Below are 118,877 nucleotides of genomic sequence, written 5' to 3'. Positions count from 1 at the left end.
AGAGGTATGCGTGTGTGTGTTTGTGTGTGTGTTAGAAACTTGAAGCCATAGGACTCAGCCTTGTGTCTCAACTCTGTTGCCATTTTCTCTGTAACCTGGTGAAGCTCTCTAGGACACAGCATTTCTATCATGTAAAGTGAAGACAAATAACATAGTTCACATGACAGAGGAGTAAATGAAAATATTTTTTGAAGGTGAACCTGAAGGTTTTAGATTATATTCCCTTGATAGTAAAAACAAAACAAGCCAGGCATTTTAGCCCACTTGGTCTTTTCAGTCCTCTTTATCCCACCTTGAACTCCACTTCCCCTCTCCCAATTTATTCTACGTTTCAGCAGGGTGACAACCCATACAGACAGGACTTGTATGGGAAATATTTTGACAAGGGTAGGAAAGAAGCCTTTGGCAAATTTATTTCATCTCTCTGAAAGGATATGTTCATTTGAATAGACAGTGTCAGTGTTGATAGGAGGGATGATAGCAGACGAGAAACAAAATGCAATTTCTGGAAAGTCTGGATGTTTTCAGCAATATTTCAGGACTTGAGCCCTGAAGGTCAAGACTTTAGACTTGTGCCTCTGTATTAACATCTCTGACTAGCATTGCATGCTGTTAATGTCCCCCAGTTCCTTGTGACTTCAGTTCTCAAACTGATGTCTCAGATTGGTCAGGAGCCCATGGAAGCTGGAGTGACTGGGAGTGGAGAGCAAAAGTGAGACCAGATAAGCCATACGCTTTGGGTGCCGTGGTGAGGATTCTGACTCTTCCTCTGAATTAAGTGGCAGCCTTTGAAGGTTTTAGGCAGAGGAGTGATGTGATCTGATTGTATTTTACCAAGGGTCACTTTGGTTATTGTGTAGAGAATGATGGACTCAAACAGTGAGACCAGCCAGGAGGCTGTTGGGTCATCCATGGAGGAGAGGCAGTTGATGCGACCTGCACCAGGGACAGAAATAAGAAAAGTGGTTGAGTTCTGAATAACAATGTGAACAGAGCTGATAGATTGGGATGTGAGTTGTGAGAGAAGAGTCCAGGAGAACTCCAAGATTTTTTTTATTAAAGTATAGTTGATTTACAATATTGTGTTAGTTTCGGGAGTACAGCAAAATTATTCAATTATGTGTGTGTATACATATATATTGGGCTTCCCAAGTGATGCTAGTGGTAAAGAATCTGCCTGCCAATGCAGGAGATGGAAGAGACATGGGTTTAATCCCTGCGTCAAGAAGATCCCCTGGAAGATGGCATGGCAACCCATCCCAGTATTCTTGTCTGGAGAATCCCATGGACAGAGGAGCCTGGAGGGCAACAGTCCACGGGGTTGCAAACAACTGGACATGACTGAGCGACTGAGCACACACAGTAATTAGAGATGTTGAGCATCTTTTCATGTGGCTAGCCATCTGGATGTCTTCTTTGGAGAAATGTCCATTTAGGTCTTCTACCCATTTTTTGATTGGGTTGTTTGGGTTTTTTGTTTTTGGGTTGTATGAGCTATTTGTATACTTTGGAAATTAAACACTTGTCAGTCGCATCATTTGCAACTGTTTTCCCATTCCATGGGTTGTCTTTTTGTTTTGCTTACGGTTTCCTTTGCTGTGCAGAAGCTTACATGTTTTATTAGGTCCTATTTATTTTTGCTTTTATTTCTTTTGCCTTGGGAGACTGACCTAAAAAAACATCTCTATGATTTATGTCAGAGAATGTTTTGCCTATGTTCTCTTTTAGGAAGTTTATGGTGTCATGTCTTTCATTTAAGTCTTTAAAACATTCTGAGTTTATTTTTGCATGTGGTATAAGGGAGTCCTGACTTCATTGATTTTATATTTATGGTTGTCCAGCTTTTCCAACACCATTTACCAAAGAGACTTATCTCCATTGTATATTCCTTCCTCCTTTGTCAAAGATTAATTGATTGTAGGTGTGTGGGTTTATTTCTGGGTTTTCTATTCTGTTCCATTGATCCATGTTTCTGTTTTTCTGTTAATACCATGCTGTTTTGATTGCTGTAACTTTGTAATATTGTCTGAAGTCTGAGAGGGTTATGTCTCTAGCTTGTCCTTTTTCCTTAGGATTGCTTTGGCAATTCTAGGTCTTTTGTAAATTTCAGGTAAATTTTAGGATTATTTGTTCTAGTTCTTTTAAAAATGTCCTGGGTAATCTGATAGGGATCACATTAAATATGTAGATTGGTTTGGGTAGTATGGACATTTTAACAGTATTAGTTCTTCTAATCCAGGAACATGGGGTATCTTTCCATTTCTTTGAATTATCTTCAATTTGCTTTGTCAATGTTTTATAGTTCTCAGCATGTTTTATACTTTTCACCTCCTTAGATGTATCCTTAAGTATTTTTTATACAGTTATAAAAGGAATTTTATACAATGTAAAAACTTTCCCTTTCTGGTATTTCATTGTTAGTGTCAAGAAATTACAACAGATTTCCATAAGTTAATCTTATATCCTGCTACTTTTCTGAGTTAATTTATCAGTTCTAGTGGTTTCTTTGTGGTCTTTAGGTGGCTTAGTCAGTAAAGAGTCTGCCTGAACTGCGGGAGATTTGGGCTCAATCCCTGGGTCAGGAAGATCCCCTGGAAAAGGAAATGGCAACTCACTCCAGGATTCTTGCCTGGAGAATTACATAGACAGAGGAGCTTGGTGGGCTACAGTCTCCATGGGGTCACAGAGAGTCAGACATGACTGACCGATTAGCACACACATATATAATATCATGTCGTCTGCATATAATAACAATTTTACCTCTTCCCTTTGAATTTGGATCACTTTTATTTCTTTTGCTTGTCTGCTTGCTGTGATGACAACTTCCAATACTATGTTGAGTGGAAGTAGTAAGATTAGACAACTTTGTATTTTTCCATATTTTGGTGGGAAGCCTTTCAGCTTTTCAGATTTATGTTGGTTGTGGGTTTGTCATAAGTAGTTTTATTATGCTGAGATGTATTCCCTCTATGCTCACTTTGCTGAGAGTTTTTATCATGAATGAATGCTGAATTTATTATATGCTTTTTCTACATCTGATGAGGTGATCATGTGGTTTTTATCTTTTCTTTTGTTGATGTAGTATATCACATTGACTGATTTGTGTATGTTGGACCATCATTGTTATGGTGGAATGAATCCAACTTGATCATCGTGTATGATCCTTTTCATGTGTTGTTGCATTTTGTTTGCTGATATTTTGTTGAGAATTTTTGCATTTATATTTTTCAAAGATATTGGCCTGTAATTTTCTTTTTTGGTAGTGTCTTTGTTTGGTTTTGGTATCAGGGTGATAGTGGTTTCATAAAATGACTTTGGGAGTGTTCCCTCCTCTTCAGTCTTTTGGAGTTTGAGAAGGATCTGTGTAAGTTCTTTATAGCGTTATTAGAATAACGCTATACATGGTCCTGTGAAGCCATACATGGTCCTGAACTTTTGTTTGCAGGGAGTTTTTTCTTTTTTAATTACAGATTCTGTTTCACATCTACTGGTCAGTCTCTTCAGATCATCTATGTCTTCTTTGGTGGGCTGTATGTTTCTAGAAACCTGTCTCATTCATCTAGATTGTCCAGTCTATTGGCTTATGATTATTTAGAGTATTCTGTTATGTTTTTTTGTATCTCTGCAGTCTCTGTTGTTATTTCTCCTCTTTTATCTGTTATTTTGTTTATTTGGGTCCCCTCTCTTTTCTTCTTGGTGAGCCTAGCCAGAAGTTTGTTGATTTTGTTTATATTTTCAAATGCACAGTTCTTGGTTTTATTGATTTTCTTCTATTATCTTTAAATATCTATTTTGTTTATTTTCTCTCTGATCTTTATTAGTCCTTCCTTCTGCTGACTTTGAGTTGTGTTTGTTCTTCTTTTTCTCTTTACCACTCTTTTATGTGGTACCGTAGTTGTTTACTTGATGTTTTTCTTGTTTTCTAAGAAGGGCCTGTATCACTATGAACTTCCCTCTTAGGACTGCTTTTGTTGCATCCCATAGACTTTATATGGTTGTGTTTTCATTGTCATTTGTCTCAAGTTATTTTTTAATTTCCTCTTTGATTTCGTCATTGATCCATTGGTTTTTAATAGCATGTTGTTTAGTCTCCATGTAATCATTTTTTTCTCATTTTTCTTTTTGAGGTTAATTACTAGTTTCATGCCATTGTATATGTTTAGGCTTGTTTTATGTTCTTGTATGTCATTTATCCTAGAGAATGTTTCATGTGTGCTAGAAAAATGTGTATTCTGTTTTTTTGTGGGGAGGGAGGGATGTGATTCCTAAAGGTAATAATTAAATCAAACTGTTCTATTGTGTTGTTTAGGGTGTCTGTTTCCTTATTGATTTTCTGTCTGGAAGAACTGTCCATTGATGTCAGTTGGGTGTTACTGTCTTCTATTATTATTGTATTTTCATCGAGTTCTCCTTTTATGTTTGTTAGTATTTGTCTTATGTTTTTAAGTCCTCCTATATTGGGTGCGTATATTTATTTTTTTATTGAAGTGTAGTCTATTTACAGTATTGTATTAGTTTCTAGCATACAGCAAAGTGGTTCTGTTATATATATATATATATAATATATTTCATTTTCTTTTCCATTGTAGTTTATTACAAGACAGTGAGTATAATTCCCTGTGGTATTCAGTAGGACCTTTTTTAAAAATCCGTTTTATGTAGAGTAGTTGGTATCTGCTAATCCCAAACTCCTGATCTGTCTCTCCTGCTTTTCCCCTCTGGCAACTGTAAGTTTCTTTTCTATGTCTGTGAGTCTGTTTCTGTTTTGTAAATAAGTTCATTTGTATCATTTATATTGGGTGTATATTTGTTAATGAGTATAATATCCTCTTTTTATGTTGATCTTTTTGTCACTGTATAGTGTCCTTTTTTATCTTTATGGCCTTAGTTTTAAAAGTCTATCTTGTCTGATATGAGTTTTGCTACCCCTACTTTTTTATCATTTCCATTTGCATAAAATATATTTTTCCATTCCCTCACCTTCAGTCTATGTGTGTCCTTCACCCTAAAGTGACTTTCCTGTAGGCTGCATATTGTATGTTCTTATTTTACTATACAGTTTCCACTCTATGTATTTGATCAGACAGAGCATTTGAGCCATTGATATTTAAAGCAATTATTGATAGGTATGTTTTTATTGCCACTTTAAACCTTGTTTTCCAGTTGATTTTGTGTTTCTTCTTTGTTCCCTACTTTTTTCTTCTGTGGTTTGGTGGTTTCCTTTTGTATTGTTTGAGTTCTCTTCCAAGGCGTTTTTTTCTGAGCAACTGAAAGAATGTGAGCTGTTGAGATATGGATGCCTGTGAGCTGAGCAGGTGTTGGTGGATGGGCAACTCTGGGCATGTTAACCCTGAGATGCCCTTCAGGCTGAAGAGCAAGCAGGTGGTTGGAACTGTGAGGCAGGAGTTGCAGAGAGAGCTCCAGGCTGGAGAACTTGAGTGAGTCTTCAGCATCCGGACTGAAGACTGGGCAGGAAAGGCATGGCCTCATGTCACCTGGCACTGCCTGGCAGTGTGGGTCACGGGCTCCAGAGCACGTCTTCAGCCACCCAAGGGAAGCTGTTACAATGACCACAGCCCCAGAATGTCCAAGTATGCACATGTGAACCCAGAGTGACCGTGGCCAACAGCAGCCAGCTCACACTGACAGTTACACAGTCATAGGCCTCGGGGCACAGAGGCGGAAACACCTTTCCCTGTGAAGTCACATATTCACACAGCATAAATCAGGACATGTTGCAAGAACACACTTCAGTTGATTCTGTGGACAGAACAGTGGAAATGAAATCTACCAATGTTTCATTTACATGTAGAATATGAGAGGCTTATTTATAAACCTACTACATCCTCAAGATCCAGGAAAAACTATCCTGATTCAAGAAATTGTAATCACTGTGCAAAGAATTACCTCAGCAATTACTTGGGACTTATGACTAAATATAATGTTTCAAATGTTACATGCTAAACTGACTATTTTGGGGGGGCTCCAAAAGCACTGCAGATGGTGATTGCACCTATGAAATTAAAAGATGTTTACTCCTTGGAAGGAAAGTTATGACCAACCTAGACAGCATATTACAAAGCAGAGACATTACTTTGTCAGCAAAGATCTGTCTAGTCAAGGCTATGGTTTTTCCAGTAGTCATGTGTGGATGTGAGAGTTGGACTATATAAAGAGAGCTGAGCACAGAAGAATTGATGTTTTTGAACTGCAGTGTTGGAGAAGACTCTTGAGAGTCCCTTGGACAGCAAGGAGATCCAACCAGTCCATCCTAAAGGAGATCAGCCCTGGGTGTTCATTGGAAGGCCTGATGTTGAAACTGAAGCTCCAACACTTTAGCCACCTGATGTGAAGAGCTGACTCATTTGAAAAGACCCTGATGCTGGGAAATATTGAGGGCAGGAGAGGAAGGGGATGACAGAGGATGAGATGGTTTGATGGCATCACTGACTCAATGGACTCAATGGACATGAGTTTGGGTAAACTCTTGGAGTTGGTGATGGACAGGGAGGCCTGGAGTGCTGCGGTTCATGGGGTCACAAAGAGACATGACTGAGCAACTGAACTGAACTGAAACTGAAGAATTAACCTCTGAAGGAAGGAGCCTAAAGACACCCACAACAGCAATTATAGAGAAATGATCATCAAATTAGTCTAAACCACAAATTTCCTCAGGTCTCTCCAATCTAGCAATATATGTATCTATATTTGCTATTTAAAAGGTGTGAATATACATTAGGCAGGATTTTTTAATAACAGGTTAAAGAAAAGCCAGATGAATGTTCTATCTAAGCTAAAGAGAAGTTCAGATCGTCCAAACAAAAAGGTCCAATAGAATGAGGTTAGATGTGTGAAGACCAGCAAATATTTAGGGGTCCACTGTGCATGGGAAGATGTAGCAACTTTTGAAACTTTACTTCTACTTGAAATTGGTGCTGGCAAGCTCAACCTCCATGAGTTAAGCATTAAAGCTACACATGCTTACATTGTTTAAGGACAACTCACAATGAAACAAAGCCAATTTTATTTTTAATTTTATTTTATCGTGGTTAAGCACATTTAACATAAAATCAGATCATGAGCTCCTTAATGCAAAATTCAGTCTTAAATTGAAGAAAGTAGGGAAAACCACTAAGTCATTCAGGTTTGACCTAAATCAAATCCCTTATGATTATATGGTGGAGGTGATGAATAGATTCAAAGGATTAGATCTGGTAGACAGAGTGCCTAAGAACTATGGATGGAAGTTCACAGCATTGTACAGAAGGCAGCAACCAAAACCATCCCAAAGAAAAAGAAATGGAAGAAGGCAAACGGCTGGCTGGCTGAGCAGGCATTACAAATAGCTGAGAAAAGAAGAGAAGCAAAAAAGGCAAGGAAGAAAGGGGAAAATATACCCAACTGAACACAGAATTCCAGTGAATAGCAAGGAGAGATAAAAAGGCCTTCTTAAATGAACAATGCAAAGAAATAGAGGAAAACAATAGAATGGGAAAGACTAGAAATCTCCAAGAAAATTGGAAATATCAAGGGAACATTTCATACATGGATGGGCGCAATAAAGAACAGAAACGGTAAGGACCTAACAGAAGCAGAACAGATGAATAAGTGGCAAGAATACACAGATGAACTGTACAAAAAAAGGTCTTAATGACTTGGATAAGAATGATAGTGTGGTCACTCACCTAGAGCCAGACATCCTGGAATGTGAAGTCAAGTGGGCCTTAGGAAGTGTTGCTACGACAAAGATAGTGTAGGTGTTGGAATTCCAGCTGAGCTTATTTTAAATCATAAAATTCAATGCTGTTAAAGAGCTGCACTCAATATGCCAGCATATTTGGAATACTCAGCAGTGGTCACAGGACTGAAAAAGGTCAGCTTTCATTCCAATCCTGAAGAAGGGCAGTGCCAAAGAATGTTCAAACTACCATACAGTTGCACTCATTTCACATGCTAGCAAGGTTATGCTCAAAATCCTTCAAGCTAGACTTCAGCAGTACATGAACTGAGAATTTCTAGATATACAAGCTGGGTTTAGAAAAGGCAGTGGAACCAGAGATAAAATTGCCAACATTCATTGGATCATAGAGAAAGCAAAGGAGTTCCAGAAAAACATCTACTTCTGCTTCATTGACTACGTTAAAGCCTTTGACTATGTGGATCACAAGAAACTGTGGAAAATTCTTAAAGAGATGGGAATACCAGACTACCTTACCTGCTTCTTGAGAAACCTTTGTGCAGGTCAAGAATCAACAGTTAGAGGGTGGGGAGGGAGGTGCGAGGGGGGTTCACGATGGCTGGGACACATGTACACCTATGGCCGATTCATGTTAATGTATGGTTAAAACCATCAATATTGTAAAGTAATTATCTTCCAATTAAAATGAATTAATTAATGTTTTTAAAAAGAAGCAACAGTTAGAACTGTACATGGAATAACTGACTGGCTCAAAGTTGGGAAAAGAGTATGACAAAATTGTATAATGTCATCGTGCTTATTTAACTTTTATGCAGAATATATCATGTGAAATGCCAGCACCCCAGCTTGTAATTCATCCAGCAATGAATCACAAGCTGGAATCAAGATTGCCAGGAGAAATATCAGCAACCTTAGATATGCAGAAGATACCACTCTAATGGCAGAAAGTGAAGTGGAAATAAAGAACTTCTTGATGAAGGTCAAATAGGAGAGTGCAAAAGCTGGCTTGAAACTCAACATTAAAAAAGCTAAAATATGGCATCTGGTCTCATCACTTCATGGCAAATAGAAGAGGGAAAAGTGAAAGCAGTGGCAGATTTTATTTTCTTGGGCTCCAAAATCACTTCAGATAGTGACTGCAGCCAAGAATTTAAAAGACGCTTGCTCCTTAGAAGGAAAACTAGGACAAACCTAGACAGAGTATTAAAAAGCAGAGATATCACTTTGCCGACAGAGGTCCATCTAGACAAAGCTATGGTTTTTTCAGTAGTCATGTACAGATATGAGGGTTGGATCATAAAGAAGGCTGAGCACTGAAAACTTGATGCTTTCAAATTGTGATTCTGGATAAGACTCTTTAGAGTCCCTTGGACAGCGGTCAAACCAGTCAATCGTAAAGGAAATCAACCCTAAATATTCACTGGAAGGACTGATGCTGAAGCTGAAGCACCAAAACTTTGGCCACTTTGTGTGAAGAGGCGACTTGCTGGAAAAGACCCTGATACTTGAAAAGATTGAAGGCAAGAGGAGAAGGGGGCAGCAGAGGACGAAGTCGTTAGGTAGCATCACCAATTCAATAGACATGAATTAAGTAAACTCTGGGAGACAGTGGAGGACAGAGGAGCCTGGCTTACTACAGCCCATGGGGTCACAAAGAATTGTGCACTACTTAGTGTCTGAACAATAACAGCAATGCCCTCCTAACAGAATTTTAAGTGGATTGTTGTTGACTGTAGGTCCAGTGCTATTCACAGATCTCAAGAGCTTGTTCATCTTGCTTAACTCATACTTTATGCCCATTTATTAGTAACTCTTGTTTGCCCCTCCTCCTGGTCACTGGCAACTACATTTCATTCTTTGATTGATTTTAGATAATCAACTATAAGAATCAAATTCTTATAAGTAGAATTATGCAGTTTTTGTCTTTCTGTTACTGATCTAGTTCATTTAGCATAGTTCCCTCAAGTTTCATTTGTATTGTAACATATTGCAAAATTTCATTCATTTTTTAAGATTGAGTCGATCTTTCATTGTATATTTATATACCACATTTTCTTTATTCATTCATCTGCTGCTGGACATTTAAGTTATTTCCACATCTTGGTTATTGTTGCAATGAACATGGGAATCTAATACCTTCTTGAGCTCCTGAATTCAACTCTTTTGGATAAATATTCAGAAGTGAATTTGCTGGATGATATGGCAGTTCTATTTTAATGTTTCAAGGCTCCTCCATCCTGTTTTCCATAGCAGCTACAGCATTTTCCATTCCAACCAAGAGTATGCTAGAGTTCCAATATCTCCACATCCTCTCCTCTCATCATCTTTTGGTTTGTATATTAGTTTCATAATAACCATAGTGACAGATATGAGGGGATATAGTGTTGTGGTTTTGATTTGCATTTCTCTGATGATTAGAGACTCTGAGCATTTTTTTTCATACTCATTGGCCATTTGTATGACTTTTTTGTGAAAAATACCTATTTAAGTCCTTAGCCCATTTTTTGAGTTATTAGGCTTTTTGACATTGAGTTGTAGGAGTTCCTTATATATTTTGGAGATTAACCCCTTATCAGATATGTGGTTTGCAAATATTTTCTCCCATTTCATAGCTTACCTTTTCACTCTGTTGATTGTTTCTTTTCTGTGCAGGAGCTTTTTAGTTTGATATAATCCCACTTGTTTATTTTTGGTTTTGTTGCCTCTTCTTTTGCTGTCATCCATGAAATCATTGCCAAGACAAATATCATAAAGCTTTTCCCCTGTGTTTTCTTCTAGGAGTTTTACTGTTTCAGGTATTATGTATAAGATATTTTGAGTTCATTTTTGTTGTAAGGTATAAGATAAATGTTCAGTTTCATTCTTTTTTATGTGGCTATCCAGTTTTACTAACATCATTTGTTGAGGAATGCATATTGTATATTCTTAGCACTCTTGTCAAAGATCAGTTAACCATACATGCATAGGTTTATTTCTCGGTTCACTGTTCTGTTCCATTGGTCTATATGTCTGTCTTTATTCCAGTACTGTATTGTTTGAAGAACTTCATAATATATTTAAGTCAGGATGTCTGTTCTTCTTTCTTGGGACTGATTTGACTATTTGCAATCTTTTGTGCTTCCATGTGAGTTGCAGGGTTGGTTTTTCTTTTTTATTTCTGTAAAATAAAATGCCTAATAAATTTTCATATAATTTTCATTGAATCTCTATATCTGTATATCACTTTGGGTAGGATAGTACAATAATATTAAATAGTCTAACCTCAGATATGCAGATGACACCACCCTTATGGTAGAAAGTGAAGAACTAAAGAGCCTCTTGATGAAAGTGAAAGAGGAGAGTGAAAAAGCTGGCTTAAAGCTCACATTCAGAAAACTAAGATCATGGCATCCAGTCCCATCACTTCATGGCAAATAAATGGGGAAACAGTGCAAACAGTGGCTGACTTTATTTTTCTGGGCTCCAAAATCACTGCAGATGGTGATTGCAGCCATGAAATTAAAAGACACTTACTCCTTGGAAGGAAAGTTATGACCAACCTAGACAGCATATTACAAAGCAGAGACATTACTTTACCAACACAGGTCCGTCTACTCAAGGCTATGGTTTTTCCACTGGTCATGTATGGATGTGAGAGTTGGACTATAAAGAAAGCTCAGCACAGAAGAATTGATGCTTTTGAACTGTGGTGTTGGAGAAGACTCTTGAGAGTCCCTTGGACTGCAAGGAGATCCAACCAGTTCATCCTAGGGGAGATCAGTCCTGGGTGTTCATTGGAAGGACTGATGTTGAAGCTGAAACTCCAATACTTTGGCCACCTGATGTGAAGAGCTGACTCATTTGAAAAGACCCTGATGCTGGGAAAGATTGAAGGCAGGAGGAAAAGGGGATGACAGAGGATGAGATGGTTGGATGGCATCACCGACTCGATTGACATGGGTTTGGGTGGACTCTGGGAGTTGGTGATGGACAGGGAGGCCTGGCATGCTGTGGTTCATGGGGTCGCAAAGAGTCGACATGACTGACGACTGAACTGAACTGAACTGAATCCCTGAACACAGGATGTCTTTCCATCTGTGTCTTCTTTTATTTCTCTCTTCAATGTTTTTTTAAATTTATGTTTATTTATTTGGCTGCATCGGGTCTTAGTTGTGGCATCTTTCCTTGCATCATTCAGGATCTTTCGTTGCAGCATCCAGACTGTAGTTGTGACAGGGGGGCTCTGGAGTGTTTGAGCTAAGTAGTTGCCAGACTCAGTCTTAATTGCCACTCAATGTATGGGATCTTAGGTCCCTGACCAGAGATCAAACCCACACGCCCTACATTGCAAGATGGATTCTTAACCACCAGACCACCTGGGAAATCCCTGTTTCTGTCTTTAGTGTTTTGGTTTTCAGTAGACAAGTCTTTCACCACTTTAGTTAAGTTTATTCCTGAATAAGTATTTTTTTCTTTTTTGGTGCTACCATAATAGGGATTGTCTTCCTAACTTCCTTTTTCAGAAAGTCTTTGTAAATATGTACAAACACAGCTGATTTTTGTACATTGACATCATATCCTGCAGTTTTATCAAATTCATTTGTTACTTCTAACAGTATTTTTATGGAATATTAAAACTTTTCTGTATATAAGATCATGTTCAGTTGCAAACAGGGATAGTTTCACTTCTTTCCCAATTTAAATGTCTTTTTTCTCCCCTAATTGCTTTGGTTGATATTTCCATTACTGTATTGAATAGAAGTAGTGAGAGTGGGCATCCTTGTCTTGTTCCTGATCTTAGAGAAAAAACTTTAAATCTTTTGCCATTGAATATGATGTTGGCTGTGGGATTTTCATATATGGCCTTCATTTTGTTCAATTACTTTCCTTTTATTCCTAGTCTGTTGAGTTTTTTAACCATGAATAGGGTGTTGAATTTTGTCAAACACTTTTCCTGCATCTAATGAGATTATGTGATTTAAAAAAAAATTTTTAATTGAAGGATAATTGCTTTACAGAATTTTGTGGTTTTCTGTCATATATCAACAAGAATCAGCCTTAGGTACACCCATGTCCCCTCCCTCCCAGAACTCCCCCTCATCTCCCTCCCCACCCCATCCTTCAACCTGTCACAGAGCCTCTGTCTGAGTTCCGTGAATCACACAACAAATTCCCATTGGCTATCTGTTTTATAAATGGCAGTGTAATCTCTATGTTACTCTCTCCATACCTCTCCCCCTCTCCCTCCTCTCCTCCCACCTTGTCCATGGGTCTGTTCTCTATGTCTATTTCTCCATTGCTGCCTTAAAAATAAATTCATCAGTGCCATCTCTTCAGATTGCATATATATGTGTCATTATATGATATTTATATTTCTCTTTCTTACTTACTCCACTTTGTATAATGTGCTATAGTTTCATCCACCTCATTAGAACAGAATCAAATGCACTCCTCTTTATGGCTGAGTAGTGTTCCATTGTATATATGTGCCACAGCTGCTGCTGCTGCTTTTTTTTTTTTAATTGTTGGCAGGGAGGAGTGATTTTTTATCTATTTTTTTTCATTTATTTTTATTAGTTGGAGGCTAATTACATTACAACATTGTGGTGGTTTTTGCCATACATTGACATGAATCAGCCATGGATTTACATGTGTTCCCCATCCTGATCCCCCCTCCCCCCTCCCTCCCCATCCCATCCCTCTGGGTCTTCCCAGTGCACCAGCCCTGAGCATTGTCTCATGCTTCCAACATGGGCTGGCAGTCTGTTTCACACTTGATAGTATACTTGTTTCAACACTATTCTCTCAGAACATCCCACCCTCGCCTTCTCCCACAGAGTCTAAAAGTCTGTTCTATATATCTGTGTCTCTTTTTCTGTCCTGCATATAGAGTTATCGTTACCATCTTTTTAAATTCCACATATATGTGTTAGTATACTGTATTGGTCTTTATCTTTCTGGCTTACTTCACTCTGTATAATGGGCTCCAGTTTCATCCATCTCATTAGAACTAATTCGAATGTATTCTTTTTAATGGCTGAGTGATATTCCATTGTGTATATGTACCACAGCTCTCTTATCCATTCATCTGTTGATGGGCATCTAGGTTGCTTCCATGTCCTGGCTATTATAAACAGTGCTGCGATGAACATTGGGTACATGTGTCTCTTTCAATTCTGGTTTCCTCAGTGTGTATGCCCCGAAGTGGTATTGCTGGGTCATATGGCAGTTCTATTTCCAGTTTTTTAAGGAATCTCCACACTGTTCTCCATAGTCGCTGTGCTAGTTTGCATTCCCACCAACAGTGTAAGAGGGTTCCCTTTTCTCTACACCCTCTCCAGCATTTATTGCTTGTAGACTTTCAGATAGCAGTCATTCTGACTGGCATGTAGTGGTACCCCATTTTGGTTTTGATTTGCATTTCTCTAATAATGAGTGATGCTGAGCATCTTTTCATGTGTTTGTTAGCCATCTGTATGTCTTCTTTGGAGAAATGTCTGTTTAGTTCTTTGGCCTATTTTTTGATTGGGTCATTTATTTTTCTGGAATTGAGCTGCAGGAGTTGCTTGTTTATTTTTGAGATTAATCCTTTGTCTGTTTCTTCATTTGCTATTATTTTCTCCCAATCTGAGGGCTGTCTTTTCACCGTGCCTATAGTTTCCTTGTTGTGCAAAAGCTTTTAAGTTTCATTAGGTCCCATTTGTTTATTTTTGCTTTTATTTCCAATAATTTGAGTGGTGGGTCATAGAGGATCCTACTGTGATTTATGTCAGAGAGTGTTTTTCCTATGTTCTCCTCTAGGAATTTTATAGTTTCTGGTCTTTACATTTAGATCTTTAATCCATTTTGAGTTTATTTTTGTGCATGGTGTTAGAAAGTGTTCTAGTTTCATTCTTTCACAAGTGGTTGACCAGTTTTCCCTCACCACTTGTTAAAGAGGTTGTCTTTTATCCATTGTATATTCTTGCCTCCTTTGTCAAAGATAAGATGTCCACAGGTACATGGATGTATCTCTGGGCTTCTATTTTGTTCCATTGATCTATATTTCTGTCTTTGTACCAGTACCATACTCTCTTGATGACTGTGGTTTTGTAGTATAGCCTGAAGTCAGGCAGGTTGATTTCTCCAGTTCCATTCTTCTTTCTCAAGATTGCTTTGGCTATTTGAGGTTTTTTGTATTTCACATACAAATTGTGAAATTATTTGTTCTAGTTCTGTGAAAAATACTGATGGTAGCTTGATAGGGATTGCATTGAATCTATAGATTGCTTTGGGTAACATACTCATTTTCACAATATTATTCTGAATCCATGAACACGGTATATTTCTCCATCTATTTGTGTCCTCTTTGATTTCTTTCATCAGTGTTTTATAGTTTTCTATATATAGGTCTTTTGTTTCTTTAGGTAGATTTACTCCTAAGTATTTTATTCTTTTTGTTGCAGCGTACCACAGCTTCTTTATCCATTCATCTGTCGATGGACATCTAGGTTGCTTCCATGTTCCAGCTACTGTAAATACTGCTGCAGTGAACATTGGGGTGCACGTGTCTTTTTAAGTTTTTATTTCCTCAGGGTGTATGCCTAGGAGTGGGAGTGCTGGGTCATATGGTGGTTTTATTCCCAGCTTTTTAAGGAGTCTCCATACCATCTTCCATAGTGGCTGTATCAGTTTACATTCCCACCAGCAGTGTAAGAGCATTCCCCTTTCTCCCCACCCTCTCCAGAATTTATTGTTTGTAGACTTTTTGATGATGGCCATTCTGACTGGTGTGATGTGGTATCTCACTGTACTTTTGTTTTACATTTCTCTAATAATGAGTGATGTTGAGCATCTTTTCATGTGCTTATTAGCCATCTGTATGTCTTCTTTGGAGAAATGTCTCTTCAGGTCCCTTTCCCACTTTTTGATTGGGTTGTTTGCTTTTCTAGTAGAATTGTATAAGCTGCTTGTATATTTTGGAAGTTAATTATTTATCAGTTGTTTTCCTTGCTATTGTTTTCTCCCATTCTGAGGGTTGTCTTTTCACCTTGTTTGTAATGCTGTGCAAAAAGCTTTTAAGTTTAATTAGATCCCAATTGTTTATTTTTGTTTTTATTTCCATTACTCTGGGAGCTGGGTCATAGAAGATCTTGCTTTGATTTAGGTCATCAAATTGATTTAGGTTCTGCCTATGTTCTCGTCTAAGAGTTTAATAGTTTCTGGTCTTACATTTAGGTCTTTAATCCGTTTTTACTTTATCTGTGTGTATGGCATTAGGTAGTGATCTAATTTCATTCCTTTGCACATAACTGTCCAATTTTCCAAGCACCACTTACTGAAGAGGCGATCTTTGCCCCATTGTATATTCTTGCCTCCTTTGTTAAAAATAAGTTACTCATAGGTAGTATGGGTTTATCTCTGGGTTCTCTGTCTTGTTCCATTGATCTATATTTCTGTTTTTGTGCCAGTACCATACTATCTTGATGACTGTAGCTTTGTAGTATAGTCTGAAGTCGGGAAGCTTGATTCCTCCAGCTCCATTCTTTCTCAAGACTGCTTTGGCTATTTGGGATCTTTTGTGTTTCCATATGAATTGTGAAATTTTTTGTTCTAGTTCTGTGAAAAAATCCATTGGTAATTTGATAGGGATCACATTGAATCTGTAGATTGCATTTGGTAGTATAGTTATTTTCACAATATTGAGTCTTCCTACCCAGGAACATGGAATATCTCTCCATCTGTTTATGTCATTTTTTATTTCTTTCATCAGTGTCTTATAGTTTTCTGTATGCAGATCTTTTGTTTCCTTAGGTAGGTCTATTCCTAGGTATTTAATTCTTTTTGTTGTAATGGTGAATGATATTGATTCCTTAATTTCTCTTTCTGGTTTTTCATTGTTAGTGTGTAGGAGTGCAAGTGATATCTGTATTGACCTTGTATCCCACAACTTTGCTGAATTCACTGATTAGCTCTAGTAATTTTCTGATAGTTTCTTTGGGGTTTTCTATGTATAGTATCATGCCATCTGCAAACAGTGAGAGTTGCACTTCTTTTTTTCTGATCTGGATTCATTTTCTTTCTTTTTTTTCTCCAGTTGCCATAGCTAGGACTTCCAAAACTGTGTTGAATAATAGTGGTGAGAGTGGACACCCTTGTCTTGTTCCTGATCTTAGAGGGAAAGCTTAGTTTTACACCATTGAGAATAATGTTTGCTGTGGGCTTTTCATATATGGTCTTTACTATGTTGAGGTAGGTTCCTTCTATGCCCTTTTTTTTCTTTTTTTTTTCCTTTTTTTTTTCTTTCTTTTGTTTTTAAGTTTTATATATTTATTTAACTTTACAATATTGTATTGGTTTTGCCATACATTGACTTGAATCTGCTATGGGTGTACATATGATCCCCATCCTGAACCCCCCCTCCCACTTCCCTCCCCATCCCATCCCTCTGGGTCATCCCAGTGCACCAGCCCCGAGCACCCTGTATCATGCATCAAACCTGAACTGGCGATTCGTTTCACATATGATAATTTACATGTTTCAATACCATTCTCCCATATCATCCCACCCTCGCCCTCTCCCACAGAGTCCAAAAGACTGTTCTATACATCTGTGTCTCTTTTGCTGTCTCACATACAGGGTTATCATTACCATCTTTCTAAATTCCATATATATGTATTACTATCTTATATTGGTGTTTTTCTTTCTGGCTTACTTCACTCTGTATAATAGCCTCCAGTTTTATCCACCTCAGAACTGATTCAAATGTATTCTTTTTAATGACTGAGTAATATTCCATTGTGTATATGTACCACAGCTTTCTTATCCGTTCATCTGCTAATGAACATCTAGGTTGCTTCCATGTCCTGACTATTATAAACAGTGCTGTAATGAACATTGGGTTTCATGTGTCTCTTTCATTCTGGTTTTCTCAGTGTGTATGCCCAGAAGTGGGATTGCTGGGTCATATTATGCCCATTTTTTGAAGTGTTTTTACCATAAATGGAAGCTGGATTTTGTCAAAGGCTTTTTATGCATCTATTGAGATGATCATATGGTTTTTATCTTTCAATTTGTTGATATATTGTATCACATTGATTAATTTGCATATATTGAATTCTTGCAACCTTGGAATAAACCTGACTTGATCATGGTGCATGAACTTTTTAGTGTGTTGTTGGGTCCTGTTTGCTAGAATTTTGTTGAGGATTTTTGCATCTATATTCATCAGTGATATGGCCTTGTAATTTTCTTTTTTGTGTATTGTCTTTTCCTGGTTTTGGAATCGGGGTGAATGTGGCCTCATAGAATGAGTTTGGAAGTGTTCCTTCCTCTGCAATTTTTTGGAAGAGTTTCAGAAAAATAAGCCTTAGCTCTTCTCTACATGTCTGTTAGAATTCCCCTGTGAAGCCATCTGGCCCTGGGCTTTTATTTTTTGGAAGAGTTTTGATCACTGTTTCAATTGCAGTGTTTGTAATTGGGTTGTTCATAATTTCTGTTTCTTCCTGGTTCAGTCTTGGGAGGCTGATCTTTTCTAAGTATCTGTCCATTTCCTCTAGGTTGTCTGTTTTATCAGCATATAGTTGCTCATAATATTCTCTTATGCTCCTTTGTATTTCAGTGTTGTCTGTTCTAACCTCTCCTTTTTCATATCTAATTTGGTTGATTTTGAATTTTCTCCCTTTTTTTCTTGATGAGTCTGGCTAGTGGTTTGTCAATTTTCTTTATCTTCTCAAAGAACCAGCTTTTAGTTTTATTAATCTTTGCTATTGTTTCCTTCATTTCTTTTTCATTTGTTTCTGCTCTGATTTTTATGATCTTCTCCTGACTTTGGGGATTTTTTGTTCTTTTTCCAGCTGCTTTAGATGTAGAGTCAGGTTGTCTCTTTGATGCTTTTCTTACTCCTTGAGGTGTGATTATATCCTCAAGATACAAGATAAACCTCCCTCTTAGAACTGCTTTTGCTGGGTCCCATAGGTTTTGTGTCCTCATGTTTTCGTTGTCATTTGTTTCTAGGAATCTTTTGATTTCTTTTCTTATTTCTCCAGTAACCTCTTTGTTATTTAGTAATGTATTGTTTAATCTCAAAGTTTGTGGTTTTTGCAATTATTTTCCTGTAGTTGATATCTAGTCTCATAGCGTTGTGGTCAGAGAAGATACTTGATACAATTTCAATTTTCTTAAATTTACCGAGGCTTGATTTGTGGCCCAAGATGTGGTCTATCCTGGAGAATGTTCCATGTGTACTTGAGAAGAACATGTATTCTTCTGCATTTGGATGGAAAGTTCTAAAGTTATCAATTAGGTCCATTTGGTCTAAAGTTTCATTTAAGGTTTGTGTTTCCTTATTGATTCTCTGTTTTGATAATCTAGCCATTTTTGAAAGTGGGGTGTTAAAGTCCTCTACTATTGTGTTGCTGTTGATTTCTCTTCTTATGCCTGTTAGTGTTTGCCTTATATACTTAGGTGCATACACATATATATTTATACACATATATATACACATATATATTTAGGTGCATAAATGGCTGCATACACATTTACAATTGTTATGTCTTCTTCTTGGATTGCTTCCTTGATCATTATGTAATACCCTTCTTTGTCTCTTATGATATTTTTATTTTAAAGTCTATTTTATCTGAAATAAGGACTGTTACTCCAGCTTTCTTTTGGTTTCCATTCTCATAGAAAATCTTTTTCCATGCTTTTACTTTTAGTCTTTATGTGCTTCTAGGTCTGAAGTGGGTCTCCTGTAAGCAGCATATGTATGGGTCTTGTTTTTGTATCTATTCAGTCAGTCTGTATCTTTTGGTTGGTGCATTTAATCCATTTACATTTAAGGTAATTATTGATACATATGTTCCTATTGGCATTTTCTTGATTGTTTTAAGTTTGTTTTTGTAAGTCTTTCCTCTGTCTTGTATTTACTGGCTATGTAAGTCTCTGTAGTATCTTTTGCAAGGTTGGTTTGGTGGTGCTGAATTCTCTTAACTTCTGCTTGTCTGTAAAGCTTTTGATTTTTCCATCAATTCTGAATGAGATCTTTGCCAGGTACAGTAATCATGGTTGCAGGTTTTTCTCTTTCAGTACTTTAAATATATCCTGCCATTCCCTACTGGCCTGCAGAATTTCTGCTGAAAGATCCGTTATTAATCGTCTCATGCATCCAACCTGGACTGGCAATCTGTTTCACACTTGATAATATACATGTTTCGATGCTGGATGGGGAGGGAGGTGGGAGAGGGGTTCAGGATGGGGAACACATGTAAATCCATGGCTGATTCATGTCAATGTATGACAAAAACCACTACAATATTGTAAAGTAATTAGCCTCCAACTAAAAATAAATGGAAAAAAAAATAAAAATAGGTGAAAATCCTTTTACTTGAAAAACATTTTCATTAAAAGAAAAAGAATCTTCATTAATTGTATGGATTTTCCCTTGTATGTTACTTGTTACTTTTCCCTTGCTGCTTTTAATATTCTTTCTTTGTGCTTAATCTCTGTTAGCTTGATTAATATGTGTCTCTGTGTGTTTCTCCTTGTGTTTAACCTGTAAGGGACTCTCTGTGCTTCTTGGACTTAATTGACTGTTTCCTTTCCCATGTTGGGGAAGTTTTCAACTATAATTTCTTCAAAATTTTTCTCAATGCTTTTCTTTTCTTTCTTCTTCCTCTGGGACTCCTATAACTCGAATGTTGGTGCATTTAATATTGTCCCAAAGGTCTCTGAGGCTTTCCTCAATTCTTTTCATTCCTTTCCCTTTATTTTGCTCTTCAGCAGTTATTGCCACCATTTTATAAATGGAAACCCACTCCAGTATCCTTTCCTGGAAAATCTCATGGACGAGAGGAGCCTGGTGGGCTGCAGTCCATGGGGTCACAAAGAGTCGGGCACAACTGAGCGACTAACACTTATTTACTTACTTATCCTCCAGCTCACTTATCCATTCCTCTGCCTCAGTTATTCTCCTTTTGGTTCCTTCTAGAGTATTTTTAATTTCAATAATTGTGTTATTCATCTCTGTTTGCTTATTCTTTATTTCTTCTATGTCCTTGGTGATTGTATTAACTATGTTAAATGCTTCTTGCATTTTCTCCATTCTATTTTTAAGTCTTCAGAGCATCTTTACTATCATTATCCTGAATTCTCTTTCAGGGAGATTACTTATTTCTTCTTCGTTTATTTGGTCTTGTGAGTTTCTACCTTGCTCTTTTTTTTTTTTTTTTACCTTGCTCTTTCATTTGTGCTGTATTTCTCTGTTTTTTCATCTTTTTTTTTTTTTTTTTTTTTCTAGCTTGCTCCACTTGAGGTCTCCTTTTCCCAAGCTTTAGGGTTATATTACTTCTTTTCGATTTTTGCCCTTGGAGCGAAATTTTTGTTGGTGGTTTGTGTTGATTTCTTGTTGGGGGTGTTCTAGTGGGAGGCGATCAAGTAGGTAATTACAGAAATACTGGGACATATACACACATACACTTCCACACATACAGTTATAACCAAAGTGTTCTAAAGAAAAGAGTACAAAAGATTGACTTGGTGAGCAAGGGAAACCAGTGGTGATATAAACCAGTTGAAAGCAGAGTTAGCTAATGCTCAGTCTGGAAATCTGAGCTTGAGCAGGGGACCAACTGGAGAATATAGGATGGGAAGTGAAGTGAAAGTCGCTCACTCATGTCTGACTCTTTGCAACCCTATGGGCTACACAGTCTATGGAATTCTCCAGGCCAGAATACTGGAGTGGGTAGCCTTTCCTTTCTTCAGGGGATCTCCCCAACCCAGGGATTGAACCCAGGCCTCCTGCATTGTAGGTGGATTCTTTACCAGCTAGCATAGAGAGCTCAGCAATTTAATTTACTTGGTGAAAGAAGAAAGAGTGAAGGAAAAAGGGAAAATTAAAAAGAGAGAGAGAAAATGAAGAGGAGAAGGGAGGGAAGAGAGAAAAGGAAGGGGTGGAGAAGAGTTTTTAAAATTTTTTTAAAGAGAGAGAAAAGTAGAAATAGAAAAGCAAAGATGAATAGATGTATGTGGAAAAGATTTGTATATAGTCAGGAATAGCTATGGCCAGTAAAAACCAGTAGGAAAAGTAGTTGAACATATCAAAAACAAAATTAAAAAAACTCATCAAGAAAAAAGAAAAAAAATAAGAAAGAGAGGGAAAAAAAAGAAAAAAACTTAAAATGAATTTTTTTCCTTCTTTTTTTTTTTTGGACAAGAAACACAAAGAGGAAAATTCCACAGCAGCACAAAAGGCTAATAAGGAAGTGGAAATATGTAAGGGGAATGAACTGTGTGATTTATAAGAAAAAAAAAATCTTAAAATGAATTTTTTTTTTTAACAAGAAAAACTCCACAGCACCATTAAAGGCTGCTGTGAAGGTGGAGATATGTTGGGGGAATAAACAGTGTGATTTATAAGAGAAAGAAAAAAGAAAAAAATTTTTTTAAGTTTCTCAAGAAAAAAAGAAAAGTTTCTCAAGGTCGTGGTTCTTGGTTGTGGAGTTTGGCCCTGTGGATGGGGTTGGGTTAGTGTCCTGGTTCTGGTTGATGGAGCTAGACCTCCTCTCCCTGAAGGGCAGTGCAGTATCCAGTAGTAGGTTTTGGAGTATCTATGGGTTCAGTATGCCTTTGGGCAGTCATTTTAGCTTTTGCAGTGTTCAGTTCAGTTCAGTTCAGTTCAGTCGCTCAGTCGTGTCCAACTCTTTGCGACCCCATGAATCGCAGCACGCCAGGCCTCCCTGTCCATCACCAACTCCCGGAGTTTACTCAAACTCATGTCCATCGAGTCAGTGATGCTGCTGCTGCTGCTGCTAAGTCACGTCAGTCATGTCCAACTCTGTGTGACCCCATAGACGGTAGCCCAACAGGCTCTCGTCCGTGGGATTTTCCAGGCAAGAATACTGGAGTGGGCCCCCACTTCCTTCTCCAGTGCATGAAAGTGAAAAGTAAAAGTGAAGTCGCTCAGTCGTGTGTCGGTGATGCTAGGCGCGTCTATTTCCGCAGCTGCTTCAAAGTTGCCCTCTCAGCATAAATGCAGTGTCGCCAGCCTCCTACTTGTCCCTGGGATCATTGCTGGTGTTTTTGTTCCCCTGTCCTGCCCTGCACTGCTGGCTGAAACTTGCTAGGTAGGTGCTTGTGTGGATCCTTTTGCATTGCAGCAACTTGTGTGGGCTTCCCTCAGCCCCCTAAGCTCACCCTCTGTGTTGCGGGGCTTGTGTGCACTTGACTCAGTTCCTGAGGTCCACCCTCTGTGTTGCAGCCTTGTGAGCACTTGTCTCGGCTTCCGGGGCACACATTCTGCGCCACCGGGCTTTTGTGCACTTGTTTCAGCTCTCCGAGCTGGCCCCTGTGTCACGGGTCTAGTGTGGAATTGTTTCGGCTCCCCGTGCCTACCCTCTGCCTCATGGGTTTTATGTGCACTTGTTTTGTCTCACCTGCACTCTGTCGCGGGGGTTATTTGATCTTTCAGCTGTCCCAGGAAGGTTGTGTGTGCTACCCAAGTTTGTATGCCTCTCCTCTATCTGCACCCCAGTCCCTCCCTTTGTGACAGCTGTTTGCCCTGTCACACTCGGCTACCTGGGCCTGCCCTCTGTGCTGCAAGGGTTGTGTGCACTGGTTGGGTTTGTCTGCTGCGTCACACTCAGCTAGGTTTATATGCCGCGCCACCTGGAGGCTTGGGGTCTTCTCTGTCGCTTGGAGGTTGCTTTGTAGAAGTTGTTCCATATCTTGATGAGTTTTTCATGTATTTAGGGGGAGGCTGGCGATCTCCCCATCGTAACTCCTCTGCCATCTTCTTCCATCTCCTGTGATCCTGTGATTTTTTATCCTTTATTATGCTAATGTGTTTTCACATTAATTGATTATCATATGTTGAATCATCTTTGCATCCCAGGGAAAAATCCTACTTGGTCATGGTGTTGTTATTGTTCAGTTGCCAAGATGTTTCTAGCTCTTTGCAACCCCACGGACTGCAGCATGCCAGGTTTCCCTAACCCTCGCCATCTCCTGGAGTTTGCCCAAGTTCATGTCCATTGAATTGGTGATGCCATGCAACCATCTCATCCTCTATACCCTCTTCTCCTTCTGCCCTCAGTCTTCTCCATCACCAGGGTCCTTTCCAATGAGTCAGAGGTTTGCATGAGGTAGCCAAAGTATTAGAGCTTCAGCTTCAACATCAGTCCTTCCAATGAATATTCAAGGTTGAGTTCCTTTAGAATTGACTGGTTTGATCTACTTGCTGGCCAAGGGACTCTGTAGAGTCTTCTCCAGCACCACAGATCAACAGCATCAATTCTTCAATGCTCCGCCTTCCTTATGGTCTGGCTCTCACATCCATACATGACTACTGGAAAGACCATAACCTTGACTATATGGACCTTTGTTGACAAACTGATGTCTCTGCCTTTTAATACACTGCCTAGGTTTGTCACAGCTTTCCTGCCAAGAAGCAATTATCTTCTAATTTCATGGCTGCAATCACCATCCACAATGATTTTAGAGCCCAAGAAGAGGAAATCTGTCACTGCTTCCACCTTTTCCCCTTCTATTTCCTATGAAGTGATGGGACCACAAGTTGGCTTTTTCACTCTCTTCTTTCACCCTCATCAAGAGGCTCTTCAGTTCCCCTTCTCTTTCTGTCTTTAAAGTGGTATCATCTGAATATCTGAGGTTGTTGATATTTCTCCTGACCATCTTAACTCCAGCTTGTAAACCATCCACCCTGGAATTTCACTTGATGTCCAAATTAAATAAACAAGGTGACAAAAACAGCCTTGTCATACTCCTTTCTCAAATTTGAACCAGCCAGTTGTTCCATATCAGATTCTAACAGTTGTTTCTTGACCTGAGAAACCAGGTTTCTCAGGAGACAGGTAAGATGGTCTGATATTCCCATCTCTTTAAGAGTCTTCCACAGTTTGTTATGATCCATGATTCTTTCAATGTGTTGTATTGTGTTGAGGATTTTTGCATTGATATTCATCAGGGATATTGGTCTGTAGTTTTCTTGTCAGAAAAATATGTCTTTGTCTGGTTTTGGAATCAGGGTAGCTGTGGCCAGTGAGTTTGGAAGTGTTCTTTCTTCCATTTGGGGGATATTTTGAGAAGGGTTGGTATCAGTTCTTTTGGGGGCAAAGGCAGCTTTTAAATACATAAGATTGTGCTATTACATTTAGCTTTAGCAGTTTACATGCTAAAAGGAAATTGTATCATTTTTTAGAAAGCTTTTAAAAGTTTGATTTGTTTAAAATAACTGCTCAGAATGACCCCACAGGAGTCTGAACTAGACCTGCCTGCTAGTGTTGGAGGGTCTCTTGTGGAGGTGTGGGTTGGCTGTGGCTTGGACAGGGACAGGGACAAAGGCAGCAGCAATCCTGGAAGGTGCCCCTTGGAGGTCACTGTTAACCCTACCACAAAGCCCAGCGCTAGGCACCTCAGACCAAACAACAGGGGAGGGAGTGCAACCCCACCCCTCAGAGGATAATTGAGTTAAAATTTTACTGAGCACAGCCCTGCCCACAGAAAAACAAAGCAAGACCCAGTTTTTCCCACTGCCAGTCCCTCCCATCAGGAAGCTTACACAAGCCTCTTAGCCTCATCCATCAGAGAGCAGACAGAAGAAACAAGAAAAACCACAGTCCCACAGCAACTAGAATGATAACTGTCTCACAGAAAGTTAATCAGAATGAAAAAGCAGAAGGTTATGTCCCAGATGAAGGGACAGGATAAAACCCCAGAGAAACAATTAAATGAAGTGGAGACAGACAACTTTCCAGAAAAATAATTCGAAATAATGATAGTGAAGATGATCCAAGATCTCAGAAAAACAATGGAGAAGACACAAAAATGTTTACCAAAGACCTAGAAGAACTAAAGAACAAATAAACAGAGATGAATAACACAATAGAAGGAATCAGTAGCAGAATAACTGAGGTAGAAGAATGGATAAGTGACTTGGAAGACAGAATGGTGAAAATCACTGCCACAAAACAGAATATAGAAAAAAGAATGAAACAAAAATGAAGACAGCCTAAGAGACCTCTGGGACAACTTTAAATGCACTAATATTTGCTTTACCGGGGCCCTAGAAGGAGAAGAGAGAGAGAAAGGACCCAGAAAAAGATTTGACGAAATAATTGAAAACTTTCCTAACATGGAAAAAGAAATAGTCAACTAAGTCAACCAAGAAGCACAGAGTGTCCCAGGCAAGAAAAACCCAAGGAGGAATACAACTGAGACACATAGTAATCAAAATGACAAAAATTAAAGGCAAAGATAAAATACTAAAAGCAACAAGGGGAAAATGACAACATACAAGGGAACTCCCATAAGGTTATCAGCTGATTCTTTGAGAAACTACAAACCAGAAGGAATGGCATGATATATTTAAAGTGATGAAAGGGAAGAACCTACAACCAAAAATACTTTATCCAACAAGACTCTGTTTAAGATTTGATGGAGAAATCAAAAGCTTTCCCAGACAAGCAAAAGTTAAGAGAATTCAGCACCACCAAACCAGCTTTACAACAAATGCTAAAGAAACTTCTCTAGGCAGGAAAACATAAGAGAAGGAAAAGACCTACACAAAATAAACCCCAAACAATCAACAAAATGGTAATAGGATCATACATATGGATAATTACCTTAAATGTAAATAGATTAAATGCACCAACCAAAAGACATAGATTGGCTGGTTGATGAAAACATGTGCATGTATGCACTTTGACGTACCACATCACTCTACTGAACCCCCAAAATTGTATTTTATATTGTTAAGTTAATCATGTTTCCATTATGACTTGCAGTTGTAATTATCTTTTATTTTTTGTCTGGCTGTTGATTGTAAAAACTGATAAACATCTCTTACTATTTGATTATGTAACTTTTATTCTCTTAATACCATTGTATCATGATTGATCGATGGAAAAATAATAGTATTCTTTATCACTAAAATTACCATTCATAGAAAAAACTGTAATCATTTTCCAAAATCCGGATGCATACCAGAATTATCTTGGAATTTTCTGAAAAATCAAATGCCCAGGTATTGCTTTTTTAATCTCTGAATCTCCAGATGTGTTTCTAGTGAGCAGCCATTTTTAAAAACAACCGGACTATATGATGATCTTTTACTTTTATCCAGTTTATTTCATGTTTTCTATTTCATGTTCTCCCATTTCATTTAGTCTGTGTTTTCCAGTACTTCCATCTCTTCTTTTTGTTGCTGTTCTTTCTCAAGCCTTTATCAAGTATAGTAGAAGAGCTTTTGTATACATTTTATATGCATATAAATAGTATGTAGAATATATGTATTTCAGAAAATGTATGAATTCTTGTCTATCTAAAAAATTTGTGACATTTTAATTCCACTTATTTGAATTAATATGAATAGAATGCTAGATTTCTAATTTATACCCTCTCAAATGTTTGGTATAGATCCATGTATTTTGGCATCTAATATTACTACTAAAAGTCTAGAAAGCTTATCATCTTAGTGATTTGTTTTTAAAAATAAATTTTAGGCTTTAAACTTCTAATCCAATTCTGCAAATATAAAGAGATACTGTTGTAAAAAATATAGGAAATTAACATGTGATACAGTATTATTAACTACAGATTTTGTTCAAATTTCACAAAATTTCATGCTAGTGCCCATTATTTGTTTTCACACCTTATTCAATATTCCACATTGTATTTAGTTGCATTGAGCTGCATGCAACAGATTCTGGTAAATTCTGTTTTCATTTTTATTCTGTTACAAGTATTTTCTAATTTTCCTTGTCATTGCTTCTTAGAGACACTCATCATTTAAAAGTCGACATTTAATTTCCAAATACCTGGGTAATTTTAAGTATCTCTGATATTAATTTCTTATTTTGATATCAATTTCTCACTTAAATGCTTTCTTCTCTGCAATCACCCTTTGTGTCTTTTCAGTTTTCTAACTTAGCCAAAGATCTCTCTTGGTAAATGTCACATTGCACTTGAAAATATGTGGGTTATTTTCAAATATCTTTTGATACTGATGTCTAACATAATTCCACAATGATCAGAGAACAGACTCTGTATGACTTCTGTACCTTTAGACCATGAAATTTTTGCACCTTGTTTTATGTCCCTGTCCAGTGTCTCCTAGTTTATAGTCTGTGGAACTTGAATAGAATTTATATCCTACTGTTGTGTGAAAATTGTAATTTTGTTGAATTGGTTCATAGTGCTTGTCAGGTCTACTATATCCTTCTACTTTCCTATATATTCATTTTATTAATTTTTGAGAACTTGATACTGAAACTCCAACTAAAAATCTTAATTTATGTGCTTAAAAAATAATTGTAAGATATTGTGGAAGTACATGTAACTTTGTTCTGTATTTTTCAAGTCTCCTGTAAATGTGTTATCATACTTTAGTAATTTAAAAATTAAAAAAGAAAGAGGAAAAAATAAGAAAAAAAAAAAGAATCCACCTGCTGATGCAGGGGACATGGGTTTGATCCCTGGTCTGGGACGATTTCACATGCTGTGGGGCACGTAAGCCCATGTGCCATGACTAAGCCGACATGCCCTGGAGCTGGTGCTCTGCAACGGGAAAAGCCACCACAGTGAGAAGCCTGCGGACCGCGACTAGAGAGCAGCCCCACTTGCTGCAGCTAGAGGAAGCCTACGCACAGCGGCCAAGACCCAGTGCAGCTAAAGAGAGAGACAGGGAGGGAGGAAGAGAGAAAGAAAGAAACTGCAGAGCCTGAAAGGCAAATGTGTTTTAAACATGGGCAGAAGACCTGAATAGACATTTTTTCCTAAACATACAGATGGCCAACAGGCACATGGAAGAATGCTCAATGTCATTAATCATCAGAGAAATGCCAATCAAAACCACAATGAGGTATCACCTCCTACCTGTCAGAATGGCTATCATGAAAAAGACCACAGACAACAAATGTTGGTGAGAATGTGGAAAAAGAACCCTCTTATACTCTTGGTGGAATGCAAATTGGTGTAGCCACTGTGGAAAGCATTATGGAGGTTCCTCAAAAAACTAAAATTAGATTTACCATATGATCAATTCCACTGCTAGGTGGAATATCTGAAGAAAATGAAAACACTAATTCAAAAAGATACATGCACTTCAATGTTCATAGCAGCATTATTTGTAATAGGCAAGATGTAGAAGCAACCTAAGTGTCCATGAATAGATAAAGAAGATGTGGTGTATATATATATATGTGTGTGTGTATAGTGTGTGTGTGTGTGTGTGTGTGTGTGTGTATATATATATATGAAATATTACTCATAAAAAAGAATGCTAGAATGCCATTTGCAGTAAGATAGATAGACCTGGTAGGTATTATGCTTAGCGAAATAAAGTCAAAGACAAAACTATATGTTACCACTTGTATGTGGAATCTAAAAAATAAAACAAACAAATGAGCATAATAAAATAGAAGCAGACAGATATAGAGAACAAACTAGTGGTTACCAGGGTGAGAGAGGAAGGGGAGGCAAGATAGGGGCAGAGACTTACAAGGTACAAACTACTATGTATAAAATAAATAAGCTGCAGGGATATATTGTACAGCACAAGGAATATAGCCAATATTTTATAATAACTTTAAATGGAGTATAATCTGTAAAATTTTGAATCTGCATATGATATACCTGAAACTAAATTAATATTATAAATCAACAATATCCCACTTATAAAATGTACTGGCACATTTGAAAAAAAATAACTGCCCAGCTAAATCTACCATGAACAATCATGATGTTTAATTTTTTGCACTGAAAATTATTATTAGAGTAATGCATGATATGATTTTATTGCATAGCAGAATATTAAACTGAAAATGAAATTTTTCATTAAAGTATTATGTGACATAATTTCATTATATTATAGAGTATTATGTTGATTTACCAAAATTTGTAATTTGCCTTCTTTGGATTTGTATTCCAAAAGTCTGTGATCTAAAATATTATATTGTGGGCTCATTATGTTAAATTAAAAACAATCAAAGTCATTACCTAAATTTTCCACTTCACATTTGTTGACCATAAAATAGCATGTATCAAAAATCATGTTTCACTTACAGCTAAAGCATGACATGACACATTTTAAATGTAATTGCTTTTTGAAGTAATTGTAACCAAACAGCATCTTTTATACATGAAGACCTGTAATTGACTGATTTCCCTGGAACTTAATTCTTTGAATAATAGGGAATCGGGGCAGCAAACAGCCACACGTAGCAGGGTGGTAGGCCACAGGGAGGCAAGAGGCTATGTGCTCATGGAAGCCAGAAGCTCAGAGGCCCTGGAGAAGTGCAGGCAAGAGTGTGGACATTTGGGCAGATTTTAATCCTGCTTCTGCTGCTGACTGCCTGTGAGACCTTAGCAAGTGTCTTAACCTCTGTGAGCCTCAAGAATGATCTGTGTAACATGTCTAATAATACCTGTTTCACAGGTAGACTTGAATCTGATAGGTTAGTAGGCAATACATTATAAATTCTCAGTAAAAGTTATTTTACTCTCACCTGTAGAGAACAGGGAGGCTGGGGAGGACAAAAGACGGTCACAGTCTTTCCTGTGAGAAAACCCTGAGAAATGAGCCTTGACATGCAGAAAGGGTTCAGATTTGATGCCATAGATATTGGAAAGTTTTCTTTGCTGAATGAAAAAGTACTTAGCAACTTAAAAAAGCAGACTTTGTGAAACCTAAATCCAAAATCTTGAGTTAAGGGGATTTCTGAATATGATATGGGATCCTGGAACAGAAAGTGTATTAAGGGGAAAACTGAGGAAAGTATGAAGTGAAGTGAAAGGTGCTTGGTCATGTCCAACTCTGCAACCCTATGGACTACACAGTCCGTGGAATTCTCCAGGCCAGAATACTGGAGTTGGTAGCTGTTTCCTTCTCCAGGGGATCTTCCCAACCCAGGGACTGAACCCAGGTCTCCCACATTGCAGGCAGATTCTTTACCAGCTGAGCCACAAGGGAAGCCCAAGAATGTTGGAGTGGGTAGCTTATCCCTTCTCCAGCAGATCTTCCCAACCCAGGAATTGAACCGGGGTCTCCTGCATTGCAGGCGGATTCTTTACCAGCTGAGCTATCAGGGAAGCCCTGAGGAAATTATAGACTTTAGTTAATAATGTATCAATGTTGGTCCATTAATTATTAGTAATGTACCCTATCCATTAAGATCTTAATGAGAGAAACTGGGTGTGAGTTATACAGGAACTCTTTGTACTGTCTGCCTAACTGTTCTGTAAATCTCAGACTGTTCTAAAAAGTAAAGCATATGGACTTCCCTGGCAGTCCAGTGGTTAAGACTCCATGCTTCCACTGCAGGCAAAACAGGTTGGATCTCTAGCTGGGGAACTAAGATCCTGCATGCAACATGGCCAAAAAAAATTTTAAGTATATTAAATATAAAAAGTAAAGTCTATCAAAAAAAATAATTTTTTTTTCTTTCGTTTAACATGAAACCTGGGCCAGATAGAGTGGAAGGCAGACAACAGCACGGGCAGAGGCAGCAGAGCAGACAAGGGCACGTGGGGAGAGACCAGTCTCATGCAGAGGACAGACTGGCGTGGGGGGCTGCAGCATCCACTCCCTCTCTCTTCTGGGTCGGACTGGGCTCTCAGTACATATGGAAAGTGGCTCTGCGTCTGGTCCCAGCTGAGAGGCAGTGCTAGGCAGCAGGGAGGTTAGGAATGAGTGAATGGACAAATCCCCGTCTGCTTGCTCCCTAAGCAGCAAACACAGACCTTTCCACCCTTGTCTGAATTGCCATCTGCAGGAACCCTGCATATAGGAGAATCCTTCATATAGGATTTAAATAGACTCAATCTGGTGAAAACAGCCCAGAGATCTGGGTGATGTGGGGAAAGGAACTTTACCTCCCTGGGCCCCAGCTTCCTCACCTACAGAACTGGGTGCATAGTGTAACCTTCTTTGTTCGTGTCACTGGGATGTGGTGAGAAGCCCAAGACGCTGAAGTATAAGTGTTTACTCTTGTTGCTCAGCATGGGACTGCCTAGAGCAACACTGCTTTCACCAACCATCCTCCTGTTGCTGTCCCTTCCTTTCCCTGTTCCTGGAATCCTGGAACTCTTCCATGTCCTTGAACAACCCCCGACTTTCTTCTCGGGCCTGAGGTTGTCCCCGTCACCTAGAGCAGTCTTCACACTTCCCCAGTCCCTCACACCCCCAGGTCACCCCCAACATAGGGTGGCCAGGACCTCCCACACTTGGGCAGAGGCTCCTGAGCTTGCTGCTTCATCACTTCTTCACTCTTTCTGCCCTGTTTCTGCTGGACTCTGACCTCCAGGAGAGCAGGGTGTGTGTCTGTCTTCTTCACACGAAGTCCTCAGAACCCCTTGTGTGTCTGGAGACACAAACATCATTGGCACTGAACACTTTTCAGTGAATTCAGAAACAAGCAAAGGCAAAGATGTGGTAAGTGGAAGCCCCTAACCAGTGGGTTCGGGGGAACCATGAAGGCTGCCAACACCCCCAACATTCTGGCATTCCTGTTTCTACTCTAAGAGTGTGTGCCAGGCCCTTTAGGGTTTCCTAAAGAGGCCTTGCAGCCACCCCAAAGACTGTCTGCCCTGACTCTGCTGGAGCAGAATTTCCTGAGAATTAGTAAATCACTTTATTAAGAACTATCTGAGAACAGTGGGTCTCAGGCTTTGAGTCTGCACCAGTTGAGCCCATAGGGGCCCGATCCAAACTTTCTGGGGAGGGGCAAGAAAATGTATCTCTGACAAGTCCCCAGTGGATGCTGATGGCCTGGGACCCACTTTGAGAACTACTCTTTTCTAGGGCAGTACACAGTAGACTTCCCTCTTTGGAAGAGCCACAGCTGTTCCTTGTAGGTGGAGACAGAGGATTGTTTGGATGCTGCAGTCTATGGGGTCACAAAGAGTTGGACACAACTGGGCAACTGCACACACACACTCACACCAGGGTTCTTAGCTGTGGTGCTGTCTAAATGTTCTAAAGTATTAGGATCCCAGAATGGATCAGATAGCTGGCTTGTCTTCCTACATAAAAATTAAAAATCCAAAATCAAGACTGATTTTGTCTTGACCATGCCATGGTCAACTTATGTTTTGCCCATTAATTTGTTCACCTGAAGATGCTTGCAGAGAACAGGACCACACCTTTTAATGGCTTCGTGCACATTCACTGCACATGAATCTCTCATGAAGCCTTGCATGTAAAAAGGAGTTTGAATGCATCTCAGAGGACAGAGGACTGTCTGTGTCCCCTGGCTGCTTGCAGACCAGTCAGGGCCTGGGTGTCCTGACTGCCGTCCTGGGTTGGTCCTCCCTCTGCCGCCTCCTCTCATACTCCTGTGAACCTCCTCCTACTTACTTCCTTCACACAAACACCCACTTTGCTCCAGACCCTGTCCTGAAAGCTGGACATTAGATGATGATAAAAACATGGGGAGACTCAGGTTGAAACTGCTTTCTTTTTCTCTCAGGCTGCAAACTTGCTAAATAAGCAATCATTTTGTGAGCTGCTGAGGCTCCAGCTAGGACTGGCTAAGAAAGAGCTAAGAAAAGTAGTAACTCTTACAAGGACTCTGTTCTCTTCCCTCAAAGGGATGATTGATTTTTAAATTCTCCTAGAAGAAGGTGTGACAGTGAGAGAAACAAACTTTGTATCTTTTAAGATGTATACTATAGTATTTACAGATTAAATTATATGGTGTCTAGGATTTTTAAATAATGCAGCACTGAGAGAAATCAAAGATCTATGTATGGAGAGAGAGTCCACAGATTGGAGGATTCAGGAGAGTAAAGTGAAAATGAAACTGTTAGTCGCTCAGTTGTGTCCCCATGGACTGTATAGCCAACCCAGTGCCTCTGACCATAGAACTCTCCAGGCAAAAATACTAGAGTGGAGTAAGTCAGAAAGATAAAGAACATTACAGTATACTAACACATATATACGGAATTTAGATAGATGGTGGCGATAACCCTATATGCAAAACAGAAAAAGAGACACAGAAATACAGAACAGACTTTTGAACTCTGGGGGAGAACGTGAGGGTGGGATGTTTTGAAAGAACAGCATGTATATTATCTATGGTGAAACGGACCACCAGCCCAGGTGGGATACATGAGTCAGGTGCTCGGGCCTGGTGCACTGGGAGGACCCTGAGGAGTCGGGTGGGGAGGGAGGTGGGAGGGGGGATCGGGATGGGGAATACATGTAACTATATGGCTGATTCATGTCAATGTATGACAAAACCCACTGAAATGTTGTAAAGTGATTGGCCTCCAACTAATAAAATAATATTAAAAAAAAAAAAAAAAAAAATACTAGAGTGGGCAGCCGTTCCCTTCTCCAGGAGATCCTCCTGACCATTCATCTCCAAACTGATACATGGGTTTGATAACTATTTCTATCAAAATCCCAACAAGATTTTTTTATAAATATAGACAAGATTATTCTAATATTTATACAGAAAGGCAAAGGAAGAGAAATAGCTAAAATAGTTCTAAAAAGAGGAATAAAGTAAGAGGAACCACTCTACAAGATTTCAAGAATTATTATACACACAACTACAGAAAACAAGACTGTGTGATATTGGAGACCAAACAAGTAAATTAATGGATCAGAATAGGGAATCCAGAAATAGTGCCAAACAAGAATAACCAACCAATTCTTAAAACAGCTTTATTGAGATATAAGACATATACCATACAACTCACCCTTGTAAAGTATAAAATTCAGTGGTTTTTTGCTGTTATTAATTTTTTAAATTGTGATACATATATATTTTTAAATTTACCATTTAATATGTGACATTATTTTCACAATGTGTGCAACCATGATCACTATATATTGCAAAATTTTTCATCACTCCAGATAGACACTCTGTAACCGAAAGCAACTGTAAGCAACTCCCTGTTTCTGTCTACCTTTGGCCCCTGGTAACCACTAACCTATTTTCTGTGGCTAAGAATTTGCCTATTCCAGGTACCTTATATAAATGGGATCATATACGTGTCTTTTTGTATCTGGCTTATTTCACTTAACAGAGTACTTTCCAGGTTCATCCATGTTGTAGTATTATCAGAACATCCTTCCTTTTTATGGCTGAATAATATTTCATTACATGTAAATACCACATTTTGTTTACCCATTTATTTGTTGATGGACATTTGGGTTATTTCCACCTTTTGACTATTGTGAATAATGCTGTCATCAACATTGGTATTTTAGAATCTGAGTCCCTGATTTTCATTCTTTTGGGTACATACCTAGAGGTAGGATTGATAGATCATATGGTAATTCTATGTTTTGCTTTTTCGAGGACCTGCTGAACTCATTTCTACAGCAGCTGCCCTGTATCTTTTTTGAGGAAATGTCTACCCAAGATATTTGCCCATTTTTCCAAGATCAGACAAGATCAGACACATTCAGGGTGGTATGGCCGTTTTTAATGCCCGCTTTAAAATCAGTTTGTTGTTGTTTCTGTTGTGGTTCTTTGATTGTAGGAATTCTTCTAGGTATTTCTGGATATTGTTCCCTTATCAGATGGATGATTTACAAATATTTTCTCCCATTCGATAGGCTGCCTTTTCACTTTCTTAAAAGTATCCTATATTGTACAGAACTTCAAATTCTTGACATTGTCCAGTTTCTCTATTTTTTGTTGTTGTTCCCTGTGCTTTTGGTGTCATCTACAAGAAATAATTTCCACATCCAGTGTCATAAAACCTTTCCTCTGTTTTCTTCAGAGTCTTACAGTTTTAGTTCTTATGTTTAGGTCTTTGACCCATTTTGAGTTAATATTTGTATATGGTGTTAGATAAAGACCTAACTTCATTAATTTGCATGTGTGTATTCAGTTTCCCAAAACAATTTATTGAAAAGACTGTCATTTTCCTCACTGACTTATCTTGGCACCTTTGTCAAAAATCAATTGACCATTTAGGTGATGGTTTATTTCTGAGGTCTCTATTCTAGTCTGTTAGACCAATAGAATATATGTCTGTCCTTATGCCAGTACCACACTGTTTGATTACTGTGTCTTTGTAGTAAGTTTTGAAATCAAGTATTGGGAGCCCTCCAGCTTAATTTTTTCAAGATATTTTTGGTTAGTCAGGGTCCCTTGAGATTCCACATGAATTTTGGAATGAGTTTTTCTACTTCTGTAAAACTGCCATTAGGATTTTATAGAGATTGCATTGAATCTGTAGATTGCTTTGAATAGTACTGTTATCTTAACAATATTAAATCTCTTAATCCATAAATATGGAATGTCTTTCCATTTATTTAGATTTTCTTTTCACGGTTTTCAGCAATGTTACACCTTTCATTGTACAAATCCTTTACCTTCTTTTACCTAATACTTATTCCTAAGTATTTTATTATTTTCAATGCTACTATAGTGAAATTTGAAATTTTTTTTCTTTTCAAATTGTTCACTGCAAGAATATAAAAATAAAACTGATTTTTGTGTGTTGATTTATATCCTGCAACTTTGTTGAATTTATTTATTAGCTTTAAAATCTGTTGTGGATCTTTAGAGTTTTCTATATTTAAGATTGTATCATCTATGAACATAAATAATTTTACTTTGTTGTTTCCAATTTGGATGATTTTTATTTTTTTTTTTCTTGCCTAGCTGGGCACAACTTGCAACACTGTGTTGAATGTAAGCTGTGAAAGCAGGCAACCTTGTCTAGTTCCTGGTCTTAGGGAAGAGCTTTCAGTTTCTCACTGTTAAGCATGATGTTAGCTATGGATTTTTCACATATGGCCTTTATCATGTTGGAGACATTCCCTTCCCATCCTGTTTTGAATAGGATCATGAAATAGTGTTGAACTATGTCAGTGCTCTCTCATCAACTGAGATGACCATGTGGGTTTTTTTTTCCCTTCATTCTATTACTGTCTTATATTACATTGAATTATTTTAATATGTTAAACCATTCTTGAATTTCCAGAAATAAATCCGAATTGGTTAAGATATGTAATTCTTTTAATATATAATCCTTTTTCAGAAGAGTTTGAGAAAGATTAATACTAATTGTTGTTTAAATGTTTGGTAGAATTCACTAGTGAAACTGTCAAATCTTGAGTTTTTCTCTGTTGGGAAGTTTGTGATTCAATTTCCCTGCTTATTATAGGTCTATTCAGATTTTCTATTTCTTCTTGAGTCAATTTTAATAATGTGTTTTTCTAAGAATTTACTCATATAACCAGTTTATCTAATTTTTTGGCTGATAGTATTATCTTATAATTCTTTTAATTTTTTAAAAATTGATAGTAAAATCCCCACTTGGCTAACAGAATTTTGGCAAAAGTATAGAAGCAATTCAGTAGAGGAAAGATTTTTTTTTTCCCAGAAATAGTGCTGGAACAGTTGGACATCCATAGGCAATAAAAATGAAATTTCACCTAAATCTCACATTTTATACAAAAAAAAAAAAAAAAAGCTAAAGTGAGTCATAGGTTCAAGTGTAAAAAGTAAAACAATAAAGGTTTTAGAAGAAAACATAAGTGAAAATCTTTTGGAACTAAGATTTGGTGAAGTTCTTAGATGTGACTCCAAGAGCATCACCCATAAAAGGAAAAAGTGGTAAATTGAACATCATCAAAATTTAAAACTTTTGCTCTGTGAAAATCCTTGTTAAGAGGATGAAAAGATAAGCAACAGACTGAGTGAGAGAAAATACCTGCAAACCATATGTCTGACAGAGGACTCATATCTAGAATATATACAGAACCTTCAAATCTCAACATAAAACAATAAACAATACAAATAGAAAATGTGCAGAAACATGAAGAAATACTTCATTGGAAAAGATATGTGAATGGCAAATAGGCACATCAAAAGATGTTCAGCACCACTTGCCTTTTGGGAAATGCAAATAAAGACCAAGATACAACATTGTTAGATGGATCGATAGCACCACCAACTCGATGGATATGAATGTGAGCAAACTCCAGGAGATAGTGGAGGACAGAGGAGCCTGGCTTGCTACAGTCCATGTGGTCACAGAGCGTGACACAAGTTAGCAACTGAACAACAACAAGTGATATTATTACACACCTATCCAAATGCCTAAAGTATAAAATACAGATAGTGCCAAATGCTGGTAAGGATGCTGAGAAACTGGATCTTTCATCCCTTGTAGTGGGAATGTAAAATAATGCAATCACTCTGGAAAATAGTTCAACAGTTTCTTTAAAAAAAATTTTTTTTTTCAACTGTTCTATTGATCTCAGCGATGCAACAGCAAGTGGTGGTGTGAAGCAAGATCTTAATTCCCTGCCCAGGAGTTGAACCTGGGTAGCCTGGATGAGAATCAGGAATCCTAGCCATCAGGCCAACACGGGCTGGAGGCTAGGAGCTAGAAGCTATTTTTCCCTGATCTTTACCCCCAGTGAAAAATGCATTTCTCACGGAGGCAGAAACTGTAAATGCAGTTACAAAGTTTTTTATTAGAGACGTAGCACAAGTGGGAGAGCACATAGAGAAACAGAATTTTTTAGTTAAGACAGAAGCAATGCAGAGATGCACACCCAGAGAGAAAGGGTGTGGACATCTCCGCTTATGAGGAGTGCAGTAAAGAGGTGGTTAGTTATTTATATAGGGCAGTTCTTCCGGGTTGTTGTCTTCCGTCAGGCCAATTATCTGGATTCTTTTTCCACAACTGACCTACCCTGGGACCTTCCCCTGGGGTATGCACACACCCCTCAGCCAAGATAGGCCTTGAAATGAAGGCTTCTGGGAGGAGCAAGGTTCATTATAGCCTGGCATTATCTCTTAACTTTTGACCCACATAATCTGATAGCTCAGTTGGTAAAGAATCCATCTGCAATGCAGGAGACCTGGGTTCACTCTCTAGGTTGGGAAGATCCCCTGGAGAAGAGAAAGGCTACCCACTCCAGTATTCTGGCCTGGAGAATCCCATGGACTGTATAGTCCATGGGGTCACAAAGAGTTGGACACAATCAAGCAACTTTCACTTTTGACCTACAAGGAGCCTTTCTGTGCACATGTAATCTCTCCCTTGTCCCAAGAGAAGGGGGTGTGGAGATCCCTTAATCCTTTGCTCAAATAGGGTTTTTCCCCTCTTTGTCCTTGCCACAACTATTACACTAAAATGTTTACAAGAGACCAGCACTGGCTGTTTACCCTGTTTCTGTTGTTACTTCCATTTCGGAGGGCAAATAGGAAGCTGATTGTAAATGCCTTAATTGGAGCCCACCTAACTCTTATCTCAAGAAATGCTGTTAGTATCCAGCTTGAAGCCCACTTTTATCCCTCATGAAATGTGAACAGGAGGCCAGTTGTAACATCTAACCTGGAGTTCATCTATTTCCTATATCAGTATGACTCAGCAATTGTACTCCTGGGCAATCACATTTATCTTAGAAAAAGGAAAACATATGTCCACCCCAAAACCTGTACATGAGAGTTCCCAGTAGCTTTATTTGTAACAGCCTAAAATTGAAATGTATGGATTTGAGAGTTGGACTATACAGAAAGCTGAGCGCTGAAGAATTCATGCTTTTGAACTGTGGTGTTGCAGAAGACTCTTGAGAGTCCCTTGGACAGCAAGGAGATCCAACCAGTCCATCCTAAAGGAAATCAGTCCTGAATATTCATTGGAGGGACTGATACTGAAGGTGAAGCTCCAATACTTTGGCCACCTGATGTGAAGAACTGACTCATTTGAAAAGACGCTGACGCTGGGAAAGATTGAAGGCAGGAGGAGAAGGGGACAACAGAGGATGTGATGGTTGGATGGCATCACCGATTCAATGGACTTGAGTTTGAGTAAACTCAGGGAGTTGGTGATGGACAGGGAGGCCTGATGTGCTGCAGTCCATGGGGTCACAAAGAGTCAGACACGAGTGAGTCACTGAACTGAACTGAACCTGAAAATTGAAGACTACCTGGATGTCTTTCAATGGGTGAATGTTTAAACAAACGTTTACATCTATTGCATGGAGTACTGCTGCTACTGCTAAGTCGCTTCAGTCGTGTCCGACTCTGTGCGACCCCAGAGACGGCAGCCCACCAGGCTCCGCCATCTCTGGGATTCTCCAGGCAAGAATACTGGAGTGGGTTGCCATTGCCTTCTCCAATGCATGAAAGTGAAAAGTGAAAGTGAAGTCGCTCAGTCTTGTCTGACTCTTTGCAACCCCATGGACTGCAGCCTACCAGGCTCCTCCGTCCATGGGATTTTCCAGGCAAGAGTACTGGAGTGGATTGCCATTGCCTTCTCCGGCATGGAGTACTAGTAAGCAATAAAAAGGAATGAAGTAAAAATAGAAGCAACCACTTGGATGAATCCCAAGGACATTTGCCTGAGTGAAAAAAGTCAACCTCCCAAGCTTATATAATGGTTGCTGTGGTGGTTACACAAATCTACACAGGTATAAAATGATAGAACAATTTACAGGTCTTATACCATGGGCAATTTCCTGGAGTCATATGAAATATAATCATTGGGGGAAACTGGGTGAAGAGGACACAGGATTGCTCTGCACTAGAGTCTCAACACCCTATACTTTACATTTATTTCAAAATAAAAAGATTTTTTTCATGCTATAGAGGAGAAGGTATGACAGACATCCTTGGATGGACTATAATCTGTTTTAGATATGTATTGTAGTTTAAAAAAAATAGTCCTCATCTTATTTAGAAATATATATTATAATATTTACAGATGAAAACATGTCTTGTCTTGGATCTAGTGAGGAAGCAGTGCTGAATGATGGAACATTCATGATGATGAAACAAAACTGCCCACATGTTGAGAATTATCGAAGCTGGGTGATGGATGTACAAGGTTCCTTATACCATCATGTTTCCCTTTGTACACATTTGAAAGTTTCCATAATAAAACAGTTTTCAAATGAAATAAAAGTGATGAGAGTTCCTTGGGATTCCTGACTGTGTTATGTCAGTAAAGGCTCCCTGCTCCCAAGGTGGGCTCAAGACCATTTGGTCTCCAGGCACAGACCCGGGGTTGCTCAGGTCAGTTCAGGACCACATCATTAGCATAACATAAGACACCGTGGTCACATATAGGATATTCCAAGGGTTGTAGGAGCTCTGTACCAGGAACAGACTGAACATCAAGCATCTGTTTCTTATTATAAATCACAGTATTACAGATTCCAGCCACACACGATAACATAAAAATCATTTCCAAGTGTGTTAAAAACAAATGTCTAAGTGAAAGTGAAGTCACTCAGTTGTGTCTGGCTCTTTGCAACCCCATGGACTGTAGCCTACCAGACTCTTCCGTCCATGGAATTTTCCAGGCAAGAGTACTGGAGTGGGTTGCCATTTCCTTCTGCAGGGGATCTTCCTGACCCAGGGATCGAACCCAGGTCTCCCACGTTGCAGGCAGACACTTTACCATCTGAGCCACCTGGGAAGCCTAAATGTCTAAAGAAAAATATAAAACATGAAAGGAGAATATGTTTATAACCTTGAGGTAGACAAGAATTTCCTAAACGCACAAAATACAAACCAGGATTTCCCTGATGGTGCAGTAGGTAAGAACCCGCCTACCAATGCGGGCGACAGAAGTGCGATCCCTGGTCCAGGAAGAGCCCACATGCCGTTTGGGTGTAGGAGAGCCTGAGTGCCCTGGCTGCTGAACTCACACCATGTCGCTGCTGAAGCTTGTGCGCCCTGGAGCCTGTGCTCTGCAACGAGAAGCCACCGCCGTGAGGAGCGCATGCACTGCAACTAGAGCAGCCCTCCTTCAGCAGCGAAGACCCAGCGCAGCCGGAGACAGACACGCAACTGTATGTCCATGTACTAGGAATGAAAGAAAGTCTGCAAAATATAAACTACACATGATAACATTGGCAATTTGTCTATATTAAAATTAAGAACTTCTTGGGAATCCCCTGGAAGTCCAGTGGTTAGGACTCTGAGCTTTCACTGCAGGGAGCCTAGGTTGGATCCCTGATTGGGGAACTAAGATCCCACAAGCCATATGTCATGGCTAAAAAATAAGTAAATAAATAAAGAACTTCTGTTCATCAAAAATACCTTAAAGAAACAAGGCATTACAAACAGGGAAATTATACTTGTAGCACAGATGGGTGACAAAGATTTAGAATCCAGAATAAAGGGAGGAAAGTATATGTATATAAAACTGGACTCACATAGAAATATGTATTTTTACATTAATGATTATATTAAAGATAAAACAACTCAATAGACAGACACTTCACATTAAAGGAAATACAAATAATCCATAAACATAGATGTTCAACTCATTAGTAAGCAGAGAATTTTAAATTAAAATTTAAGGTCTTAAAATTCTTAAAATTTAAGAATTTTAAATTTAAAAAATTTTAATAAAAATTTTAAATAAAAATTAAGATCCCATCTCATACCCATCAGCCTGTCAAAAATGAAAATGTCCAACAATGCCCATCCCAAGAGTTGGGAGGATGTAGAGTGGTGAGAACATTCATACACACTGTCTGAAGTCTAAATTGGTAGGATAGTTTAGGGAAGAGTGTGGTATACCCAGGACCTAGGGATGTCGCCCCTAGCTGTCTATACCCAGGAGCATGAATTCACACCACAGGTAATGATTTCATCCAACAGGGACGAAAATTTTAGCTGTTACAATAGTTTGTGATCCTCCAAAGAGCCACAGAACTTTAAAATATACAGTATATTTGTGGTATTTTCTTTGGGGTGAATAGGAAAACAATGTATAAGAGGCTTTTTGGATGGGGAGAGTCCCTTGAAAAAGAGTTGGGAAGCACTGGGAGAGAGTCTGGGGTGTGTGCCCTGGAGGCATGTGGGTCTGCATCACCATCCTTTGTACCAGCGACAGACTGGGAAACGCCGGCTGTTCTGCAGCAGTGCAGCCTGCCTGCAAAACTGACGATACTCACACAGTTCAAGACTGTCCATCAGGGAGACTGAATCAGTCACAGCTCCATGAGCTGCTGGGTGAAAAAGCCAATCAGAGAAGAAAAGGTCAAACCATGCAAAACTCAGCAGAAATACATGCCAAAGCAAAGACAGCCTGGGTATAGTTTATAAAAAGCTTGAAATACTGGATAATTTTAAAGGAGAGAGTGGGGAAAGGGACTGAAGTGGGATATACAGGAGTGTGAATTCTAAGAGTCTGTATTTTCTTAAACAGGATGATAAATATCAGGATGATAAAAATGTATTTATTTTATTACTTTTCAAACAATATTTGCATCTGTATACTGTATATTTCTTTGGAGATACACATATTTAATAATCAGTCATTACAGTATGGTACTGGTACAAAGACAGAAATATAGATCAATGGAACAGAATAAATCCACGAACAAAGAATAAATCCACGAATAAAGCCCAGAGATAAATCCACGAACCTATGGACACCTTATCTTCGACAAAGGAGGCAAGGATATACAATGGAAAAAAGACAACCTCTTTAACAAGTGGTGCTGGGAAAACTGGTCAACCACTTGTAAAAGAATGAAACTAGAACACTTTCTAACACCATACACAGAAATAAACTCAAAATGGATTAAAGATCTAAATGTAAGAACAGAAACTATAAAACTTCTAGAGGAGGACATAGGCAAAACACTCTCTGACATAAACCACAGCAGGATCCTCTATTACCCACCTCCCAGAATATTGGAAATAAAAGCAAAAATAAACAAATGGGACCTAATGAAACTTAAAAGCTTTTGCACAACAAAGGAAACTATAAGCAAGGTGAAAACACAGCCCTCAGAATGGGAGAAAATAATAGCAAACGAAGCAACAGACAAAGGACTAATCTCAAAATTATACAAGCAACTCCTAAAGCTCAATTCCAGAAAAATAAATGAACCAATCAAAAAATGGGCCAAAGAACTAAACAGACATTTCTCCAAAGAAGACATACAGATGGCTAACAAACACATGAAAAGATGCTCAACATCACTCATCATCAGAGAAATATAAATGAAAAGCACAATGAGGTACCATTACATGCCAGTCAGGATGGCTGCTATCCAAAAGTCTACAAGCAATAAATGCTGGAGAGGGTGTGGAGAAAAGGGAACCCTCTTACACTGTTGGTGGGAATGCAAACTAGCACAGCTGCTATGGAGAAGAGTGTGGAGATTTCTTTAAAAAGTGGAAATAGAACTGCCATATGACCCAGCAATACCACTTCTGGGCATACACACAGAGGACACCAGATCTGAAAGAGACACGTGCACCCCAATGTTCATCGCAGCACTGTTTATAATAGCCAGGACATGGAAGCAACCTAGATGCCCATCAGCAGACAAATGGATAAGGAAGCTGTGGTACATATACACCATGGAATATTACTCAGCCACTAAAAAGAATTAATTTGAATCAGTTCTAATGAGATGGATGAAACTGGAACCCATTATACAGAGTGAAGTAAGCCAGAAAGATAAAGAACATTACAGCATACTAACACATATATATGGAATTTAGAAAGATGGTAATGATAACCCTATATGCAAAACAGAAAAAGAGACACAGATGTACAGAACAGACTTTTGGACTCTGTGGGAGAAGACGAGGGTGGGATGTTTCGAGGGAACAGCATCAAAACATGTATGTTATCTATAGTGAAACAGATCACCAGCCCAGGTTGGATGCATGAGACAAGTGCTCGGGCCTGGTGCCCTGGGAAGACCCAGAGGAATCGGGTGGAGAGGGAGGTAGGAGGGGGGATCGGGATGGGGAATACATGTAACTCCATGGCTGATTCATGTCAATGTATGACAAAACCCACTTCAATATTGTAAAGTAATTAGCCTCCAACTAATAAAAATAAATGAAAAAAAAATAAAATAAAGATAAAAAAAATCAGTCATTAGCATTTTTAAGGGCTTTATACCATATATAAAGTATGATAAGGTATACCATCTATATCTGATACACTGGTAAGTGATTTTGAATCTAATTCAACTGGGGGGGGATCTTGGGTGTCTTGCCACTGGACATAATTGTGTGTCCTTGTTTATGGAACTGGTGGGGACTGAATGGTAAGTGATGTATAGTGGTGGTGTGAAGTCAACCAGTGCACTCTTTCAGCCAGATTGTGTTTTTGCAGCAAGAATGGTTTGAGAATCTGGTTCCCTGACCCCCTCTCTCCTCTCAAAGAAGGACTGTTCATCCCTGAAAGGCATGTCTCCTTTTCCGTGGGTCCCCTCCCTCGGTCCTCTTTGGCAGCTTCTCTCTCTCCTTCCAGCCCTCCCTGATGGCGCTCTGGACACAGCCCTCCGTGGAGATGAGGCGGGCAGTGAGGAGGACCTGTATGAGGATGGGCACAGCTCCAGCCACCACTACAGCCACACTGGAGGGGGCGGCGAGCAGTTGGCCATCAACGAGGTACAGTCGGGGCTGCGTGGGCGGACAGGGCTGGGACGCGTGGCCCGGCCGGGGCAGCACCTCCAGCACGCTCACACAGGCCCGGACAGCCACAGACTGCGCTCCGCGCAGACGGCAGTGGCACGGTGTGCACGCATCACAGTTCCAGTCTGTGCCTCTCGCTTCGGAACGTGGTGTCCACGAGCAGAACTTGTCAAATCTGAGGTCCCTCCTCTCTGCCTTCATGGGGCCTTCAGGGAACCCAGCAGGTGTGGTACCCAGCACCTATGATATAAGCCTGTAATACCATCCTCAATGGAAGATCTGCTTGGGAGGAAGGAGGACAGGGGTTAGCCCCTTAAGTGATTTAAAATAGCCATGAAGTAATGATTTATTCAAAATCCATTATTCATAAGGATTAAGCATCCAAATAAGTTGATTTTTCTAATATTTGAAGCCTTTAAGTGCTTCTGATAAGCTATTTTGAGTAGAAGGGGCTCCAAAACGATGTCATCTTAAGCATAATTCACAGAAAATGTTTTGCTTTTCCTTCACGATTCAGCTGCCCTTCTCAGTCTTGGGACCCAACCCTGGTGGGAGGCCATGTACGGCGGGGGAAAGCCTCCCACCCCGGGATCAGAACTCCTGCCTGCAGTGACCAGACACATAGATTTGAGCAGGTAGCCTTGTGAAAACTGGTTTGTTGTACTGTAAAATAGGATGACCATGTGGTTGCAGGAGGACAGACTGAAATAACAAATGTAAGTAACGTGGCATGCAGTAGGTTCTTGGTCTCCAATGATGAGGATGATAATGAGGAGGAACAGTAAGGTAAAGCTTTCCAGGACTCTGAAAAGGTGTAGGGTTATCTGATTGGCCATCAGCGCTGCCTTGTTACAGCTCTCCTGTCTGCTTTTTATAGCCGTCTCCTATCTGGTGGTGGAATCTGGCCGGTCACGTGGTGCTGCTGGCTGGGGATGTGCCTTTTCAACCCTTGACAAATTGTCCACTCTCAGATGCTTTGGATGAGGAAAGCTGAGAGCCAGGAGTGCTCTAGAAGAACAAATAATCTCTGATGTGGGGCAGGAGATGTGGGGCATTTCCATCTACATTTTGATGGAAATGAAGGCAATTTGGACTATGAATTGTATGGGACCTATTTTGACTGCTTAGAGAATTTGTTTCCTGTTTGGTTCAAAGGTCCTGCCTGGCATTTGAGGTTACTGAGTGGACAGGGTGGTGATGTTGTACTTATGTTTAGAACCCTCAGTGCTTCCGAGGTTCTGGTCTGCCCCGGACCCTGTGAGAGCTCCCGGGATGGAGGGGGGAGACAGAGGGGCTGCAGAGCCCCTCTAGTGATGCAGTGAGCTGACTCGGGGCAGAGACTGGGCTGCCCTCCCCATGAGACCCACCGGCACGTCCAGACCCCCACGTACAAAGTCCTTCCTGACACTGGCTAGTGGAGGAGCTGCTGCAGGTTATTCTGTCTCAGCCTCTGTTTCCTCGATGTGGGGTAGATGTTGCACCCGTGCCCACTAGCATGTCGGAGTCATGGTGCCCAGGTGTACTGGATACTCAGGAAAGGCAGTATTTGTTATGATTTGTTGGCAGCATTCATGGGATTCACCTTATTGGGAACTCCAGAGAGACATCAGAGTTGAGTCTCCGGTGACAGGCTGGTTCACCCAGCCTTGTGAGGGCAGCGCGTCCTCCTCTGCATCCCCGGCCCCTCTCATGCGCATGGCTGTCACGCGTGTGGCAAGAAGGCTTGCTGGGGCTCGGCGTGGGTTTCAGGCTTGGAAATAACAGAAGCCACAGGTGTCAGGGAAAAGTCCACACTAAATAGCATCACTTGTATTTTCTAAGAACATATGAGTGTCATGCTCTAAATTGGGACACTTTTTTATTCCTGGTGACCTAAGAAGGAGTGATCATTCCTCAGTTTCCTAAGCAGGAGGGAATGGAAACCACCTGGGCTGAAGAGCAGGTACATCTCAGGGGACAGTGAAGCCCTTTTGTGTTCTGAGTGTGTGAGGAGTGTGTGTGTGTGACCACGTAAGGGTCTGGATGGGCAGCGTTCGCCTGTGTGTTCTGTGCATGTGACATTTACTGCGTGTGTGTGTCAGGCAGTGTCCCAGCCTTGGAACAGAGCTGTGCAGAGGACGCAGTCCTGCTCTCAGGGAGCTGACGGCGGGGGTGGGAGCAGACAGTGCCCGTCTGTATAGGTGCCTGGCTTTTACTGCATGTGCCCTCGTGGAAGGAGAAGAGGCACAGCGGTGTCTTTTCCCTGTATTTCCTGCACCTAACTTGTGCCTCACACCTCGTGATGGTCCAGTTCCTGCAGGATGAGTTAGTGTCAGGGCCCAGAAGTGTCCCCTCTCATCACTGTCCCCTCCAGATGCCTGTGACCGGGCCCAGGCCTGGGCCTGCCTGTCTGCCCAATTTCTACCCTCCTCCCATTCTCTCCCTGCCTCTATGGCTTCAGCCATGCCCTGCTGAGCCAGAGACATCACTGAGGTCAGGCTTGAGGACATTCTTACCCCAGGGATTTTTTTCTGAAGAGCTGAAGGCTGAAAGTAGGCAATGTCTTTGTAAGACATGGTTCCCTTTTCATTTCAACCCCCACACCAAGTTGTGAGAGAGAACCAGAGGATGGTAGTCACAGCTCCCAGCTAGGAGGCCTGGGATCTCCTGGTGACCACTCACTACCCTGCAGACAACAGTGTCTCCCCTCTGGGCCGGGCCAAGCTGCAATGTGGGATGGCACGCATGGGGAGTGGGGCTTGCCCCCAGCTCTGACCACTTCCTTCATGGAGCTAAGGGCCTTCATGTGTCTGGCTCCCCTCTAAGCACTTGTGTATCGAGCTGCTCTGATGGCCCTGCTTCAGGAGGGCAAGGCAGACTGGGGCAGCTCATGGATCATCCTGCTGAAATAAGATGACACCCAGACTAGAGGGCAGACAGACATAAAGCTTGTACTCCAACCTGGGGCTTAAAACGTTTTTTTAAGGAATTTTGCCAATAAATAAGCCAGCACAGCTTTCCTGACATGACTCAGACAGTAAAGAATCTGCCTGCAATGTGGGAGACCCGGGTTTGATCCCTGGATTGGGAAGATCCCCTGGAGAAGGAACTTGCAACCCACTCCCGTATTCTTGCCTGGAAAATCCCATGGACAGAGGAGCCTGATGGGCTCCGTCCACGAGGTAGAAAAGAGTCAGACACAACTGAGTGACTAACTCCACACAAGCAGCGCCGCAGGTAGGAAGCAGGACTGGCCTGGCCCACAGGGCCACAGAGTCACCAAGGGTGGAAGGTAGTCTTGGCCTTCCTGTGGCTCCTAGCACTTATTGGTGGAGCATTTAGTGAACGCCACAGGACTCAAGGCCGGCTTGCAACCACCCCTCCATGGAGTGGAGAGACCCCCCTCTCTCCAGGAGTTTCTGTCTTCCCCAGTGCCTGTGACCCTGGATATCTGTCCCCAGACCTGACATGATTCTTGCACCCACTCCGCAGCACCAGGGAGGAACCCAGTACTGGTCAGTGTTCCAGGCCTGCAAGTGTCCATGGCCAGCAGCCCAGGGCAGACTTCCTCTTCCCTCAGCTCCCAAAGCCTTGCCCCCATCTCCACAGCAGTCCTGCCCTCTCACAGACCTGCACACCGATCCATGCCACCAGCCTGATGGGCCAGGCCCTGCTGCCTCCTCCACCTACCTTCCTCTCCCTGACTTGGATCCTTCCAGCCTGAACCCCTCGGGGGCCTCGGCCTTTGCTTTCAAGCTTTTTTTGGCTTTGCTTTTGGTCATGAAATACAGAAAGCCTGTTGCTATTGTCTTTCCTGCCATGTACCTAGATCACCAGGATCTGAAGCCCGGGTTCCAAGGTTGGGCAGAGGTCACCTCTCAGTCCTCTGTCCTGGCCCAGGTTCAGAGGTTCTTCTCCCACTGAAACTCTGCCAGGTTGCTCAGCTGTGGAGGGGACAGAAACTTCATCCCAGAACTGGGCCAAGACTGAAGTCCTAAAGCACGCCCCCAGAGGCCTGGTAGGTCTTGCAGACCCATAGCACTCAGTGCTGCTCTGACCAGCGGCCTGAAGACACACAGCCCTCTGCGCCTTCTTTCCTGGGTGTCTGATGGCTCTAGAACCACAGGGACAAAATGACCCAGGTCAGAGGTCTGAGCCATTCCCCACCAGAGGCATGGGATTTGGGGTGCAGGGAGCCCTTACCATCCTGGTAAGAGGTTGAGAGAGAAAATCTTGAACCAGTTTTTTAAAGAACTGAGCAGGAGCAGAAGACTGTGTTCCCTTACTAGACAGATAGTTAGAGCCAGGCTAAACCTTCAGATCTGCAGGGGGCAGACAGCCCATCTGGATATATCCCAACCCTCCTCTGCCACACCTACAGGTATTTCACCTGTACTGTTCAGCAGGATGGTAACGTCTTCAGGTAACCTCATCTCTCACATGCATGTAGAGCTGGCACACACATGGAATCTGAACACACAGTCACCCACAAGGGAACACCCCGCCTCTGCACATCATCCCACCATGGGTTCCTCCTACTCCAGGAGCCACAGAGCTGAGCCTGGAGCCTGGAAACCTCTGCCCACATCTGAGATGCTCTGCAGTTTCCTTGGCCCCCTCAGCTGCAGCCTTCTGACCCATTGGAGGGGCACAGCGACTGTGACAGAGCTCCTTACGTGGATGGAACAAGAGGCTTGTATGTGAGCTCTGAGCCCTACAAGGTTAAGACTGCAGGCTCTGACTGGGAGGCAATAGAAATCCCTAAGTACTGGACATAGGGGGGTTTTTTTAAGCTGCTGAATAAAATTGGTCCCTCAAGGGTTTTTTTTTTTAAGCTGCTGAATAAAATTGACCCCTCAAAAGTCAACTCAAAATGGATTAAAGACGTAAATGTAAGACCTGAAACCATTAACCTCCTAGAAGAAAACAAGGGGAAATCTTCCTGGCATTGATCTGGGCAATGATTTTTGGATATGACACATTTGAAAAACACAGGCAGCGAAAGCAAAAATAGGTGGAATTGGATTGCATCAAACTAGAAAGCTTTTGCACAGTAAAAGGAAACCGTCAACAGGCTGAAAAGGCAGCCTATGGAATAGGAGAACATATTTGTAAATATAAAGGGTTAATAGGCAAAATCTCTTAAGGGACTCACAACTTAATAGCAAAACAAACAAAAACAAATAACCCAATTTAAAAATGGGCAAAGGGACCTGAATAGACATTTCTTCAAAGAAAATACTCAATGTCACTTGACATTTCAATATCAAGGAAAGGCAAATCAAAACCATAATGAGGTATCACCTCACACGTTAGAATGGCTGTTATTAAAAAGACAAAAGACGGTGTTAGGGTGGAGAATAGGAAACCCTTACACACTGATGATGGGAATGTAAACTGGTACAGCTACTTTGGAAAACAGTATGGCGGTTCCTCAAAAAATTTAAAATAGAACTATTATATGATCCAACAATCCCATTTCTGGATGTATATCCAAAGGATATGAAATCAGGATCTCTCAAGAGATATTTGCACTCCCATGTTCATTGCAGCATTATTCACAATAGTCAAGAAATGTGGATGGAGAAAATGTGGTGTGTGTATATATATATATATATATATATATATATATATATATATATATAATTCAGCCTTAAAAAAGAAGGAAATCCTGCCCTTTGCAACAATGTTAATGACCCCTATGCTAAGTGACACGGAAAGACAAATACTGCATAATTTCACTTGTATGTGTAATCTAAAAGTCAGACTCATACAATCAAAGTAGAATGGTTGCTAAGGGCTGAGGGGCGGGGGAAGAAATGGGAAGACATTGGTCAAAGAGTACAAAGTTTTAATTATACAAGATGAATAAGTTCTGGGGATCTAATGTACAGCATGATGAGTATAATTAACAATATTGTACTTAAAATTTGCTGAGTAGTTAGCTCTTAAGTGTTCTCACCACACAGACAAAATGGCACCTCTTTGAGGTGATGGAAATGGTAGTTAATTTGGTTGTGGGGGTAATTTTATAGTGTATGTCTAATATCCAGTCGTGCGCCTTAAATATACACAATCTTTGTTAGTTGTACCTCAGTGAAACTGGGTAGGAGGGTCGGCAGCTTAAGAAGCCAGATGCTCTCTCATAGGAACAAAATGCTGCGCTGATGGGCAAGGTCAGTAAGCAGATGTCCTGAGTCAGGGCCTTCCCGGAGCACCTCAGCATGGATCGCTTTCTATCCGGAATTCAAATTCCTGGGCGAGCTTCTGACAGCGAATTGTCTGACTTTTCAGAGTCGCACTCACTAGTCTGTGAAGTCGGGGTCAAGGACAATCCTTCGTGTTAGGACTCAGAACCCTTGGCCTCCCGCGCCCCGAGCGCCACCCTGGGCTTCTGTGCGCCCGGCCGGTTAGGAACCGCGACCGCTGAGACCACTAGCGAGGAGGCGCTCCGGGCGGAGCTGGGAGCACGCCGGATCGCCCGGCCCCACCCCCTGCCCCGCCCACGCCGGTGGCCGGGTGGCTGGGCTGGGGCCGGGGGGAGCTCGGCGCGCGCGGCTAGCAAGGAGCCGGGGCTGGAGAGTGCGGCGGCTCCGCCCCACTCCGGGCGCGCCGGCAGCCCCGCAGCCGCCCTATCGCGGCGGGATCTCGGGGCGCGCGGGGCCGAGAGGCCGGGCGCCATGGCCAGGGCCCCGCAGTCCCGGCGCCGCCCCGCGCCGCCCGGGAGCGTCCTGCGCGCCCTCCTGCGCTGCAACCTGCCCCCCGGCGCCCAGCGCGTGGTCGTCTTCGCCGTCCTGGCACTGCTTGTGCTCATCAACGTCGTGCTGATATTTCTGCTGGCCTTCCGCTGACCGCCGGGGTGAGTGGCGCCGGTGCGCATCTTTCCTGCCGCCCCCAGCCCGCTGTGGCCAGCAGCCCGAGGTGCGGCCGGGGTAGCCCCGCACTGCCGGCCGCCGAGCGGAGGCCTCCGCCGCAAGCCCCGGGTGCTAGGGGCCGTCTGTGTGTGTATCCCCTGGGGTGCGGCAGGGTGGGTGACTCAGGGACGAGGTAACACATGTGCCACGTCTGTCGCGCGTGTGTGTGTAAAATGGCGCGTCTGAGTGTGTAACTGAGGATGCGGATGCAGCTGTGGCCGCGGCTATCTGGTTGTCAGGGAACCTTGCACATGTGACCGCTGTGTGAGCAGATCTGGACATGCTTTTCTGGATGGGTTGAGATGTCTGAGGATGAGTGGTTTCCTCTGCTCATGTTATCTGCAGTGCTTTCACCATTTTAGGTCTTAAGTGGTCTCAGTCAGCATGCCCCCCACCAAAGGCACAGCCGCCCCCCACCCTGCGCCTTGCAGGTGGGCATTCTGAACATCCCCACGCCCAGAATGCTTGCGCAGGGGGGCCGTGGGAGCCAAGCCCTGTTCCCAAGACTGTCGGAGTTGAATCCTCCAACAGCCGGCATGTGTGAGACAGAGGTGGGGCGGGGTGGGGAGGGTGACGGGTGATTATCAGGGGGCACTTTGAGGCAGAGCCTGGCTTTCCCAGGCCTGTCAAAATCTCAGAAGCACAAAAAGGTATCCTGCCCCCTGTCCCTGGCTTGCCCTGGTCTTGAGGTTGACTCCCCCTCCACTGGTACAGTCCCCCACCTGCCCCCACATAAAACCTCACACCTCAGATGCAGCCTGTGCGCTCCATTACCAGGCCAAGGGTAAGCCCAGACCTCTCGCTGCCGGGCCTGCCCAGGTTGAGCTTTGGCTTCAGTGCAGCTGCACTTCAGAGCGACAGGAAGGGCCCCTGTCCGGAAGCACGCCAGTGTTGGCTCTGGTGGCCGCTAGGCTGTCCTGGAGGTAGACTGCATCTCTGACCCCTTGGAGCTACATTTTGTGTGGGTGACATCACACAAATGGTTAATGTCATGGCTGTTAATGTCATAGCTCATCTAAGCACCTCCCATTTGTGGATATACAGGGGAGCTTGGTGACCCAGCTCCCTGTAACTCTGAGCTGATGGGGACCGAGGCACAGGGAAAAGACGAAAGTTGGTCATGGGAACAGCCCAGCAAGGTGCTGGGACTCGAAGGACTCTAGGCGACCGATCAGGATGAGTATGGAGTTGTCCATAAAGGTGTCAGGAATCCTGATCTCTCCAGGAAGCCATGCCTCTTTGCCCATAACTGGAGCCCTTCCAGCTGAGCAGAAAACCACCTGTGGAGAAGCCGCACCTCTCTGCAAAGACTGGCAAGACAGGAAGCACTGGCCACTCAAGAGGGGCTTTTGTTCAGGGCTCACATGTGGGAATATGGAGACAAGGGGAGATGCCTGACCTGGTTCCTCTGGTGGGAATAACCTGAAGTGTCTGCAGTACTTCCTCCCTGTGTGGTGACCAGTGTGTACAGTTTCTGTGACCTGAGGATGGACAGCATCCACCTGTCACTAGCAGGTTGTTCTGAGATCAGAGTGTAGCATCCCATTAGCCAGCCCATGAAAGTGCACTGGCAGACTTGCGCTGGGGGACTTGCAGGAACAGGGAGTCTCAGAACACTCACTTGTCTGGGATCAAATCTACAAAGCTTAATAAACAAGAAGCTTTGTTCCCTGCCAGATCCAAACTTCAGGTTACCTAAGCAGCTCCAGGGGTGAATCCTCCCCAGTCTCTGTAACTCATCGCTCAAAGCATACAAATCTTCCTCAATAGCCTCCATCCTGATGGGCACAGTCACCCGTGGTCACTGTCCCTGCACAGGGATGTCCTCCTGCACCCATGTCCACACTGGCTCACTCAAACCACCTTTGAGTCACTCTGCTTCCTCCTGGTCTGGGGCCAGACCCACCAAGACCTGGATGGCAGCCTGCTTGTGCTAACTGCCCAGGCTGCAGCTGGCCAGTTCCTCTTGTTTGGCCTCGCCAAGTCCACTTTTCTCATCCTGGCCACACTGCAGCCAGGAGGTTTCTCCCTGCAGGAAAGGACAAACCCATAGTAGGTCTTCTTAGTGGATGAGTACAGTGGTGTCTTGAGGAGGTCTGTGACCCCCAAGGATTCACCCAGTGCTCTGAGCCCAGGGTCCCTGGGTGGACCACAGAAATGTGCAACCCGTGAAGAGCTGCTGCTATGAGAGTGGGTGTGCCTATAAGCTGTAGATTATTCTGAAAAGTCGTTTCACTGGGGTTTGGAACAGGCTTAAACCCCACCCACCAAAACATAAACCACCTCATGGTAGTCTCTGAACATGCTTTCTCAGGCCCTACCCTGGAGGCAAGGCCCAGCTTGAATGGGCACCAGTACCTAAGCAACCCTCCCACATCCCACCCTGTCCCTTTGGGACACTGTGGAGACAGCAAGTGGAACTGAGGTGGAGACAGCCAGTCTTGCCAGTTCCTGTTTTGGTGGGAGGATTACCATGCACACCACCCTAGGAGCACCCAGAGAAGGCCCCCCGATGGGCAGCAGCTCAGAAGAGGAAGCAGCACAGAGGGCCTGTCTGGTGATGCCCAGAGAGCCAGCCCAGGTCCGTGACAATGAGAGCCAACACTTGGTCCTAGTAGAGGGGCATGGATCTCACCTCCTGGGCAGCCCCAGTCCACTCCTCCTCCCGCCCAAAGCTCACAGAGCCGCGTGTCATTCACAGACCAGATACTGAACCCTTGTGACATGAAAGCAGGAGTCAGCCCGATCTCAGGTGGCCTCGGCCTGCAGTGGCTTGAAGCAGGGTTTCGGTTCCCTGCCAGAGACTGAGTTGTGTCACAACAGTTAGACCACTAGATCAGTGGTCAGTGATAAGGTCCTGGCCGTTCAGCGTTGCAGAAAAGTTTTCCCACAAAGAGAGCAATGAGAGAGTAATGAAATAAGTGAAATGTGTGCTAGTAGGAAGGAGAGTCTAGTACGTGCGGGTAGACACATGGGCACAGTCAGTCACACCCTCATGGCAGTTGGAACCACTTTCATGGGGCATTTGTTCCAAGTCTCCTTTGGCCAGTCATTTTGATCTGCGTGGCTCTGAGTCTGTATTTGGTGTATATTGGGACCCTCCCATGTGCGTGCGCATCTCACCGCAGAGGCCTATGGGTAGGCTTAGCATCACTCCCCTTTTGACCTCCAAAGAGCTTTCCAGTCAGGAAGGTCTCCTTAACTTCAAGAATGAGAAATGTGTGGTATCTTATCTTTATATGGGCAGGGCTCAGCCTTCTCTCTTTGTCCTGCTGATGGATATTTTGGAGTTCCTGTCCACAGGGAATAAACTCCTAATTGCTCACCCTGGCGGGGGGGCGGTCTACCTCCTGCCTCAAGCCCAGTGTGAAACAGAGCTCTGAGCACAAGGACTGCCTGGGAGGGGAGCATCCCTCCTGATGTGATTTCTGATCGTGTGGCAAAAAGGAACCACCCCAGTTATTTCCACAGAGAGAAATCAATGTAGAGAATTATTCGGCAGGTATAAAGCAGCTGACTCAGTCACCACGTGCTCAAGAACAACCCTGAGGGTTCTGTTACAGAGATGGCAGTTTTCCGATGGAGCTTTATCTTTAGAGCTGGGGAATAAAGGGAAACGGCTGCAATCATTAAGAGGGAGAATCCTGTGGGCTGGAGATCTAGAACTCTGAGGAGAGGTACTGCTCAGCTGGTGTCAGGGGTGCCGTGAGACTGGTTCTGCAAGCGTTCAAAAAACTCTGCAGACCAGATCCAGCTACTGCAGCGGCTGGGCACTGCCAGACCCGAGGACAGAGGCGCTGCTGTTGGTCAGGAGGCTTCCCAGGCACTGTGCGTCCACAAGAAGCCACTAGGAAGGAGCGAGGCCCCTCTCTCTGCAGCTCTGAGGTCCCCCCCAAGGCCACAGTAGGAGCCCCTGGGGGGGGGGGGGCAGGGAGTTCAGCAGAGATGCAGCTGGCAGTGCCCTGGGCCAGCATCCCAGAGCACAGCAGAGGCACAGGGGGAGCGGAGAGCCATCGGAGATGGAGTGGAGAGCTGAATCCTGGCCCAGTGGGGACGGGAGGAACATGTGCCCTGTGCAGGGCGGGAGCAGCATGCTCTCAGATTTGATGGCTCCCCAGGATCCCAGTGATGAGTTCACTGCCAGTGTAGACAGAGTGCATACCTGGGCACATGCCCTGGGCACAGCCCCGTCCCCCTGAGGAGCCTGGGGGAGCCTCCATCAGTCCCCTCCTCTGTGAACAAGCCAGGATCCCCTCTTTCCAGGGTTGGGGGGCAGAGGGTAGGGGAGCACCTTTACCCTGACACGCCCTCCCCGGCTCTCTCCACAGCTTATTAGCGATGGCAGTGTGGTCTGTGCTGAAGCACTCTGGGACCATGTCACCATGGATGACCAGGAACTGGGCTTCAACGCTGGAGACGTCATCGAAGTGATGGATGCGACCAACAGAGAGTGGTGGTGGGGCCGCGTCGCGGACGGCGAGGGCTGGTTCCCAGCGAGCTTCGTGCGGGTATGGCCCCGGCCCGGCTTCTCTCAGCCCGAGAAGAGCCCACAGCTGGCTCTGGAACGCAAGTTTGAGTGTGCTCTGGGGTCAGAGGTGCTGGAGGTGGATGTCTCACCTCGACTGCAGGCTCAGGGGCTGAGTGGGTGTCCCAGGAAGCCCAGCCTGGGAAGTGAGACCCAGCCTTCCTCCTGTGCTACCACTAACCGCACCTCAGCCCTGCCCTCTCTCCCGGAGTCCTCAGCGGCCGGAGAAGGATGGGTCAGAGACGATGGGCCCCTCTGGGGGCAGAGGGTCTGCATGTTAGAATACCACTGCCACAGGCAGCTGGGCCTCCCAGGGTTTCCAGAGTGCTGTGCAGACCGTCTGCGCAGATCCTCTCAGTTCTGACTTTCACAGCAGTCCTGGACTCTGGGAGCTGTCACCACACCTAGGGAACTGAGGCAAGGACAAGCTCAGTCTTTAACCCAGGAGATCACAGGGGGCAAACCCAGACCTAAGGCAGCCTTTGGTCTCCGGGGAGGAAACCCTGGTGCAGCCTCCAAAAGGCAGGCAGAGGGCAGTGGGGAGGGGAGGCCCCAGGCCCTGAGGTTCATTGCTTCTCTTGGCCCAGACCGCCTGGGTTAACAGCCCTCTCTGCCCCCTGAGCCTTTCCTAGTTATAGTCTCAGAGCCAGCAGGGCCACGCCACCTGTCCACTTGCTTCACAGCCCCCAGTAGGCCCACTGTGAGCAGGTGCTGGTTCAGAACACCTGTAATGAGCATCTACACCGTCCTGATGGGAGCCGGGTGCCTTCGGCCTGCCATACCCGTCCCTCTGGGCATTACTTGGGTGATGCGGGATCTTCCTGCCCTGTGCTGCTCTGAGTCCTCCGAGTGTCAGCTCCCTGCCGTCAGCGTGTGGGATGCTGGGCGCTGACCCCGGGGGCCTCTGACTGGCTGTGTCACCTGCAGCTGCGGGTGAACCAGGACGAGCCTGCAGACGATGAGGCGCTGGGGCCTGGGCGCCGAGGGGCTGGGGATGGCGGGGACGCCGAGGCGCAGGGCAGCAGGGACCAGATGCGGACCAACGTCATCAACGAGATCCTCAGCACGGAGCGAGACTACATCAAGCACCTGCGGGACATCTGCGAGGTGAGGCTGGAGGCGAGCGGGCTGGCGGGGCGGGGGCCCAGAGGGGAGCCTGACCACTCGCACCCCCAGGGGTACCTCAGGCAGTGCCGCAAGCGGGCAGACATGTTCAGCGAGGAGCAGCTGCGCACCATCTTCGGGAACATTGAGGACATATACCGGTACCAGAAGGCCTTTGTGAAGGCGCTAGAGCAGAAGTTCAACCGGGAGCGGCCACACCTGAGCGAGCTGGGCGCCTGCTTCCTGGAGCACGTGAGCGCACCAGCCCCGGCCCGGGCCCCTGCTCTGCCCATCTCTGCTGGGGGCTCGCCCTACCCCACCAGCCCTGGCCCCAACTGCCCTCTCCCTTCTACTCTGTTTTAGAAGTGTCACTGCTTCTGGGGGTCAGCGTGGGGTGAGCCCCAAGGAAGAGAATGCTCCTTGGAGCAGGAGGGCCTCGGCTCTGGCCCTGAAAGGAACTGCCTGGGGCAGAGGCGGGCTGGGCACCCTAAGGACATTCCTAGCAAATTCTGGGCTTCCTCACTCAGTAAGCACACTGGAATTTGGGTTGAAGTAATCCTTATTTCCACCTCTAAACGCCGGCTGAAATTTAGCCAAGGTTCATTGGACTGGTCTAGGCTAGCTGGACTCATTTTTATCCCTCTCCTGTGGCAGTCACACGAGGCTGAGCAGAAGATGCCTGGCCCAGCCCATCAGGGACAATCTGTGCTCCTTTCTGGCTACCACCAGTTCGGGTGGGGAGGCCCTGCCCCCTCTTGCCAGTGGCGGGTGGAGAGCTGAGAAGGGAGACCTCAGGAGCCGGTGGTGTGTCTGGGCACCTGAGCAACTGTGGGATTTGGGTCCATTTATCAACAGGCAGAGTTGTGACGGGGAAATGGGAACTAGGGCAGGTCTAACAAGGCATGCTATCAACATTACCCAGTGTGACCATCACGGCGGCCTGTCAGGCAGCCAGCTGCTGCCTAAGTTCATGAAGTCCTAGGCTGCTGAATGCCAGACCTGGTCTCCGTTTGGCTCCAGGTAGATGAAAGGCACACACAGGGAGTCTCCCGTACGACACACACGCAACACAGATATGTCTGTGTCGCGTGGTATTGGAAAAGGAAGACAGTGGCTGTCTTCAGATGTGAAGCCAGAGCTTTGTCAGGAGGAAGCAAGACACTGGGCTGAGAAGAAAGACAGCCTGGGAGGCACAGACATTGGCCCTGGCACCCATTTCATCTCAATCTCCCTCTCTCTCCTTTTTGGCCTTTCTTATTAGTATCATTGATTTCACCCCAGAACCTGGCATACCGTCAGAATATCTGCTGAGAGCGCAGGAGAGAAAGCCAGGTGGCAACAGGCACGTCTGTACCTGAGTTTTCTGGGGTCTTTCATGTCCTTGGGCATGATTCTGCATAGCTTGTGCCCAAAGAAGCAGGTAGACAGAGCCTGAATCCCCTGCACTCTCTCCCACCCCTTTCCCAACACTGCCCATGGCCTGGGGGAGCAGGAGACTGTCTTCTCACCCTGAGCTGTGCCTGCAGCAAGCAGACTTCCAGATCTACTCAGAGTACTGCAACAACCACCCCAATGCCTGCGTGGAGCTCTCACGCCTCGCCAAGCTCAGCAAGTATGTGTACTTCTTCGAGGCCTGCCGGCTGCTACAGAAGATGATTGACATCTCCCTGGATGGCTTCCTGCTGACGCCCGTGCAGAAGATCTGCAAGTACCCTCTGCAACTGGCAGAGCTGCTCAAGTACACGCACCCCCAGCACAGGTAGGAGGGTGCTGGGGGAGAGGGGTGGCTCTCCAAGCCTTGGGTCAGCCCATTTGTTGAGGCTCGTAGTGTGCTGGGCAATGCTGCAGGCATTGGGGCAACAGCACAAGCTTAAAATACACAATTATCCCTGCCTTCATAAGCTATCCTTGAAGTGAAGGAAGAGGGCATGAACAGGGTATGAAGTTCTGCTCTGTGCCTCGTTTATGGAGAAGATGGGCGTGTGCCCTTGACAAGTGTAGAAGTGGCCCAGGGGCACAGCCCTAGAGGGAAGCGGCTCCACAGGGGCTCCAGCATGTCCCCAGCCCCTCTGCTCTCGATCCAGTAAGCCCTCTGCTGTCTCTGTCTGGCCCCAGGGATTTCAAGGATGTGGAAGCTGCCTTACATGCCATGAAGAATGTGGCCCAGCTCATCAATGAACGGAAACGGAGACTTGAAAACATTGATAAGATTGCTCAGTGGCAAAGCTCTATAGAGGACTGGGAGGTGAGGATCCCATACCTCAGAAAATACCAAAGGGCTTGGCCCTGGCATTGAAACCATGCTGCCCCTGAGATATCGTAAGAGGGAGCTGAAGCAGAGAGCCACGCTCCTGGGAACCAGCAAACAGGCTGGTGTCAGGAGGGAGAACTGGGCCTCTGCTGGGCCAGCCGGGCCCGTCTCCAAGGACCAAGCCTCAGGCGCTGCTCCCAGAGGAGGCTTGCTGGCCTCCTTCCTGTTGAAGAGCTCAGGACACGTGTAAAATGCCACATGCTCCTCCCAGGGTGCAACCAACCAGCCTCCAGGGACAGGCTGGTCCCCCAAGTTTGAGTTAACTACTGGGGTTCTCAACAGAAGTGATCAGGTTTGCCACAGCATGACCAGAAACAGATTACCACCAGTCAGAGCCTCTCAGTTCTGTGTTTCTGGCATACACAATCCCCTCGTGTGGGCCAGTCTCACCTTTTAGGGCAGCATGGAGGCCTGAACTAATGACGACGTTCCTGGCCTGTGCTCTCCACTCTCACTCACCAGCCAAAACATCTACAAAAAAACAGATTCATGGGCCCCACCCTACAAATACGGAATTAGAATCCCTGGGAGTGGGGCTGAGTGCTATGGTTTATGTTTTGTGAAAAGTGTTTGGGTTTTGCTTTCCTGATGATGGGTTCTGAGGCCCAGCCCTGGCTAAGGGTCCCCACAAACTCACTTATCCCAAACTGAACAGCTGCCAACAGCACCTGGCTGTGATTGGCATTTTCCTGGAGGAACCAGACATGGTGCAGTTTCATCTGAAATTGTAATGTCTGATGATGGGACTGCAGGTACACTGAACTAGAAGAAGACCCCCTTAGCCTCTTTTAAAAGACTGGCCTTGGAAGTGACTTTCAGCCAAGTTTAATTATTCTCTAAGAGCAGCGCTGTCCAATCAGAGTGCCATGTGAATCACAATAGGGAATTTTATATGTGCAAGTGGCGTAGTTGGTAAAGAATATGCTTGCCAGGGTAGGAGATACAAGAGATATGGGTTCAATCCCTGGGTTGGGAAGATCCCCTGGAGGAGGAAGTGGCAACCCACTCCAGTATTCTTGCCTGGAAAATTCCATGGACAGAGAGGAGCCTGGTGGTCTCTGGTCTATGGGGTCGCAAAGAGTCAGACATGACTGAGAGCATGCACGCACATACAGGCATCTTAAAAGTGAAAAAAAAAAAGAAAAAACACAGGTGAAACGAACTTTAACAATGTTTTGTTTAACTCAACATATCGAAAATATCAAGTCAACATTTAATCAACATATAAAATGTCATTGGTGAAATAGCCACAGTCTTTATTTCATACTAAGTCTTTGAAATCAGATTATCTTTTACTTTGATGACATCTCGATAGGGACCAGCCACAATGCAGATATGCCACTGGCTGCTGTAGGGCCTCACTTAGCAGAGACAAAAACTTATAGGCCAGACCACCACCACCACCCACCCCCCACAACTTCCTTGGGCTCTAAGAGCAACCCCTCCGGTCTGCTGCAGGCCCTGGCCCACTGGGGGCCACAGCAGACAAGACCAACAGTGACCACACCAACTCAGCAAGAGGCAGGACGCAGAGCCCAGCAGAGCCTTGCTCTAAGCCCCAGGATGGGGTCACTCAGCTCACGGCTCCCCTTGGGTTCCCTAGGGGGAAGATCTCCTGGTCAGGAGCTCAGAACTCATCCACTCGGGGGAGCTGACCCGTGTCACACAGCCACAAGCCAAGAGCCAGCAGAGAATGTTTTTTCTCTTTGACCACCAGCTCATCTACTGTAAGAAGGTACCAGAGTCACTCTCCCCTGCTGGATGGGCCTGTTAGGAGCATCTGTGGAGGGAGTGAGGCTGAGGGCTGGAAGCAGCTGCCCCGAGAAAACGAGCTATGCACACACAATTCCTCTCTGCCCGGGGCCCTGTGTACAGGAGGCCCTTCGCTGGTCAGGCCCTTTGGGCCAAAGTCGGGGGCAGGCGGTCTCTACAGAGGGAGCCCAGTGCCCTAGGGACCCGAGGGTGACCCTCACAGTCTGACTGGTGCCCAATGCTGGTAAGAACACCCTCCTTGCTGATAATGCCCTGTTTGGGCCTCAAGCCAACTCTTCTCTCCTTGCGAAGCTCAGCTTCCCCTCCCCAACCCTGGGATCTTCTGTTCCAGCTGCCTCCAGGCCTCCTCTTAGTTTTTGTTTTTTTCATTTATTTTTATCAGTTGGACGCCAATCACTTCACAACATTGCAGTGGGTTTTGTCATACATTGACATGAATCAGCCATGGAGTTACATGTATTCCCCATCCCGATCCCCCCTCCCACCTCCTTCTCCACCCGATTCCTCTGGGTCCTCCCAGTGCACCAGGCCCAAGCACCCGTCTCATGCATCCCACCTGGGCTGGTGATCTGTTTCACTATAGATAATATACATGCTGTTCTCTCGAAACATCCCACCCTCACCTTCTCCCACAGAGTCCAAAAGTCTGTTCTATACATCTGTGTCTCTTTTTCTGTTTTGCATATAGGGTTATCATTACCATCTTTCTAAATTCCATATATATGTGTTAGTATACTGAATTGGTCTTTATCTTTCTGGCTTACTTCACTCTGTATAATGGGCTCCAGTTTCATCCATCTCATTAGAACTGATTCAAATGAATTCTTTTTAATGGCTGAGTAATATTCCATGGTGTATATGGACCACAGCTTCCTTATCCGTTCGTCTGCTGATGGGCATCTAGGTTGCTTCCATGTCCTGGCTATTATAAACAGTCAGGCCTCCTTTTTGCTGCTGGCTTCTACTCCCTCTTGAAAACGGGCCCAAGTGGCCGGGCAGCCTCCTGAGTGCTGGCCCTGGCCCAGTCCTGGCAGACTGCTGCTTTTCTCTGTTGCGCAGGGTGGGTCCTGCCTGCTGTCTGTAACCACGGCTGCGTCTCCTGTGAGACCGAGTGTTCAGAGACCCCCAAGCCATTGAGTAACTGTCAACTGAAACAGCGGCTCCTAACCATGGTTTCAGCACATGGTTGTGGGCCGAGCCAAGCTTATTGTCTCTCCTGAAGGAACTTTCTGCCGGCGAAGTGGGTGATAGCCCACCGGCCCTTCCAGTCTCAAGGCAGAAAATGAGGAAGGGCCTTAGATGTGCTCAGGAGAGTGGTTTAGGCCAAGGGGCTGGGCAAGTAGGCGGGCCAGGGGCTCACAGTGTCTCTGGCAGGACCTTCTCCGCCGGGATGTGCTCTACTATAAGGGCCGAGTGGACATGGACAGCCTGGAGGTGGTGGACTTGGAGGACGGGAAGGATCGAGAGCTCCACGTGAGCGTCAGGAACGCCTTCCGGCTGCGCTGTGGGCCCTCGGGGGAGAGCCACCTGCTGTGTGCCAAGAAGCCCGAGCAGAAGCAGCGCTGGCTCAAGGCCTTTGCCAGGGAGCGGGAGCAGGTGCGGCTGGACCAAGAGACAGGTGCGAGACCCCACTCAGCCTTGCTCCACTTGAGGGCCCACCCGGCGCTTTTTGCATCCTGGGTGCAGGGAAGTGGACATGACCTTGCAACTGTGAGGCAGGTCTCACACCAGAATACCTCAGGGTTTGTGAGGTTCTGGGACATGTCTTGGTTGCAACCCTCCGTGTGGGTCTGCATGCCTGCTGAGGGTCGCTCCAACATGCTCACATGCCTCTGCTCAGCTGGAGTGAGGTGGACACTGGCCTCCAGAAGCCTCCCCCTACCCCACATGAGCACGCCATCCCCCCCACTGCATTCCCCTCCTGTCCTTGGTCCTCCGGCCATCACAGCGGGCAGTGACCAGGTGAGTCCTTGATATGGCCAAGAGCCTCCCCTAGAGTGCCAAAAAGGACAGTAGCCACCAGCTACGTTGGTGAGTGGATCAGGCTGAGTCATGGGGGAGGGCAAGGGAGGCCCCCAGAGGAGCTCCTCAGAGCATCTCCTCTGCCTGGGTGGACAAAGCAGGCAGATTGGTGAGTCCGTGCGGCCTGCTGGGCCCCCAGGCACTGTGGGCAGGGCAGGGCACACACCAATTGTGCTGGTGCCAGAACAAGAGGACCATGGGCAGGCGAGATGGGAAAGCGGTTGTGTTCTCACTGGGAAGCAGGTGTCTCATTTGTGGCCCCCTCCCAGGCTTCTCCATTACCCAGCTGCAGAGGAAGCAGGCCATGCTGAACGCCAGCAAGCAGCAGGCCATCGGGAAGCCCAAAGGTAAGCGGGTGATGGTTCCACCTCCACCCACAGCAGCTCAGCCCAAAGCAGGACCAGCACCTGGGTCTTCAGAGGTGCCCACTGCCCTTTACAGGTGGGTGTTCCCAAGTTGGTTGAGGGACCACCGATGAGGAAGCCTGCAGTGTAGGTACTTGGTGGATGCTCCTACTTGCCATCCCCTCAGACCCCTGTGAGCAGCACCATCAGAGCCGGTGCTCTTTCCCAGGCAGGATTGCTTCCTGGCAGCCAGCCTCGCCAAGGAGCTGACAGCCCATCCCCACAGACACCACCCTGAGAGCAGCTCCACACCCCACACCTTCCAGTCCCCTCTGGTTACCCCCCTGCAGGCCACGGAGGGCCGCCCAGGCCCTTGGATGTGGACAACCCCAGGGGAAGCAAAGGGGGATGTCTGAAGCAGCCTGGGGATGGCCCATTCTACCCCTGCAGGCTCTGGCCTGTATCCCCTCACTCCTGAGGCACCTCTGACCCTGACTCTTCCCCTGCCAGCCCTCGGCCGACCCTACTACCTGACACGCCAGAAACACCCGGCCCTCCCCACCAGCCTGCCTCAGCAACAGGTCCTGGCGCTGGCAGAGCCCAAGCGAAAGCCATCCACCTTCTGGCACAGCATCAGCCGGCTGGCACCCTTCCGCAAGTGAGCCCGTGCCCCACCAGTGGCACCATCTGGACCTGCCTGGCCAGGAGGCCTGCAGCTCTTCCTGCCCGAGGCTCACCGCATCCGGCCCTCTGTCCATTCTGCAATCTGCAAGTTAGCAGGCCTGAGTGTGGGATCTGCTCAGAACCGCCCACAGGCTGGCACGTGTGAGAATGGCCGCTGTGGACCCTCTTCTCTGCACATCTGATCATCCCTCCTGCTCCTGTTCTCTCTGGGCAGGAGCCCACCTCTGCCTTCATCACCTGCAGAGCCAGGCTGTGTACCTCTCTGCCCTCCTGTTCTCTTCACAGGCCCCCAGCTGGTGGGCCAGGCAGCCTGCATCCCTGGTGGGTAGGAACCAGGAATTCTGGGCACAAAAACATCTGGCCCGGAGCCCACCTGTTACTTCCTCCCAGTCCCTCTAGACACTCCTGGCTGCTGGACACCCTCTCTTCACTTGTGATGTGTTTGTTTATAGTGGAAAGAAAACAGAACCATAATCAACTGAATACTCTGTCAGGATTTGTAACCAGTTCACCTGCAGCTGTGGGGTGATTCCATAACCTGGTTCCAGTCTGGATTTTGTTGTTAAATTCCAACACCAGAGAACTGTTAGTGACACGGAAAGACTGCCTTACCCTGAGTGAGCGTGAGAAGCCATAAGGACTGAGGTCTGTGCCCAGCACCCAGGACTGACCCACCCAGAAGCTGGTGGGCACGCAGGTAGGAAGGAAGCCCGCGGCCCGTGGAGGAGGGCCGCTCAAGAGTGTGGCCAGGGCCTGGCCTGGGGCAGAGCGCAGAGCCGCCCCTGTGGCCCCTGGGAATTCAGCAGCATGTACAGTCACTCTTGCACTATACCTTCTCCAAGCAGAAACCACATTTAATTTCATAAAGAAACCTGTGAAAAATAACCTGGCTGCCAGCCCTTGTTTTCTGTTGGTGTCTATCCATTTTCTCCTCCCTCCCCATTACCGCGGCACTTTCAGCCTCTCTTTAGACTACAGGAATCAGCCGGGCCGCCACGGCTTTGATGGAGAGCAGCTCAGTGTTCAGAGGCTCGCAGAAACTAGGAGCTGCCCTAGCACCTCTGTCCCCAGCTGCTTCTGGAGTCTGTTTAGCTGAAGTTATCAGCAGTGTTAGTTTGGGGGACAGGCAGTCCGTTACCTTTCTGTGTCTGAGCTTCCTCTTTGTAGAAATGGGGAAGGATGTGTCTTCTTTCCAAGAGGGCTGAGGCCACAGGACCAGGAGAGGGTGGCTTCTCTCCCCTTCCCCACAGCCCACCGCCTTCACACTTGTACACACTGCCAAGGTCACTGCGGCTGAGCCTGAAACCCCTGGATTTTCTAAGGTGAGAGATGCTACACCACCTCCCATCCAGGCCAAGCCACCTGGAGGCAAACCCTATAAGGAAAAAGCATGAAAATCACAATATGCAACACAAGTCAATCTTTATTGAAAACTGCAGTATTAATACATAACAATTTACAGTAAACGTGCTTTTAAGAATTTTAAATCTGAGCTCATCTACTCATCAGATTGCATAAAAAATTAAAATTGTAAGAATTTACACATAATGGAATTGGCTCAGGATGGATGTTCCATTCCTTGTATTGATTGACACCTTAGTTCAATGCAAAGGCGGGGGTGCCTTTAACACTGGAAGACAATGCTGACTTAAGTTTTTAAAAAGTACTAAGAGAATGGTCTAAAAAAACAGTATTCAAAACTCATTAAAAAAAAAACAACAACAACCGTTTCCTAGTCAGTAACAGAGGCTCCCTTGGGTCTCTCTTGAGTGGCATCACAGCAACCCCCCAGGAACACAGGAGAGCTGGTCTTCTACTAACCACTGGTCTGCACGAGGACCTACAGGAGACCAACAGGGCTCAAGAGGCCAAGGTCAGACCCTCATCATCTCTCAACACCTGCGTCCTGGAAGCACAGCCTTACCGTGCTCACTGCAGGTTCCCTGCACAGGGGTGCCAGATTTTCCTGTCTCTGTCCCAAGTGACTGGAGGTTGGTCCTGGGGATTCAGGTAAGACTACAGCAGAGGGTTTCTGTTCTTCAAGTCAACAGGGTAGGGAAAGAGACAAATCCTCTGAAACATCAACTCTGCAACTTTCTACCTGAAAAAGATCAGACCCTCCTCTGCAGCATGTCATCTGCAGGCTCCTTTCAGAAAGCTCAGGGTGAGTATTAAACAGCTCAGGAGGAAAAAACATGCCAACATTTGCAATGTGGTAGAGAGGGAGTCACGCCGGTCGCCGTTCCCCTATGCCAACCATTCCCCTCTAAAGACACACCCCCTCCTTAGAAAGCACCAAGGGAAGAACCAGAAGCTGTCCCCGCCTCAAGCCCCACATCCTTAAGCCTGCCCTTGCATGGCCAGAGGATGTCAGACAGGTGTCCTGTCCTGTCTGGGAGATGCCCAGACAGGGGTGCGTCAAGTCGTTAGCTGCCAGATAGGGAGAAAGTGGCCCAACTGGTCACAGTAATACTGTTTCCATATGTCTGCCAAGTTCAGGTGAAGAAGTCTGGGTCTCCTTCTTAAACAGCAGGCCCCAACATGGATGCATCCAGGGTCAGCTATGCTCTCACCACCCTCTGGCAGGACAGCACTGCGGGACGGGCACACCCAGAGCCCCCAGATCCTCTTCCTGTGTGTCAAGTGCCAACAGCAGAGGGAGAGGCACTGCGAGCCCAGTCTGTGAGGGGGGCACACACAGACCAGGTTCCCAGCCCGAGGCTCAGGACCACCCTTGGCTCCTATAACACTATATTTGCATAGCGCTCAAGAAACAGAGTCACGTGATGTAACTGGGAGGCCTAGTAACCAAACCAACAAAAATGTTCAGAGAACATGGAAGATCCTGAAGCGCCTCTGTGCTTATTACCATGAGTGGCCCCGGCCCTGATGCTGTCTGCACTCCTCAGAGAGAGCAAGCTGATGGGCCATCACTCATCGGAAAACATTCAGTCACCCGGCCCAGATCCAAACAAAAGAAATCTATCTCCTTAACCTCAGAGAAGGGCTGTAGGACAAAAATTTTTAAAATACCCATGATGGTATCTGTTTACAGAATTAATTCCTTTACTCGCCTGTCTCAATTTCTAAAATAACTGTAATTTAGCTGAAAGACTCTCAAATTAAGAATGTCACATACGAAAAATGCAAAATTTCTCTGAATATACTATTGTGCTTAGGATATCAAATTATGCATTTTATAACAGAAGCTCTATTCCTTAATTTTACTGGAACTAAATGCTGCTAAAATTACAACATATGATAGTTTTGTTACTATTCATTATGTCCAGATTCTCACCTGCTAGACACGCTCTACCTTTCATATTTGATAGCTGATGCCCTGACAGTTTCAAAATTGAAAAGATTTCCACACATAGGTATTCCATAATGCAGAAGTATTTGATGAAGTTTCCCAGCTCAACGTCACAAAAGGGAAGTAAGATTTTTTAGAAATTAAAGGGGGCAAAGTATTTATAAGTTGATGTAAATGGGGAGAAAACACAACCCACTCTTTTTTTTTTTCTCTTAAAAACACCACTTAATTCAGTGCTCATGAAAACACTCAGCCTGTGTGTCTCAGACAATCCTGAAGAAACAGCCTATGTAACTCCTCATAACTTCCTCCTGAATTCAAATGACTCTAACCCTTACAGGCAGAGTGTGTGTGTATGTGTATGTGAGACAGAGAGAGAGAGAGAAAGACTGGGACTTTTAAAAAGTTATACAAAACTCACTTACTACACTAAACTGGGGAGACCCACTTCTCTGCTACTGGATCAGTTCTGCCCTGGAGCCATTAGAACATTACCAACCACCCACTAAACAGAGAGAATAACCAACAAAGAGTTGAAGTGGACATGGTGTGCCTGGGGTAAATAACTGCTGCACACATACACACACACACACACACACACACACACAAAGGTGGGTTAAGTGCTCTCCAATTTAAAGTACTTATCAGTAAACATACTATGTTACAGACAGTAGAAATAAATCTTCTGTTTACAATGATCCATGCAAAAATATTCCTAAACTTTTTATAAAATAAAACGTGAAAAAGAAAATTATGATGAATACTTACTATAGAAAATACGGTTACCAAAGGCTGGGCGGTCAGCTGTCCCACTCACCAACCAGGGCTGAATGCCAGCCCAGTGCCAGAGCCCTGACCAGCTGCCAGAGCCGCAAGAAGAGTTAAGGTCCCCTCCCAGCCACGCCCCACAGCACTCGAGACGACGACGGGGTGGGGCAGGGGCACCCCCACCCCTGGCATGCTGCTGAAAGGCAACAGAGCCTCGCCACCCCCACCCGCTCTGAGGACAGACACACACAACCATCAATACGGGTTGGGCACATTTAAGCAAAAGAAAAAAGAAACAAAAACATCCTCTTGGCTTCTTATGTACAATATTCAGACTTTAAACACAAAATTCTTTCCATAATAACAGGCAAACCTATTCTGACTGGCAAACATATTTCAATGCTGCCTGGCCCTTTGCTGTCCACACTTGCTTTGTGCCAAGTATCCTCAGCCACAAGAAGAGATGGTCGAAGGGGCTCTCAGATGACAGGCCACAGTCACTCCCCTCACACCTCCCGTACCCATCTCCACAATCCCCTCCAAATGGTCTCAGGACAAGTCCCCATCAATTGGGGGGCCCGAAGACAGCTACAGCCCTGCCTCTCTACAAGAAACCATCAATATCAAACTTTTGTTCCCTTTTAATAGTTCTTAAAATGTACAGCTTTCTTCGTAACACACAGTTGATATCTTTGCCCTTCTTTGTGGGAGGGAGAACAGCAATTCCTACATATGTTTTCAGGTTACTAAAACATTTCTCAGGGGAAAAAAAAAATAGGAATAACTTTTCCTAAGCTAAATAAAGGAGAGGCCAATACCTCCTCCAACTGTGGCTGTTTCTCTTTCACATATCTTTCATCCCAGGAAAATAATTTAAGCTCTACATAGGACTTTTCCAATAAAGATATAGAAAACATCGTATCCATCTGTAAGTGATTTGTAACAAAAATTTAGATAGCATTTAGAGAAAACTGTTTTGCTGTTATATCACCTACTGTACTGGCACCCTACTCTAATCTTTCATGGTAATCCCTAAGAACATCCACATCACACAGACCCCACAAGCCTAAATGGAAAGAAAGCCATTCACCTGACTGCACCCCAAGCAGTGTTGGGCCTCCCCACACTCTCCCCGCGCCTGCAACTCTCTCTCACTGTGGTCAGCGTGAAAGGAACAGATGGCTGGAAAGTCGAAGTCCACGTATCCAACTGGCAACCCACATCAACCCCAAAAGGCTGAAGAATCATCGAAGAGATCTCAGATACTCTATGAAGAAATTCACTTTAACACTTATAACTTTAAGACTTTGCATACATTACAACAGTGCATTAGTGATACAAGTTGTAAAATACTTTTCCATTCCTTTGGATTTTGCATATGATGGTTCTGCATCAGTCACTGCAGGTAGATTGAGCAAGCTTTGTTTTTGTGTTTTGTTTTTTTTTAACATGCATTCAACTACATATGATTCAGAATAGATTAATACTCCCTTTTATCGTTACAGTTAGCTAAAAAGTTGCCTGTCAGCCCACCAAACAGGATTTGCTGTAAGACGAACCCAAAGAGTCAGCTGGAGACTGAGGGCGCTGGGACCTGCTAGGCTGGCTGCAGCAGTGTTTAGCTAAGTGTCGAGAGCATTACGAAGAAAGTCCTGGTTGGAGGCACAAGGCCTGCAGCACCAGCTGTGGAACCTCCATGATGTAACTGCACAGCTCCATCCACAAACCTGAGGGCGGGGAGAAAGACGGACACACAGTCACACACAGCTCCTCCAGCGCCACTGCTCTGAAAAGGAGCTGCTTCCACCGGAGGAGGAGGCAATCCACTAAGACAAGAACGGGCAGCAGGCAAAGGAGGTGACTGCCTGGCTTCTGAGAACTCCCAATTACAGCTGGGATCCTACTTCCGACAGGAGGCGGGCGGGGAGACCAGAGCATAGCCCAGGTAAGGAACATAGTGCAGGGGTACACAGCAAGAACTCAAATGGTTTCCTCTTCCTTCCTTTCTTTGTAGAGTCCCAATAAAGACGAAAAGTTAAACATGGCATTGCCTTCGAATCATCAGGTATCATTTTCCTTATCACTGCTTAAATTGTCATAGCTCTCCCATTCTCCACTTTAAAAGGATGCACTTTAGTCACAAAGCTAGGCCTGGGCTTCACTGGTCACTTACGTTTGCAGGGTGATCACCACTGAGGGGGCACATAGCTGTAGGTGGGCGTTCCTGGGGCCCGATACGTGGGCACAGTGACAGGGTGGGGAGCAACAGGAGTTGGGGAGTGGGCAGTCAGCAGAGTACCTAGAAGGAAGAGCAAGCATCTCAGTGGAGGGCAGCACTCCCCTTGCCCCAGTACCCCCAACAAAGAGCACTCCTGCCCGACCCTCGTGGCAAGGAGAGAGGCAGACAGGAAGGGGGATGGCCGTGACCCACAGCGCTCTCAGAAATCCTGATCATACACAAGTCAAGGCTGTATAAACAGCAAGCTCACACTGACGGCACGTTTGCAGAAGCCTCTGTGCCTCCCCTTCACACATATATACTGAATTATTACTGCAGATGAGATGATAAAAACAAAACAAAAAAATTATTTAGTCTTAAAAAGGAATGAGATTTGTCACACCCTACAATATGGATGAACCTTGAGGACATTATGCTCAGTGAAATAAACCAGTCACAAAAGACAAACACTGCCTGAGTCCACTTATATGAGGTCCCTAGAGGAGTCAGATGGATGGTACAGAAAGGAGAATGGTGGTTGCCAGGGTCTGGAACCGAGGAAAGGGAGAGGTGTTTAATTTATAGAGCTTCATTTCTGCAAGATGAAAAGCTCCAGAGATGTGACACAACAGTGTGGTAATACCACCGACCTCTACACTTGGAAATGGTTAAGATGACAATAAACAACTGGGAAGAAGGGAGGGAAGCAGGGAGATTTCCCAACTGTGCAAGCTTCTGAGTACCTTAAGCTAAGCTTATTCTCCCTGTAAATACAGAAAACTCAGCAGCTATCTGTGTCCACTTATAGCCAGGCACCACCTGAAACCTCACGGCCTCACCTGGCAGCTGCTCAGCCCCCTGCTCCCTGCGTGCAGCCACACCGGGGCCTGCCGACCCCTCCCTCCATGTGCCTCAAACACTTGGTTTCTATCTGTGCCAGACTCTCCTTGGCCTCTGGGGTAAGTGTGGGAAAACCAAATAAAACAAGAGACTCTGAGCAGAAACACACATGGTATCCCGAACCACCTTCCTCTCTGACATTTTCCTTATGCTCAAGTAAAGTCTACAAAACAAAGAGGAAACCATGTATTTCTTTAAAAATCACAGCCATGGGCAATCCAGTGTGCTGTGTGTGCCTGGCCCCTCTGCACAGGTAACTTACATTCCCACAGGAGGTGACCTCACTCCTAGACATTTAACCAAGCCCTCAAATGCTCCAAGGTTCCATGGAGATAGGTCGGTCCAAGCCATGGGTCTCTTCTCTCTTTGGTTTATTTTCCTGACCTAGAAGAAGCCTTGGAAATAGTCTATGTGTATGCCAAAGGATTTCTATAAGCAGCTCTCAGCTCTGTGAACACAAGACTGGCTTTCTGCAATTCATGAGAACATCCCCATTAGGACAACCTGGCCTGCACTGGTAGCCCACACCAAAGGGAAGGACCAAGAGGGTCAGCCCCCCAGATCACAGAATACCCCCCCTTCTGCTCAAGCTTTAATGTGCTCACCACAGGGATCTGGCCACTCCTTGTCCCTACAGCCAGGTACCTCAGTTCATCAAATCTGGAGAGGGCTACCCAGTCATGTCTATGGAAAAGGTACTTGGCTCATGGTTCTAAACCCCACACTCAAACTCAACTGAAGGAGAAGGGAAAACAAAGGAGAGGAAGTAAAGAAAAAGATAACATGCCATTTCCTCCCAAAGGATCAGATGTCCTTTCACACAACTCTAGCAATGAAAAGTCAAAGCCAAGGGTCAGAGTTCTGATGAACTCTCCCTTCCCCCAGCCCTCAGGCCATTGCAGAGGAGGCACCCCGGGGCCAAGGACTCACCCGCTGACATGGCCATAGTGGTCCCCGCCACCATGCCCATGGTGACCCCGTTGCCTCTTGGCGGAGGGATGGGAGCAGGGTACACCGTTGCTGGCATGCCGTTGGGCTGCACCACTGTGGTGTGGTGGATGACGTGAGGGGGTGCTGCATACAGGGGCTGGGTGTAGTACGTGCCTTGCTGGGGAAAGAAGAGAGACAAATGTCACAGGGTCCCATACTCTGGGCCGGAGCCCCGAGGAGCCAATCCATCCCCACACACAGTGACCAGGAGGCCCCTCGTGACACCCACAGCGCACCCCAGGCCTACCTGTGCATATGGGCTCTGCTGGGGGTAGGCACTTCGCACGGGGTACACGGCAGCCTGGTAAGGGCTGGGGGAGGAGGAGTACGGCGGCACTGCCCCGCTGGTGGGGGAGCAGGACACTTTGTAAGGCGTGCCAGGAGTGTAACCTGAAACAAGAGCCCAAAGCCTTAATTCAGACCCGCACATGACCTGACCCGGGGGGGAGCATGTGTGCGGCAAGGGGTGGGCATGCTGGACACCTCCACTACAATCTGGCTGCATTTCTTAAACCTGATGTGCAAGGATGTCTGTGGGGTGGGATGGAGGCAAGGGAGAACATTTACTGAGTATATATTCACACAGAACAGGAAAGAACACCCATCTTGTCGGAGTATGTATTAGCATGCCATTCCTGGAGCACAATGTGGCATTAAAAGTATGTGTGTCTTTTAGGCCCACCATCTGTTTCTAGAAATTTACTTAAAGAAGGAAGCACATGAAAAGACACTCAACACAGCGAGTCTCTGCTGTCACTGTTGATATTCAGTCGCTCAGTCGTATCCGACTCTTTGCGACCCCATGGACTGTAGCCCTCCAGGCTTTTCTGCCCATGGAATTTCCCAGGCCAAGTATACTGGAGTGGGTTGCCATTCCCTTCTCCAAGGGATCTTCCCAACTCAGGGATCAAACCCAGGTCTCCTGCTTGGCAGGCAGAATGTTTACCACTGAGCCACCTGAGAAGCTCTATAACCACAACTGTCATTGTTCGATCGCTAAGTTGTGTCAGATGCTGAGCCCCCATGGACTGTAGCCCGAGAGGCTCCTCTGTCCAGGGAAATGTCAATCAAAACCACAATGAGGTATTGCCTCACACCTGTGAAAATGGCTATTAATAAATTAAGAACATAAATAACAAATGTTGGTGAAGATGTGGAGGAAAGGGAATCCTTGTACACAGCTGGTAAGAATGAAAACTGGTGTAGCCCCTAGGAAAACAGTATGAAAGTGTCTTAAAAAACTAAAAACAGAACGACCATATAAACCAACAATTTCACTGTTGGGTATTGTACCAAAGAAAATGAAAACACTAATTTGAAAAGATACATGGATCCCAATTTTCATAGCAGAATTATTTACAACTGTCAAGATATGAAAGTAACCTAAGTGTCCATCAACAGATGAAGATGTATTAAATGCACACACACACACACATATGCAGGCACACAATGAAGTATTACTCAATCATTAAAAAAAGGATAAAATTTTGTCGTTTGCAACAGCACAGATGGACTTGGATGGTATTGTGTTTAGACAAACTGCATGATATCACTTATATGTGAAATCTTAAAAAATACAAACTAGCGAATATAACTAATAAACCAGACTCACAGATACAGCACCAGTGGCTCACTGGGGAGGAGAGAGAGGAGGGGACAGCATAGCAGAAGGGGACTTCAGAGGTATGAACTATTGTGCATAAAGTAATCCACAAGGACACACAGGGAATACAGCCAACATTTCACAGTAACTAGAAATGGAATATAACCTTTAAAAATGGTGAATTATTTTAAATTAAAAAAGAAATAAGCATAGATTTAAACAGTCTCAATGGTAAGCATGCTCATCCCCAGTGTTGTTAATTGCAGCAAAAATAAAAGGAAAAACTTGTCAAACAGTAGGGTTTTATGGTAAAGACTCCTGGGTCTAAGGTAGCAGTTGAACACATACACTTGCCTTTGTCCCCATCCAAAATTACAATAAAGCAGATTAATAGATAAAAAGACATAAAGCCATGAAGATAAGAAGAGAAGACAAGACATTTTGGAATCTAAAAATCTTAGAACTTTTAAGAAGCAGAAATGGAAAATGACTTAGCAAACTCAGAAAAGCTACACTTTTAGCCAGCAGTGAAGAGGGTCAAGCAGCAGCCTGACAACAGAAAAGCCCCTCCCCAAGACCTAGACCCACTGGAGGAGGGCAGGGCAGCCCACACAGTGTTCTTGCCTGGAGAATCCCATGGACAGAGGGGCCAGGTGGGCTACAGTCCATGGGGTGGCAAAGAGTCAGACACACCTGAGCAACCAAGCACACACACACAAGACCTAGAAACTGTCAGCACCTGTTTCCAGGAAGTGATGAAGGACTACAATCTGGAAGACTGGTAAGCCGCCTGGCTCCCCTTCCTAACTCCCCATCCCAACAGAGAAGACTTTTTCTCCAGGGAAGGTAAGAAAGGGTCTCTGAGCTTTTACATTCGCAGCAAATTTATTCATACAGACTAAGCCCAACAAAGCTAGTGGAGGTGATGGAATTCCAGTTGAGTTATTTCAAATCCTAAAAGATGATGCTGTGAAAGTACTGCACTCAATATGCCAGCAAATTTGGGAAACTCAGCAGTGGCCACAGGACTGGAAAAGGTCAGTTTTCATTCCAATCCCAAAGAAAGGCAATGCCAAAGACTGCCCAAATGCACTCATCTCAGATACTAGCAAAGTAATACTCAAAATTCTCCAAGTCAGGCTTCAACAGTACATGAACCCTGAACTTCCAGATGTTGGAGCTGGATTTAGAAAAGGCAAAGGAACCGGAGATTAAAATGCCAACATCCTCTGGATCATCAAAAAAGCAAGAGAGTTCCAGGAAAACATCTACTTCTGTTTTATTGACTATGCCAAAGCCTTTGACTGTGTGGATCACAACAAGCTGTGGAAAATTCTTAGAGATGGAAATACCAGACCACCTGATCTGCCTCCTGAGAAATCTGTATGCAGGACAAGCAGCAATTGTTAGAACTGGACATGGAACAACAGAATGGTTCTAAATCGGGAAAGGAGTATGTCAAGGCTATATATATTGTCACCCTGCTTATTTAATTTATATACAGAGTACATCATGAGAAATGCTGGACTGGATGAAACACAAGCTGGAATCAAGATTGCCAGAAAAAATATCAATAACTTCAGGTATACAGATGACACCAGATAGCAAAAAAGAACTAAAGAGCATCTTGATGAAAGTGAAAGAGAAGAGTGAAAAAGTTGGCTTAAAACTCAACATTCAGAAAACTAAGATCAAGGCATCTGGTCCCATCACTTAATGGCAAACAGATGGGGAAACAGTGACAGGCTTTATTTTTGGGGGCTCCAAAATCACTGCAGATGGTGACTGCAGCCATGAAAATAAAAGACACTTGCTCCTTGGAAGAAAAGTTATGACCAACCTAAACAGCATATTAAAAAGCAGAGACGTTACTTTATCAAAGGTCCATCTAGTCAAAGCTGTGGTTTTTCCAGTAGTCATGTATGGATGTGAGAATTGGACCATAAAGAAGGATGAGCATTGAAGAATTGATGCCTTTGAAGTGTGGTGCTGGAGAAGTTTCTTGAGAGTCTCTTGGACTGCAAGGAGATCTAACCAGTCCATCCTAAAGGAAATCAGTCCTGAATATTCATTGGAAGGACTGATGCTGAAGCTAAAGCTCCACTACTTTGGCCACCTGATGCGAAGAACTGACTCATTGGAAAAGATCGAAGGCAGGAGGAGAAGGGGACGACAGAGGACGAGATGGTTGGATGGCATCACCGACTCAATGGACATGAATCTGAGCAAGCTCCGGGGGCTGGTGATGGACAGGGAAGCCTGGTGTGCTGCAGTCCCCATGAGTCACAAAGAGTTTGGACACGACTGAGCGACTGAACTGAACTGAAGCCCATCAGCAAACTGGTACAACCAAACAACAAAATACTACTCAACAACCAAAAGGGTAGAAGTGCTGGTACACATATTAATTACATGGGATAGATCTCAAAAAAAGAAAATAAGCAAAAGATGTCAGACAAAGTGACACATGACATGAAACTCCAAGAGAGACCAACATAATCCACACAGAAAACCAGTGAGAGGTACCCAGGGGTCAGAGGGCATGAGGGCAGCTTCCATGGGAACAGTCACTCAAGTGCGGTGGTGTCACACTTCTGTGTACAATCTGTACACGTGTCTAAACACACCAAACTCTGCACTTTTAAGGATGGCTCATCTGCAAATTATATCTCAATAAAACTGCTTTCAAAAAAGTCTGGGAAACCATTTCTCATTCACTAGAATATAGCCACTGTTTTGTTTCACTACCTTCTGCTATTTTTCAGGCAACTTCATAATTCCATTTTCCCAAAGCTTTTTACCTTTCTCAGCAAAGAACTGTCCCAGGTACCTTTTATAGTCTTCCAGGGAACTGAAATTTTTTCAACTGAGAGAATTTTGTAAAGACCAAAATAAATGGAAATCCAAAGGTGTAATGCCTGGTGAATCTGGTGGATGAGTCAGCACTTCCCAGTCAAGCTGTAACAATTTTTACCTGGTCATCAGAGAAACGTGTGGTCTTGCGTTGTCCTGATGGAAGATCATGCATTTTCTGTTGCCTCGTTCTGGACACTTTTTGTCAAGTGCTGCTTTCAGCTGATCTAGCTGGGAGCAGTACGTGTTGGAATTGTTTGGTTTTCCAAAAGGAGTCCATAACAGAGGACTCCCTTCCAGTCCCACCATACAACATCACCTTCTTTGGATGAAGACTGGCCTTTGGTATACGGTTGGTGATGGTTCATTTCACTTGCCCCACAATCTCTTCCGTTCCACATTATTGTACAGTATCCAGTTTTTATCGCCCATCACAATTGTTTTTAAAACAAAAGACGGAATGTTTTCATTATGTTTAAGTAGAGAATCACATGTGGAAATATAGTCAAGAGGTTTTTATCTTATGTGGGGACCCAAACATCAAAGAGATGAACATAACCAAGCTGGTGCAAATGATTGTCAATGCTTGATTCAGATATGTTGGCTGTCTCCTGAGTAGCATGATGTTCATTGCTCTCAATGTCTCAATTTGACTGCTATCAACTTCCACTGTTAGACCTGGCCATGGAGCACTGTCCACCGAGAAACTACCCTGAAATTTCACAAACCACTTCTGACACATTCGATCAGTCACAGCACCTTTTCCATATACTGCACAAGTCTTTTTTTGCACTTCAGTTGCGTTTTTACCGTTCTTGAAATAATGAAGCATGGTATGCCAAAAATGTTACTTTTCTCCCTACCATCTTCAATAATAAAATGGCTACATAAAAATTCACCAATTTTGATAAGCTTTTTAAAAAATATATGCTGATATGATAGCTGTCAAAATACAATCTAACAAAATTGTTTTGAATGAAGTTAAAAACAACTAAGTGCTCCTAGAACTTACCTTATGGGGAAAGAGAAAAAAAAAACTTTTTGGCTAACCCAGTATTTTGAAATTCATTAAATGTAAGTAAAAACAATGCCAAAATTTGAAGACACCAAGCTTAAATACCAATTCTGGGTTAAAAGAGAGGAGAATAAACAGACTTTCAGGATTTGGAAAAGCAATTTTAAAGACAAGAGCAGTTAACTCCCTCTCTCTAGCTGCTCACCTAGCAGCATTTAAGAGAGATAAAAAAGGAAAGTGATGGTTTCACAAGTATATACATATAAAAATCCATCACATTGAAGCTTTAAATATGTGTACTTAACTGTACATCAATTATACCACAATAAGGTGGCAAAATATTTTAATTATGAAGAAAACAGTAATTACAAAAGGCACCAACTTCTAACCATGCAATCATGCACTGACACTCCCAGAAGACGGCTCAGTAACAGCTCCTAATCAGAGAAGGAAATAAGACACCGGCGCCTGGTGGACGCGTTTGAGACCAGTTACAGATGGAAGCACTGTATCACGGCAGAGTGGCTATTCACCACTAACACCAGACGCCATGCTCAGGGCCAAGAGGACCCATCAGAGGAGGTCAGAGCAGGCCCAGCCCTCTGGACAAGGCGCTGCCTTCAGGGAAAGAGCACGCTGACAGAGCAGCACTGACATGGCAGACAAAAGTAGGAGCAGGCGGTCTCAAGAGTGGAAGGCTGTGAATGAAGGTAAAGTATGTCTGGACAGCTTCCTCTTCCCATTTCTCAAAACCATGCAGCAGCAACATCCTTGAGTTAATAACTCACAGAACACTGCTAGACGTGGTCCCAATGGCCTGAATTAAGAGACCCTTACAGGAGTCTACAAAGCGGCAGACCTGGGTTCGATCCCTGGGTCAGGAAGATTCCCTGGAGAAGGAAATGGCAACCCACTCCAGTACTCTTGCCTAGAAAATCCCATGGATGGAGGAGCCTGGTGCAGGCTACTGTCCATGGGGTCACAAAGAGTCGGACACGACTGAGCGACTTCACTTTCACAGGAGTCACTAAACTTCTATCTGACCAAAAGGATACCAGTTTTTTATAAAAATGTCAGACAATCAAAATAGTCACAGAATTGCATATTTAGAGAACAAGTGCTAAGGCTTCAAACTTGAAAATCACATTCAGAACCTCTGGGGCTAGCCAGTTTTCATAGGTTGAAAAGAACCAGCAAGGTGCCCCTTCTTCACTGTACAATTAAAAAAAATCCATGACATAGATGTAACAACTGGAAATAGAAATACTGACTGTAGTATTTTATATTATTCAAGAATTACTGTTATTTTTCTGGGTGTGGTGATACATATTTTAAATTCATCATTTAAAGATAATATTGTAAAACTGATGACGATGATGTCTTGAGACTGGCTTCAAATAACATAGGGGAAACTGATGGGAATACAGATGGAAAAAAAAACACCTAGAAGCTATTAACTGCTAAGGCCAGGGAATGGGCAGGTGGACCCCATACTGTTGTGTACTTGGGTATATTGTAACTGCTGAGGTTACGGTGTGGGTAAGTGGATCATACTGCTGTGTACTTATGTATTTTTGTATTAGAAAATTTTCACAATAAAAGGTTTTTCAAAGTGTTTTACAAAGCTGATGTAAACTTATGGATTAAAACAGATGAGACATAATGAATTCAACTTTTTAAACAAATTCAACATGTAAATTTTGAATAGATCTTGTTTCCAATTTTTTTTTTAATTTTTGGGACAGCTGGGCAAATTTAAATCTGAGCTATCAAATAACTGAGCGAATTACAGTATCTAAGTATGATAACTATTGTGGTCATGCAGTGGAATGTCTTCATTATGTTAAGGGACATACCGAAAGACAAAAGCGCGAAAGACCAACTCTGATCTTGTTCAGAACACACACGCTCTCTTTCACATGGTAGATAAAGCACACATGGCAAAATGGTTAACTGATGAATCTCAGTGCTGGATATTACGGATTCACTATACTGTTCACCCAATTATTCTGCATATTTGAAAATGTTTTGTAGGAACATAAAGTGAAAAAAATAATGCCTTCGGATTGTGGCACACAGCTCAGAGAGGATCTAAGAAAACATCCCAGGAAACAACAGTCATGCAGGAGCTAAAGGGACAAGGAAGGAAGCGAGCAGAGGTCCACCACTACTAAGAAATGAACACGAAAGCTTGCTGAGCCTTTAAGAAGGCCATTAATTTAGGACAGCATGGTCTTTAGCAATCTGATCTGATGAGCTACAAAAGCAAATAAAGGTAAAATATGCCAATGGTCAATACATATAGCCAACGTTCTATAGAAAGGCACAGCTCTATAGGATGAACTATTTCATAAAAAGAACAGAAAACGGAGAAACTGTATGAGTAAGTGAAAACGTACAAGCAACACATCCATGACCTGAAAGAACAATCAGGAGAAAAGAGCCTCTAAAAACCATTCAATATTCAACACTGAACCGTCAAAGTTCAACATTCTTAATAAGAAAGTCCATGACCATTCTGTCACTATGCTAACTTCAGCAAGAGCCTGAAGCTTGGACTGAAGAGAAAAAGGAAGCTGTTCACCTAAACAAGCCTCAAGGACACAGTATAAAGCAAAGTTCAGAAGATCTAAGTGCACACCCCTCCAGAGTCTGAGCCTCTGACTCAGAAGCACTCCTTCGCCCCACCACACCCACTGAAAAAAGGTGAAGTCCTTTATTTACCACAGTCAAAGATAGGCCAACATAAGATGTCAAGCTTTTTTTTTTTTAAGGAGAGACTAGAGGCCTACTGTGGCAGAGGCCCATCCAGCTGGACTAAGGTCTCTTAATCACCTGAAGTGTCCTTTTTAACATCTGCCTCATATGTACATTTTACTCAAGATAAAAGATGACTAACAGTGTACTTAAAATGTGCACATCTCATATGTGTAAATTTCACCTAAAATCAAAACCTAAAAGAACTGCTAACAAATATAAACACGCTGAAATAAATGGGGGAAAGTGTATCAATGTCCACAGCTTACTTCAAAACACATGAAAAAACAAGACACATTTCAGGATGGACGGAGTAAAATGCTTAATTTTAAAAGTTGATTTTAAAGTTTAACTGTAGAACCCTGACAGTCCATTTATCGATGTTCACTGAGTTTTTCCAGCTTCTATGTATATTGGAAAAACAGTCACCCACTATTTCTACTAATTATAACAACAATTTCTCATATATATATTATCCTACTGCTTATTCTTATAACTATGAACTATGTCCTAAACTTAGAAATTGATTTTGGTTTTTCATATGGCCACAAATATTACATCACTTTTTATCCAACACTGGAGACAAATCAATTTCAAGGGATGCAAACATGTCTCTCAGTCAATTAAAAACCAATTGTTGTGTAGACACATTCCTTTTTCTTTTATATAGCACTAGATTCTTTGTGTCACAACAACCTCAACAGGAGTCTTACAAACTTAAAATTAAAAAATACAAATAAACACATATACATCTCATAATATCAAAAACAGAAAAGCCTTTGTGAAGTAATTTTTAGATGTACCAATGACTCAAAATACAAAACCAAATACATTCATTGCTTGGTCTTTCAAAAACAGTAACAGCTTTCCACACGCTCCTTTCCTAGAGATCATTCATAAGGATACCACACCGACAACACGCTAATCACAGCCTTGCTCCTCCTCACTCTCAGGAAACACTACCAACAGGCCGACTTTCTCTCTGGGCAGAACTCACGCACAGACAGGGCCACAGCCCTCCGACTGCAAACTCTAAGGGACAGAGCTTTTTACTCGGAAACAGATCATTCCCCCCCACAAAGTACTGCATACCACACAGATTTCATACACTAACTTTCCAAGAATAAGACATTTACTTAGGAAATATGGAAATTCAGAAACATATAGAACATGTGAGGAGAAAAAACCTGCATCAAACATAGCATCATGAAATCTCAGAACCCGTAGACAGAGCACCAGAGACAAACCAGCTCAGTCAGTCAAGCATCAGAAAGATATTGGGTCTTCCTGGTAGTCCAGTGGTTAAGAATCCACTTGCCGATGCAGGAGACAGGGGTTCAATCTCTGGTCCAGGAAGATCCCACATGCAGAGCAACTAAGCCTATGCGCCACTACCGAACCTGTGCTCTAGAGCCCAAATGCTGCAACTGCTGAAGCCACACCCTACAGCCTGTGCTTCACAAGAGCAGCTATGGAAATGAGGACCCTGTGCACCACAATGAAGAGGAGCCCCCGATGCCCATGCTCAGCAACAAAGACCTAGTGCAGCCAATAAATACATAAATTAAAAAAAAATAAATAAATAATGACATTCTCACACACACACACAAAATATATATATATAATGACACTCTCAATGGCAGCAACAAAACTGGCAAATAATTCAGCAATGTTCCCAAAATTTTAAGGGGAAATAACTGTTAGCCTAGAATTCTTTATCCAGACATACTAACCATGAACTGAGTTAGTGAATGCAGAATAAATTGTCTTCAGACATGAAAAATCTCAAAACTATGATTTTCCAATATTCTCTTGAGAGATTACTGAACAAAGATCCTCCACTAACACCAAGGAATAAACTAAAAAAGTAGACAAAGAATCAAGTGGAAGGGAAGAGGTGCGAACTCCCTGGGATGATGGAGGAGGAGGAGGACCCAGGGTAAGCCCCAGAGCACAAAGGCCAGAAGATGAGAGAAGGTTTCAAAAAGACATCACCAAGAGGGGAAAACACAAACACCTTACATGGCCTAAAAAGCTGCGAAGAGATTCCACCCTTGGGCGGAAGTTGAGGGTTTAATTAACTATGTAGTTATAGAATCTAACAAAGGACACTAGGCCCAGGGAAGAAAAAAGCAATTGCAGAAGAAAACAGCCACACACTCACAGTAGTGAGCAACACTGACATGGTCACAGTAACAGAGAGAGGATGGGAGCTGCTCTCCATACCGCAGTGGCTTCTCCTGTTGCAGAGCACAGGCTCTAGGGCGCTTGGGCTTCAGTAGTTACAACATGTGGGCTCAGGATTTACTGCTCCCAGGCTCCAGAGCACAGGCTCAATAGTTGCGGCGCACAGGCTTGGTTGCTTCACAGCATGTGGGATCTTCCCAGATCAGGGATCGAACCCACGTTCTCCTGCACTGGCAGATGGATTCTCCACCAGTGAGTCACCAGGGAAGCCCTATCCATTTTAAATACAGCAATGTGCACATGTCCATCCAAACTCCCTAACTATCCCTTCCCCACATCAACCACAAATTCAAAGGGAAGCTTAATTTTTAAACAAATCTGGGATCTTACTTCACGGACATAAATCTGAGTTTAAACAGAAAAAAAGCAGCATATCATAAAGCCTTTCCACTTATTTAATATCCCTCTCAAATAAATAGTAAGACCAGTTAAACACTGAAATAAACCAACAGTTTAATCAACCCATTACTTCACTAGATAGATCTGCACTTACATAACTATTTGCATACTGATCTCAATTTTAAGCCTCTTTCTATTATACTACCAAACTGTCCTCCAAACATGTTTCCCTAATTTATCCACCACCAAGCCATGCATGGAAGCAATCACAGAAACCTTTGCATCACTTTTAGCAATGTTTTCATCTTATATGAAGTTAGTTACAGATACTGCTGGCTGTATATGGGAGTAGAAAAGAATCCTGAATGTGTGCCTGAATGTGCCTTGGGAATACGAGTGCGTGTTTGCTGCTAGAATCCTCAAATAACACAGCTGAGGAGACATAATGATTCATTAAATAAATGCCAAAAATGAAACGTCTTTCCCAGGAGTGACACAGTCAGGATTTGCGCCACATCTTGCTAACACAACAGCCTGAACTCTCTCCAATATATCGTTCTGATTCCAAAAACGGACATTCCTCTCCAGATGCACATGTAGTCAGCCTACTATGCTTGTTAATGAGAATGCAATTAATATCACCCTCATCTCCAGATTCTGAGCAATGGAATCTTTCAGCAAAAGACATGACCTTTCATCGTTAAGGTTCTCTAAACCCTCCCTATGTTGCCCTTGTAAGAACTAAGACATAAACAGTGTTAGGGCTGCAAAAGTGCTTTAAAGGTCACATACACATACACACTCCATATGCTACACATTAGCTTTGTCTGAAAATCTGGTGGTGAAAGAACCAGGAGATTGAGAAAGCAGCAGAAATGGAGAAAAGTTTTTACTTTTTTACAGTGACAAATTTTGACTTAATCAAGAGATAAGAAAAAAGGCCCACTAAAAAAGGAAATTTAAAAACTCAAGCTATAAAAATACTGAGAGGATCTCAGAAAAAGCAGGGACATAGTTGTAGCCGAGACTCCAGTCAGGTGGCTAAAAGCACTCAAAGGGACACTGCTGGGACTTTCAAAGTACCAGTTTTTTGTTTTTTTGCAAATTTTACATACATCTTTATTCCCAGCATCTCCTAACCATCTGAAGATCTGGCAACGCTGGGCCAGCAGTGTGGTAGTCGACAACCATCCAGCACTCAGCAGGGGACACCCGCTCAAACAAGGCAGGTCCTCTCGGCAGCCACCTTGCCCATCAGGCCCACTACTCCCACCTGCAGGCCCCAGCTTCTGGGTTAGAGGGACAGCTTGAGAGCAGTCTTGGAAAAGAGACAAGAAAGAACCCACTTCCCCACAAGAAAGAAGAAGAACGGCAGCTGCTCTGCAGGCTGGCATGAGGAGAAAGCAATCAGACAGCAGCACCAGCCCCTACACACCAGACTCCCTCTGCAGGCCAAGCAAAGCAGCCTGACCAGCCTCAAATAAACCTGAGGCTCTTTGTGGAAAAGAGTAACAAAAAACTGGAAGCTTTTAGTACATTTTTACATTAACTTGTACCATAGAGAAAATGACTACAAGTGAGCTACACTGGAGAATTCTAGAACAATGACACTTTCTGGAGGTCTGCATGCATGATCACATATAGCAGAAAAACTAGTACTTATACAAAACGTAACTTGAATTCACTCCTACCACCATACAGAAAAGTTAGCCTAAAATGGGTCATATATCTAAAAGTAAAATCTAAAACTGTAAAACTTCTAGAAGAAAACTGTTGTGATGTTGCATTAGGCAAAGATGTCTTAGAAATGATACCAAAATCATGATCAATAAAAGAACAAAATGATAAACTGAACTTAGTTAAATTTTAAACCTCCTTCTCTTTTAAAGATGATGTTGAGGCTGAAAAGAGCCACAGACTATGAAAAAATATTTGCAAATCATATGTCTGATAAAGAACTCTCAAACCCAATAAAAAAACAAACTTAAAAACAGACAGGCAGAAAAAGATGTACACATGTAACCAAAGTCAAACAGGCACATGAAACAAGGTTTAACATTATTAGTCATTAGATAAGTTCAAGTTAAAACTACATTAACATGTCACTACACACTCACTAGTATGTCTAGAATTAAACAGGATGACTACCACATACTGGCAAAGACGTAGGGAAATCTGCACTCTCCCCCACTGCTGGTGGCAACATACGACGTCACAACCCCTTTGGAAGGCAGTCTGGCAGTGTTAGATAGTTAAACATGTACCTGCCTGCCTGAGGCACTTATTCAGAGAAATGAGAGTTCATGTTCATATAAAGAATGTACAAAAATATTCATAGCAGTTTCATTTGTGACAGCCCCAAACTGCAAACAATCCAAACGTTCATCAACTGGTGACAAAATAAACAATTAGTGGTATTTCTGTACAACAGAACAATAATAAGAAATGAACTACTGATATAAACTACAACGTGGATGTCAAAAATTGTCAATGAAAGCCAGCACCCTCCAAAATACATTTTATATGATTCCCTTATACAAAATTTTAGATTAACTACAAGTGATCTGCAGTGAAGGAAAACAGATGAGCTATTTCCTGGAGCCTAGGCAAGGTCACGCAGGGGCAGGAGAAAACGTCTGGGGATGAGTAATGAGTGGACTACTGAAAGGATGCCATACATCATATCGAGCACCCTCTAAATACATGTAGCTTACTGAGAGTTAATCATACCTTCAGACGTGGTTTTTAGAAAGTTAAACAAGATGAGATGTCTTACAAAAGGAGACAGCAGCACCATTTAGCTGTTAAAGAACACAGTGAATAGTAATAGGGAAAAATACTGCTTTCTCCCAGGGAAGGGATGTTCCCTTACAGATCCCAAAAGATGGCACAAAGTAGCAGGTATTCTAGTCCAGGTGTAAGAGAAAGAGTGCGAATAAAAGCCATGCAAAAACAAAAGAAAAATATTTTTTTGGAAAGACCAGGTCAATGTGGCAAAGACCTAGGAATTTTAAGTTGGAGACTCTAGGCTTCACTGTGTCTTAAGAATCACGGGAAATCGTACTAGAAACATTACCCTGGTATAAGGCCAAGGAACACGAAGTCAAGGAGAGAAAGCTTGGAAGCAAAAAGACCAAGCCAAGAAGGTCTTTCTTTGGGTGTGAGCTACAAGGCGAACTAAGGCAGTAAGAATGGGATTGGAGTGGGAGACATGGGCAGAAGGAAGGAGAATCTTATGACTATCAAACCAAGAACTCAGGACAAGGACACTGTTGCTGTCTACTCTTCCGTCAAGTTAACTCTGTGAGGCTACGGGCCCCAAGGGACAAAGACGCACCCCACCAGACTCATGGGGCTGAGCCTTTGGGTCAGAGAGTAGGCCACCACAGTTGCAGCAGAATCATAAAGTCTAATCTGGGTGAATAAAGTCTGGAATGCGCCAACAGCAAAATGAAGGCTCACAGAGGAAAGTCCCATTTAAGAAAAACTATCTTTACAAGGTCCAGACTCAAACAAATTCCACTTTCAACTGTACTGATTTCTAAAAGCTGAAAATATTCCTATGGACCTTACACAGAAAATAAGATTTTCTTTTAAAACCATAATCAAAGTGCTAAAGTACTAGAGAGAGATCAGTTATCTCTAAAAATGTTATAACATGGAAATTCTACTCATTAACATGGCAATATTATCTTTAGTTTCTAGTAATCAACACTATTTCATAAATACATACAAAGTCTGGCACAAATAGTTACTTGTACAAAGCTATGACTAGAATGAAGTTCTGTGTTGTGGAAGGACATCCGAAATGCAATATACAAGGCTTTAAGTGCAATAAGAACTAAGTTTTTATTGTACTTATCAAGAAGCCTAATCCTATGAACCAAGAAATCAATACAAACCCCAAATTCCAATTCTATAACCACTCTTCTTGAAATTCATCCCCTTTACATTCTCCCACAGTCACATTAACAAAACACTTTTACCACCCAGCACATGTGGGCTTGCATACCTGCTTGGAAGGTAGGATTCGCTCCAGGGTACATGTTGGGGGAGTAGGCAGGAGCTGCTGCTGCATAGCCCACTGGGAAACCAGCTGGAGAAAAATAAAGAACAGTGCGATTTTAGAACCATGGCTCCCAGAGGCCTGCCTGCCCTCACCTTCTTCGCCACGCCTACCGGACTCAGGTCAGGAGTCCAGCAGCAGTGTAGGCGTGCAGCAAGCCATCTCCAGGGCCCCTTCCTCAGGGCTGTGAGGGGCCACGGCCACAAACACGCCGTTCCAGCCCATGAGCCAATGCCTACAGCTTTCTGTGACTGAAAACACTCGACAGAAACGGAATTAAATGAAGAAGGAAAAACAGAAACCCAAAGTGAAGTCAGAAAACTCATGCTATTTCTGGCAGTTTTACTCTAGAGTTTATTCACATAGCTCATTACTTAGCAAGATTAGTAAGAGTGCAAAGAGCTTCATGCACTAAAGAGGCTTGAATCATATACAAGTGTGCATACACATGGAACTGGGAAAAATCCAACCTCACAATCCATTTGCAAGCAACCTGAATTTTATTAATACAAATGAGGGATCCTTAATATGACTAAATTATAACCACTTATCAATCATGTGAACACAAAAGAAATTTCAGTCAAAACCAGAGGGGCCTCAGTTATCTGCTCTAGGGCCCTCACAGTTCAACTGGACCCAGTTACGAGTCACTGGGGCATTACAGGGCACAGAGCCAAGATATGCTAGTCTTCACTAACGACACAACTAGTTGTGAGGAGCTATAATCCCTTCAGGAAATTCTAATTTGCAGGGCTCCAATCAACAAGGTTGAGAACCACTGTCCCTTCCTGTTCCTGTCCACTGTTCTGGCCACAGAACTGTCCTCCTGGAAATGCCCCTTGGCAAGCACCATAACTGTCTCCAACATCTACTCTACTTCCTGCTGGCACACAGGGGCTGGAAAGCTAAATATTACATTCTTCTCTTGCAAGAAATTGGAAGTGATTTCAAATCCTAATCACCTCATGAAAACAAAACCTTCAGAATAGCAAAAAATACCATTAGCTGAGTAAAAAAGACAGCTTTTCACAAGAAACATACTTGCAAATTATTTAGACAATGGGCAAATATACTTAATATGTAAATAATTTTTAAAGTTAAAAAAAAAAGAAAAAACAATCAATAGAAGACATAACAGAGATAACTGCCAACCACACTTCTGACTTCAGACTGATGCAAATCCAAAAGGAGACAACACACTGCTGGCAAGGCTGTGGGGGAGACTACAGACTCTCACACTTCTGGTAGGAATACAAAGCAGTGGGATTTTTTTCCTACAGAAGAAGGGAAATCAGCAGCACCTTTAAAATTACACTTGCATTAGAAAATGTATATATACTGTGAAATATTACTCAGCCATTAAAAGAATGAAATAATGCCATTTGCAGCAACATGGACAGACCCAGAAGTCGTCATACTAAGTGAAGCAAGACAATGAAAAGTATCATGTGGTATCTCTTACATGCGCATTCAAAAAAAAAAAAAGATATAAATGAACTTATTTACAGAACAGAAACAGACTCACAGACTTAGAGAAGAACTTACGGTAAACAAGAGTAAAGTTGTTGCTATGTGTAAAACATATAAAAAACAAGAACCTACTATATAGCACAAAGAACTCAGCTCCATATTCTGTAATAACCTAAATGGGAAAAGATTTTGAAAAAGGATACATGTACATGTATAACTGAATCACTTTGCTGTAGACCTGAAACTAACACAGCACTGCTAATCAACTATATTCCAATATAAAATTTAAAAAAAATTTTTTTTAAAGAATAACAGGAAAAAAATTACATCTGCATGCACTCGCTCCCCTGGCCATTTCACCTCAAGGTTATTTCCACAAATATAATCCAACTGCAGTTATTACTGGAATAGCAAAATCCTTCAAATAACATATCCATTGAAAGAACTGGTTGAATTAAACTATGAAAACCCCACAACTTGGGAGATGTATGCAGCAGTATTATGTAAAACGCAAAGAACAAGGCAAAACTTTGTGAACTGACAGGGAACAATGATTAAGTTGACAAAGCAAAGCGTACACCACCACCTGCACCTCCGTTCCAGAAGCCTATTCAGCCTCAAGGAGGAAGGAGGCTGACAGTGCTCTGTGCAGCAGCACGCTCTCGGGCCCCCTCTGCCTCCTGGGACCTCCCCTGCCGAGCTACCGCAGGGCTCACCGAGCCAGGTGACACTGCACAAGTGACCACTGTCCTGAGTCCCCCTCCCCAGTGCGGCTTCCACCACCAGATCCTTCACAAGTGTCATTCACAACAGTGACGTCTGCACGCCTAATTCCATCTCAGTGCACAACACCCTTTGTGTAACAAAGGAGAAATTAGAATATATGGACACAGTTGGCCTGGGGGCACGGTATGGCTGAATGTCAATGTGCCCTCCAAAACTTACTTTTTGAAACTCTAAAGTTTCAAAATGTGTGGTGGTATTTGGAGAAACTCAATTGTGGTAGTCATTTTACAACATATACATACATTAAATCATCACATACACTTTTAAAAAAACCCCATGCTGTACAAACTAAATATATAAATTTTTTCTTATCAATCATACCTCAAATGGGGGGGGGGGGGAGACAGCAACTGGACCACCTCTACTTTTTAATACACCATGTATTACATTCCATGAAAAAAATACTAGAATGGTAAGGCACAGGACCATATACGGGTGAAAAAGATAACAGACCACAGATCCAGTGACTGCAACGTGGTCTTTAAAATCACTCTGTATTTCTCACTTTGAAAACCAGAGCTCAGGCTTGCCCTGAGCTGCTGCAGCCATTCAGGAGACCTGTGCACAGTGTTGTAAGTCTTTCGTCCCTCATCTTGCCCCTGCCCTCCACCACCCAGGCTTGCTCCACCGTAACCGCAAAGTCCAGAGGGGAATCTGGGAGCAGGAGCTGCAGAGGACCTGGCAGAGCTGCAGCAACCCTCCTCCTGAAGTTGAGGGGGGGTGCCCTGGGCAAGGTCCCAGGGCTGTATCCACAGAGGTGAGACTCAGTCTCCTAGTCTCCTGACCTTACAGTAGTAGTAACAGTGGACTCACTCAGTCATGTCCAACTCTGTGCCACGGACTGTAGCCCACCAGGCTTCTCTGCCCATGGGATTCTCCAGGCAAGCATACTGGAGTGGATTGCCATTCCCTTCTCCAGAGGATCTTTCCAACCCAGGAATCCAACCCAGCTGGTCTCCTGCATTGCAAGTAGAGTCCCATCTGGGCTACAGGGAAGACTACCTACCTTACAGTAGGTTCCAGTAATATTTAATTGACTCTCAGGCTCTAGGGATTGAAACGGGTCCACAGGCTCATGGAACCCTTGATTCAGCCAAGTCCCTCTGTCCTCCTTCCTCTCTTAGATAAAGTACCAGGGAGGTGGGGACTGAGATGGCCTGAAGCGCTGGCCTCAGTTGACTGAAGAAGTCGGGACCCACACTGTCACAGGTGTCAGAGGCCTCTTAGGGCAGAATCAAGGGGGACAGTCAGGAAGTGGTCCCTGTCTCATCAAGGGAATATTGATCACTAAAGAGGTAGGGAGCAGGCTGATCCTGCTCCCTAAAAAGATGTGCTCCTTCTTCCCCTTGGTGGGTGAGCTTTAAGGCTCCAGTTGCCCCCATCCAGCTCTTTCCAGGTCCGATGCACCTCTGGCAGCCTTGCAAGTCTGGCTTCCAGTTGCAGAACTCCCCAGGCCCCAGGGACAATCTAGGCTGCAGAGATGGTCCCTGCAGGTTCAAGTCTAAGAAGTGTTGCCCCTTCGGTGTGGAAGTGGAGGGAGAAAGGGTGAATGTAGTGGTAAAGAGGGGTGAGTGCCCTAGGAGCCTCTGAGAGAGAAACCCCAACCCCCTGCAACTACCATTGATGCCACATGTTTTCAGAGCCTTTTGAGAAGAGGTGCCTCTTCCCTTACTTCTGTGTTGAAAACTATGCAAAACCAACTTTTCATCCTCTTGCTGCTTTGCCAGAATTTTTTTTTTTAATGTTGTTCTTGGCTTACTTGGTTTTCAGTTCCCTAAATAGCAGTTTTGAGCTGTCCAAGCTATTTAAAAGTGTTCTCCTTAAATTGAGACTAAACCCTACTCTTTTGGAAAAACTACCTTCACTTCAGAGGAGATATTCTTTTCTTCCCATTCCTTCCTTCCCTGATGGTCCAGCGGCTAAGACTCCGTGCTCCCCATTCAGGGGGCCCAGGTTCTATCCCTGGTGAGAGAAGTAGATCCCACACGCTGCACCTAGCAGTCAGCATGCTGTCACTAAAGATCCCACATGCTGCAACTAAGACCTGACACAGCCTAAATAAAAAAATTTTTTTAAATTAAGCCGAAGTCAAACAGCTCGTGAGCACTAAGCAAAATAAACACAAAATAAAATAACATCTAGTCATTTCACAGTGAAAACACAGATACATTAAAAGCAGCAAGGAAATACTAATTTCAAAGAAACAAAAATGACAGAAACCAGAGGACAACATAACTAACTACCTTTAAACTGTTGAGAGAAAATAACTGCCAACCTAAAATTGTACACTCAGTGTGGCAGGCAAAAAAAAAAAGGGAACTCCTCAGACTCCTCAGAAGAAATATCATCAAATCCCTGGAACCTATAAATGTTATTTTATTTGGGGAAAGGTTCTTTGTAGACATAAGTTAAGGATCTCAAGATACTCATCACAGGTTACAGGTGGTAGGGACCTAAACCCAAGTGTCCACACTATGAAACACAGATGAGAAGGAAATGATGTAACCATGAAAACAGAAGCCGGAATGACATGTCCACAAAGCAATCTATGTCAAGGAATGCTGAAAGCCACCAGAGACTTCAAGAAGCAAGTAAGGATCCTCCGCTCCAGCTTCCACAGCGTGTGAGGCCCTGTCACACCTGGAATTTGGCTTCTGGCTCCCACAACTGTGAGAGAATCAATTACTATGGCTTTAACAGCAGTCACAGAAAACCAGTACACTCATCAAAAATAGGTTCAAAAATGAAAGCAAAATAAAAACATTTTCGCAAAGAAAATCCACTGCTAGCAGACATTCAGTAAGAGTGGGGGAAGAGGGGGAAACTAAAGGGATTTATCCCAGTAAAAGGAAAATGATCCCAAACAAAAAACACAGAAATATAGAAAGCAATGAAAATAATAATGTGAGTTAATGTTGACTGCACAAAGTAAAAACAGTAATGATAAACAAAAGAAGAGAGGGGGCAAAATGTGTTGTAATTGTTAAAGTCATCACTAAATAGTAATTTTTTCAAAAATTAACAGAAGGAAAAATTTAATGTAAAATATTTGGTTAATCCAAAAGAAGAAAAAGAAAGTGGACAAAACAAATTATAGGAGCTATGAATTAGAAAACAATAGTAAGATGGTGTATATGAACCCAATTATTGTCATCCCTCAGTATCCTAGGTTCCAGGACATGATACCCAAAATCTACAGGTATGAAGGACAGTATGTCAGCTATCAATAACTACAATTAGAAGATGGTCCTTTTTTCCCATTAAATGTAAATTTTAGAAAATTATGGACAAACCTCTCCATCTGCTCGTATTAAAGTATGAGGTAAAGTAAGGTGAAGTCACTCAGCCGTGTCTGACTCTTGAGACCCCATGGACTGTAGCCTACCAGGCTCTTCCATCCAGGGATTTTCCAGGGAAGAATACTGGAGTGGGTTGCCATTTCCTTCTCCAGAGGATCTGCCCGACCCAGGGATCGAACCCAGGTCTCCCACATTGTAGGCAGACGCTTTACCGTCTGAGACACCAGGGAAGTCTCATTAAAGTATAAAAGTATAGAATGGTGCAAAAGCATAAAATGGTATAAAGGCACTTTCTTTCCTTGTGATGTCTTGCTTTTGGTACTAAAGTTATCCTAGCCTTAAACTTCTGCAGGCACATTATTTCGCTGTGTTTAACTCCAATTTCCGTGCAAAATACCTGGAGTGGCTTACTAGTTTCTATAGGGAACTTTTGCTGATCCAGAGAGTTTTATCAAAGTCAAGGAGACCAAGATACTAAAAGCAAGGCAAGAGATAGGTATAAAGAAATGAATAAAATAAGAATCAATTATAAAATTTTAAACATTTAAAATTTTAGAAGTTTCCTTTTATATTTAACTTAAAGACCAAAAACAAAAAAAACCCTAAAAAAGTACACAGTACCGGTATTTGACAGGCAACCAATATTTCATTACATAGTCTATCATGTAATGCTAACACCATCAGGTTTTACCTATTCCCTGATTTCAGATCTACACAGGATTCTCCTCAGCAGATTACCTGGAACTCTGCTTAAACTAGTGCAAATACATTAAAGACAGGAGGTCTTACCACTAAATTATCTTTTACCAATTCTAGGAAATCCTGTCACTTTTTCTTCTAGTCTCTCTACTTAGCCCTTCTGGAGCTTTTAATTCTCCTCAAAACTTCTCACCCTAACACTTCTATTTCTTAGCCAGTCTACTTCCCCCCTTCCTTATGCTGCATGCTGGCCCCTCCTTTAGCAGTGTTTTGCCTGCGATTTAACTGGAATTTTGTTCAAATTCTTTTTTTTTTTCATTTCAGTTCCAGTTGGTTCTTTTTGCTATGATTCTTTCTTTCGCATCTTCAATTACTGTCAGCACACTTGTCTGATGTGGTTTCTACCTGATGTTTTACTCCTGCTATCTATCACGACTGGTGACTCAGGCAGGATGCACATCACGGTGTTTATAATGATTGCGACGTACCAGACAGAACTGTGTGGGAAGCCCGCCCGACCTGGCCTGCGAACACCTGGCCTCACACAGTTCTGCATCTGCTGCTGTCAGGGGCTTCAGGGGACAATGCAGCCTAGAGACTATTTTTTGTTGTTGTTAGTTTCTCAATTTATGGACCCCTTGGAAGGACAAGTAATTCAAAGCAGAACCCAAACATCCTTGAATGGTTACAAATTCTTAGAAAAGACTTCTTCCTTCTCAGAGCCGAAGCTGAAATGAACTTCTCCATGGAACCAGTATGGATTGATCTACTTACCTCTCTTATGGGAGTATCACCCTCTGGAGGAATCAGACTGATGAGGGGTCCCACTCCAAATCCCAGCCTTACAAGAGCGGAGACTTCACTTCGTCCCCAAAAGGGTTGCTAAAACCCACAAAGAACAAATGCCCCTAGGGTAGGCAGATCAACTTAATGGCCAGATACTCTGGTTTTTACGTCACCTTAATACTTAGCTGTAGAAATGTCTTACTTTCTTGCAAAAGTTCAGTTAAACATTTTTGAAATGTTTCTTCAATTTTTCAGGGGTTTTGAGCAACAGGGTTTTAAAAGTATCTGTCCCACCATATTATCTAAATTCAAAATTGTAATATTACATTATTCCTTTCAATTAGGGCAACCATTTGCTATTTTTGACCGCCAACTCCTATTCTCCCAAATTTTGCTTCACCCTATTTCAGCCCATGTTTGACTAGTAGGCTTCACTGAGGTGGAGAATGTGGCTCAGGCCTAAATTCATCAGTAGACTCCCCTCCCGATCCAGGGTGCTGGCATGAAGAGAAGTCCCACGGGGCTTTCCCACAGAGCCAGATGAAGAGACTCGCAGCCAAGGGAGGGGCTGAGCGCCACACAGCCACAACAGGGAGAAGTGCGACCTGTGCCCCACACTGTGACAACACCGAGGAAGTGAAGCTGAGCACAGGAAGTGAAGAAACCAGACCTGGTCCCTACCCTTGCAGCCGCCAGATCAGGCTCTGACCAAAGCCAGCCCAAGCTCCTGATTTTTCAATTCCATGGACTGACACATTTTCGTCCTTATCTAAGCCACTTGAGCTGGGTCTGTCCATCAAAAGCATTCTTAATGACATAGAAATGGACCATGTATTCAAAGTTTAATAATGGAAACAAAATTTTACATGCTTACCTGGATAACCAATTCCTTTGGCATTTGCATAGGGTACCCCAGAAGAACCCGGGCTATAAACAGGATTCATGATTTCAAGAACTAAAAAGGGAAAAAAAGTGATTTAGCCAAGCACTTTTGTTCTCAGGTTTTTCTCCATCACCAGTCTCAAAAAAGCAGGTAGCAAGAGGCCTTTCTCTAATCTGTTATGAAATGCAGAAACAACGCACTCCATGCTGCTGCTAACCAACAGAGAACAGAAAAGGAATGCCAAAGCCCTAACGGGTGCCCACCAGGACACTGTATGCTTTGCCTTATAACTCTCGAGTCCATCAGAAGCTAAGGGAAAAAAGTGTTCTCCATGTCCCTGTTTTTCAAAACAGTTTAAAAAAAAAAAAAACCTATAAATAATCTAAACGTCTCTATTACAGAGAACAGTCTTAACCAGATCTATCTAGCGCATGAAATACCATGCAGCTGCTTTTTTTAAGTGTTTAAAAAGACAGGATGGTATAACGATAACTGGGTAAAAGGGGAGGGAGTACAATACTTTAATGCAGTATGACCCCAAATGTGCACCTACCCATACAGGCAAGTGCACCTCCAGCATAGACAGAAAAAAATCTGGGAGGAGAATAAAGCAGGAACCTGACTGCCTCTAGATGGAGTGGTTTAACGTTCTTCTTGCACCTCTCTCTACTTCTGAAACAACTTATGTTAAATTATATACTTCCTAAAAATAAATAAAATATATGTGTATTTCCTAAAAGAGACAAATTAGCTACAGCACTGCAACTCTACTAACCCAGTCAATGTTTTATAATTCACAATCTTCTTTACCTGTCAAGTTCAAGAATTTGCACAGCTACAACCATGGTTTTATCCCTTCCTCTGAATTTTATCACCCAATGTATTCTTGAAGTGTGAGTTTAATTAAGACTGTTCAGTATTCCTTATCCAGTAAGTCAATCACTGACTTACTTGGTAGTAAGGATTAAAGGGATCTTAAATTTAAAAATAAAAACAGTAGTGGCAGGGGGGAGGGGAGGCAGTTATGGGAACTCTGCACTTTCTGCTCAGTTTTGCTCTGAAACCAAAGTCTATTTAAAAAGAAAAACAGGCAGTTCTCCGGTGACCTTACCATTAGAATTCTGTGCTTTCACTGCCACGACCCAGGTTCAATCCCTGGCTGAGGAACTGATATTCCACTAGCTACGTGGTGTGGCCAAAAAAAAAGAAAAGCATGAAGTGTACATGTATTTGCCAGTGTCTGCCTGCCCCACCACATCCTCAGCTAGAATGTAGACAGGAAACTGGAACTGAGTCCTGTTTGCAGTAGGTCTAGCACCAAAGACAACGACACACAAAAAAAGGTGCCACTACCTGCTGACTTTCTAAAGGTCACATGCACTTCACAGCACTCAGCATCAAACTCCACTGCAAAGGCAAGATACAAAAACACACCGCTCCAAATTTCTACCTCACCTCACTGACTTAGAATAGTTACAACCAAGCAGTTCAGTACCCACAAAAGTACACCTGGTCAAGTCTTTAGCCTGTGCGGTAAGTTCTAAAGTAGAAACTAATTGGGGATATCAGTGATTGGGACATTCATTACCTAAATAACTGCCTTATTTCTTTAACTTCGTAACCAAAAGGCAGAAAAAAATTTGACATGACATCCACAACCACAGCTGACAGAAATCTAGATCAGTGCTGTCCAGAAGAACAAGGATGAAGATGCTCCCTATCTGTGCTGTCTAGTATAGCATCCATTAGCTATAAATACAAGTAAACAATCAGCGCCTGAAAAATGTGGCTAGGATCAGATTCGATTTTTTATTTAACTTCAGTCTAAATTTAAATAGTCATGTTTGGCTGTAGGCTACCATACTGGACAATGCAAATCTACAGAATAGATTAGAAAGAAACAAGGAGAGCAAAGCATTAAGGAGACATGAAAACCAACTGTATTTTACATCACAGTTTTAAGAAGAAACAAATTGATAACTTGTCAATCCCCATTAGCTTGCACTTTTAACCCACTCTTGGTGGATCTGCAACGTAAGATGTGGAGATTTTTCACATATTTCATCTACTTCTCTGGTACAACTATCATTTCTAGAGAAGTGAATACTTTTCAATACTCTGTTTCTCTCTTCTGTGCCAGGATCTAATTTCCTTTTCTTAACTGAATAAGTAAAGCAATACACAGAGGCCACAGAGGGGGAGAAGACAAGTCACAGTCCCTATTTTGAGTTCACCACCTAGAAAAGTGCAGTCCCACAGAACTTTCTGTGAAGATGGAAAAGTACATCTGCTCCATCCACATGCAGCAGTCACTAACAGCTACCTGAACACTTGAAATGTGGCTAAACCAAGGGCCTGCACATTAGCTGGACTCTGAACTGTAACATGTAGGTGGTGGGTACTGTACCGGACAGGCAGGGCTGCAAGTCAGAAGACATAAACAACGATGACTCGGGGCCAAAGAGTGTTAAGGGACATAAAGGAATACAGTGTTGTAAGGGTTAAGTGGGAAGAGCAAAAATTTAATGCAGGAGGAGAGGAATGGTCAGGACTAAATTACAAAGGTGGTATAGGCTCTCAACAGGCAGGATCTTGAAAAGCCACAGAAATTAGAAAATGCAAGACGCACATTAGGGACACTTTGCAGCTGGGCTTGTCTGGAGCTTGGGCTCATGTGAATCAACAAAGATGACTACAGAGACACAGGTTAGGTTGGAACTATCACATGGAGACCCTTAAATGTGGGGCTGTGCAGGAGATGTCAACTGGTAGGCAAGGAAGCTGACGAGACAGCATAGCAGTTTAAAGACAGGAGTTACCAAGAGAAGTGAAAACACATATCCACACAAAAACTTGTACCTGAATGTTTGTAACAGAATTATTCATTACAGCCAAGGACTGTAGACAGCTCAAAGCACTGAATACCACAAAGGCTTCCCTTTCACAACCTTACAGTCTAAGCCACTAAGAAAATCTTACCCTACATTTGCCACTAAAAAATGTACAGAATTACACTCTAATTCTAAATACCATATGTCCAAACTACTCAGAAGTTATATTTCCTAAAAGCTTTTATGCTTCCCAAGAAACTTAATAACTATTTCCTAAAGTGATTAAGAAGCTATAATTAAAACTTAAAGGTAAAAAAAAAACAGGATTAATGAAAGAAAATGTTAAAGTTCCCACTTCAATGAAAAGGTTTGCACAAGGTCTATGAACAATACCGTAACAGCTTCTTAAGTTACTTGTTCAAATGATGAGATTCCCCCAAGATGATGAGCCTCAGGGGCAGGGAAAATGGCTTATTCAGCCCTGACCCCCTGCATCTCACTTGTCCAAAGACAGTTCATATTCTCTGAATGTTCTTTAATAAAAAGAACTGTCCAATAGAAAATACAGGAATCTTCATAGCAATAAACATGAAATTGAGATGACTATATAAAATCTAATTTAGAACTGCTAGAATACATGCTTAATGATTGTTTTCTCATTAAATCATGTCCGAATCTCTGCAACTCCGTGAAATGCAGCTCACCAGGCTTCCCTGTCCTTTGTTATCTCCCAGAGTTTGCTCAAATTCATGTCCATTGAGTCGGTGATGCTATCTAACCATCTCATCCTTTGTCGCCCCCTTCTCATTTTGCCTTCAATCTGTCCCAGAATCAGGGTCTTTTTCAATGAGTCAGCTCTTTGCACCAGATGGCCAAAGTACTGGAGCGTCAGCTAAAATTCTTCCAATGAATAATCAGGGTAGATTTTCTTTAGGATTGACTGGTCTGATAGCCTTGCAGTCCAAGGGACTCTCAAGAGTCTTCTCCAGCACCACAATTTGAAAGCATCAATTCTCTGGCACTCAGTTTTCTTTATGGTCCAACTCTCACATCTGTACATGACTACTGGAAAAACCATAGCTTTGACTATACAGACCTTTGTGGCAAACTGATATCTCTGCTTTTTAATACACTGTCTAGGTTTGTCTTAGCTTCCTTCCAAAGAGGAAGCGTCTTTTAATTTCATGACTGCAGTCACTGTCGGAGCCCAAGAGAGTAAAATCTGTCACTGCTTTCCCAGATGCCACAATCTTAGTTTTTTTTAATGCTGAGTTTTAAGCCAGCTTTTTCACCCTCTTCTTTTACCCTCATCAAGAAGCTCTTTAGTTTCTCTTCACTTCCTGCCATTAGGGCGGTATCATCTGCGTTTTTTTTTACATTGTTGACATTTCTCTCAGCAATCTTGATTCCAGCTTGTGCTTCATCCAAGCCAGCATTTTGAATAATGTACTCTGCACAGAAATCAAATAAGCAGGATGACAATATTACAGCCTTGACATACTCCTTTCCCAATTTTGAACCAGTCTGCTGTTCCATGTCTGGTTCTAAATGTTGTTTCTTGATCCACATAGATTTCTTAGGAGACTGGTAAGGTGGTCTGATATTCCCATCTCTTTAAGAATTTTCCCCAATTTGTTGTGACTCACACCGTCAAAGTGGGTCTTTAGCACTGTCAATTAAGCAAAAGTAGATGTCTTCCTGGAATTCCCTTGCTTTCTCTATGATCCAATGAATGTTGCCAATTTGATCTCTGGTTCCTCTGCCTTTTCTAAACTCAGGCCTTCTTAAGTGAACAGTGCAAACAAATAGAGGAAAAAGATAGAATGAGAAAGACTATAGATCGCGTCAAGAAAATTGAAGATAATTAAGGAACATTACATGCAAGGATGGACACTATAAAGGACAGAAGTGTTAAGGACCTAACAAGGGACAAAGAGATTAAAAAGAGGTGGCAAGAGTACACAGAAGAACTGTACCCAAAAAAGGTCTTAATGACACACATAACCACGATGGTATGGTCACTCACCAAAAGCCAAACATCATGGAGTGTGAAGTCAAGTGGGCGTTAGAAAGCATTACTACAAATAATTAGTGGAGGTGATGGAATTCCAGCTAAGTTATTTCAAATCCTAAAAGATGATGCTGTTAAAATGCTGTACGCAATATGCCAGCAAATTTGGAAAACTCAGCAGTGGCCACAGGACTGGAAATGGACAGTTTTCACTCCAACGTCAAAGAATGTTCAAACTACCATAATTGTGCTCAGTTTATTGATTAGCGGACATGAATGCTAAACCCACTGACCAATCTTAACATCACTAAGAGCAAACTACTTATTTTTTTAAAATTTTTACTTATTTTGGCTGTGCTGGGTCTTCACTGCTGCTCAAGCTTTCCTTTAGTTGTGCTGGGAGGAGGCTACTCTCCAGTTGCTGCTCCAGCTTCTCATCTGGCAGCCTCTCTTGTTACAGAGCACAGGATCTAGAGCGTGTGGGCTTCATAGCTGCCACTCCTGGGCTCCAGAACACAGGCTCAATAGTTGTGGCACACAGCCAAGTGGGATCCTCTTAGATCACGGACTGAATCCATGTCTCATTGCATTGGCTGGTGAATTCTTTACCACTAAGCCACCAGGGAAGCCCCCCAAGCTACTTATTACATGCATCCTCATATGATGGAATCACTCTGCATCATCTGAGGTGTACTGCTACAAAAATACTAAAATCTGAATCCAATGCACCCTATACATCTAACTCCCAGGTAATTCCTGGAAGGAGTTACAGAAATATACTCAACACCATAAAGCGATCAGACAACGCCAAAAGAAGGGAATCTAGAGGGCAAGAGGTCCAGTTTCTTCAGTAAGTCAATGGTCTGGGAAAAGGCGGGGAGTAGAGAAAAGGATGGTTCTAGATTAACATAGATTTAATAAAGGCCACAGGAGGCTTTTGTTTGAATCATGATTTTAAGATAGAAAAAATTACAAAAAGGTATTTTAAGGACTGAGGGATACAAACAAACATGGGTTAGGCATCAAATGGCATTAAACAATCATTAATTTTGCTATATGTGAGAACAGCATTTTGTTATGTAAAGATGCATTGATTTTTAGAAGTATGTATTAAACTGTACAAGGGTAAAAATGACACGATGTCTGTAATCTAAAATATTTTTTCTTTTTATTCTGATTGGAGGCTCATTACTTTATAATATTGTGGTGGTTCTGCCATACATTCACATGAATCAGTCATGGGTGTACATGTGTCCCCCATCCTGAAACCCCTTCCCACCTCCCTCCCCATCCCATCTCTCAGGGTCATCCCAGTGCACCAGCCCTGAGCACCTATATAAATGGGACTGAGATGTTGGGTATATAGCTGTATGTTGTATTTGCATATTTTTTAAGTAATGAAAAGTTAAAGGTTAAAAAACACCATCACCACTCTGCCTGGGATTCTAGTGCCTTTGGTCACCCAGAAACCACTTTCCAGTCTGATTTGGTATGGGTCAGAGATCCCAATTTCAAGGCTAGAGCCAGAAAGAAAGAAAGAAAGTGAAGTCACTCAGTCGTGTCCGACTCTTTGGGACCCCATGAACTGTAGCCTACCAGGCTCCTCCGTCCATGGGATTCTTCAGGCAAGAGTACTGGAGTGGTTTGCCATTTCCTTCTCCAGGGGATCTTCCAGACCCAGGGATCGAATGCGGGTTTCCCTCATTGCAGGCAGACGCTTTACCCTCTGAGCCACCAAGGAAGCTAATATCACTTTCTTTTTTTTTTTTTAAGTTTCTCATTTGTAATGACGAAAATGTCAGAATTCCTATGGGTGGTTTGACACCTGCAGCAAAATAGGTAAGTCTCAGATTAGGGTTTAAAAAAGATAACAGCAAAAATTTCTCAACTTGAAATCTGATAATCCTCAGAGGGAAAGTATATTTAACATCCATCACTGTACTAGTTTCTCTAGTCTCAAAATATACCATGACCTAAACAAAGTTCCCACACAAAACAGAAATTCTAAAACTTTAAAAAAGAAAAAAGAAAGTGAAGTCGCTCAGTCGTGTCTGACTCTTTGCTACCCTGTGTGGACTGTAGAGGCCTTGTGTATTATTTTTCTTCCTATCAAGAAAACTAAGGGCAAGGGGCTTTAATTCTCTCTCTCAGACAGCAATACACAAGATAAAATTCGTTCAACACAATCAACACTGGAAATTCTGGGTAACACATGAGAACATCAAGAAGAGCACATAATAAGACTCTGAACGCCTCCAAACTCGATCTTCACTATCAAGGTTTCCAATCTATTGGGAGACATTCGCATATTTCTGTACAGAACTTCAAAGATAAAGACATAAAGTGGAACACAGGCATAAGAAAAGTAATCATACCTCTAATAGGCTGGTGTGCTGTTGTTTTAAAATTGCTCTCAACTGATCAGTGAAAAGAAGCTGTTTATATAAGACAAGTTTGGGAGGCAAAAATTTGCCTTTAAGCTACAGAACCTATAAAAAAAAACTTAAGATAATATTCTTTATATGCACTTAAGTTTCTTTTTCCCAATTCTAATTTTCTATCTCTATGGCATTACACTCCTCATTTTCTCGTTTGAAAATTCAAATAATTTTGACATCACAATTCTGTCTAACGTTAAAACAGAAAGGAGCTGAATGGCAGCTGTAGAGTAGAATACTAAGTAAAACTCAACAAATCTACGAGCGAGATAAGACTGGCAGGGGCAGTAATACCAACAGCAGCTTCCTCCGCCCTCCTGGCTTGTAGGATCCTTCCACTATGCCGAAGAGCAGGAGACAGGAAGAGGGGATGCTACCCGCTCCGCGTGTCTAGAGTGACTGCTACACAGAACATAGAGGAAGGCTGCAGTTTCCAACTCTTAAAGGCTGCAGGGACCTCTATCACACCTTGAGTTCAGTTCAGTTGCTCAGTCGTGTCCTATTCTTTGCGACCCCATGCACTGCAGTACGCCAGGCTTCCCTGTCTATGGCCAACTGCCAGAGCTTGCTCAAACTCATATCCATCCTGTCGGTGATGCCATCCAATCGTCTCCTCTGTTGTCCCCTTCTCTTCCCGCCTTCAATCTTGCCTAGAATCAGGGTCTTTTCCAATGTTCTTCACATCAGGTGGCCGAAGTATTGGAGTTTCAGCTTCTGCATCTGTCCTTTCAATGAAATTTCAGGAGTGATTTCCTTTCGGATGGACTGGTTGGATATCCCTGCACTCCAAGGGACTTTCAAGTCTTCTCCAAAATCACAGTTCAAAAGCATCAATTCTTCGGCGCTCAGCTTTCTTTATAGTCCAACTCTCACATCCATACACGATTACTGGAAAAACAGCTTTGACTAGACGCACCTTTGTTGGCACACCTTAGCTTGTCCATTTAGTCACAAATACGACTAAACGGAACTAATTATGCAAACACATACTAAAGCAAGCCCACCCTATAAACCTCAAAAGAAACAAAAAAACTTCGCAATGTGCACCATAGTACCTTCAACAACAGAACAATTAGCCTAATTCTTTCCTGTCAAAGCAAAAATAACCCGGTCCTTGTTTACTTAACCAAAGTTCTAAAACGTGTCCTTACTATTATTGCCAAGTTTTTCATATACTACTTGAGAAAATAATCTTAAAAATTACACAAGGGTGACTTGAGAACTTAAGGAGGGGGAAGGAGACAAACCTTTTCACTTAAAAAAAGTCTTGCTTGGAAAAATACCCCAAAATACTTTTATGTATGACTGTAATGAAGTATTAACTCATCCAATCCATTAGATGCACGCTTACGTACACTATAAAAGAGGAAGACCCTATTCCTGGACGCTGTCAAGGCGCACCCCTCTTTTGAAGTTAACCAAGGCTGGGCCACGATACGTCCTTTCTGGATAAAACATTGAAAGCCTTTCAAGCTAAAGCGTCTGCCAGGCAAATGGAATAATGTTTACTTTGTAAGAAAAGTGAATAGTTTACACACTGGAAATGATGAAGATCCTACGAACAGAAACACCACCCCACTGCTTCCCCATTTTTTGCATTTTCCTGATCTGATCACCTGGACATTAAAAAAAAGACCCAGAGTACACTGTTGTGCAACAAACGCCGCTCTCGCCGGCCCGGGGACAGGTTCCCCGCTGCCCACGCCGCACCTGCCCGCGAGCCCGGTAGCCCAGCCCCGCCTCCCTCCGGCAGCACCCGCCCGCCCGGCCCCGCGGGACAAAGCGCCGCCGCGGGCCCGACCTTGGCGCCGCCCAAATCGGCCGCACAAAGCGCCGCACTTCCGGCCGCGCACGCCGCCGCCCGCCCCGCCCGCACTCACCGCGCCGCGGGGGCAGACTGGGCCTCAGTGATCAGAGCTCGCCCGCCCAGGGCGCGCTCAGCGGTCGGGCTCGGTGAGAGGCGCGCGCTGCGTAGGCCTGCTCCGATGCGGGGCTGAGCCGCGAGGCCCGGGTCGCCGCCACAGCCGCTTACCCGGCCCGCGCTCCCGCTCGCCCCGCTCTGCCCGGCCCGCCTCTCCGCAGCCCGCGCTCCTCGCCGACGCTGCGCTGCCGCCTAGCCCAGACCTCACTTCCGCCTGGAGCCCGCCTTGGCGGGGGCGCGCCGACACGTGACCCGACGGCGCCTTCCGGGCTCCGGGTCGGCGTGCGCGCTCCCGCCGACGTCCGAGAGGCGACGGAACAGGGAGGCTTCCGGAAACTGTCGCGTACGGGGACCGTCGGGCCGAATTTCCGTGGTCTCGGCGTTTGGAGCGTACCGGGCGGGGGGGTTTCAAACAGAAGTCAAACGACGCCCGGAGGATATCTGTTGACTCGAATAAACGCTCATGTGGAATGTTTTTCCTTACGCCATTTTGGGTTCCTACGCTCGTGGCTTGGAAAGGGCACAATGGAACATAATTATAGTGGAACATAATCATTAAGTTCTTAAGGGAGAAACATGTATTCGATTTCGTGTTTTTAAATAGCCCCGCACTACAGAAACCCTTGTGTAATGCAGGCGCGGCGGTGGGGGCTCGCTCCTCCCCAGTGCCAGGCTCCGGCCCCCCGGCCTGTGTGGTCGGCTGTCGGCTTTAACGGCCAGGGCCGGGGCGCCGGGACCTCCCGAGCTCGGGCGCTCTGCGCTATTAGCGTTCGCTGTTCTGAGTGCTCTGCATTCATTAAGTCACTTAATACAATAAAGTCGTTATAACGAGGCAGTTAGGGCACGAAGAGGTTGGCAAGTTTCTTCGAGAGCCGACCAAATTGAAACCCGAACGTCTGACTTCAGGGCACTTGCTCTTAAAGGGAGACTTTGGGGTTTGCGCTTTTCCAGAGCTGCTCTCAACTATGTCTGTAACGTTACTTGGGCCCGCAGGTTCCCTGCGTGATCTGAGACCCAGTGGTTGTGCCTTGGAGAAAGGTGGAGGAATCCTGTGGTCTCTGCTCAGCTGGGAGGGTCCGGGCAGTCTATCTTTCCCTGACCAAGCCGAGAACACCTACTACAGTTCCTAAAGACTGTTTGGTTGGCGTCTCTGAGATATAAGTGCACGTTAAAATGCTACCTACTGCAGTATTCTTGAGCTTCCCTTGTGGCTCACTTGGTAAACAAGAACAATCAGCCTGCAATATGGGAGACCTGGTTTCAATCCCTGGGTTGGGAAACTGCCCTGGAGAAGGGAAAGGCTACCACTCCAGTATTCTGGCCCAGAGAATTCCATGAACTGTATAGTCCATAGGGTGGCAAACTGTCGGACGTGACTGAGTGACATTCACTAAAATAGTTGCAAAGGACTTGGTTTTTGTCACACTATGGAAGATGGTGGTTTTAAATACAACTAGATGTTACTCTTAACCGTTGTAATATAGACACTATGGTGATTTGAGTCCCACTGAAAAGTGAAAGTGAAGTCGCTAGTCGGTGTGCTGCTCTTTGCTGGCTGCATGGACTGTAGCCCACCAGGCTCCTCCATCCATGGAATTTTCTAGGCAAGAGTACTGGAGTGGGTTGCCATTTCCTTAGTTTCCATTTTAAAAGTACATGAATAAAGTGCTTTTCTGGTGGTTAAATGGCTAAGAATTCACCTGCTGATGCAAGGGATGCAGTTGGATCCCTCCTCTGGGAAAATCCCACATGCAGAAGAACAGCTAAGCCAGAGCAGCACAACTACTCAACCTGCCGGCCCTAGATCCTGTGCTCCACCTTAAGAGACGCCATTGCAATGAGAAGCCAATGCACCCTAAGGAAGAGTAGCCATTGCTCAGGGAAACTAGAAAAAGCCCAGGCAGTTTAAGGAAGACCCAACAAGCCAATGATAAAAATTTAGAAATACATGAATAAGTTCTTTAACAGTACAGAATTCCATTGTGCTTTTTCTTCTTAAACTCCTGCTTGCATACCACTGTCGGCATAGAATTTAGCCCTAATATTAATATATTTGTGTATTGAGCCTCTTTATTTTTTTAAATCACTTGTATCTGTCAGGATAGGTAGGAAATGCTGCAGTAACAAGCCCCAGATCTCAGTGTTTTCACACAATAGAGAAGTTTATTTCTCACTTAAAAATCAGATCTGAAGCAAGTGGAATCATCTAAAAAACTATACTAACAATAAGAGCAACCAGTGATTATCAAAATGAGAAAAAATAATCTAATCTATCTAAATTAACAACGAATTAGAAGATATAATGGAAGAGAAGATCCATTTTATACAAGGTTGATTACTTATAGACAAAATAAAACAATATACAAAAATAACAATAATACCCAGAAATAAAATTTGCATAATAGTTGTGAAAGGTCTATATAAATAAAATTTAAAATACCCACCAAATCACACCAAAAAAAAAAAAAAAAACTCTTAAATACATGGAGAAAAATATTATTCTTGGATACTTTTTCTAAATTTATGAATTTAATACAATTCCTATCAAACACCAATAATTACTTTTAATTAGGTAAAGTGATTCTGATTTACACATGAAAAAATCGACAAGAAAAATCAAAAGCAAGAGTATCTGAAGAATTCCCTGGCAGTTAGGACTCACCTTTCACTGCCCAGGACCCAGGCTCAGTCCCCGATTGGAGAACTATGATCCTTCAAGCCAAAATGTAAAAGAATATTTGCCAGGAAAACATTGAAAGCAAAGAGTAATAGTAAGAGGGCTACTACACCTATCGAAATAAGAAAACATATTTAAAAGCCTCAGTCAACAAAAGAGTGTGTCACAGATGCATGAATAGACACATCAATGAAATAGAACATTCAGAAATACACTCAAATTATTTTCAGAAGTGATATCTGATAAAGGTAGCATCTCAAGTCACTGCGAAGAAAGATGGACTATTTAATAAATGGTATTGGGATGGAAACAGCCATCTGAAAAAATATAAAGTTGAATCTATAGCTTATCATACCTGAATAAATCCAAATCAAAAAAGATACAAATGTACAACAATGGAATTATAAAAGAACAAGAATTTTAAAAAAAATTTTATCTTGGAGTAAAAAAGCCTTTTTTAAAAAATCAAACTTTAAACTTTTTATTTTCTATTTGGGTACAGCCGATTAACAATGTTGTGGTAGTTTCATGTGAACAGCTAAGGGTCTTAGCCTCAAATATACACGTATCTGTTCGGTAGGAAGTTAGACAAAAGCAACAAGGGGAGGCCTGGCTGAAAGGGATGCAAGCTGATCTCTGAACTCCATCTTAGACACACCCAGGAGAGCTCATTGGATAGGCTGCAAAATAAACACAGAGACTTTTCAACTTTTGCTTATGTGTCCTAGGCACTACAAAATAACCACAGGGGCTTCTAAAAGTAACCTTAGGCAGTTGGGAACCCAGTAAGGGATCATAAATATTCTACATCTAATTAAAACAGACTGAATCATGGGAAGACGTAAACAGCACAGTCTACTGTTATATAGCGTATGCCCATTTGCATTCCCTTTCATTGATTGGAGGTGAGTACAAGCGCTACTTTGCACAGGCTATAACCGAAAGGAGGAGACTGGAAGTATGAAAGGAGGAAGGCAAGAGGGATCAACAGGAAGAATGAGGAGGATTCCTTTGGAGTGGGCCTGCTCTCATGTCATTGATTGTGTAATAAAAGATCTGTCTGCTTGAGCCGAACTAAGCTGTAATTTGTCAGTTGTTTTACACCGTTTAACCCATTACTCCAAATTTTTGTTGCAATGAGACAAGAACCCAGGAAGAGAAGTAAACTGATCTGACATACCATTCTCCCCCGAACCTCTCTCCCATTCAGGATGACACATGACGTTGAGCAGAGTTCCAAAGAAACCTTTTTAAGCTGCCTATCAAAATCTAGACATCATGGGTATGAAAAGCTTTGGTTTGACTAAAAAAGCACCATGAAAATAGCCAAAAGACAAATGATTAACATTTGTTAATCATTTAACCATTTGTCTTTGATTAACATTAACATTAAAAGACAAATGGGCTTCCCTTGTGGCTCAGCTGGTAAAGAATCCGCCTACAATGTGGGAGATCTCTGTTTGATCCCTGGGTTGGGAAGGTCCCCTGGAGAAGGGAAAGGCTACCCACTCCAGTATCCTGGCCTGGAGAATTCCATAGACTGTATAGTCTTTGGGGTTGTAAAGAGTCGGACGCGACTGAGTGGCTTTCACTTTCACTTTAAAAGACAAATGATTAACATTAACAAATAGCTCCAACACATACCATAGGCAAAGGACTAATCTCCTTAGTATTTAAAGAGTTACCAGAAGTCAATAAGAGAAAGCCCTAAAATCCAATAAAAAAATGAGGAGAGTTCACAGAAAAAGAAATAAATATCTCTTAATTACATGAAAAAATAAAAAGATTCAACCTCACTCATAAAAAGAAAGTTAAAACTCTTTGAGAAAAATATACAAGCAACACCTACAGCTCAATTCCAGAAAAATAAATGACCCAATCAAAAAATGGGCTAAAGAACTAAACAGACATTTCTCCAAAGAAGACATCCAGATGGCTAACAAACAAATGAAGATGCTCAACATCACTCATTATTAGAGAAATGCAAATCAAAACCACAATGAGGTACCATTACACGCCAGTCAGGATGGCTGCTATCCAAAAGTCTACAAGCAATAAATGCTGGAGAGGGTGTGGAGAAAAGGGAACCCTCTTACACTGTTGGTGGGAATGCAAACTAGTACAGTCGCTATGGAGAAGAGTGTGGAGATTTCTTAAAAAACTGGAAATAGAACTGCCATATGACCCAGCAATACCACTTCTGGGCATACACACTGAGGAAACCAGATCTGAAAGAGACACGTGCACCCCAATGTTCATCGCAGCACTGTTTATAATAGCTAGGACATGGAAGCAACCAAGATGCCCATCAGCAGATGAATGGATAAGGAAGCTGTGGTACATATACACCATGGAATATTACTCAGCTGTTAAAAAGAATTCATTTGAATCAGTTCTAATGAGATGGATGAAACTGGAGCCCATTATACAGAGTGAAGTAAACCAGAAAGATAAAGAACATCACAGCATACTAACACATATATATGGAATTTAGAAAGATGGTAATGATAACCCTATATGCAAAACAGAAAAAGAGACACAGAAATACAGAACTTTTGAACTCTGTGGGAGAAGGTGAGGGTGGGATGTTTCAAAAGAACAGCATGTATATTATCTATGATGAAACAGATCACCAGCCCAGGTGGGATGCATGAGACAAGTGCTCGAGCCTGGTGCACTGGGAAGACCCAGAGGAGTTGGGTGGAGAGGGAGGGGGGAGGGGGGATCGGGATGGGGAATACATGTAACTCTATGACTGATTCATGTCAATGTATGACAAAACCCACTGAAATGTTGTGAAGTAATTAGCCTCCAACTAATAAAAAAAAAAAAAAAAAACTAAAATAAATAAATAAATAAATGGCCAAAGTAAAAAAAAAAAAAAAAAAAACTCTTTGAGAGAGGATTTCCCTGGGGGTCCAGTGGTAAAACTTCGTTCCCAACGCTGGGGGCTTGGGTTCAGTCCCTGGTAGGGGAAATAGATCCCACATGTCACAACAAAGAGTTCACATGCCACAACTAAAGATCCTGCAGGTCACAATGAGGATGGAAGATTTTGAGTGCTACAACTGAGACCCGGTACAGTCAAATAAATAAAAGAATAAATATTTAAAAAAAAAAAAAAAAAAAAAAAACCTCTTTGAGATATCGTCTTTTCCCCTCTTAGATTGGCAAGCACCAAAAAGAAATTTTGACAAACTCTGTTGACATACCAAAAGATACTCTCTATTGGTGAGGCTGTGGGGAAGCAGACACATAGCTGGATTGCAGAGGGGACCATTCAATGATGTATATCAAGACAAATATTGACGTCCCAGGTGGCTCAGTTGTAAAGAAACTACCCGCCAATGCAGGAGACTCAGGTTCAGTCCCTGGGTGGGAGGATCCCCTGGAGAAGGAAATGGCAACCTGCTCCAGTATTCTTGCCTGGGAAATCCCGTGGACAGAAGGGCGGGTAGGCTACAGTCCATGGGGTTGAAAAAGAGTCAGACACAGTTTAGCAGCTATACAACAACAACAAATCAAGAAAAGTATACAGAAGAAACATTTTCATTCTACAATTCCACTTCTGGGAGTTTGTCTACAGAGATACTCTCTGAAGTGTAAAATGAAATAGGTTCAAGCTTATTCATTGCAGCTTTGCTAGGAGTTGCAAAATATCTGAAAACAATCCCAGTGTTTGTCACAATGGGACTGACTGAATAATTGACTCCATAACTCAAGATAGAAATGAGCAGCTTATGTATATACTAAAATGGAAATATCTTCAAGGTAAACTGTTAAATGGACAAAGCAAAGAGTAGAACTGTTGCTATGGGCTTAAATGTGTCACCTACTTTCAATTCGTGTGTGGAAGCCCTAAACCCCCCAGTGCCTCAAAATGTCTGTATAGGGCTTTAAAGAGGTAATTAAAATGAGGTCAGTAGGGTGGCCTTTTATTCAATCTGATTGGTGTCTTTATAAGAAGAGGAGATTAGGATACAGACAGTATAGATCTATGAACAACCATATGAGGACACAGTGAGTAGGTGACCATCTGCAAGCCAAGGAGAGAGGAGAAGGGCCTCAGGAGAGGCTAAACTCGTTGGCACTTTCATCATGGACTTCCAGTCTGCAGAGCTGTGAGAACATCAATTTCTGTTGTCTAAACTGTCTTCTCTGTGGTATTTGTTATGGAAGACTTAGTCGACTGATTTAACTGTGTTAAAGAAGATTGTGTAAAAAGAGGAATTGAAAATATATATATTTGTATTTACTTGTGTGCCAACACAAGTAATTTTAAAAATCCAAGAAAGTAGCAGTGGGGCTTACCTGTGACGAGGTTATGGACTGAGTGGACCCCGGGAAAACCTGAGATGCAGGTAAAAAGTAGCACTTTCTTTCTTTCTTTCTTTTTTTAATCCCCCTTATGTTTTATTTCCTTATTTAGCCCCACCACACAGCTTGGGGGATCTTAGTTCCCTGACCAGGGATTGAACCTGTGCCCCCTTGCAATGGAAGCATAAAGTTCTAACAACTGGACCATCAGGGAATTCCCAAGAAGTATCATTTTCAAGGTTTGTTTCTGTTCTGAACTACATGAATGTATTCCCCTTCAAGAATCACAGCTTTGTCTTGGCAAAGGGGCTTGCATAACTCAGTGAAACTATGAGCCATGCCGTCCAAGGCCACCCAAGACGGATGGGTCATAGTGAAGAGTTCTGACAAAACGAGGTCCCCTAGAGGAGGAAATAGCAACCCACTCCAGTATTCTTGCTGTGAAAATCCCAGGAACAGTGTAAAGAAGCAAATGGATATGATACCAGAAGATGAGGACACCAGGTTGGAAGGTGTCCAGTATGCTACTTGGGGAGAGCAGAGGGCAATTACTAATAGCTTCAGAAAGAATGAAGTGACTGAGTCAAAGTGGAAATGACATTGAATTGTGGCTGTGTCTGGTGGTGAAAGTAAAGTCTGATGCTATAAAGAATGATATTTCATACGAACCTGGAATGTTAGGTCCATGAATCAAGGTAATTGGATGAGGTCTGAAATGATTGAACATTGACATTTTAGGAACAAGTGAACTAAAAGGGACAGGAATGGGTGAATTGAATTCAGATGACCATTATATCTACTACTGTGTGCAAGAACCCCTTAGAAGAGATGGAGAAGTTCTCACAGTCAATAAGAGAGTCTGAAATGCAGTACTTGGGTACAACCCCAAAAATGACAGAATGATCTGTTTCTTTCCAAGGCAAACCACTCAACATCACAGTAATCCAAGTCTATGCCATGAGCACTGATGCCAAAGAGGCTAAAGTTGACCAGTTCTATGAAGACATAGCAACAACTTCTAGAGTTAATTTTTGTCATACGGAATTGGAATGCAAAAGTAGGAAGTCAAGAGACATCTGGAATAACAGGCAAGTTTGGCCTTGGAGTACAAAATGAAGCAGGGCAAAGGCTAACAAAGTTTTGTCAAGATAACAGACTGGTCATAGCAAACACTCATTTCCCACAACCCAAGAGATGACTCTGCACATGTACATTACCACGTAGTCAATACTGAAATCAGGTTGATTATGTTCTTTGCACTGAAAGCTGGAGAAGCTCTCTACAGTCTGTAAAAACAAGACCAGGAGATGACTGTGGCTCATATCATGAACTCCTTATTGCAAAATTCAGGCTGAAATTGAAGAAAGCGGGGAGAATCACTGGATTCCCAGGTGGCTCAGTGGTAAAGAATCTGCCTGCCAATGTAGGAGACACAGAAGACGTGGGTTTGATCCCTGGGTTGAGAAGATTCCTTGGATGAGTAAATGGCATCTCACTCCAATATTCTTGCCTGGATAATCCCATGGACAGAGGAACCTGTAGTCTACAGTCCACAAGGTCACAAATAATCATACATGTTTGAGTAACTGAGCACATGGAAAACCACTAGGCCATTCAAGTATGACCCATTAATAGGTCAGCTCCCTATGATTATACACTGGAGGTGATTAATGGATTCAAGGGATTAGATCTGGTAGACAGATTGCCTGAAGAAATATGGATGGAAGTTTGTAACATTGTCCAAGAAAACTGAAAGTGAAAGCCACTCAGTCGTGTCTGACTTTTTGTGACACCATGGACTACACAGTCCATGGAATTCTCCAGGCCAGAATACTGGAGTGGGTAGCCATTCCCTTCTGCAGGGGATCTTCCCAACCCAGGGATCCAATCCAGGTCTCCTACATTGGTAGTGACCAAAACCATCCCACAGAAAAAGAAATGCAAAAAGGCAAAGTGGTTTGTCTGAGGAGGCTTTACAAGTAGCTAAGGAAAGAAGAAAAAAAAAAGGCAGGGAGAAAGGGAAATATATACTCGAATGAATGCAGACTTCCAGAGAAGAGCAAGGGAGATAAAAAGGGCTTCTCAAATGAGCAATGCAAAGAGATAGAGGAAAATAATAGAATGGGAAAGATTAGAGATCCTTTCAAGAAAATTGGAGATATCAGGCAACATTTCATGCAAGGATGGGAATGATAAAGGACAGAAAAGATAAGACCTACTAGAAGCAGTAGAGATTAAGAAAAAGGTGGCAAGAATATACAGAACTATACCAAAAAAGGTCTTAATGACCCACATAACCATAATGGTGTGGTCACTCACCTAGAGCCATACATTGTGGTGTTTGAAGTCAAGTAGGCCTTAAAAAACATTTCTGTGAACAAATTTAGTGGAGGTGATGGAATTCCAGCTATTTCAAATCTTAAGAGATGATGCTGTTAAAGTGCTGCACTCAACATACTAGCAAATTTGGAAAACCCAGCAGTGGCCACAGGACTGGAAAAAGTCAGTTTTCATTCCAATCCTGAAGGGCAATGCCAAAGAATGCTCAAACTACCATATAATTGCACTCACTTCACATGCTAGCAAGGTTATGCTTAAAATCCTCCAGGCTAAGATTCAGCAGTATGTGAACCAAGAAATTTCAAATGTACAAGCTGGGTTTCAAAGAGGCAGAGGAACCAGAGATCAAATTGCCAACATTCATTGGATCATGCAGAAAGCAAAGGAGTTCCAGAACAACATCTGCTGCTGCTTCATTATCTATGCTAAAGCCTTTCACTATGTGAATCATAACAAACTGTGGAAAATTCTTACACAGATGGGAGTATAAGACCACCTTGCCTGTCGTCTGAGAAATTTGTATGTTCATTAAGAAGCAAGAGTTAGAACCAGACATAGAATAGTTGCCAGGTTCAAAATTGAGGAAGGAGTGTGACAAAACTACATATTGCCACCCTGGTTATTTAACTTATATGCAGAGTACATCATGTGAAATAGCAGCAACCCAGCTTGTGATTCAGTGATGAATCACAAGCTGGAATCAAGATTACCAGGAGATATTTCAAGAACCTCAGATATGAAGACGATACCACTCTAATGGCAAAAATTAAGAGGAACTAAAGAGCCTCATGATGAGGGTGAAAGAGAGTCCAAAAACTGGCTTGAAACTCGACATCAAAAGTAACTCATATTATGGCATCCAGCCCCATCACTTCACAGCAAATAGAAAGGGAAAGAATGGAAGCAATGACAGATTTTATTTTCCTGGGCTCCATAATTACTGTAGATGGTGACTGCGGCCATGAAATTAAAAGATGCTTGCTCCTTGGAAGGAAAGCCATGACAAACCTAAACAGCATATTAAAAAGCAGAGACATCATTTTGCCGACAAAGTTCTGTCTAGTCAAAACTATGGTTTTTCTTGTAGTCATGTACAAATGTGAGTATTGGACCATAAAGAAGGCTGAGTGCTGAAGAATAAATGCTTTTGAATTGTGGTGCTGGAGAAGACTCTTGAGAATCACCTGGCCTGCAAGGAGGTCAAACTAGTCAATCCTAAAGAAAATCAACCCTGAATATTCTTTGGAAGGATCAATGCCAAAGCTGAAGCTCCAGTATTTTGGCCATCTGATGTGAAGAGCCAACTCATTGGAAAAGACCCTGATGCTGGGAAAGATTGAAGGCAAAAGGAGAACGGGGTGGCAGAGAATGAGATAGTTAAGTAGCATCACCGACTTGATGGACATGAATTTGAGTAAACTCTAGGAGATAGTGGAGGACAGTAGAATCTGGCATGCTAGAGTCTGTGGGGTCACAGTCATATGCAACTTAGCGACTGAACAACAACAACAGGGATGCATCACATGTTATAAAATTAAATTAAAAAGAAATAAAATTTTCATATTTTGAAGAATATAAAATGGTATAATCATTTTGGGAAAAGGTCTGGTCATTTCTTTAGAAAAACACACACCTATACACCTATCCTGTCAGCCAGCAAATTGAAGGTATCAGCCAAAGAGAAATGAAAGCATTCTTCCATGCAAAGAGTTGTACAGAAATGTTCATAGCAGTTTTATTGAGAACAATGAAAACTCGGGATAAGACAACATGGCAGTCCTTAGGAGAACGGTAGCGATTCAGGCTCAGGGGTGTGCAAGGCTGCTTCCAGTCCTTGCACCGTCTCTGGGAATCCAAGAGTTTGCAGGAATTTGGCAAGCCAGACTTTGTTAAACATTGAATTATAGGAGCTTGATGTAAAAACAAAAGGAATAAATACAATTCAAACTTTCCTAATTACTTTCTTGTTGCCTGTTCCCTAAGGTTCTGGGGAGCCCTGGGCTTTGCCAGGTGGAAACTCTGAGCCATTATATTAATATCTGGCTGTGGGCTCCCTTCCTGTGTCCCTTTCACAGTACTGCCTCTAGAGCCTGAAATGCACCATGGCAGGAATGCAACTCATGGGATAGTAGTGATCGGGGCTTGATTTCTTGCTTTGTTAATTTTATGGCTTTATGAATATGATTGAAATAGTGTTAACAATACAGATTAAGAATTTAAAGGGGTAGTATATGTAGGTGTCATACCTTGAATAGCACAAAACTATTCTTCTAATATTCAAAAACTATTACTATCTCATTCAACAAAGAAGTTACTTGAGGCTCCAACAAGGAAAGAAGTGATTTATTAGAGTGGGATGCTTATGAGACTTACAAGCAGTGGTGTGAGAGGGAGAACTTAGCGGGCTACAATTGTATAATCAAAGGAAAAGTGGGGAGGGAGAAAAACACCTTCTTCCTCATCCATGAGTAGACGGATGTCAGGTTTCCATCATCAGTTCCTCTTCCAGGTTGGGCAGGAGAGTTTTATTTTCCCTACATTGTCAAGTCAGGACTGTCATGGCACTATGAAAAAATAATTTCAGGTCTCAGTACAATGAGGGTCTTTCACTTTGAAATGTCACCTTCCCATGAATTATTTTTTATGTGTGCAGAGAGCGTGTACTAGGGGTCATCAACACTGAGCTCAGTGAGCAGGATATGGATCTCGCCACCGTTGCTTTATTGTTTTGGGTTATGTCTCACGCTTCTGATGCATGGTTTTATTGCTAAGCAAGGCTGCTTGGTTTTGTGCTTAAGTATACCTGCTTTCTTGAGTAATCCTTAACTTACAGGGGTGTCTCATACTTTTTTCTGCTTTAATCTCCAAGTGGGATTAACTACTTAATCACCTGCTTTGTCCCTTTACTCTGTCCCTATCACTTCTATTGAGTATTTCACTAAAAATCTTTTTAAAATTGATCACTGAAACCCAATATTTCATTTGTTTTAATTTGCATTTGTTATATTCCAGGGAAGAGTCATTTAAAAATATTTGTTATATTTTTTTTATAGGAAAGATTTATTCATATATCTTTTGCCTGTTTTTTTTTTTTTATTGGAGTCAATGTTTTTTTCTTGTCAACTATATATAAATTGAGGGTTTAGTAGGAAAATACTGTTTTCTGTTCACTATCTAGCTGGAGGCAACGTTTTGGAGAGTGTATAACTTTGTTTTGGTTTTGCACATTGGGGTGAACACAGAGATCTATGTCTCTTCCCTTCCAAGACCCTGTTAAGGTAAAAGAAAAGGTATTTTAAGAATTATTTTTCAATATTTATTTATTTGACTGCACTGGGTCTTAGTTGTGGCATGTGGGGTCTAGTTTTCTGACCAGGAATCAAACTCAGGCCCCCTGCTTTGGAAGTTCAGAGTCTTAGCCACTGGACCACCAGGGAAGTCCCCAAGTGTTTTTCTGGCTGCACTGAGTCTTTGGTCCTGCGTGTGGGTTTTTCCTAGTTGGGGCAAGTGGGGGCTACTCTCTAGTTGCAGTGTGTATTGCATGAGCTTCTCCTTGTTCTGCGTTCCACTGTTGAGGCTCGAGGGCTTTCGTGTGCTGACACAGGCAAGCTCGTGGGCTTAGTTGCCTTGCGGCACGTGGAATCTTCCCTGAGCAGGGATCAAACCGGTGTCCCTGCATTGGCAGGCGGATTCTTAACCAATGGACCACCAGGGAAGTCCCCCAAGAAGGTCTTTTTAAAAGTCCCGAATAGTTCTAGAAAATAAGTTAAAGGACGCTCAGTTAACTGAAAATTTGAGATAACTGATCATGAAAGAAAGCAATTGGGGTCGGAGGCTTCTGATTCAAGATGGCAGATCAAGAACATACTTTTCCATTTCTCCTTAGACTTTTATGAAATAGATGATAAATGTTTAAAAAATAATAGACATCAGAGAAAACTGAAGCAGCAGTAGAGGCCCTGGTGCATGTAGTTGGGGAGGGAAGGGACTCATTTTCAAGTAGATAATTCAAATAGGCAGAAAAAGCTGCAACCCAGGTCAGGTGTGATGGGGGCAGAGGGGAAACGTGGTGAGCAATGAACCTGGAAACAGGTATAGTAACTGTAAGGCTGCCTGTGCCACAGCTGGACTTCATCTGTCTTCCCCATTCTTGTATGATGGTAGTTTCAAATATATAGTGAACAAAAACCCAACTGATCTCCTCAGAAGAAATGAACTCAACTAAAGAAAGCCAAGACTTCTCAGTAGACGTTGAGGGCAAAATAAAGTCAAATTTAAGTGTACAAAAACTTGTTTCCTACCAATAGAGGCAGTTTCAGCACTTCCTCATAATAGGAGCAAAAGTGTATCAGGTTTGGTGGAAGAGCTTCCTGATCTGGGTTGGATGACTTGCCCCAGAGTCTGTTTTCACTAGAATTGTATGTCTGTTGGGAGGGATATGGGGTACCGATGAAAACTGTGAAGCTGGTGAAGTTCTACTGCTCTACCCCAAGTGGTACCTCTGCTTTAGAGAGATAGACAGATACTACGGATTGCCGGGGCAGGTGGGTCAGTAATGCATAAATAGAACAGGAGCAGTTATGATTCATTTAGAACAGGTAAAGGAAGTGGGAAATAAAAGAATGTCTATATGTCTATTA

At 43.1% G+C, this 118,877-nt stretch overlaps 2 protein-coding genes across 2 annotated transcripts; one reads left to right on the top strand and one right to left on the bottom strand.

Moving 5' to 3' along the window:
* Positions 1-51,633: 51,633 nt before the first annotated feature.
* LOC136163535 (rho guanine nucleotide exchange factor 4-like) lies at positions 51,634-66,042 on the top strand. The gene is given in 11 exon segments (XM_065927956.1): positions 51,634-51,892; positions 56,276-56,455; positions 57,400-57,579; positions 57,649-57,828; positions 59,103-59,335; positions 59,692-59,821; positions 61,491-61,622; positions 63,035-63,278; positions 63,952-64,029; positions 64,537-64,628; positions 64,631-66,042. Coding segments are annotated over 10 exon segments (1,620 nt in total). The 5' UTR covers positions 51,634-51,892; positions 56,276-56,329; the 3' UTR covers positions 64,856-66,042.
* A 73-nt stretch (positions 66,043-66,115) lies between these two features.
* On the bottom strand, positions 66,116-105,126 carry FAM168B (family with sequence similarity 168 member B). The gene is made up of 7 exons (XM_065931997.1): positions 104,863-105,126; positions 95,694-95,774; positions 87,726-87,809; positions 73,147-73,289; positions 72,840-73,017; positions 70,965-71,090; positions 66,116-70,518 (listed from the first exon to the last, which is right to left on the bottom strand). The coding sequence occupies exons 2-6, from the start codon at positions 95,761-95,763 to the stop codon at positions 70,978-70,980; spliced, it is 588 nt and encodes a 195-aa protein (XP_065788069.1). The 5' UTR covers positions 95,764-95,774; positions 104,863-105,126; the 3' UTR covers positions 66,116-70,518; positions 70,965-70,977.
* Between the last annotated feature and the right edge of the window lie 13,751 nt (positions 105,127-118,877).

Source organism: Muntiacus reevesi, chromosome 3 (assembly GCF_963930625.1).
Source record: "Muntiacus reevesi chromosome 3, mMunRee1.1, whole genome shotgun sequence".
In the NCBI taxonomy this organism is placed as follows: domain Eukaryota; kingdom Metazoa; phylum Chordata; class Mammalia; order Artiodactyla; family Cervidae; genus Muntiacus; species Muntiacus reevesi.
This window is presented reverse-complemented; position numbering and strand designations above follow the sequence as displayed.

What these genes read in the sequence shown, in the direction of transcription:
- FAM168B (XM_065931997.1), bottom strand. Translation starts at nt 95,763, where the DNA reads ATGAATCCTGTTTATAGCCCGGGTTCTTCTGGGGTACCCTATGCAAAT. An exon ending in AGCAGAGCCCATATGCACAG is followed by an intron (nt 73,018 to 73,146) that starts GTAGGCCTGGGG and finishes TTCTTTCCCCAG; the next exon opens with CAAGGCACGTACTACACCCA. An exon ending in CACTATGGCCATGTCAGCGG is followed by an intron (nt 71,091 to 72,839) that starts GTGAGTCCTTGG and finishes TCTTCCTTCTAG; the next exon opens with GTACTCTGCTGACTGCCCAC.